At 48.3% G+C, this 113,540-nt stretch overlaps 1 protein-coding gene and 2 non-coding genes across 4 annotated transcripts; 2 read left to right on the plus strand and 1 right to left on the minus strand.

Moving 5' to 3' along the window:
- Positions 1-416: 416 nt before the first annotated feature.
- Positions 417-89,132, minus strand: LOC149343429 (uncharacterized). 2 transcript variants are annotated; one of them, XM_089545917.1, is made up of 13 exons: positions 85,680-89,132; positions 23,953-24,177; positions 22,544-22,647; positions 19,843-19,945; positions 16,827-16,901; positions 15,303-15,389; positions 13,827-13,983; positions 12,553-12,601; positions 10,848-10,934; positions 8,942-9,086; positions 8,686-8,832; positions 7,847-7,950; positions 417-6,259 (listed from the first exon to the last, which is right to left on the minus strand). In XM_089545917.1, exons 1-13 carry the CDS (start codon positions 87,603-87,605, stop codon positions 6,109-6,111), a joined length of 3,360 nt encoding a protein of 1,119 aa, XP_089402043.1. In that variant the 5' UTR covers positions 87,606-89,132; the 3' UTR covers positions 417-6,108. The 2 variants fall into 2 exon arrangements, with proteins under 2 accessions (XP_089402043.1, XP_089402044.1); XM_089545918.1 differs by having other exon boundaries at positions 23,953-24,174; positions 85,680-89,131.
- Positions 89,133-105,637: 16,505 nt separating this feature from the next.
- TRNAW-CCA (transfer RNA tryptophan (anticodon CCA)) lies at positions 105,638-105,709 on the plus strand. Its single transcript has one exon. It is a non-coding gene; the product is annotated as a tRNA-Trp (tRNA).
- A 5,786-nt stretch (positions 105,710-111,495) lies between these two features.
- On the plus strand, positions 111,496-111,567 carry TRNAW-CCA (transfer RNA tryptophan (anticodon CCA)). The gene has a single exon. It is a non-coding gene; the product is annotated as a tRNA-Trp (tRNA).
- Positions 111,568-113,540: the final 1,973 nt, after the last annotated feature.

The following is a 113,540-nucleotide window of genomic DNA, read 5'->3' on the forward strand; positions in this document are numbered from 1 at the left end:
TCGATCCTCCTCCTAACGACCACTCAATCCTCCTCCTAACGACACTTGCCCCTCGTCGCACGCTGTCACCAGATGCCCCCCCACGGTGCGTCCCCGCACCCTCCTCCTGTTCTGGGAAGCCACTCCCTCCCGTGTACGCTTCTCAGCTCCCTCCTTTCTTCGGGCGGCCAGTTCGGCTCCTGCCTCGGTCGACGCTGGTCGCACCCTCTTCAGCTTTAAATAAACGAAGTCTAAAAGTACCGTGTGCGTCTTTCGCTGCATTCAACACAGCGACCGGACACGACATAAATCTTACTGGCAGACCTCTTTGCCTTGGTTTCATTAAATTTATACGTCTAATAGGGACAGTAGGAGCCCCGAGGGCACTTGATCGAGGCTTTATCATCATTTCTGCATAAGATCCACACCACGCGGACTTTGCGGACACTAAAGGCCATCTCTGTTTTATTCCATCTCAGAAACGCTTCCAAAACATCGCTAAGGAAACAAGTGGCAGGGGAGCAAACATGCATGAAGGCAGCATCGCGTCTAGAACAACATAAAAGGCTTTTCTCCGATGGCCGGCTGCGACCCTTCGAGCTCCAGGTGATGTAGAGCCGGGTCCTTCTCCGTGAAGCACGCCTTGCCCCTTGAGAGCTAAGCGCATGGTAGACAATGTCCCCGGCGTGAGGAAGTCAAACAACTACATACACGCACTCAGGAAAACAAGCACAAACAAATAACACGTGCGTAGTGGCAACGCTTTCGGCGTATGCACAAAATTCCTTCGTATGTACAAAAAGAAAAACAAAGGACTATCTGTAGAAAACAAGGAGACTACTCCACAAAAAACTCCCATAATTACCAGGCTAGAGCTCAGTCACACGAACAGATACACTGTCAGTATTGAATAAGCGCTCTCTTGTATTGTTAAAGCTCTCAAAACATAAGATCAGGATTGGCGCGATGGCGGTGGTAGCGAGGACTTCTGACATTTGAGCTGGCAGCGATAGTTAAGAAAAAAATAAAGACGCTATGATTCGGTGATCACACGGCCTAGAGGCAATAGCGAAACTGAAGACTCCACTTAGGGTTTGTATAGAAAGCATATTTACACTATGAACACTTTTATTTTGCAACTTCTAAAGTCACCGGAAACGCGCGTGAAATACATGTGGTCGCTTAACAACGAGAGCTGGTGGGCTTTCCAACAAGAAGAGGGATTAAGAAATGCATGACTCGTTTGTTGTCGCAGATAAACAGCTTATGTGTGGATGTTAAACATTTCACACAGTGTGCCTGTAAGGCGTGTCACGTGTCATCGCAGCGGTCGATAACGAGTACAAGCTCATGGCGACTACACACCCAGTCGGAAAAAAAACGACAGAACCATGTCAAAAATACGACAAAATTCTTTGTCGTAACGACAGATATTTCTGTTGTTTTGTAGTGTTTTTCTGTAGTACTGTAGTTTTTTCTGTCGTACTTTTCTGTGGTCTGTAGTTCTGTAGTAATTACACGAAATTCGGTTCTTACTTAAAGTTTTTAGCGACAAAACATTACAGAAAATCTGTTGTAATGACAAACTTTTCTGTGGTGTTTTTCTACTGGGCAGTAGGCAGGCACAGTTGTTGCTGGTTTCTGCTCACCGAGGGGGGGGAGATGACACGATCTACCTCGACTTTCTAGTAACACGCTTTGTTAACGGTTTGTTCCTGCAGTAAACAGCCAAACAGTGGAAGCTATACTCCCCAAGGAAATTGAGCCAAATGAAGTCAAACTTCACTGTACGTTTCACTCGATCTCGGGAAGAAGGACTTGCAGTCGAAACATATATCTGCAACAGATTTTCTGCTTTGTCAAAGAAACCACTAGAATAGATTAGCGCTATTCTCACCTGTCAGGAAAGTAAATTTTGCTTGTGGGCTTCTTCACAAAGCACGACAAACCGTTCGCAAAGAAACTTGCAAGCAGAACAAGAGCTCAGAAGCTCGTAAGACAGTGGGGGAAAATGTACGCATGATGGCGTTGAAAGACATCATTTCCCTTATATTTCCTACTGCTCGCAGTTATATTGGTAGATGGTCGTGGTTGCGCTTTTGTTTGTAACCCCCGCACAATTAGGCATGTCGACTTCGTGCCTACCTGTGTGTAAAAGGTAAGCCCTATTGTTTAGAATATCTTGGTCATCAGAGGACATATTTCGGTGATCATGCACGAAATACGTGCGCTGTCCCCCTCCTTAAGTGATGGGGATCGAGATTTATATCGCAGCTCATCGCTATTATTCTACCGCATGCGCCTCTGGCCACAGCTTAGGTACTGTGTCAGTATAGTACTGTGATTTCCGACAATGGGATGTAATTTCCGACAGTAATTTCCGGGGGCCTGTAACGTATAATCAACCGTGATGTGTGGAGGTACCATGAGGGTAATTTTCCTTGCGTCGCCCGTGTATTCTTATCTAGTACTTGTTTTTCGCATTGTTTCAATCACTTAACGTTGTGAAGGGCTATTCTCATTTCTTCAAGACCAGGTATAAGTGCGTATAGTGGTGCACTACGCTTTATAGGAAGTAAGTTCTGAGACAAAATCTGTACAGTAAACTCTGTAAAGCCCTACGAACTGTGCATTCTGTAGGAAGTGACATTTCACTAAAAATGTAACTAAGTGCTCTATGAAATAGAAGAGCTCTAATCATGAACGACTTAGGGCGTTAATAAATGCGCAGATGTCCGAAAATATTCGTCTCTTCAACTGTGTGCATGAACTAAGACAATTTCTTGGCCAGAGTTAAGCAGCTAAGTGTGAAGGTACGTAGACCGATTTTGCAACAAGTTCACAATCTAATGTGCGCTGACGCTTATGCATGGAAAACGGGCCGCATATGCTAAACCCTCGAGTGGAAGTGACCAATCACTTCTAGAGACTAGAATGCGTGTCGTGCCAAAAACCTAATGACCACTAAAACCCCACTGGACGTCTACAGGACGTCTACAGGACGTCTTAGAGGTCCCCAAGACGTCCAAGGCAGTTTCATTGCTCACTGGGAAGCAGGATTCAACAAGTAACTAAAGCTACTTCTTTCACGACTATTTAATTCATCACTATACCATTTAACCTTTGATAAAAGTAATAGCGTACTGAATCTTACCAGAACCAACAATGGCAGAAAGAAATGTTGCACTCAGCTTGTTGCTACTCCAGGTCGGTAACTAACAAAGCTTTACCTGGGTCCTGAAATGTTCAGAGCATACAACATTTTTCCTCTGCAGTAATATGGAAAAAGTAGATGGTGTGGGGGGGGGGGGGGGGGGGGCATACAGTTAAGAGATTTCTTAGACTCAGCGGTTTCTCATTCTTTTAGAAGTTGCCGAAGCGTGTTGTGCAGAGGTCCGGAATCAACCAAGTCAGCGCTCATGTATTCGATAGGTAAGCTATTCAGAAGCCTCCAATATGCCTCCGTGTTACAAGCAGCTCATCCCTTTGACGGTCATTGGTCATAGTTCCAATGTAGCTTTATCATTAAATTCTTTCTCCACGTCACGGTACCGTTAACGCACGGACTGCCAGCTCAACAGTTGCGTCCCTACTTGTAGACGAATAAGCTGTTCCCCGAAGACCAGTGAGACGAGCAGAGGAAGCTCGTGTGCCGACTCTTCAACTCTCTACACCAGTATCAATGCGCAACTCGCCAAGTTCGCTAATCCCTTGCAAGTTTGAATTCGATAAACTTCATCCCTGATAAGGAGCCTTTGGTCTAAACGACTAGAGATGGGAGAGGGGACGCCACTGTCTGAGGTACGCCGTGGTTGCACAGGGAGTAAAGTAATATTGACATATGTAGACCAAATATGTGAATCCTATTCGCTCAGAATTGACATATTTGAACCTGAGTGCAATTAATGACGCTGATCCAACAAATCAATCAAGAAGCAGGGCGTCGATACGAACACTTGCGACCGCAAAGAACTTTCCGGTCGTGTGTGCGTGTGTGCGCAAGGACCTGAGGGTCTGTTAAACCGTCGAGCATTCTTCCTTTAAGCGCGAACAGGTGAGCGTTTTGAGCCTGTGGAGAGCTGGCCATCCATCTGATAAGTAGTGTTAGGTTCCTGTGGGAGGCTCTTGATATGTCACCCTCACGCTGTACACGCAGTATAAGAGCTCATGTGGAGGTAAAACGTTAGTGTCGGTCTTGCAACAATGGCTGATGGGAACGTTTCCGAGTTCGCGCTCCGCGAAATTTTTGTTGGCCTTCAGATTTCTATCACAAAAGTTTAGAAAAGCTTCGCGGTGCGCGCACTTAGTGCGACTAAAATCCCCGTCTAAAATCTCAGACTGACTGACTCGATTTTCACTTAAAGGCCTAACTTGGAAGGAAGGCTGAATTTCTTATATCATGCACCGTATCAACCATACCTTGATACAAACTTTCCAGGCATCGAAGGCCCTACTAGCGGTATCTCTTTGTAGTTAGCACAGTCCTTTTTGGCACATCCGCGTATGTACATGTACGAATGCTTTACAAAGTATTTTCTTTCCTTTTCCTCAAATCCCCTGATACTGCCGACATGGAATACCCGGCATTTCAATTCGCCAATGTTAGGTACACATTTGTTTTCCTTGAATTTGTAATGTTATATCTATCATAAATACATATATCTTCATCTACCGTAACATTTCATTTATAACAATAAATATATTTGCAATATAAAATAAGGGCTTTACGCTGCTCCTCTCGCGATTCTGAAGAGAAACGTGTGTGAAACAGTAGCATTCGCAGAGATAACTGAGCATTCGCACACTTTAAAGCACGCGATTCCTCACCTTTAAACCAAAAACAAAGGTTGAACGACCACTAACATAAACCAGAAGGCAAAACATTCTAGAGAGAACGCAGACCTCAGCGGATACAGCACACGCACGCTAACAAAAGTAAAATCACAAAGAAAGGAACGCGTTATCTACAACGGATGAGAGAGACAGGTTCGGAGCTGCATTGTTGCAAAGGCAGGCGATTTGTGGCCGTACGGCTCAACAAACGCGTGACTTCAACACTGCACTCATGCTGAGAGAAGGACGGTCTCCCTGTATCAATATAATAGTGAAACGATTCGCAGCAATTCGAACTAAGTCATAGTTCTTGTCCTATAGACAGCAGTATATCCACAGTCACGGCATGAAACTTCGGCGGGCCTCAAAAACCGCCCGCACTTTGTTTTTATACGTATCACCGACGCCACCTCTTGTAGTGCAGCCAGGTCAGTTCCAGCTCACAGGTCAGCCCACACAGTACCGGCACAATGCGTTACAGAACACGTGACGGCTCCTACGCGGCTTGCGCAGGCATCTTGGCACCTTGTGCGAACAGATTCAAGGTGTCATAGTTTCGTAGTTTCGAACGCATTGTCCTCTGCATGAAGGAGATATCCTCCGAGTCCCATGAACGCCTTAAGCCCTTCACCAAGTGCAAGCGTACCACAACGCTTGCCGTTGGATCCGCCGATGAGTGTGTTTTCTTTGGCTGATATCGGCGCCACAGGTGAGATAACGTAACGTTCAAGATCGGACAGTTCACTTCACGTGCTGTCCCACCTTAAGCCCTGGTTTCCAGAGCATTACAATTCATAATTCCAAGCTCTATTCATACCAGATGAAAGAAACACTTGGACGGATGTACTGCAGACTGTAAAGCTATAGTGAAATATCGTCGAGCACGGAAGAACTTCATGGACAAACCCAACTTGAACGCCCCACTTGAAGGTTGAAGGTTTATGTGGGTCAGGCTGACAGGCAGACAGCTGACTTCATGAAGACAACCGCCCTGTTCGTATACGGCACACTTGCGATCAGACGCACCTCACCAGAAGGCCGTGCTGTCTTCACGAGGTCTTCCGTGTTTTCCTTGTCCAGATAGCGCGCTTGCGTAAGCGCTGCTGCCGCATGTTTGACGATCACAGACACGAGTTTGTGCATGCTGCAAAGGCAGCGGAACGTAGCACCGTTTGTGCAACAGAGGTGGTGAAAGCGCACAGACTTGTTCGTCAAATACTGACATGCGCGCAGCCGATGAAGAGTCTACGTGCACGGCACGTAGACCGTTCACAGCTTCAGCCATCACTGAAGGCTTTAGTAGTGATAGTCGGTGTCGGACTCCGCGTAGTCGTACTCGTCGTCGTCCAGGCGACCCTGGCGGCCTGTGCGGCACCGCAACGGAGCCGTCAGCTTCTCCAGGTTTGGCGACAATTCGTCCTCGTCCGGGTCGTAGTCGCCGTACAAGCTGCATAGAACACAAAAGTAAATATGGACAAGAAGAACAGAGGAAACAGGAAAGGAAGCGACACTGCAGTTTCTTGAAGCGAGATGCTATCTTTTTATGTATCGCCAACTAAGACTCCGAATCCAGATTTTAAGACATTGGAAAAGGCAAAACCATAGCGAATGCAGTCAAAATTTCTCGCGATATCTCAGGTAGACATGACAGAATGACCAGCTTCGATGGAAAGAAAGCGGTAGCAAGCCCGGCTCTGTTCGTATATCAGTGCCATTCTCTGCTTTTCTTATTAAGACGAGCGTATCGACAGCATTTGCAGCGATGGCGTAGAGGTAGAGCACCCGCCTCGCGTGCAAGAGGACCGGGGTTCGAATCCCGGTGCCACGCAATTCTCCACCGGATTAAAAAAAAAACTCCGCGTGTCGATGGAATTGCATAACCAGGCTTGGAGTGCGGCCTGATTTCGGTGACCAGAACCGACAACGCACTTCCTCACCAGAAGAGCATTCGGCCACCCTGGTGTAGTACTTGGCCACAACCTTCCATGAACAAACCAATAAACCCTCGGCTGATGACATTGCCTTGCTAAGCCACTCAGGACAAGAACTGCAAAGCATGATCAATCAGTTAGACAGGCAGAGCAGAACGGTGGGGCTAAGAATTAACATGCAGAAAACCAAGGTAATGTTCAACAGCCTAGCAAGGGAACAGCAGTTCGCAATTGGTAGCCAGATGCTGGAAGTAGTACGAGAATATGTCTACTTAGGGCAGGTAGTGGCCGCGGATCCGGATCATGAGAGGGAAATAACTGGAAGAATAAGAATGGGGTGGAGCGCATATGGCAGGTTCTCTCAGATCATGAATGGTAGCTTACCAATATCCCTGAAGAGAAAAGTATACAACAGCTGTATCCTACCGGTACTCACCTATGGGGCAGAAACGTGGAGGCTAACAAAGAGGGTTCAGCTTAAGTTAAGGACAACGCAGCGAGCTATGGAAAGAAAAATGATAGGTGTAACGTTAAGAGATCGGAAGCAGGCGGAGTGGGTGAGAGAACAAACGCGCGTTAATGATATCCTAGTTGAAATCAAGAGGAAGAAGTGGGCTTGGGCAGGGCATGTAATGCGAAGGCAAGATAACCGCTGGTCCTTAAGGGTAACGGAGTGGATTCCAAGAGAAGGCAAACGTAGCAGGGGGCGGCAGAAAATTAGGTGGGCGGATGAGATTAAGAAATTTGCGGGAATATGGTGGCCGCGGCTGGCGAAGGACAGGGTTAATTGGAGAGACATGGGAGAGACCTTTGCCCTGCAGTGGGCGTAGTCAGGCTGATGATGATGATGATGATGATCGACAACTACTTACAGAGAGTGATGCTTGACGAAAACTTGGCGGTCACAAAGACTTAACGCCTACAAATTCAATAGCACACATTCAAGGTCAGGCTAAGCAGTAGAAACTGGTTACCAGCCGAATGCTCTAGTAACACAGTAAGGTTTCGAGCAATAGACCTGACTATCATGTATCATGTAGCAATATGTGACCGCTGCGGTTTCAAAGCCGATTTCACGGCGGCGTGATCACGAGCACACTTACAGTTCGTGGTTCTCAAAATTTCCTTCTTCAGCCACCAGGAGCTCGTACTCGTCGGCGGCATAACGGTCCCAGTCGGAAATTTCCAGTCCGTCTCCGTCGTGGTCCTGACAAATACAAAACCCACAGTTAGTGTTAACACGAGGTGATTACTACCGGAATATCTATATAAGCGACCAAGATAGAAGGTTCATTAGTTGCTAGCGTAATATGGGAACGGTACTGAGGGAAAGCACTAGAGCTCCACCCAAAGCCTAATTTTAGGCACATATCAAACAAAGCATTATTCGCAGTGCCACTGGCTGAACCGCAGTGCGAGCACAAGGGAAAAAAGAGATATGGCAAGTGACGTAAGTATATCGTAAAGCAAATGGTGAGCCCTCGCGGTCCAAGCACACAACCCTTGCACCAGGAAGTGAGGCGCCCGGCTTTATACCACTTGCGTGGAGTTTAAAAAGTGGGCCCGGGTTTTCTATAACAGACGATAATTTGTTTCGCAGACCACAACGATGCTGGTCTGTATTCAACTCCGCCAACAGAGACCATTTGACAACGACAGCTGTTTGTAGGAGTTTCACAGAAGAAAACAGCATCAGAGTCTTAAGACGCCGTAGCCGAGTACCTCGCATTTTCAGCGTGGCCGCGCACATCGACTAGAGCACAAACACAGTCTATATGTGAGCGTGTCACAAAGCGAACTTGAACGGATCAGTTGGACATGAGGCAAGGCGATCATGTAGGCTTGCCTCTGCGAGAAAACCTATTTCGTTTTTCAGTGAGACTAGAGTGAATGTGCGCTCATTGTACTATAGGTTCCCGTATACAGTGCACAGTGTTCGTACCCGCGAGGCGAACGGGTCGCGCTGCTCGTGGTCCAGGTACTTCTCGAGGTTGAAAAAGGTGTCGAAGAAGATGGGCGTCATCTTGCACCGCTTCAGGTCGGCCAGCGACACCTTGCCCTTCTGCCTCGGCTGCACCATGTCGAGCATCTGCACAGCCCGTCACCGTGAACAGGAGGCTGTTAGCATATCACTCGGAGCAAACGGAGGCTTGGAAAGCCGAGGGACGAAATGCTCAAAGGACACGCTCATGGCGTACCTGGCAGAGGCAGTCGCTGAAGGGCAGAGTCTCGATCCCCAGTGCCTCCATGCGCGTGAGTTGCTCCTCGTAGAAATACTCCAGCTCGTACATGGACAGGTATCCGTCGCCGTCGATGTCCATGCACCGGAACCAGTACTCGATGCTGCACGGTACCCACCCAAGGAGGAGAATGTTTTATGTCGGATTGTCTGCCGAGTGGCGCCCACAAGCTATTGCGGTGTGTACAATAGCTTTGAGCAAAAGAGTACACTCTAAACAGAAAGGAATAAAAAGGTTGGGGGGGGGGGGGGGTAAGCTGTCTAGTGCACGCCCTTTCACTAGAAGACAACTTACTCCCTTTTTACTCCCATATAGGCGTATTCTTGTTAAGAGTGTAGGAATGGTAAAGCTTTAACTAATGAAAGCCTAACCTCCGGTGAGCTCACAAGAGGACAGTGACGTCTTTGCGTGCTCATGCTACAGCCGTAACGGAGGCTGACATTGCCTGGTATGCAGACAAAGTGCCGACTACCGGAATTATAAGGCGTTTATTCACTGAAATAGTTTTTTTTTTCTATCCTAAATTACTGATGCCCACTTGTGAGCGAGCACGGAGCGCTGAAGCTTTGAACTCTTTTGTTGAATTGGAATGACATTGCGCTAGCGTTAATTTGTGGGGAGCTTGGCGTCGGTCCGTTAGCTGAGGCTATTTTGTTTGAGGAGTAAATTTACTCCATGGACAAAATGGCAGCGCCGCCGCCGTCCCCAAGAGGCACATTTCATCGGCCCAATATTGGACGTGCACTGGTAAAAGCCGGTCCTGCAAAGGACCAGAGTAAAGCCATCAATTTCCAATACACTGGGCTAATTACCTGCGCCAGTAAAGCAGCATGAGGTCGGCTAGACACAAATCCGACCATTCGTCCTTACTTTACTCGCGGAGTGAATTTCCTCCGCCTGTAAAATGGCGGCGAAGTGTCGGGTTCGTTCCCAGCTTACCTCAGGCTGCTCCTGACATGACGGGGAGCATGGCGGCGCTCAGCGGAATGAAAGCCTTTCGCTTCACGATGAATCAACCTTAGTTTCCTCGCTCTGCGTCATGCTAACAAAAAACGAGTGGTCTCATTTCGTTCGTACCGCAAAGTTTCATCGGCGAATTTTTTTTTTTAAAAGCACAGTATGCGAGTACCGTACCGCGTATCATTTGGTGCAGCAAAAGGATGCGTTGGAAGCACGTTCCTACTATTTTTTGCACCGCTGTACATAATACTAGAACATCATTCAACAAGCACTGACTTAACATTGAACGTCGCGTAACGAAGTCAGCACTAGGCAAAGACGAAAGGGGAGGGGGGGAGGGGAGGTGTTTGTCAGTGTTCGCTTCGCATATGAAACAATATTTGAACGTCCCGTTCCTTCCGACGCCTCGTTTCCACTCGGCGTATCATTAGACTGCGCATAGTGGGTAATCGGGTACTAATGCTGAAATCAGATATGCTTCTCTGCTTTTTCTCAAAAACATCTGTGATGCGCACGAAACGAGACACAAGGAAATCCTGACGTACCACAATAGGTTTTTGTCTGCCTGGCAGACGGACCGCGAACGAAGGAGATCTCATCGCGATGTTAGTAGCTGTCATTTCGAAGATCGCCGCCACGTTTGCCGCACGAAAAAGGACAGCCTGGAGTCCGCTATGGACAAATATTATAACCATCTGTCCTTCTGTCCCAATCTTGCTCGCAAGACAAATTTAGTGCGCGAGTGAAATGAGGACAGGTGTCTAGGGGACTAAGGGTAAATTACTCCGCGATCGAGTAATAAAGTTTTAACAAATGGGCGTCCTGGCGACAAACGAGATCACTTCGTTTCACTAAAAATGTTTCACCAAAGAGCCGCGAAATGTTAACGTATTGCTAAACGCACCTCCTGGGATGCCTCTTGTCTTCCTCGGACATGATGAACCAGACGAATTCACTGTAGCTCATCTTTCCTTCCTTCTGGACGGGTCCCCTGATGTGCACGGAAGAACACAAGAAATCGATGTAAGAACAAAATGAGTACACTCACTTCGCATACAGCCATCCGTGTTAATCTTATGCTCTGCGCATAGAATTCACGGGAGTCACTTTAGGCGAAGCATAGGGCACTATACAAAGCTGCGGGGCTGCGCATGATCCGCGTATCTCAAACAGCATGGCTCATTATGGTAAACAAAACGCCACGTGCAAGTCATCCACAAGTATCCGCACTTATTCACGTGACCTGCGTGCGCACATGCAAACACTGTAGCAAATACAGTCTAGCCCGTTTATAACGAAGCCACGTATAGCGCAATAGCGGTTATAACAAAGGGATTTCAATTTCCCATTCCCATTTTTGCATTTTCAATACATTTTGGGTCCGGTTTTAACGAAGTAAATAAGAGCGCGTCAGCGGATATAACGAAGAGATTTAATACCAACCGAAAAATAATCTGCCAATCAACACATTTTTGCGTCCTTGAGGCGATTTTTTCCGCGAAAATAAGAGCAAAATTCGGCTGACGGCGTCCTTTCGTGGCGTCGTCTGCTCTCCTGCGGAGCGAAAGGTTGCTTCACTGCATCGCATGGCACGCCGGTCTCGTGTTGCGCCGTCCTTGAACGGCGTCACGGCGTTGAGCGGTAGAGCACGCCGCGCAGGGTAAAATGTAAAGAAGAACAGAGACGGTTTTTTGTGCCTGCGGGTCTAAGCTTGTGCCTGCGGGTCTAAGCCACATGGACTTCGTTTTCGCCGACGAAGACCTTGTTGCCACCGAGGACTTGACGACTGAAGAAGTTGCCGGGAGTGTCATGGAAGAGACCTTGGCGGAGAGCGCCTCCGACAGCGAATGCGACGATGCTAGTTGTGCCCCTAAGCCGGTCACCTCCGCAGCGGCCATCGCAGCTGTTGAGACGCTACGGATGTACCTCGGGAGTCCGGAGTTCGACTAGATCTTTGGTTCGCAGTTAGATGGTATGGAAGCCGCAATCTTCGCGAACCGTGTTCAGGGGACGCTGGACGACTTCTTTCAGCGGCAATAAATCGGTATGCCGATGTTTGCATTTTTTTTCGTAGTCCGCATATTACGAAATAGCGGATATAGCGAAGTGATTTCCGATTCCCGCCGACTTCGTTATAACCGGGCTAGACTGTACAACAGAAAAGTTTCTGTCGTCACAACAGATTTTCTGTAAAGTTTTTGACCAAAACTTGTAAGAACAGAATATTTTGTAGCAACAACAGAATTTCGAGTAGTTTCTACTCAAAACTAGTACGGAACTACCGAAAAATACTAAATTAACTAGGCTACTAAAGATAAATAAAACAAAACAACAGAAAAATCTGTCGTTACGACAAAGCTACAAAATATTTTGTGGTATTTTTGACACCGGGCGATGCCGTTAACAGGCCACGCCCCAAATAATTTCGTGCTTGTCACAGGTACTCTTTCAACGTGGACGAATTCGCGCTCAAAGTGCTCAGCACGATGAGAGTATACAAAGGGGTGTGTAGCACTTCAGAAGTCAACGAGCGGAAAACGTGAACGATGGGCTTTCAATGTAAGCGCACCTTAGCCCTACACAAAAGACGACAAAACAGGAGCGCTCACCGCGTGACGGCGCCGGAGAAAATCCTGTCGATCATCCGCATGGATATGGCTGTCAAGTAAAAGAAGCGAACAGTGGTCAGGTTATCACGATAAACAGAAGGTGAATTAAGCAACTCAGGATATTGGACAGAGCTGCACTCAAATAGCATCCTCAAGCCTAACGCAAATCTTCTCACTCTTTTGATAAAGCTATAATAAGGCAGATATGACCACACGGAGTAAGGAACGCCGATCTGTCTTCTTGCACTTATATGGGCTCGAACGAGAATAGAACTGAAACACGACGTTTCGGCAGGCTTAAAACCATACCTGTTCTAATAATTTAATTTGTGAGTTCACTACAAACGTCCTTTTTTTCTCTTATTGGATGAGGGGCATGTCTGTCAGCAGTTTGCTGTGTTATGTATTCTGTATGGTGGGCGTAAGGCGGCCGCAGCTGGAACAGGACAGTGTTAATTGAATATAAATGGGAGAGTCCTTTGTCCTGCAGTCGTCGTAGTTAGACTGATGATGATGATTATGATATGGCACGTCTAGTATTGTGGGGCTGTGGTTCGAACATGCGTTACAGGTGTAGCCTTTGCCGTGGTTTTGACTCCCTTTGGAGTAAATTTGGTAAACGATCACTGTACTCAGTTAACGCGAGTACGATTGTGGTGCGTTCAGCAATTCGTTTACGTAAGCAACGCGCTTAGAAATGCTGTAGCTGGCGCAAGGTACGGCGTTATTATGGTTTGTCTTAAACCTGTGCCGCATTGGAATGCATTACAGCACGGTTAGGCCTCTCAAAAGAAACACACAAGGTTAACCTCTCAACCTTTTGAGGAGTCGAATCATATTCATGCCCATAGAAAGATTATGCGGGTGCCTATAAAACCACAACATTGCCGTACACGTGGATAGTTAGGCGAGACACAAGGGGAGAAAAATTTACAGGGACACCTAATACCATTATGCATAGGCAAAGCGGTAGCATTAGAAACTGTTGATTCCTTTACCGGAAATGTCGTCACTTCCGGACTGATGGCGTCACTCCCAAGCATCCAATGCGAATGCTCCCGTGTGGTGATGACACTTCCCTCCAGCCATAAGGAGAACTTTATAATCAACGGCGCATTGTGGCCCACGGTACTTTAATGCTATCGAATAAAAAACAAAACTTACGCTGAAAGAATTTAAATTATTTCCTGGGTTTAGACTGCACGACTTCCACCAGTGCTCGTTGAGGGAATGACCGAAGCAGTGTTCGTGACAGTGGTCAAATAGGTACGTACCCCCTTCATTGTGCCTGGACAGGTCGTACCGGTCGATGTAGAGGTCGTGGTCCTTGTCGAGTTCCCAGAATTTGCAGTAGATGACGTAGAAGTGCTCGTACGAGAAATACTCCGTGATCTGGTTGATATCTTCTTCGTCCTCCAATAGGGACAGCACCTAAGTTCACAGATATTCATGCTGACTTTGGCACCAACCCTGCCACCGACATCACATGCGAAAGAGCGGACCGGGAGGGCTTTGCAGGGTCAGTGGAAGGACGAACATAAATGTAACCGTTAGCTGCATTCAAGGGAGCTAACGCACTTAATGGCTTAAACAAGCAAAATAAAAAAAACCGCCAATAAAATGGCAATGGCTACGACATTTCATAACAGGTGTATGTGGCTATTTCTTCACTATTTAAAGGGATGCACACGGAAAAACAGAGGATCTGCATATTATGCGGTGTTGGATATGTCATTGCACGATAGGGTATCGCCCAGTCGCAGCCCCTGTGTAAGTCGAAGAGACCCCATCTTTGATGATGCCTAGCATAAACATTCCGAGTAAGGGCAGTTGAGAAATCTGCGGTTTATCTTGGTGACCGAGCTGTGCGGTATTAGCTAGTTCTGATGTGTCCGAAAGGTACGAGTTTATGCCCTCGGAATTCTAATTAAGTGCAATGATTTTGTTTTTAGTTCCTGTTTACTGCTTAAACGGTCATGCAAAATAGGAGGGGGGGGGGGGGGGCGTGCGCATTGATAGAGCATTTTAGATGACGTTTCATAAAGATCATCAGTGTCTCATCGTAAACATCCCTCATCGTAAACATCGTATCCACTCCTGCTTGGGCCTCACGGCCTGCAGTATGCAATAAAAAAAAAAAAAAACATCGCTACAAAGCAAGCAGCAAAATCAGTTCACAAGAGATAACTACAGCTTTCGCCTCACTGAGCACGGCAGTAACATAAAATCAAGTTGTTCTAGTGATAATTTTTTCAGGTCATGCGAGAACGGTATGAAATGCGGCTACGATGAAAATCATCGTAAATTTAAATAAGCCGTTGAGGCCGCCTCTTCTAAATGCTTTAAAAAGTGAGACATCAGGGCCATAATAATAAAACGGATATTTTTCAGTTCTATTCATCTCATTATATTTACTGTTCGTCACTGACTGGAGTGACGTCGCGGTCACGTTAATTGGCCGGTCAACGCGTCAGACGATGAGATCAGAGTAGAATCGAAAGTCATATCTTGCTGTCGGTGTCATTATAATTACGTACTTCTTCCTGCAGTTCATTTGTTGTTCAGTATGCACACTAAACACGAATACACCTATGTGGGAGTAAAAAGAAAATAAGCTCTATAGAGCACTCCTTTTCTAAAGGGTGTACGCTAGGGGACTTTACTCCCTTTTAACTCCCTTCTGTTTACAGTGTGGAAACGCAGACGCGTGGCCTCTGAGAAGGCAGCCCGGGAAGGCGGACTTACTTTACCTGCAAAAAGTTGCTTTTCCTGAGTTCGGGAATGGTGATCCTGCCACTCCACGACCTATTTACACAGTAGAATATCCTAGCGATCACCTGAAAATGGGGAGCGTGCAATGAGAAGAAAAAAAAACAAGAATATGTGTGATAACACACACTCATACAGAGTACATTTTCAAGCAACAACACATCCAGCGTATGCTTCCCACCTTGGTGGCACTGATGCTGGACACCATTGCGTGCAATCTTAAAGTGACGTAACACCTGTGCAACATATATTCCAACCTAACAAACGTCTCACCGTACCGACCGTTACTGTCATGCTCCTAACTGTCTGCAGGGCCAGATTTACGAGACTTGTGAATTTTTGGAGATGGCGGTCCTACTTGCACAATGCATGTATTGAGCTTTCTGTGTAGAGAAAAAAAAAGGTATCAAGGAAACTTCTTACTCGATGGAGGAAGGGAGACACTGACCTCCATTTTAAATCTATCCTTGACCACCGGCGTCGCAGAGTTGTAGCTTCTTATACGTAGTGTATCAGGGGCCCTTCGTTTTCGCGTTAAACCCGACTTTACACAGTTCTTGAACCCACGAACAGATTTCTTAAATATCGAGTTTAACCCGATTTCTGTACCTGACAATGCGCCTTCTAGAGAACGTGCGTAAAGATAAAGAAACCGCACGGAAATTAGCGGATATATTGTGCTTTTTGAAGGGGGATGTCTTTGGTCGACTGGTGATTTTAGACTTCTTTTAAGCTCTGTCATTTACAAAGTAGTTTAATTTTAGTAAAAGTTAGGAAAGCAAGTTTCAGGATCGAGAGCCCAAAACACAGGTACTGGCCGGACGTCTTATTGACATCATTGTATTAGGCGCTATACACTATAACGACGCCGTCTTGAAGGCCTTGATTGTTTAAAATGGCCGCTGTAATGCTGAATGAATGTTTTTGCAGTGTACAAAGGCACGCAAGATTCGCATGGACGTGCGAGTGTTGCGTACTAGACTCGTAATGCAAGGTCGTGCGCCAAGGTAAAAGCCCCCTCCCTCGAGTTCCGAAGCTCACCTATCTTCATGGGGGCGCCACCCTCGAGCGGCGGAACACAGGGGGGAGGGGGCTCTTACTTTTGGTCACGACTGTACTCGGCGAAATAACTGTAACAGATGACGAAAAAATCTTTCGTAAATAGTTTCTTAGTAAACCTGCGATTTTAGTTTTTTTTAACAATGAGCAAACAGTGTGACAATTTGTTTCCTGCACAAAAATAAAAGCCTGTAGTAAATCGTCTTCTGCTGCTGCTGCTGCAAAAAAAAAAAAAAATACCGGAAAAACAACGATGTATGGAGCTTTATGATGACAGTTTGCTCGTGAACAGATTTTCTTTTTATTTCAAACCCCCCTATTTCTAGCCATTTTCGAAAGTGCTCGATCAAACCTCCAGTTTATGTTCCTGAAAAAAGTCATTTTGGGCACTCTGCCGACACACACAAATTTAGGAAGGAGCGACGCCTCAGTCGAACTGCACTCACCGTGTTAATATACCTCGAATGGAACTCGACGGCTTCTTTGAGAAAGGTGAGTCCCGGGTGTGTGTCTATCACATCCTGCAAAGCGGAAACAACCGAAGGGTGTAAACAGTGGCACACTCCAGAATATTTTCTTCGCCTATTTCCGTGCTTCTTTCATTTGCTCTCTCTCTCTCTTCCTCTGCCTGTTTTACTTCAGTGTGCTGTTCCATTTGCGTACGGAAAGCGCAGATAGCCCGGCTACAGCGCTGTCGGTCTGACAGGCAGAGGATTGCGTTAAGCGGTCACGCGAAAGTAATTGGCGAACCGACAGAAAAACAACTATGGCCGCAATAGCGCAACATGTTTCGTCACACCACCTTGTTTTCCTTTTATTTTTCGTGACGTAAACAAACTATAAGGAAACATCGAACAGAACTTCGGACAGTGACCTCTCTCTTTAATTTTTCCTTTCTTTTTATCTTCGGCGCGCGATATGTTGCTACGACCTTAGTAAGTGTAGCGTAGTTCCAGTGCAGCAACCGGTTAAAGAAAAGATTAAACACGTAAACCAGCAAATTAAAAAACGAACCCTAGCCATCTATGCAGTGTATATATTTGAGCGCAGTATAAGCACGTGATGCACGTTCGACGAAAAACCTACGAGCACAAAGGTATGCCGCGTACGGGGCAGCCACTGCGTAGCATGTGGTTAAGCCTCGGTTCCGCGTGCGCGTTCCTCTTAAACATTTTTGTGAATATTTACGTGCCGTTATATAAACTGCTCTCCACTACATCATCAGCTACGAGAGAAGCCGCGGGCGCCTATGATTAATTTCGGCCATCTGGGAAGCCTCAACAGCTGAACGCTTTCGCACTTCGCTCGCCAGCGAAAAGAGGCATTCGCGGCCACGTGTAACTAACCTACGCCGTCTCGGATATATTAGACACCTTTAGCATACCGTGTACCGTGTTACCGTTTCCGGAGTACCGCGAGCCCGCCTACCGCCGGTGAGCACGCGCTGATTGGTCCCGATGCTGCAGGCGCGCGCATAGCTGCCGGGTACGTGGCGCCATCTGGCGACGTCAAGAAGATTTGCGCATGCTCATTAGCTGCGCGCGAACTCCCGGTACTCCAGTAACGGTAACGGGAACACGGTACACGGTATGCTAAAGGTGTCTACTCTCTCGTTATAAACGAACGGCAGCGGAGAAAAATTAATGAACACCTAGACAATGCCCAGCCTGGGTTGCGATAGCACAAGGAGCCCGTCGAGGCATCTGTCGTCACTTCCGGCTGTTGACGTCACTTTCAGATTGATGTCGTCACATCATATGTGACATCACATGACGGCATGTGACATAACATGCTTGTCATGACCACGCATCACGTGTCATGCTTAGCCATACACCTCATCATACCTACCGACCATGCGTGATCACGTGACATGACACTCAGCATCGACGCAGGTGCGACACCGGACACCGCCAAACGAGTAGACAAACTCCTTACGCTATTGCACACAAGTAAATGTGTCCCGCTGCAATGATATGCCTCCACTCATGCGTCACTTGTCGCAGTACGAGAAATACTTTATGTGTATATATACTATCGCTGACGCAGTCGCAAATTGACTTTCGAAGTCTGCTACAAGGTAGGCCTGAATTCAACTACGACGCTCCAGTGTGCTCCGTTCACTTCTGACCGCGCATGTGCAAAGTGTGCATCTTATACGTGCAAACTTCATCATGGCTCCCGGCAGCAACCTTGTTCGGCTGTGGGCGCGCGTGGCTTAGTTTCTCAATGACCGCCACGCGGAAGACGACTGCGGTGCAGCAACGCAGGAGTAAAAACAGGAGTTGGGTGATGCGGGGCGTCACTCGGCAGCTGCGCAAGCCGCGCTGTGGGCTCGGAGCCCGTTCAAAAATACCTCGCGACTCCGAGCCTCGGCTGTCGTGCGGGCTGTCTCAAGACGAGGCCCCCCAAGAAAAAGGGATGAGAGCGAAAGAAACTCAGCCGTAATAAGGTTACAGCTGAACTGTGCATATCTGTGAGTTGGAGTGCGGGTTCGCGAAGTATGGAGCGTCAAGTTAGTGAAGTTTGAATGTAGCGCCCAACACAAATATTTACGCATGTGCAGCCGACTTCTCTGTACGGCAGAAAATTGGAGCGAACGCTAGACCACATCTAGCGAAAAACTTTTGATGAGCCCCTCTTTGTAGTCGTGGAAGTATAATAAGGATATTTTTAGGTCGCCGGTTATAGAGTTACTGGAAAAAAAGTTTTCATTCTAGCCGGTTTCTGCGACCACGTTACCATCGGCATGTTCCTTATGACGTCAGCAATGAACATGTGGAGCCTGCAAATAGGGAAGCTAAGGCAAGGATTTGATATTCCACGCTGTACACACTTAGCATTAGGTTAAGAAATCCGTACGCCTTACGCAACTGTTCGACACATTTCCAGCGCAGTTACGAGCAGTCGCAACAGAACGGGCGCCTCCGTATGTAATACGCACTACTTGTTTGACTAATACCGAGAAGTAACATGCTGCAAACGACCGCAGCTTATATTTGGAACATTCTGCGACAAGCTGCGCGGGGCCATGTAAAGTCAGGCATGCTAAATAACTCAGAAAGTCGTTTTCTAGACGAACACCTTCAAGTATTACGATAGCTATAACGAGTGTTGGTTTTCGTTTCCTTTCTTTCCAAGCATAAACGCTTTAATAGACCTTAAATATACGCAACATAATGACTTCTTTTGACATAAATGAATCAAAAGAAGTATAAATGAAACCCTGATAGTCGGGTTCAGCAATCAGGCCTACATATGAAGACGGAACAAAAGTTACATAATCCTCTGAGGGCGGCCGTTCTTTTTTCCTGCGCAGTGTTTCCATTTTTCTCACGAAAATCTGAAAATTTGGAACATGTCTTCCCACTGGACAGTAAACTCGGACTGAAGGTGAACTGCGTTGCCCCCAACACGATTTGCACTCAGCCAATGCGCTGATCGCGAGCCGCTGTATGTGCTCACCTGCATCATGGGGATAAAGTCCTCGGGCACCAGGTAGTTCCTCGTCCCCTTGCTGAGGATCTTGACGAACCACGTGGGCTCGTCGCGGCCCCCGGACACTATCCTGCAAGCGAGATCACATACACACGCGCACATTGAGCCAGGCGGCTCCCGTACGTGCACGGCGAAGGATGCGGATGTCTGCCGCGCCCCCCGCCCTCCCACGCTCTCCCCATGCTTTTAATTTTTATCTTTCAAACAATACTTGACCTAAAGCCCGAAGAGAAAAGCCTGAGAGTTTTTACGTTCCCCCTTTTTTTTTCTCGGCACTGTGGAGAAGTCGCTTCGAATGAACGTATAGGCCGGGATATCAAAACAACTTCAGCCGCCCGCGGTGGCTCAAGGGTTATGGAGCTGGGCTGCAGAACCGAAAGAGGCGGGTTCGATCCCGGCTGCGGCGGTCGAATTTCGATGGAGGCCAAATTCTAGAGGCCCGTGTACTGTGCGATTTCAGTGCGCGTTACAGAACCCCAGGTGGTCGAAATTTTCGGGGCCCTTCTCTACGGCGTCCCTCATAGCCTGAGTTACTTTAGAACGTTAAACCCCCCATAAATCAAAACAACTTCATTCCTGCTCTATAAAATTCGACTCATTATGAAGTCTTGCGGAAGAAATTCTATTGAATTTGTTTTCACTGCGAACGTAGCGAGTTCATATAGTGAAGGCACGATAGAAGTTCTATAAAATTTGGCTCATTATGAACTCTTATTGAGCCAATTCTAAACAATCTCTGTTGACTGCGTACAGAGCGAAATTTTATAGTTAGTTCTCGTTAAAGAGTAAATTGACTACTTAATGACCTCACTCGATAGGCAGCGAGTTCCTATAGAGATCCTTTAGAATCATTAGGCTCCCCATACATGCTCAAAAGAAACTCGACATCCATTTTTGTAAGGGCGCCATTCCCGCGCACTGGTGGCCGGATAACCTAAACATCGCGGCAGATTACGATAATGGGACAGGCCCGATGCAAAATAAGTATTACAAAGTGCTGAGTCAGCATTCAAATAAAAATTATACGCGCATTTCAGGTGCTGAATATGTGAGAGAACTGCTTAACAACTAGAGCATACCTACGTGAATGGAATATCTGACTGAATCTGTCTCCTTATCAACTTCTCCACGGCCACCTTCAATACTACCTGCCTTTAAGTACTGTCCGTCAGCCCCCACATAAAAGTCTGCAAAATTTTTGGGCTGGTACTTTCAAGTAGCGCGACTTATTCATGTAGCGAAACGATCGGCTTCGAGCTTTCCCCCTTCGTCTTGTAAACGTGCAGAGGAAAAAAAGAGGGAAAGAGAGCAGCCAACCGTAGCAGAGAGCCGAACTGCATGCTATATCGGGAGCCAGGGCACCATTTAGCCTTTATCGCTTTTGTTTACACGCCTGACCTTTTCTTTCTTTTACAGGGGGAGAGCGAATTAGCTTACTTCTACCTAGTTTTCTGCTATTTTTGAGTTCACTTCTTCTTGCCTTTCTTTAAGAATCCCCGTGCCTATATGAAGTGAAAACAAGCCATATAAAAGTCATGAAAACAAAAGAAAGAGCTCGACGTCTGCCCTGACCGGAACCTGAAAATAGAACTGGCCGAAGCACAGTGTTTACTTTCGAATTGGAAAGCAAGATGTGGTAAGGGTTTCGGGGTGCGGGCACTGTGTGCCGTTGGCCAAAAACGTTTGCAAGACAGGAGGGTCGTTATGCAGCAACACTGCCTTCTTCTAGACTGACGGAGCTCTGCGTTGGCTTGAGCCTACATACAGGCATTTAGTTCATTCGCTTAAAGGTGGAGGCGAGAGCGCCCTTCTTTCTTCATTATCCACATTACGCAAACCCTTTTAACGAATATCTGTTACGGGTATTTACTGCAAAACAAACAGTACCCTAAAAATACTCCCAGACCTCTCCTCATCGTTTACAGGCAGATGGGAGAACATTAGTTGTATCGACATCCCATGTCTAACACGGCGTCCCAGTGAATATGGTGGCCCTCCGACAGCCCAATGTCGAATATGGCGTCGGTCATTGAAATGTTATGGAAATTTCTACACAGCTACCCTGTAAAAAGAAGCCAATGCGCACTCAAACATGCTCGCAGCGCTTGGATAACACGTAGTGAGGCGGATCTGTCGGCGTTGTCGAGACCAGAGTGTAGGAGAGGTGGCGTAACCTGACGAAGTGGGTTGGGTTCAGGAGTGCCACGAGAATGAACAGCAAAACTACGGAGCTGCATTTCAAATTGTGCTCACAGCACAAACAAAGCCTCAGTACGGTGCACGTGCGTTTAAAGTCGAATTTTTTACCCTGCTTATATTGCTACTCTAGTTCAAATCCACTGCTGAACGAAGGGGATTTGGAGCTACGAAAACAAACGAAAGGTTCCTGTGATTTTTTTTTAACTTTGTTGAGGAGTACACACGAAGCTTCTTTACGGTAGGCGCGATGAGGCGCGCACATTTTACGTGTGGTGACGGCTCATTAATATGACCCACCAGTTAAACATATTTTCATATCTCCTACAGAAAAGTTTCAGAATACTCCACAATGCTCTGAAAAATACTACCCTTTCACCGGCGGGAACCATCGACGCGGTCCAAATAGATATTCCGTTCGTGCGCTCCGCATCACTAAATAACGTATTGACGCATGAATAGTGGTGCCCACCTCTTCCAGAAGTCGATGAAGACGTCGCTGGTGACGTAGCCCCTGGTCTCGCCACCGCAGGCTGAGAAAAGCGGCATCTTCCAGTAGAGGGGCACCCCGCACGCCTGTGGAGTAGACGCAGCAAGACGTCATCAGTGCACGCATAAGCGACCAGCCTTTGTATATGCAGGGAAGGATTTCAACCTCGCGACAAAGAGAAAAGACAGCAAGGCTAAATACTGAGCACATTTGATACAGTTTCGTTTGCGTCGCGTCGGCAGGTTTCCTTGAAGCGTTGCTTAGTTTTATTCGGAGCGTACAGTGGGATGATGATGATGATGATGGATTTTTATGGCGCAAGGACATCTGTAGCCAAAGAGGGCCAATGACACAAGGGTTTCTCTTCTACTCAAGGTGGGGTCAAAGACCCATTTCCCAAGCATTTCGCCCTAAAGAAGCCGAGCACCAGGCCAGAGGAAAGCTTGTACTCATTGCATCACCGGTGGGCACACGGTGGCACTGGGTATCGAACCCCGCACCTACCGCATGAAAGCGTACTGTGCAGTTCCTTTGATCTGGATTTTGTTTTGCGATCCAATTCCTTATGTAAACTCTTATGTCTCACGGCCGCACGCTTTTCTCACGGACAGTCCCGGATTTTGATTAAAATTTGAAGCTTGACACCTAGAATTATTTTGATTGCTGTCGCCCAGTGGTCCGCTCCGCCAGTGTTACCAAATTCGGCGAATGACATTGTTTGCTAGCTATCAATTTGACATCGAGGTGCCAGCTGTTAGTGATAAAGAGGCGAAATAAGGAATCGGGAAATAAATAATTACAAAATACCTCTCCTGGTCTAATTTGAAGCAGGCGAACGTACACTACCATATATTATATATATATAGGGCACAACACGCTCCTGGACTTCGCTGAATACCTGAAGTTCCATATACAGACACAATGCGGACAGTGGGATAACAATTCTGTGATGGTCTTATCACGACCAACACTTCTTGCCTCTCTGCGTTTTTCGCTACGAGGTTTTATTCTATAGAGCTGTTCAAACAATTTAAGGACTGCTGTGCGCTGCCTGCCGATGTGAAACCCTTCCTCTTCGAAAGTTGAGTTCTACTATAGACACCTTTAGCATACCGTGTACAGTGTTACCGTTACCGGAGTGTAACGGCAGCCCGCCCACCGTCAGTGCGCACACGCCGATTGGTTCCGATGCGAGAGGAACCTGCGCAGCTGCCGGGTGCATGGCGCCATCTGGTGTCGTAAAGGCGATTTGCGCATGCGCACTGACAGCGCGCGGGCTCCCGGTACCCCGGTAACGGTAACGTTAACACGGTGCACTGCATGCTAAAGGATTCTATTAATTCGGATAGGCTAATGATGTGAGCTGTCCCAACAAACCCAGCGGTGCTCACCCTGTTGATGGCGGCGAAGTTTGTCCTGGTGGCCCGACCATCCCTGAGGGCGGCGAAGGCGGCCTTCACCTTGGCCACGTGCGCCTCCAGCTGCGTCGGCGTCATGGGCTTGCCGAGCGGGTAGTAGAAGCGCGGGATGCAGCTCGCCTGTTTGGTCGACGAGCGAACCACGCGCTTCAGCGACGCCGTCTGGGACTCCACGAACGCCTTCTCGTGCTGGCTCTGCTGGGTCGAGAGTGGGGGAGAAGACTCTAGGTCAGTGCGATGAAGGACACCGTTGGCGCGAACTCAGCTCACGGACGAAAGGTGAGACCAAGGACGACATGAAGAACAGACAACGCGACTATCATCTTCAGTGTTTTCTTCGTCTTGTTGTGTTCGTCTCATGAGCAGAGTTGGCATCATGCTGCCAGAGAACAAAGCAACAAGAGTACACCTTAACCAAGGACAGCCACATTCATGATGCAGAAGCATCGCGATAAACACGTACGTGAACACGGCTGCGTAGGCAGATCGAGCACCGATGAGATTTGTATTGATTAGGTGAAATCATAGAGCTTGTAATTAACTTTCGAACAGGTATCTATCGATCGATTGAGCATCGATCAACCAATACTCGTAATGCTCGTCAACCTTTGACTGTAAAGAAAGCTCGTCGGAGCACAGGGCGTTCATATTAACGGCGCGCCATTAATCACATCAGCAAGGTGAGAGCTCCTTCATCGTCCCTACCTGGTACATAGCGCAAAACAATGTCATGCCCCACACAACTTCTCATTTAGCATGGAATAAGCCAGCAGCTTAAATTGGACCCCCTTCATATAGATATTCGATGAACCAGCGCGAAAAGACAACGGACGAGCAGAAGGACAGCGTGGACGGAAGCGCTTCCGTCCACATCGTCCTTCTTCTACTTGTCCGTGGTCTTTTTGCGCTGATTCATCAAATAACATCGAAAACCAACTAGCTCAACAGTAAGTGTTAACTGCATATAGGGGGCAATGAGGCACGCCTTATTTGATCACACAGCGGCCGCGCTTATTTCCCATCGCACCCGACCTTCCTACACCCTCCAACATGCTGCATCGGACAGCACTGCTATCTGCTATTTCGGCGGCCATGAGTTCAAGCAAGGCCTGCAGTCGGAAATGTTCGTTGTAGACACAGCACATAGTCTGCTCCTCCGCTTCGCAATCACAATGACAGGCAAGCAATGCATGCATAGAGTGCCCTTCAACCTTTCCATTCCTACATTTGGAACGCAGTGGTTCATTCTGCCACGCCCTGCAACAGGTTGTACTCTCCCTGCTGCGTAACTGGACGACGGAAGGAGCAAATAAACAGCGAGGGGCAAAAAGAGAAACTGGTTCAGGGAAAAAAGAAACATCCCTTTTTCCTCGCAGCACGGCCACCGGAAGGGCAGAGGGCGAACGTGTAGGCCCGCGCGCGTAAAAACACGCGGTGGCGTCGGCGGCGGCCAGACCTGGCCTTGAGGGTCTTCGACTGCTCTGCATGCCTTACGGGAGAGCCCCAGAATAACCACGGTGGGTGCTCGCGAGGCCCTAGGTCGGTGGGCCGGGTAAGCCTTCCCTATGCGCCGCGCGAAACGGGACACCCTAGACGAAAGTCGTGCACGAACAAGTCGAGGGTGCCGGTGGGGAGTAAATACAACTACACCTTTCTTACTCTTTCTGTTAAATCTTCTTGGACAATTACACGAGCACGAGTCAAGTACAACAAGCTTTTTGCTTTAGGTAGCTCTTTTTAATCCTTGATCATTATTTTTTACCAAATATATCGGAATTCCGAACTTGGAGATAGGTTTAACTTCTGTTTTTCTCACATTCCCGCGCCTTCCTCTACATTAATAAATAAAACGAAGCTAATCGTGTCGTGGCCCACTTACGACGCAATTTGCCATTCTTCCTCTGTTAAGTCTCACGCCTACGTGCCGCCAGTTCGTTCAAACCTGGAATATACTTATGCGGACCTCACATTTCTTACTTGGCGAAACCGATTGAATCACTAAAAAATCGCGCAGTTACGCTGTTAGACTCATCCATTGATATTATGCTCATCGTTCCAATGTCACTGCCATAAAGTCTAAAGCTAAAATGCCTTCCCCTCATCCATTGATATTATGCTCATCGTTCCAATGTCACTGCCATAAAGTCTAAAGCTAAAATGCCTTCCCCTGAGATACAAAGCAAAATCTACAGACCGGGTCATTTTCACAAATTTTATCACTTATAACTCACAGATTTAAAACCATCTCGTACCGTCTCTCTTCGCACCAGTGACGTTAACGCCTTTAATCCTCCTCGCACACGTACCACTACGCACTTGCATTGCTTCCTTGCCCAGACAGCAGTCGACCGGAAAGCCTGCCTGCCGATGCCGCACTCCACACCAGCACCGCCAATTTCAAAAGCGCTGACGAAAGTATTATGGTTTAGCCTCAGTGTTATTCATTCCCGATTCATTTTTAAGGCGAAAGCTTTATATGGCTTATTAGCAACGAAATCCGCGTCGTTGTCGGCGTCCACAAAACGTGGCCCACAAAACCCCCAATGACGTCGTCAGCAAAGAAAACAATTTCTCTCGAAGGTGCGGGGAATTGAAGCAGGGACTTTCAGACTGTGAGGCGATCACGCAAGTCATAGGCCAAAAAAACCGCTTTGCTTCTTGGCGAATAAAGGTGACCATCGCGCATGCGTTGCCTTACAACAGTATGCTAATGAACAGGTGCGTCATTAGAAAGAAAGGAAAAAATATAAATAAAAAAAAATGCTTTCGCCTTCAATGCACGCAAGTAGTCCTAAGTGCTCTCCGTAAATTTTTATATTGTATTTTCCCTCATGTAATAGCCCTATTAGAGGCAATTGAGGTGTACAATAAATAAATAAAGAGTTCTTTCAGTCAGCCAATTTTACTCATACAAAAATACATTGCTTTTCGCGGGCACTGTCATTGTGTCAATGAGTTCCCGTATCTTCTGTTGCATTGTGCCCTTGAATCGGCTCTCGGGCAATGTTTTACGACTCCTCTTCTTAAATTTATTTGTATGCATCTATGAGCCGCTATGCGCGATCGTTTCTGGCGACCCAGAGACACGAACGGCGTTTGTGTTCTGCGCACGCGTACAGGCGAGCCGCTACTCCTTATGCCTCTAAGAGATAGGGACACGTTAACATCGCAAGTACCGCGATGCTGCAGCCGGTGACGAATAGTTAACTGGTTAGTTGCGGAGGAGGACTTCCATGACATCCTTTTATTTGTAGCAACATAGCATAGTGGGCTATTTATATGTTAGAGATTATTTATATTAGAGATTATTTATATGTGGTTTTCCGATTAAAACAATCAGTTGTAAGTCAGCGCGTGTTCGTGTCTCCCTTTTTCTTGGTCCTTCGTTTTAGTTGCGCTGTTTGGTTCCTTCAAAGCACTTTGCATCAATTGCAATCCGCCCAGTGCTCGGTGCACTACATGCATGCTTCTCCGGGAGCCACGGAGCCATGCTAAAATTATCTATTATATCTAACATACATAAAATGACCCTGTGGCGTAAGCGTGCCGTAATCTCTTGGAAATGAACATCCGATATGCATCCTGTAACTAACACGCTGGATCCGGCCGTCTGGAAAGCACGCATTCGCCGGCAGGAAGCAAGCGAAACATTCGCAGGACAAACGGGCCATTCCAGTGACAAGAAACAGAGAACTTCCGCTAACCGGGCTCCACGGCGGTGCGCAGCGAATCGGTTCCAAACGGTTCGCCGATTGACGAGCGGCGCAGTTTTAAACGAAGCTTCCGAAGGGGGCCAAACCAACAGCGCTCACGTATATGTTTGCGCAGAGCTCGACAAACAGCGTCCGGAGCTAAAAGGCAGCGTGGGTGCGCGTAAACGCGCTTCTACGGGGGCCGCGTGCTTTCTTGGAGGCTTTGGCTCGACGAGACCTCGCCAGCTCCGAAAAGCGCCGTTACTCTTGCTGGCTAAGGAACGCAGAGGAGCGCGCAGCGGGGGTGCAGCTACTCCCTTCTCTCTCTCTCTGTATACCCTCCCCCTCCCCTCTTCTGTTTGCTGGTTGGAAACCAAAAGAAAAACAATGGGTAGAAGGTTACGATAATACATTGCTCTGAGACCTGTTCGCAAGGATGTGTTGCTGGGGAAAACAGTGGATCCAAAAGGGGCTTTTTGCGCAGTAATGGAAGAAAAGGCAGTGGAAAATCCTGACAGCCAGGCTAACATGTAATCCTAATTGCTGGTACCGTAACGAGTGGAAGCTGGAGTGAACCGCCCAAGGAAGGGGGCTGTCAGGCGAAAGAGACACGACGTGCAGCCGGTGACGTCACGGAAAGCTAAAGTGGTCAACGGAGCGTCTCGAAATTAATAATTTTATTCGACCAGTAAAAGTGGACATGGTTTTGAATGGGCCTTTAAAGAGGCGCGTCTTTCACTCTTGTCAGTTTTTGCCTGGCCAAGAAAAGGAAACACTTTTCTCTAATTATCAATGTTGGTGACTCGTGCGGAGAAGGAACCAAGGGTAGGTGGGATCCTGGAATAGGTACTCCACTCACCGCATCAGCAAACCTTTTCGAAAAAATAAACAGTTTATATACCTCTCTGCCCTCAAAGTGCTTGTTATCGTCTACGTGCAAACTGGTATAAAGACTATCATTCTTTCAGTAAGATAACTTTAAAAAAAAGGTTGCACTCTATCTCGTCCTCGAGAATAAGAAGGATGGCTTGGTGATGAAAGCCGCACTCTATTGACCAGCTCCTTTGGCTTCTCTAATGGCATCAGCACTGCATCGCCCAACAAATGTAATACATCCACTACTGGTAGAGCCATGCAGTAAGCAAAACTAAGTACGGAGCATCGTGTTTTGAAGTCTAGTCATAAATAAATGAAAGGCAGTAAGTCGGCTCCACGTGACAGCCCCAGAGGAGTTTTATTGGCCAAGGCCAGGTCTCGGCCGTCAGGTGGGGCCGACTTTAGCGTATCCAGAAAGAGAGAAGGAAGAAAGGGACCGGCGTCAAGAGAACTTGGCTTGATGAGGCCGGCCACTTGACGTAACGTTCCCTCTTTGAGTTTTCTTTCCTCCACGTTTAACGCCATCCTTTTTATATTGTCGACATTTCGTGCCAAATGTCGCCGGTAGCCGACAGGTGCAACGCCGAGAACGCAGTAGCAGTTACTGTTTTACTGTATATAGTAACTCTAACAGTAAGAGTCTCGAACACAAGTACGCGAGGTACGACTGAGATATGACAAGACTTAGGGATAAAAATAGTCAGTCAGTTTGAAATGAGCAAAAGGAGGTTAGGGGATGGGTGGAGTACGATCAAAGAGTAGCTTAGCTAGAAAAACTATGGCCACAAAACGTCCAAGTTTTTCTGGGCAGCGCGCGTCACGGTTACTCACGCGGAGCCCTGGTGGCGTAGGAGACCTGGCCGTCGTCGCCGGAGCATCGCTGCCCCGTCCGGGGAGTAGGCAAGGCCATGCTAGCTCATGCATGCCCCGGCCGCCGACAACGCGCGTTTCACCGACGACATACGCCCCTCCGGTCGCCACCGAGTTGCGCCGCAAAAAGATCCCCGTGTCTCGCTTGCTTCCCGCTTATCACACGCGCTGCGCTGCCGTATTGCGCACGCCGGGCTTGGTTTCCTGCCGCGGGTGCACGCGCACGTCTGCACTCGCACATTACGCGCGGGAAAGGCGCGGCGCCGTACTACAGAAGGATCGGCCCGCGGGCGACAGGGTGTATAAATACTACATGGCCCATGAAAAGTATCTAACGGTACGGTATTGCATTTTATGGTATTGCATGGTATGGTATTGCATGGCATGGCATTGTATGGTGGGTACGGTATGGCATGGCTGACATGGTACGGTATGGTATGGTGCGGTGTGGCATGGTATAGTGGCATTGTATGGTATAGGGTACGGCGCCGGGTATGGTATGGTGTGGTATGGTATGGTATGGTATGGTATGGTATCGCATAGTATGGTGGTGTATGGTGGGGCATGGTGGGGCATGGTGGGGCATGGTGTGGTAAGGTGTGGTATGGTATGGTATGGTATGGTAGATAGGGCATATTATATTGGGCAGGCTCGTATTTGAACAATGTAATTTTTCAAATAAATAATTTTCATTGTTATTATTATTATTATAAGGCGGCGTATCGTATGCAGCGCAGTACGTAACGCGTTACAAAGAATTGATTACTTATAACAAATTTTCTACAAATTTTGTAATCCATCTGTCACTTTTTTGCAGGGTTAACGTTCTCAGTAATCCGATCATTTTTTCTCGAATCGATTATGAGTACTCAGTTACTTTATATTCGGAAAATACGTAGCAGTCGCAATTATAACTTCGAGAGCCTGACCTTGGTGGCAAACACTAGTGATAGCGCGGAATATTCCTTCGTGATAGAGGAACAATGGGTGGGCTGCAGGAGAAGCTAGTTAAGCTGTCCGAACATGAAATCGTGAGCGGCCTGAAATTTGACTAGACCCGCCTTCCGCGGTTCGCGGATTTCTTTCCGACGGCAGAACAGAATTTCATGCTCAGTGAACTTGAGCTTTTTCCCGTCAGAGCACGAACACCTAAGCGCGGCGCTTTGCGTAACTACGAGCTGGTCCGCAAGGTCTCTGTATGCTACAACTCCACTCTCCCCTCCAGCGCGTACACTGGTAGAATTTTCAATGTCGCTGCTTATGTTATCACAAGGAAACGAGGAAAAAATACCGAAGAAAACTTAGAAAAACAAGTGCTGGGTGAATTAACGGCGTATGAACTGCAACAGACAGCAGATCAAAGAAGCCACACTGGCTCAGTGTACAGCATGTATGCCTCTTATGCCCGCATGTGTAACATTCTGGGGCAAAAATTTGCAATATTGAAATTGTAAGGTATTGTTATGGAAATATTGAAGGCAATGGTCCATATTCTTCCGATGTGTAGAAAAACTTTTTCTTTTCGAGTGTCCCCATCACTCGCATCGAGAAGTTAAGACTGCCATAGAAAAAAAAAATGAGGAACGCTTTTGAAAACAGCAAAAACGGTAATAGCGAAAAAATTCAAGCTTGCCGAAGGGAGATCCGTTGATATATTGATTGGTATAGTGAAATCTTATAATATATGAAAAAAATGCGTTCATAAACTGGTTCCTGTTCAAAAATGATTTTTTCCAGGACTGTTCGGTATGTAAAAGTGGGAAGAAAATAAAGTAAACGTAATCGATCACTCTTTTGTAATTTTTCAGTTACTTTTCGGGGCTGAGACTGACCAATGCAGTCAGTTACATTTCAGATAAAGTAATCGTAATCGGTTACTTCTTTTCTGTATCGTGTGCGAGACTGATAGTATGGTGTGGCGTGGTATAGTAGACTATTGCGTGAATGGTACAGTACTGTGTGATGTGGTGTGGTATGGAATGGTATGGTTGGTGCGGTGTGCTAATATATGCTGTAGTACGGTGGGGTGTTGTTGGTAGGGTAGTGTATGGTATGGTATATATGGCGTGATGCGGTGTGGTGTGATGTCGTATTGTACTGCATAGTACGGTATGGTCTGATGTGGTGTGGTAATGTATGGAACGATATGGTAAGGTAATGCGTGGTATGGTATGATGTGGTAATGTATACCTCACCATACCCCACCGTGACAGTGGTAGGGTATATCGCTTCTTCTGCAGCATAGTTGTTATCAACTCATTAGTGCAGTGCAGTGGAGTTTAAAGAAAATGACAAGGCCAGACGTAAGTACTGACTTCAGTCGTTTGGCTGGCCCAGACACCACACTGCAAGATTGCGAGACATTTTGCGAGACATATATAAGGAATGTCCGCTGCGCAGCTGCTGAATTCAAGATGCATGAAGGACGCACAAGGTCATGGGAACCCAACACGCAGGGCATGATATACATACAGGGGCACTGGCAGATAGAACTTCTGCGCCACAAGAGAAAGTTTCAAGCATGGTCTCAAAGTGCTAACTGCACATGCGAAGTACAGTACCTTGAAAATTAAAACTTCTGGAAGGAAATTTTGATGGAAATGCCGAAAAGAAGATGACAAATTAAACTGAACCGTATTAAAGAAAGCGCCTCGGCTATATTTTCGCTAAGCCGTGCCGGGTTATTTAGTAAGCTATCCATGAAGACTGAAAACTCCTAAGAGAGTTTGTCCTTGAATAAAGATGAATCGACGTAAACTACTCAAGACCATCCACTCGTTCTTTTATATTTTTTAATGGCACTATGTAGGCAATAATCAGCTCAGCGGATTCAAGGGCGGCTTGGAAGTACTGGGGGGTCGTTTGACGACAAGCCTGAAACACCTTTCAAGCACACATACACAAACTGGTTGGGGCCGACGCATATTCTATACTGGCTAACGCCGTCGCAGACCTGATAAGATATGAGGCACGAGCAAGGCTTCCGCATGCTACTGTCGCAGTCCAGAAACTGCGTGACTGGAGGTTGGTCAAGAGGTCTGGAAAGAGCGCACTCGGCAGTATTGCCACAGCGAGAGTCTCGTGCACAATGGCCTCCAACTTGCTGCAGTGGCTCGTCTCACTGGATGATGTTAGCACAGCCACCTTCTCCAGTTCGAGAACAAACAAAATTAATGACCTTATCGTAATAAGCAACTATTCGAAGGCCTTATTGGCCTTGACCGCTGGCGTAACAGTGCGCCCGACGTTTGCAGCAAAGTGAGGGCTGCTCTCTCTGCATCTCAGTCCAATGGAAGGCGAGGCGTACGTATCACACGAGCAGCTCGGTTCGGTACAACGCTCAGAATGTCGCCTCAGAGAAATATGGCGAACGCATCGCAGTTTGCCACTGGCGGTACATTCTGAGCGCGAAAGATGAGCCACACATTTCATCGTTTGAGGAAAGATGCAACTTGACATCTAAAGCGTGGATACAGGCCCTGATTCGCTTACGCAACCGCAGAACGCAACACGGCGAATCTAACGCTCTCAGCTGTTCTAAGGCACATCAGTGGTTAGAAAGAAAAGAAGAAAAAAGCGAGTTTTAGAGCGAAAAAGTACGGGTATAGCGAGCTTGTTATTTTCAACTTGGACGATATATTGTCTCCCGCCGCGCCGCAGGAGCACACAAGTTTCGCTACCGCCAGACACACACACACCCTCGCGTTGTTTGCACTTTTCATGAGTGAGCACCCTTGTGTCCGTCTCCTAGCCTTAGCTTGATAGCGTTACCTTTAGCTTGCGGTTTCCCCCTTTTTTTTTTTTCTCCGCGGTAGCTCGGACCGAGTGGAGACGTTGTTTACAGCTCCTCACGGCGAACGTGTGACACTTTGGAAAAAGCTAAAGGTAGCTAAAGGGTTCGCACGTTGCCATCTGTTCTCACGGCGCAAGCACCGCCGCGGAGCTCATAACGGCAAAGAAAGGTCGCGACGCGTGCAGGGTTCCCTTGTGACGGGGGCATCTGTGTCCTCAATGCGAAAAGGATAAAGCGGAAGTGGCTGTGCCGCCATTCCGTACACTATCTCTCTAACCCGTTCTAGCTCTGTTTTTCCTTCCCACGCGGCGCGGTTCAGGCGTCCAACCAGAGTGAGACGGTTAAAGCGCCTTTCTTAATAATTTAATTGAATTTACCCTAGCCTACCGTAACGTAACCTGCCAGCAGCATGCAAGCTAAGTCAAGGCAGTTAGACGGTATTCTGAATTGAAACATTCTGCATAACTGCGACGGGTAGCTAGTGCGCGCAGACCGAGTAAGATTTTAACCTGAGCTCACGTTGCTATTAGTGGCCTTAATTATCGCCAGCTAGGCCTACGGTGGTATGCGTCACCGCGACTCACTTTCAGTCGCAGACGCTTTCCTCACTGAATGACAAAACAAGCCTGCGGTGTAAACGAGCCGAATGACTTTCTACGAAGCACACCCGTACGATTAAACGCGGCGGTAATAAGAGGGACAACAGACCTGATAGAGAGGTCGATGTCTTCCTGCAAAAATGTATGAGAAATTCCGCATGCGGAAAAGAGGGCGTGGGTAGGGGCAGTATGTAAGGTATTTCACTTCATTCGCCGCCGCGGTGGCTCAGTGGTTATGGTGCTCGGCTGCTGACCCGAACGACGCGGGTTCGATCCCGGCCGCGGCGGCTGGAATTTCTTTGGAGCAGAAATTCCAGAGGCCCGTGTACTGTGCGATGTCAGTGCACGTTAAAGAACCCCAGGTGGTCGAAATTTCCGGAGCCCTCCACTACGGCGTCTCTCATAGCCTCAGTCGCTTTGGGACGTTAAATCCCATAAACCAAACCAAACCATCATTTGCATGCGCATCGCGTGTGTGCACCAATATGGATATAGAAAGAAATGTGCGCGCCCTTCGACGGTGATCGATGCCCTATGGACAAACGCATATCAAAGTTGACCTCCTTGACCGTCTGCTGGTCGATGCGAATGCAGATACGACTCTTTTAGTGCGAAACCACTACTTCACGGGGTCAAACCCAATCAAGAATCTCGTGGCGTCCCTGACCTTGTGGATTCAGAAATAAAATTGCCGCGACTGGTTTTGTAACCCGCGGAGGCGCGAACAGATCAGCTTCGCTTGGCCACTGCAGGAGAGCACTAGGCTATCACCTCAGCTGATCACGCCTCGTGTTGGTTGGTTGGTTGGCCCCAAATAAAATGGCACATACCCACTACGGGGGAGTGGCCAAGACACAGGCGGTGAACTGCTGGAAAGAGGAGCGTTTTTAGAGGAAAAGTGTTAAGCTGCAACACACTCTCGCGTTGTGTATTTCTAAGAAGAAATTTCTAAGAAGAAATTTTAAAATGGCACCACTAAAAGTTAAAGAGCTTCTTTATTTCACCTATATTCGGCCAATTTTGGAGTATGCTTGTGTTGTTTGGCACCCCCCTACTTTAAATTTAACAGACATGCTTGAGCGTGTTCAGAACTTTGCCGCTCGGTTTGTCTCAAGTAATTATGATTTTAACAGCAGTGTTACTAACATTAAACTAACGCTGGGATGGGAGCTGTTACGGAAACGCCGTACCAACTCCCGGTTAGAAATGCTGTATAAAATCTTTCACCGAAAAATAAAAATAGATAAAGAAAATTATTTGCTTCCACCGCATTTCAGGTCAAACAGACTTGACCATGGGTGGAAGATTAGAGAAATTAAATGCAAAACTAACACTTATCAAAACGCATTTTTCCCATCTACCATTCATGACTGGAATCGCCTGCCCCATGAAATTGTTGAGTGCCGTTCAGAGTCTATGTTCCGCGCGTTGCTGTCGGATGTATGAGTGCGCAGTTGGCTTTCTTTTTCTTTTTTCGTCATGTCTTTTTGTTGTTTCATATTTCATTCATTTTGTACTTGCTGTGTCATGCCTTGTTGTATTGCTTTTTTTCTCTTCCTCTTTTTTTTTCTGGCCTATTCTTCTGTTATGTATCCTCATCCCCCCTGCAATAATGCCTTCGGGCGCTGCAGATATTTCCAATAAATAATCTTCATCAACTTCCAAATGCGGCGCGAACAGATCAGATCAGCTTAACTTCGATCACAGCTTAGCCTGAGTCTAATATCGTCGGCAGACGGGCCGACGACACAGCAAAGCAAAACCGTAAGCCAACCAGGCATGCTTTCGCGCGTCTACTCGGTTTAACTGCGTTAAAGCCCTGCCACTTTTTTTCCTTACGACCCCACAAAGTTCATGGCATTAAACTACAGGCGTCAAGTATCCCGCTGACAGGCCCGACCTTTCAGCAGTCACCGCATATTCGCGGAGTCAAACGCTTCGGCTGCGGAGAAGCACGCAGTGTTCATTACTTGCAAGTGAGTGTCTCGTCCCTGGCCGTTTTCCGGTATCTGTATTACACGTTCAAAGAAAAAAGACAAAAAAGATGGAGGTGACACTTATGTTCCGCCTCAAGGGTATGACGCGATAGCTTAGTGGGTTAATTCCCATATATGCAGAAGGTTATTCTCCACTGACCATTCATAGATCCCTGGGAGTCCTCATACCACTCCTGGCGCCGTGGTGCGGCGGTTAAGCAATGCGCCACTGCCCTGCGATGGCAGGTGCTCCCAGCAGTTGGTCGTGTGCTGCCCAGGTTGCTCTTCCCGAGCGACCAATCATTAACTGCCACCTGCCACGGTAGGTAGTTTGCTCATTATCCAGTGGACAGGTTGTTTTGACGTCGCAAGATTACGTGACAGGTGGCCCGTCTGCCTCCTAGGTTGCTCTCTGGGGACTGTCTGCCAGAATCATGAAGGTCATGTTGCACACACAGCGATACCCGGCTTTACCTAGCAGAGTGAAGCTATGGCTTCAATAATAACTCAGCAGCACCCCAGGTCATAGGAAACGATTCCTTTCCCGAAATATGGCGCTCAAGCTTAACAGTTGTGACAGAGGTGTGGTTCCACGCTTTCCGATTCCTCACTGGCGCAGACGAGGACTGGTGATGCGGCTATGCTAGTTAACACCTGGGGCCGTATTCTCGAGCGGATGCCTTTCCTAGTCAGTTGGCTTCGAATCTGATTGACAGGAGCTATTACTTCGGCAGGATGCGCGCCGTATCTGCTCCGGATGAGGACACCCGCGGCGCCGACAAACCGCACGAGACCAGGCCAACCGTTCTGTAGTGCATCTACTGCAGTAACGCTCTGTGCCTTTGGTTGTCTCCACGGTTCTGTTGTTACTCAACGCACGCACGAACACGTAAGAGCAGAAGGGTGTATGCTTGGGCTTGTTGGTTCATATTTGAAAGGTAAAAACGTAGCGCAAAGAAACAAGGACACAGAAAGACAGACAACACACGGCGCTAACTTCCAACAATAGTTTATTTCAGAAAGGAAAAGTGGTTTTATATCGACATCAAGACCCTCACGCCGTCAAACCATGCGCTAGCAAAGCGTATCAGCCAGATATGCGAGCTCTTTTGCCAGCAATGAAAGAGAGGGGGTACTAACACAATCATCTTTCAAAAGTGATATCCATTCTGCTTCTATGATTTCTCGTGTCAACCGGTTATTGTGCACTTTTAAAACCATGCATTGTTCAAACATGCATTCCTTATGTTCATAAGCTTTCTCATAATCTAAAAAAAAATAGCGCAACATTCGGGAGCCAGAGTGGTTTTTTCGGCGCCTAAGAAGTTGAGTCATCTGTGTATGAAACATTTCAAAAAATCTAAAAAGGGTGTTGGTTTTACAAAAAAAAAACATAGGAAAAAGTTTGTAAATTGTATTGAAAATGTGATTTATCAGATTCCTCTTTCATGTGGCAAGCAGTATGTAGGGCAAACCGGCAGATGCCTGAATGATAGGCTTCGAGAGCATGGGCGTGACGTAGATGATATGCGTGGAAAAGGGTTGTCAGCCCACTGCCGTGGGTGTCACTGCATACCGCTTCTTGAACAATGCATGGTTTTAAAAGTGCACAATAACCGGTTTACACGAGAAATCATAGAAGCAGAATGGATATCACTTTTGAAAGATGATTGTGTTAGTACCCCCTCTGTTTCATTGCTGGCAAAAGAGCTCGCATATCTGGTTGATACGCTTTGCTAGCGCAAGGTTTGACGGCGTGATGGTCTTGATGTCGATATAAAACCACCTTTCCTTTCTGAAATAAACCATTGTTGGAAGTTTTCGCCGTGTGTTGTCTGTCTTTCTGTGTCCTTGTTTCTTTGAGCTACGTTTTTACCTTTCACGTAAGAGCAATATTAAGGTGAACACTCAATTTACACTCAAGGACCTATTATGGGCTGTTACTAGCAGCATCGTACGAGATGTGTATATGAAAGCCATGCTATTCTAGGAAGAAACTCACCACCTCCCCCCCCCCCCCCCCCTACAAAAAAAAGCATTCTCACTCATGCTTGGAAAACAATAACTGACCGAATAAAAACGCGCTCCTTATATCATAAAAGTTGCTATTCTTCTTGCATAAGAGAGTTTTGGTCTATAGTGAGTGTGCAACTTTTGATTCATTAGATTACTGAACCACAGACCACTGGGGGCTTTGAAGCATGATACGGAGAGCGAGGCTTCTTTGTACTTTATTACTGAGGTCATATAATTGTTTTCCTTTTCCATTTTCATGTAGTTTTAACGAAATTAGGGTGCTCGTCGACGAGACAAGGCGACAAAAAAATTTTCTTTCTCAGTGGCACAAATATAAAGCAAAAACAGAAAGAGCATGCGCAATATAATGCTTCAGCTTCAGCAATTTATGTCTACGGAAGGAAGGAGTCTAAACACTTTGCTTTATCGGGAAGTGTGGAAATGGGCCTCGAGACCGTACTACCTTCATAAGCCGATTCGAAAATCACGCATTTCAAAACGGTTTGTCTGAAATTGTGTTGCTAAGCAAAAAATATCGAGGTGCGAATATTATACGGTCTGATTACAAGGGTGCGCCGAAACAAAGCACGATACTAAATTCCTGAAAATTACATTTGGTAAACTACACCCATGCCCAAACAAGCTATCTACATGTTAAAGACTACATATCTATTCCACTGCTTCAGTAGGGCCGACTGAAGTGACACGTTCGGTTTTATCGTATACTGAGCAGCGTGAGACCAACGATGCCAGTTCATTGTGTGCATGAGGGTTAGAAAGACTTTGCCCTCCCCATATATGCGCTCGCGATATCACCAAGTTCACACAAACCCTTCCTGTACCCTCTGCCACCACCCCAAAGCCACTCTCGACCGTATCTTTTTCCTCTGGCCGGCGAATCCTCCCCCGCGGGGCCTGGAGCACCTTACCACTTGGGAGGCTTGGGAGACCCTACTGCGATCCGAGGACCCGGCCAAGCAAACCATCGCCACATGTCGGGCTGCCAGCGTCATGAGCCTCCGGGACATGAACGTTTGAGTGCAGTGGGGCCGTGCGGGGGCCCAAGGACCGACGTGTCCAAAACTCCCTTGTTCTAAATAAAGTTTTCATCATCTGCGGAATGTCCGGACGTATTTGTCCTGCCTTGAACTTCGGAGCAGAGAACTTGCAAGAATGAGATGGAATGGCCGAGGCGGCCGCGTTGCGACGGAGGCGAAATGAAAATAGCGCCCGTGTGTCGTGCGATCTCAGTGCACGTTAAATATCCCCCCGTGGTCAAAGTTACTCCGGAGCCCTCCACTACGGCACCTCTTTCTTCCTTTCTTCTTTCACTCCCTCCTTTATCCCTTCCCATACGGCACGGTTGGGGTGTCCACGAGATGTGAGACAGTTACAGTGCCATTTCCTTTCCAGAAAAAAAAAGAATTTCAATGAGATGGAATAACGAGGTGGTACAGGTGGCTTTTCGTTCATTCTCTCTATCTATTTTTTTTACAGCATAACTAACACGTATTTCCTCCGTGAAACAAATTTGGTGAGGCTTAACTCCTAAATATAGTTATAAAGAGCGAAAGCTGTGTTCCGTTGCTTCGCAAGTGTGGCTTCTCGTTGCTCCTCGGTTTCAGCGGCTCGTTTAGCTCGCGTCCTGTGCAGTACACCTTCACGGCGAGCCATATCGACTGGATGATCGGATGCGGCTTGACGGCGACGCCGAAGAGTTGACACACTCGGTCCGACGTGCTCCTCATCCAGAGGCGAAAGTGAAGCAGAAACCGCCGACGTAGCAACTGTTACACCCTCTCCTAGTCACGTGGTATTACAGCAGCGTAGCCAGCTAGCGCGCGCAGGTGCGCCCCTGCTTGGCGAATCACGTGGTTTGCCTGCGCTCCCGGCCTCAAGGTCAAACGCGCATCAAGATTGACCTTGGGAGACATGTATTAACAGAGCTTTCGCTCTAATAAGCGTTTTCGGCGTCGTATGTCGTAAACTAAAACTCACAAGTTCGCCTTCTGGCCATACAGAATGCTGTCCAGGCCAGACTGCAGCCCTTGCAAACATTTCCTCAGAGTCCGTAAACAGTCTATGGATATGGTATTGACTGTGTATGGTAATTTTTAGATCGAAAGCACTTCTATCCGCACTCCCCGGGTTTCAGCAGTGTCTGTGTATTTGAGGCCGCTGGGCGGCAAGTGTAACTGGCTCACTGGGTCAGTGGACACCTCAGTCGCGCTGAGAGTAGGCGACGACGTCCACCAACAAATTGAAGCAGTTATGCGCATTTCCTTTTCTCAAAGCCAGCGCACGGTTTAGGCTCCGCTGATTTTGAGGGAAGGGAAGACGCATAACTGGTTCCCAGGGTCAGTGGACAACTCAGTCGCGCTTTCAGGTACGTTGCGGAGGTGTCCGCCTGCAAAAGAAACCGCGCGTCTCGACCTATTGGCTAAGATCATATGTATGTGTCTGTCGCACAATATTTCGTGCTTAGCAACGCTAAAGTGCCAGACAATTTTTTGTTAGGTTTTGTAATTTGGGCCATGCAGACTCGGCAGCAGGCATTTTCGACGATGCAAATCCCTGCTCATGTTATTCAGCTCAGGTAAGAGCGTGCCTGAGAATGGGTATGTGATTTGGAGGCGCGTCTGATATACCAATCAAACACACCAATCAATGCCGTTTGTTTGATTGGTATTTTTTATCCAGACTTATAGCATGGGATATATGCAAACTGTCCGTCGATTACAGGCGGTCTATTAACGGCTAGCCGTTTTTGAGAAATGGGCCCCTCGTTTGCCGAAGTCAGCTGTGAATGTCCTCCACGACGCGGGCAGCTTTTTCAGCCAGGAACGGTACATGTAGAAAGTCTATTTTAAGAGCCACGCGTAAGCCTTCGGTTAAGCAAGCGAGTCGATCCCCTGACAGTATACAAGCAGTAATGTTTAGTGCCTCTCCTGTAATCATTAGTGTGAGGTGACGAGACAAAAGACAAATGGTTTCTTCCCGACGCGCGCATTGCTGAGCAGGCAGACGTAAGGATGCAGTTGTACGTACAACATAAACAATCTATATAAAAATACTACTGTTCACGAGGCAGGAAAGCAGGCGACGCTGGAGTATACTTATACATCCCTACAAGAAAATAGAGGAAACAAAACAGAGATCACAGCCAAACAATTTAATAGAAAGCGACAAAATGCACGAAGTGGTTATGTAAGAGGGGAAGACAAGACGTAAATCTTTGTTAATCTTGAAACTATCATGTGCACCAAGTCGCTGCAAAAATCACGTAGAGCGTGGATGCTTTTTAGAAATCGTGGTACCAAAACACCGGAGAGGTCAAATATGTTTCTGCGTGTCGCTTCCTGAATTAGAATTCTCGCTGCGCGCCAGCCGTCGAACATTAATTTCGCCTCGATTTTTTTTTTGTCTTTCGTACTCTGCACCCCTTTAAGTTCCGCTGGGACTGTTCAACAACAGCCAGACGGAATAACGAGAGTTTGCCGTGATGATGTTCGGCGTTTACGAAGTGTAACAAGGAAAGCTGTATTTTGGTTAGCGTCGGCGCCCGTGCTCGGCACGTGCAACAACAGTAAAAAAAAAAAAAATCTCAAGGCGCTTTGTTCGTAATCCAGGCATCAACGGCTCTTGGGGACGGTATATACAAGAGCATCGGGTGAAGAGGGAATGACCTGGCCCTAGTCATAACAGTCGGGATGTCAATGGACGGAATACAGAATGTGAATAACGTGTGGGCCTCCTGCCTGTACTGTCTTTTGGGTTCAAGATCCTCTGCAAAGGAAGTTCAGTTCAAGTAAAATAAGAAAAAAAGAAAGAAATAGGGAATCATAATTTCGTATTTCACGCACGACCTAAGGCTTATTTTACGAAGTGAGCAGAAGCTGCGAGATATTATCTGCTGTAAACAAACAGAAGCTTGGTTCAAATTATAGAAAGTTTTAATGATTACAGGAGAGGCACTAAACATTACCGCTTGTATACTGTCAGGGGATCGACTTGCTTGCTTCAACCGAAGGCTTATGCGTGGTTCCTAAAATAGACTTTCTACATGTACCCGTCCTGGTTAAAAAGCTTCTCGCGTTGTGGAACGTATAGACAGTTGATGTCGACAAACGAAGGGGCCCATTTTTCAAAACCGCAAGCCGTTATAGTGCACGGTCTGTATCGACCGGAATTTTGCATATATCGCACGCTAAAGGTTACCACAATTGCCGAGAAAATCAATAAAAGTTGACACGCGCCTGTAGCTTCCATTGTGTTGGTGCGGTAAACATGCACTCAAATATGCGGAGCCCAGAGCTCGAACTCGATTTTAACGGCGATGCGTTTATTCCAGCGTGAATTACAGTGCACACCTTGCGTAAACGACTTCCAGCTAAGTAGAGCTTTTGACCAGAGAGAGAGAGAGAAACAAATTTATTAGACGCTATCTTCTAAGCAGACTTTTTAGATCAGAACAGGAGTTTACTGAACACCACGAAATACGGTGACGCTGAGTTATAGACATTTTTATGCGCTCCGGCGTATACTATATAGCTAAGGTTCCCACTCGCGAGGTGCAGACCATATATCACTTGCGACGTGGCCGTTGGAAACGACAATATTTAATTGTTGCCGTCCTCAAAGTGAAAAATGGCATAAAGCAACCGCGGGGGATTGGAAAATTCTACGCAGGCAACGTCGTGACCTACGAAAATGCCGTCTAATAATGTAATCAAAAGCAGGACATTGGCTTAGAAACGTAACTAGCGAAGCTATTTTTGCGAGGCAGATGAGTAATTGAATGAGGGAACTCCGCAAATGTAGCCCCTCTTTATCCTTTTGCCTATTCGCTATTTTTACTTCACAGTCGCTGGGACCAAGTAACGGTTCCAGGTATACTCATGAACGATCGGAAAAACAGAAGCCTCCAGGTCGAGACGCGCTATTCGCGACACAGGCGTATAGGCGAGATGCGTGCCACCGAAGGCCTGATTTATCTAGCACATAACAAAGGTGCTGCCCTGACACCTCCCGATAACAAAGCTACGCGTTTCAGTTGTTGCTCGCGTGTCCTGGAAACTTTTCTGCCCGACTGCACATTCGGCGAATGAGCTGGAAAACGCTTCCAGCGTGGCTTCTGCCACACTCTGTCTCCTCATTTTTGCGCAAGAAAGAAAAAAGAGAGCATAGAAAGAAAGAGAGAGAGAGAGAGACAGATGAAGGAGGGGAAATGCGAGGAGAAAAAGAAATGTGTGTAGGAAAGAAGCGGCTACGAAGAATTCTGTGGCACGCGGCACGCACTTTTACCGCGAAAGCGGTGCTTCAGCTGCTCGCAGAGCGCGCGCGCGCCCCCCCGCGAATGCGTGCGTGCCACCACAAAGAGCCATCGGACGCGACGCGCGCGCGCGCCGGGAGAAAGGTGAAGACCACGACGTGTCGCGCGTCCAGCCAGCCAGCTGTGTGCCGAGAAGGATCCCCCCCCCCCCCTCTCTTCTCTTCCCCCCAACCTCGCCACCACTTTCCATCTTCCAAGTGATTTCTTTTTCCTTCGCCTAGTGTATACACTCGCACAATACAGCCCATCTCCGCGGCGTGCCGACAGTGTGCGGCGCTTTTAGTTTTAACCTTTTTTATTTTAAAAATAAACTACTACCACCCAACCTTGTGTTCTAGCTGTTACGATCCACATGACTGGAATCCTTGTCAACCAATCCTTGTACTCCATTTCTGGTGTCTCTTACTTTTGTTTTCGTTTTTTTACTTTTGGTTTGGTTTACTGGGGTTTAACGTCCCAAAGTCACGCAGGCTATGAGAGACGCCGTAGTGAAAGGCTCCAGAAATTTCGACCACCTGGTGTTTTTTAACGTGCACTGACATCGCACAGTACACGGGCCTCAGAATTTCGCCTCCATCGAAATTCGACCGCCGCGACCGGGATCGAACCTGCGTCTTTTGGGTCAGCAGCCTAGCGCCATAACCAGTGAGCCACCGCGGCGGCCTTGCTTTTACTTTTAGGCTTTTAGAATTTTTCTTCGTTTGTTTAGACAATCCAGTACCGTTTCATGCGTACAGTTGAAGGTCTTCACGCCGTGGTCACTGCATTTCCTGTTGTCTTAGGTGCTGCTTTGGTGCCGTCGGCAACCGTGACGTTCAAGTCAAATACCTGGCGGGCAAAAGCTACAGTGCGGTATTTACCGTGGCATAAGGCTCTCTGCTTGGTCTGGTCCCGATCACTTTGTCTCAGCTGAGAACGCGAGCTGTCAACTGTCACCATAGTAGAGCCGAAGCGACCAAACTCAAGCGCTAGACTATACTTGTCAAGCATAGTGCTTCGCCGCCCGGGAGTGCTTCTTTATTTCTGCCTTCAAGGTGCAAAACAATGAATAAAGAACGCTCGGGAAAACCCCCGAACGGTCTAATTCTATCTAGTAGAGCTAGTCCTATATCGAAACTATACAACCGAATTTTTTTTTTTTTTAATATGAACATCCTGCACCCTGTCATGTCTGTGGTTCCATGAGCTGGCTGTGGTAATTTTTTGATTAATTTAAAAGCACGAGGTAGTTAAAATTAATTCACTGTCTTACTAATAATGTTAATAATGTCCGCATCAAGGTTGCAAAATCAGTTGGCATGCTATACAGGCTTCGTAATCTGTTGCCCGTTTGGCTCAAGAAGCGACTGTATTTTTATCTTGTTCAATCTCATATAAATTATTGTCTGTTGGTATGGGGAACTACCACAAAAACTGATCGCGAAAGACTATGTGTGCTCATTCGGAAAGCTGCACGTTTATTTCAGCCAGCAAACGGACAAGTTAGTGCTTCTGAGCTTGTGATCCGCCACAATCTACCGTCTTTCATGTTTTCATATCACCTGAAACTGAGTCTGTATATATATATAAAGAGATGACAACAAATTCTGCGGCGTTTTGTAATCTGTACCTTGATAGAGATACCGGTTATTCATTGCGCCGTACTACCTTACTGACAGAAAGGCCAAGAACAAATTATGGTACGTACACAAACTATCGAACATCAAATTCCAAAGTTCTGCAATTCCTATCCAGATATAATAGCTACTCCAAAAAATGTTACATCTGTATATCAGTTTAGGCAAAGAGCACGCGCCCTACTGTGTCATTGATGTTCTTGTTTGTTTTGTTTGTTTTTTTTGTTAAATATTCCTGTTTCTTCATGTCGCTATTAAGCCAAGTGCCATTTATGTCTCGCAGCTTGTGCATATGTATATTGCATGTAGGATTATATAATCATCTGATCCGATCGTGATTAGGATGTATGCTTAAGGTGATACGTTATGTACTACTGCCTCTGCTGCGCCCGGCGAGGCCAAGACCTAGTCAGGAGACCAATAGTCTCCTATTGTCTTGCCTCTTTTGTATTGCCAAAAAAATTAATAAATAAATACACGACATGCCTCGGTGCTCTGGTGTAGATTGGCATTGAAGAAAATATTCAACGACTACTTCTTTTCACCCATTTCTAGTTGTTTTTTGAAACATTGCACTGGCCTGAGCATTGGACTAGTAGTGAACCGAAAATAAGATGAGTAAAATGCTTCAATATAAATAACATGGCGCCAGGTTTCGAAAGCACATAATGGGATACCGGAAAACATAGTTGTGGAACTGGTTTGTTTAGAAATTATTTTTTTCGATTGCTGAGAATGATTGCCTTCTGCTCAGCTAATCTTTTTCTACGGTTTAGTCTTGGCGAGCATAAGACGATTTGCTGCTTTATTTTATGTTTGTTTCCGGGGTAACTGGAACTGAGAGATAATGTATGTATGTTCGCTCCTTCTGACTCCAATTTTATAGATAATATCATGCTTCATTGCATGACGATGCTTTAGTCACATTTCCATACCACTCGTGGACACGTGTATGCGCGAGTTTCTTAAATCCATTTAAGCACTGAAGCTGTACAGGCAGCCTTCAGCCACCAGATACCCCAGTTTCGTTCTTTTTTATATTCGTGTGGGTGGGAGGAGGAGGGATAAACGAACTCGAATCTGAAATTCTGTTATGAATTCACTCTGCCCCATCCTTCTTTTTGGGCTCCTTGCAGTTCTGCGGCGCCGAAAGTCTCGTGGCGCAATTGCGTTCCAGATGAAGCGACACAACAAAGGGCGCTCCAGTACGACCCATCACAAGCGACCATCTGTGTAAATTTGAAAGCTAAACGTTCGATGTAACAATATTCCAATTGGCGCAGCTTTTAGCTGCGCATATTACTCTACATTGAATGCGTCGGTGGTGTATCAGGCCTCACTATGTTCAACACAAACAAAAAACATGCTTGTCTTTTTGTATCGCTGGTTCTTTCGCAATCAAGAATTATTGAGCAGCGGCAGTGACTTACAGCCTATTCAACTTTTCAGATGTTTTGTGTACATCACGTGCACAATGAGGGACTAAAAAAGCAGCACAGCTTTAAAAATCTGTATTCATTTATGTTTCCAGTTAAGTTAAGCCTTCTGCCCGCTCCGATCGTACAGTTGAATGATTTAGTCAAAAGGAGCCATTGAGAAAAGTAAACCATAAGAGAGTACGTTTATGCCGAAGCTGGAACGCAGAGTTGCAAAATCTTTAAGCAAAATCTTTAAGTTAGTCTTCCTCCTGTGCAATAATGTATGCCCAGCGGTAAGTAATATTATCACATTTAAATTTTTCTTTTTTGTCGTGATGAAAAAGCTCGCTTTCCTGTTTAGCACGCGAAAGATAAAAGGAATAAAATTACAAGCACGTAAAGAATGCGTCGCATGAGACCAAATGCCTCGTACCTGTTTTTCTAAGCGAGGGGATATTGTTTTTCTAAGCGAGGGGCTATTGCCGTAATTCCGCGGGAGGCAGCCTGCCAGTGTCACTTTCGTGTCTGTAAGTTACTTTTTTTTTCTTTTGCGTGCATTCTTCGCCCCCATCCTTGACTGGAAAACATGCACAATGTCTTATTTTAGAAAGGAGACTAGGATCAAAACACGGCTTCGTGCGATTCACCCAGCCAACACCGACTACTGATAAGTTCGCGTGCGCGGATGCTTACGTATCAATGGTTCTCGTTATCGCATTGTGCGCACTTTGTTAAACACAGCCGTATAATTTCTCGTCGCAGTTTTCTCACCTGGAAAGCGTTCGATACGTATGCTGCCACAAACATGTTTTAAGCATACACATCGCACGTGATGCCCATGAACATTGCCTCATGTAAAAAAGCCTTACTTGAAACGCCGTTACGGCTTCACTCGGCATATGCAAACATGACTGAAGACGCATATCTGTGTGTAAATATATTTACAATACCTCGCCCTGCCTGAGAGCGCATGCGTTTATCCCTTCGAAAGACCAGTTTCCTCCGCTATGGCTTTACTTCAATATAAGTGCTGGTGTATAAATGTATGTATATATGGTGTATGTATAAATGGACCCTCTTGTTTATATTGCAAGTGTAAAAAATCGGGCGAGCAAGGCAGGAGAACACATACATGGTGCGATTAACGCAGCGCGGAACCTTCTCTGCCTCTGGGGAGCCTATAAGAGCCGTAGCCTCTAAGGTGTCGACGAGCTGTTTACAAAGCTTCGGATGGTAGGCCCGTGCAAGTTGCGGGGTATACTCCCCAGCGCGACCGAATGAAAAGCGGCTACCACGTCGTTTCCGACGCATACGTACTGCGGGCTCCGAGAACCGGCGAAACCGCAAGCGAACCCTGCGCTGGCATCCCGCTGTCTCTGCTCCGGTGGGACTCGACGTCCCGTCGTCGTCAGCAGCCGCCGCCGCGACGTCCAGCGACGTCCCCATCACACGTGAATATCCGAATCACGTTCCAGAGAGAACCCGGATGACACTCTTCGTGTTGCACGCACTTCACGACTCGCACGAGAGGAAAAAAACAGCCACAAAAAAATAAGATCGGCACTGCGAATCACTCCAAGACGATGCACTGTCCAGTAGGCCAGGCAGGGACTTTGCAGCGTGTCCACAGTGAACGGGACATGTGACTTCTCGGACTTGTCCTCCTGCGGGGTCTCACGCGACTAGCGCAAAGGGTTGTCACCGAGACTGCCGCAGTTCGTACGAGACTTGCGCGCTCCCTGAGAACGGCGCTATCGAGTCGGTGTTCGCAGTGTTCTGTCCTCGAATCCAGCTCGCCTCTTTCGTAGCCGGCGCGTCTGCGGCCGTGGAAGCTGTTGATGCGGCGGAGTTTGGCCAGCTGCTGCGGCTTCCGCGGCCACAGCAGTCGTCGCCGCGTGCACGTGCTCGGCGAGGCTCCGCCGCCGCCGGTTCTCCGCTGACGTTGACGACGCGTTCGCGTTGACGTCAGCGCTCCGACACTAGCCGAGCTCCTTCGGAGGTTCACACGACTCGGGTGCGTCACAGATAGCGAGAGGCACCGGACGGAATGACAGCTCGTGCGACCGGGACCCACCGCGCCCGTCTTTTCTCGTCAATCACTCGGTGTGCGTTGACACTGTGTTTCCGTCAGGCAGCAGGGGTATACCTTTGTGTGCGCGTGAAACAAGCATTGGAAGTAGTGACGCAAAACCCAGATCCTGAACTTTAACTGGTCATAAGCAAATGTTTCGACGCTGTCGCCTTAAGCTGCGTGACCCCTGGCGTTCGCATTCTCCGCCCGTAATGCCGACGGCATTTTCTCGTCCTTTCGCTGTAACGTCAGGCTTGGCGATTGTTCTCGCCTGTCTAGGCTGTAGAAGGGCAACAGCGGTTCGTCAAGCGGGCGCAGACGTTTTTTGAGGAGCGCAGAGGCAACTAAGCAACCGTTCGTTCGATCACTGCATTACGAAATCGATCGGCACATCGACCAGTGGATTTGTGTACCGATTAACTGAGCGATAAAGTAATTGATTAATTGAACATACACAAAACACTCTCCGAATGAGGCATCCGAGGCCAAATCATGCCAGCCACACGTGCGCTGGGTAGTGGTGGATTACCGACGGTTGAAATATAAACAACGCGATAATGAGTATCATTTCCTACTAACTTCTGCTCGTCGTCAATTTTTTATCAGCCATGCTTCAAACTAAACGTCAGATATTCTAGAGCGTAATTAACCCTCGTTCTTGTCCTGATATGTTTCATGTAAATAACGAAAGCAAATCAGGAGAGCAAGCTGCCGGGCTAGTTGGTGAAGCATGTTAAACTGAATTCAGCGCAAAAAAACAGACAAGGGACAAAGAGAGACACACTGAGCAGCGCTCGTGTTGTCTCAGTGTGTCTCTCTTTGTCCCTTGTCTGTTTTTTTGCGCTGAATTCAATTTAACGAAAGCAAAGTAGTTTTTTTTCTTTACTCGAGATTTTTGCCATTAGGCATAACGAGAAAGGGAGAGAAAGTTAGAAGAATTGAGTGTAAACAAGCCTCGCTTAAAAAGTGCCAGAAGCTCTCGATAAAGCGATTAGCATGTGTCCACTTGCGATAGTCGCCTGCGACGTGTTTCCGAATCGGACTGCGTTGACGTCCTGAAAAGCCCTTCTGCATCTCTTTTAACACGTGAAAAAAAACATCTCATGCCCAGACATAAAATATAACATCGATAACTCTATGCCAGAAATAATCTTCAGTGAAGCTGGTATTTTTTTCCTTACTAAGCAAACAAACTCAAACATCCGTCATGTTCAGATCATATCGTGTTTAATAACAAAAATACTTAACATGGCGCCTGCTTTAAGCCCAGTATTATCAGCTCTCATCTCGCAGACGCTATCGACAACCACTATTCCACATGACTTTTGCGTTACCGAGGCCATACCTATTTCTAAATCTGGCAACTGGTCTTCATCATTGAACTACCTCCCATTAATACATATATTAGCATATAATACGCAACCAGATCACTCAGCACTTTGAAGGCCATACCAGGGGCGTAGCCAGGGGGGGTTCTCTGTCAGAACACCCCCCGAAATTTTCTTAGCGCTGCATTCCCGCTCCCCAATACTTTCGGCCTTTTTTCGCAGTTGCTATTTACACACCGCACTGAGCTATTAAAATGTAAAAACAAAAATAAGAAGACTGTCGGTTTATTCTTGAAAAGACTGATGCACGTAGTTGGGGCTCTGTAATAGGAAGCGCAACTTATTGGTGAAGAGAGTCACACTTCTTCGTTACCGCACGAATTATGGTACTCCTTTTAATTGTAAGCACAGTTCACCCAATTAAACGCGCCATTTCACGTCAGACTACTTTTTCATTCTTTGCATTGGCCTCAAATGTTTTCAAAGCGCCTCTGCGGCCTGGCGCAGAGTTGAGTTTCCCTCTCGATCTTGTAGAGGGAAATTGTGTTGATGATGATTATTGAAGGATGCTTGACGTCTTGCAGATTCGATATTGCTCAATCACGTTGCTAGAGGACACTTCTGGAGAGGTTAACTTTTTATTAACAATTAATAAAGCAAAGGAAGATACAAGCAACGAGAAAACTTATTTACATATGACTGGCTCGTAGTTCTACGTGTCGGAACCCATTTCCGGTCCGCCTGATTAACTCCTGGCCAATGACCATAAACTAGCACGGCGAACGACCGTGAGCATGTATAATGAGCTAACGTCATGTGCAAAGGTGAAGGCCCTATAGGAGCGGCGATAATCGGATTAGACATGGGCGCAACCTTCCCCCTTTCGACTGCCGGCCACCTGGCGTGGTTAAGAAACACAAAAGGATCACAATTTTCTTAATTACAAATAGTTTTTTCTGTCTCTCTCTCTCTCTCTCTCCCTCCTCCTACCCGGGCCATGCGCGAGCATCATGACAAGCGCTCATTTTCACTGATCCAGCGTAGCCTGGTGTCCCAAACAAGGGTAACAGCCATGGCCATTGGAGTCCTGAAATAAGGACACCACCCGCAGCAGAAGACTTCGTCTTTATTTTGAAATACCAATAAACGTTTCTACTACTACTGTTCTGCACTGGGCCTTAGTGCTAGTCCTAATAAAGTTTTGTCCTCCTCCTCCTCCTCACGGAGCGGAAATGGAACGTCACGTGATGCCTGGTCCGCGGGCGAACTGTCTGTCGCGTGACTCGGTCTCTAAGAACCAAGGATGGTTGATTAGTCTTAAGCCCTCCACAACAGTGCCTCTTCTTTATCTAGCCCATTTACCCTTTTCTTCACGCCGCAGTTCGGGTGTCCACCCGCAGTCGGGCGGTTACTGCACTTCCCCTTTTTTCATTACCCCAAGCCCTTACTCCTAATATTGAACAATAATTTCAGAATTTTATTTGGGACATGCGTGGAAACTTATTCATTTCGCAGGGCCGCTTAGCTTCAGCTGGTGGACCTTGATCGAAAGAAACCTGTACGGTCGAGCGAGGACTTTTCTTCAAACTGATGTGAAGGATCCTGGTCTCATCTAATCTATGCCAGAAACCCTTCAATACAGATGCCTCCGTTAGGGCTAGACTGCGATTCTTCGCACCACTAAACACGTATGCGCTTTTGTCGCAGTGCCAAAGCATCATGAAGCCATCCGGGTGAAACTCTGCCGCCGACTCGAAGATATTCTTGCAAGCTTGTCTACATTGCTGGAGATCCAGTTAATTAGTAATTTTAAATGTCATCGCATTATTTCCGTGCAATCTTCTTTCTCGTCGGCGATGCTTGAGGGCTTCCCCCAATAGCGGTGGCCGCACATGTATGCTGCTCTCATTCTCTTTCTGTGAATATTCACCTTGTATGTATTCTTTAAACCACCGAAAAATAGGTGCACAGAAAGAAACTATAGGTTCCTCGAAAGGTAGCTGCAAACGCTCAAGGCCCTTGCTCTCTTCAAAACCACTTTTAAAATTGCACAACTTCATATCAAGAAAATTCTTTTCTCTGCTGCATTGCAGAGGAGTGGAAAACTTTCGGCAACAAACGAAGTCCTGGTTGGAACAGCGATAAAACGGGTAAGTAGAAACATGCGCAGGTGAATCATAAAGGGGGGAACTTCCGACTGCCTTTCTTTTTGTGTTTCTTGCAAGAGAAGCAATGAATCCTGACACAGTTTGTTTTAAAATTTTCGCAGATGCCCTCGTATTACAAACAAAAGTGAGTCGACTGTAGCGTGTGCTTTAGGGTGAACAGTGAAAACGGGCCAGGAAATATAACAGAATACGCTATATTTAATGCGTCAGCGGTTAACATAACGCATTATGTTATATTGAGTCAGCCGTATACCTTGTCAGGGTAGCAGGCTGGATACCGAGGGAAGGGAAACGTACTCAGAGGTGACACATAGCAGACAGATTTAGCATAGTGGAGACGTACTAGCATACACGTGTATTATATTACCGTATATGCCAGCTGCGCATGCGTATTGGCCTCACCTGGCTCCATCCTTGCCACTGCGCAGTAAGAGTCCGATAATCCGGTATACGTCAAAGCTAGTGTGTCTATGAGATGGCGCTGATCTATGCGTGGAGATGACGTAATGAATTCGCTGGGATGGGAGAGGTGTGTTGCGGCCATGGGCAGATTTACGGCCAACCCTTGAGAGGCGGTTCTCTCGGGGGTGCGGTACCATTTGGGACAACGCAGTTCTTGAACGTTTTTCGTCGAAAAAAAAAGAACATCACAGAAATGTTTGACAGTCGTTATAGTTTCACTACTGCCAATTTCTCGCTTAAGGAGAGTTGGGAGAGGCGAGCCCCCCCCCCCCCCCCCCCCCACCTCTCCCCTTTTCCCTTATACCGTGACTTGAGATAAATGGCAGACGGCTGTTTTTTTGGACCTTGCCCGGAAGTGACAATAGAAACTGCTCCAAAAAGGCCAGTGCCCATCGCAGAAGCTCCACAACCCGAAGACGAGTGCTAGGAAACCTCAAGCATCTAATCGAATCCAGGCTTTAAGCTAGGAGGCTAGGAATCTAAGCCAGGAATCTAATCGCCAATGATACAAGGGACGACTGATAAACAAGGTCCGAGTAGAGGAAATGTGTTAATTGGAGTGTGGTCGAGCCTATTCAAGAGAAAGAGATGACTGCGGTACATCTGCCGCGCTGCTCCGCCCGCGAGGAAGGCTGAAAAGCTGGATTTTCGCTTATTCTTCATTTTCCCTTTTTTTTTTATTTCTTGCTTCATACCATCCAAAAATCGCGAAATCAACACCGCTCTCTCGAAAGCGCTCTCCCGAGAGGAAAAAAAAAGTTTAATTCTGCGTTTAATAAGAAAAATTTCATCCTATTGAGAACTGCAATAACTTGAGTCGCAGGCGGGCCTAAATTGAGTTCTGCGCTGTGACAGCTTTCGTGGCTTGACTGCTATACTTGGAAGCGTAAAACTGCGAAACTGTGCGCGCGCGTATACTTTATTCGCGCGCAAATCACGCAAGAACAGCGTGCTTCCACTTGGTACGTAAAAACATTTTGTTTCTTTCCAAGGCACCGGGCGGTGTAAAAGGCAGTGGGAAATAAAAGAGCTCTCTGCGCTCGAGTCGGAATCTGTCAGGCACCCGTCAGCTTCGGATGGCGTTCAAGAGTACAAAGGCTGACAAGTGCAGCCGTATAGCTGTTTCGCGGACTGAGCAAATTAGGGATGCAGGAGACGCATAAAGTTTTCCAGCCGCGCTTTTCGCAGAATCAACCCACTCCGGCGAAAATGGACGCAGGTATAAACGGCGTGATGTGTGGTTCCTCAAGAGAAAAACGGTCGCGCTTTCTCATTAACATAGATCACTGCAGCACACTTAGAAGTTTTCTCCGAGGCGAAGAAAACAATTTCAACTTTCTTTCATTTCAGCGTAAAAGAAAATTGAGGTCAACTATGTCCCGTTTCTATTCTGGATAAAAATCGAATTTATGACTCGGTCTGGCTACGTTGCTGTTCATTCAGCAAAAAAAAAAGACGTATCTTTTGCTGGGAAAACAGGTTTTAAAAGTGGATTTCTTTTTCTCGCCGCTCGACTCAAACTCGTGACGTCAGGACAAAAAGAATTTCGTGTTCAGTGAATGCACTTTAGGCAAGCCTCAGTGATCCCCACAGAAAGAACTGTCTTGACGGCATCGGGGTGTCCATGTGTGAAAATGGCCAGTGACGGCGATACTCGCATTTGATGCTTGACCGTTATACCTTATGAAGCTCGGTTTTCAGTGAAATTAGCCTATTTTTCATTAGAATCATGCAGTAATCTACCACGTGGGCCGCCGCGGTGGCTCAGTGGTTATGGTGTTCGGCTGCTGACCCGAAAGACGCGGGTTCGATGCCGGCCGCGGCGGTTGCATTTCGATGGAGGCGAAATTCTAGAGCCCCGTGTACTGTGCGATGTCAGTGCGTGTTAAAGAACCCCAGGTGGTCGAAATTTCCGGAGCCCTTCACTACGGCGTCTCTCATAGCCTGAGTCGCTTTGGGATGTTGAACACCATAAACCAAACCAAACCAGTAATCTACCGATGCAGACCAACTTTGTTTTGTCCTTAGTGTCCCTTGAAAGGAATAACTCGTTTCGAAGGGATCGAGGTGCTTGCGCAAAAAAAAAATATAGAAGAAACATCGGAAGAAAATATTGACGACGAAATGGAAGGGGTCAAAGGGCGACCGTACTCACAGCCATACGCGCGATAGCGGCATTCTGACAACCCGCTGTAACAATACAGAGAGTAGGCGCAGAACAATTGAAGTTGCCTTGCAATAGGCACAGCGCGGAACGTGTGTGTGAGGTGTTTTTCTGTGCGAGAACAATATAACCTTGTCGGCACAGCTGTGTTGTAGCACAACTCTCTATGTAGGGCGACCCCTCTCCAGTCGTTCCGGTTCTCGCCACTGAAAAAGCTGCTGGAAATGACAAAACTTGTCTTCGATGCAAGCGTCATGGTAATGTGATGACGTATGCACAGACATTTTAATGCTGGTACGACGTTTAGTTTTCAAGTTAAGTAAAAAAAAAAAATTAAGCAGATTCAGAGCTCAGAAAGGGAAAAAAAAGAAAACAAAGCAATAAAAATCGGAAGTGAAAACGTCGTATGCTATTATAATCTCCAAGGATATGATACTTTGGGAGACTTGGAAGATACAAAAATTAGGGCGGGCGTGTCAAAAAGGAAAGGAAAATAATTGCGCCCGGCCCGCACCGCTTAGACTTGGAAGATACAGCAAGAACCAATCCATGTGATCCGCTGCTTCAACATCCCAACCAGCATCTTGTAATTTGCAAAAAAAAAAAAGAGAAACCTCGCTGAACATACTTTTAAGAATATCTAAAACAATGTTCCGCTCATATCGGTCGAATGTTTTTTTTAATTCAGCTATTAAGTTGATCCTAACGTGAAAACTTTTTGAGTTACGTAATTTCACAACTTGTAATATGGACCACGTTGTGAATTCGCCCTTTATTTCATTATTCGTGAGCGTGGTGTTATATAAGCTTACCGTTTGCGTTCATAACAAAGCTGCATCAACAAATGCCAGAACTTGCAGCTGACGAAACATATCCTCAGCCATGTTGTCACTTTGAGAGAAAGAAAAAAAGAAAAGGCTCAAATTCACTTAAAATTTATGAGTACTACACACATGATGGTCAAAAGGCAAAAGTGCCACAGAAATGCCGAGCATATAAAACAACACGGTTTCCACACGTATAAAAGTGTCCCCACCCAAGTTGTGGTGGCTCGAGGCGACTAAACCCTACACGAGCACCAGTACAGGCTCGGATGTCATCAGCACCAACCGCAACATATTCGTGATCAGTATGGAGGACTGCATTTAGCGCTGCTAACCACAAATCGCGTGGGCATGGCATTCTCTTGCTGTGCGGCTTCCGAGATCCGCGACACACCGAGGCAGCAAGCAGTCTCGGAAACCACGGGCCTTGCACGCACAGCTGCAGCCAGCCGCCCTTGTGGGGCGAGACAGCGCCAAGCGTTGTCTCCGCCGTCTCCAGGCGGGGAGGTGCGTTGGCCCGTCCCGTCTGGCGGCGGCGGCAGTTTCTAAAACAGTGCCGCTGGTGGCGGAGTGCCAGCCAACGTCGACCCGCTATGGAACTCTCGGAGCCCCGCGCATCGCCTGCCCTGCCCGCGTCCGCCCGCGAGCATGTAGTATGCTTTTCTTCGCGAATGTTCGCGTCAGCGACAAGACAGGTGTCCTCTGTGTAAACAAGAGCCGCGGCGTGTATTCGATCTCAAGCGGTCACGCGTGGACCCCACGCAATAGGTTGCGACGAAGATTTATTTCTTGTCGTTTGTACACTGCCGCACTTCGCCTGAAGGGCGGCATTAAAAGAGTGAACTGATATTAAGGCGAAAGCCTTTAATGCCTCATACCGTCGTTAGCAGACGCCTCGGCAGCCGTGTCGACAGACGCGTCGGCAGGAGTGTCGACAGACGCCTCGGCAGCCGTGTCGACAGACGCGTCGGCAGATTCGTCCGCCTTTCGGCGTCGCTGCTTAAAAGGCTCAAGGTTCCAGCATGAATAAAGGCGCATATAGTGAATGCATGGGCTTCATAAATAAAATAAAAGGAGTGAAGTCAAGAAAAGGAAAATAAAAAATAAAAATAAGAAAATAGACAAAAATAAAAACAACATAAAAATAAGATGGGAAAAAATAAAAAACAATAAAATTAGGAAAAGGAGCAAAAAAATAAGAAACAAAATATGAAAAATAAAAAGTCAATAAAAACGAAAAGTGGCCAGGAAACGCTTTCGCCTTGCAGCACTTTAGAGAGCCAAAGTCCCCCTGAATTTTTGTAGCTGCAGTACTTTCTATGTTTTGCTTGATTTTATTATTTACTGCATGGTCGAAACACAGAGGAAAAGTCAAGGACGTAGGACGCGCCTCTCTTTCCTTCTAGGCACGTCATCTCCCCGACATTAAGTCTTCTCTTTTTCGCTTGGCGATGTTGTCGTCTTTGCCATCGCACCGCCGCATTACGTCTTTGCCCCACCGCGACCAGCCAAACTCCATGCAACACCACCCCCCTCCCTCCCTCCCTCCCTCCCTCCCTCCCTCCCCTGTTTGCTGTTCTTCGCCAAAAAGATGACAGTTTCAATCAGTCAACCCGAAAAGATTGGAAGGAACACATCATCTCCGCCTTAAATGTATGACGCGGATCGTGGTGCTCTGCAGATACCAGAACGTACTAAAAGGGCGCCGTCATATGTGTATAGGTTTCCGAATCGAAACATTGAGGAATGAAACTTCACATGCATTGAAACACATCGAGACACACTCTTCATTGTGCCCAGCTCTTCTTGTGCTCAAAGGCCAGCCCAGTAAAACAATCCATCATGTTTTGCAATGGACGGCGCCCCCAGAAGGTACTCGGATATCCTAAACAAGTAAGTCTACCCAACCACTCAACCCAGGCTTACTAGGGAAGAACCAGTCATCTACACGCAACTGCAAACTTATTCCTTCATCAACGCCATCATACTGAAAAGGATGTAGGCCGCGTCCTACGAATTCAACTGCAAGCACTTTGCCCAACACCCTTGCGCCACATGGTTCGGGATTGCGACAGAACCGAGGTACCACCCGCGCTACAACCTTTCGAAGAGCAGTGGGAGGCCCGGCTAAGCAGCCCAGACCCTGCAGCTCATGCTGGTGCTCAGGGTCGGAGAAGCTCAGCAGTGGGCCCGTAGTCCAGGACTCAAGGCCGCACGGACTAAGGACGCCGCCCGCCCGGGTATACGCGGAGTTTTGCTCTGTAGGTATAAGGAGGTTACAAATCTACTCTACGTGTTCCTGCAGTCCAGATAACTTTATGTACAACGCCTCTTTTTATGGAGAAGTGATCTTACTGTTTTGTGCTGAAGAAGACCGCGCTTCATATCAAAAATAAATTTCATTCTTTAGAAAGGGTTAATGCATTATGCGTATCCCTACACAGGTGAATTGGTGTTCGCCTGCGCATCTGTTATTGTTAAGACAGATGTTCAGGTGATGCTGTGGGCTTTCACAACGGGCCAAGTGCTCGCTCCCAGAGAGAATAAAAAAAAAATATGCAGCAATACAGGCATTCGCCTGACAGAGTTATACCTTGGAGTTATACCTTGGAGTTACCCATCTTCACTAACTTGGATGGACTCAGGCTCAGTCTGAAATGAGCTGAGATGCAGTTGAACTAAACAGGTGAATCGTCAGCTCAGCCCATTGACACTTACCAAGTCTGAATCCAAAAAAGCCTATTAGCCTATGTTAGAGGACTAAGGGGTGACCCCTCTAACCCATGCGCTCACACAAACCTCACGCTGCTCCGCCCTGACCCCCCCCCCCCCCCCCCACACACACACACACTCCGCCATTAAGAATAAATTTACGTACCAGCGCCGAGTATTTACGGAGCGATTTCTCCAATTAAGGAAGGTAATTCATTTGCCACTCTACCCGGAAGCACGTGGAACCTATTAACAATGAACTATGGTCATGCTTCACTCTGGGCGTTTACATGAGCCCGACAAAAGTCGGGTTAAGCAGGCTGTCGGGCCGAGAACCGGTTGTCGGGCTCATGTATACGCTAGGGGGTCGAGCAAAGGGACCGTCGAGTCGAGCTGGGCCAGCCCGACTGCAGGGGGTGGGTTGGCTCTGCCCGACCCGGCTGGAAGGAGCATGTATACGCTGCCGCATCGGCTTAGCGCCTCCTCTCCTGCCTCCTCTCCGGTCTGGCTGGCGCTGTGCAGCAACTCGGAGCACTCGGCGCGCGCGCTCTTTCTTAACGGCCTGTGCATGAGGGGCAGTTGCTATCTACCGCCGCAACTCTCCGGGGGCTGGTTCGGTTACTTTGTACATATTGCTGAACGGCTGCTCCGAGTACTGAAGAAGAACTTGACGACCATATCTTATGCAGCCACTGCTATTGGCACGCAAAGCAGGGAACTAGTAGATGGATCACAAAACATTGAAGTCGGCATGCAATGATGGCGCATAGTATTAGCGAATAGGGCTGTATCATTTGCGTCTAGCAGGAATAAAAGTGAGGCAAGATATTACAAGGCGAAGCCACGGTTAGGAAAATATTTATTTTCATCTTCAGGGCTGGCACAATCTCTGTTGATACTTGGAAATGTATGAATAAAAAAATAGCACTTGCCGTTTGAAAACATTCGAAGTATCTGTGCCATCTGTTCTCACTGCGTGAAACACACCAGATCAGAAAGATCCTTTGCTCTTTGGAACTCCGATATCGTTTCACATACTTAGAAGGACTGAAAACAATAACAGGCGCTGCTTGTAATGACCTATACAACATTTTTGTGCGGCTCGCAGTTCAAGGGATGTCAGTTACAGCCTTAAATGCTTTCGCGTTGGCTTGTGGATGAAACCAGACGGCTTGTCATTTTGGTTTGTCAATTTCTTTGTGTAGTTGACGAGAAAAATTCGGAGAAACTTCTCAGAAATGAGGTGTGTTAAGCATTTGGTGTGGCTTCTGTCAACCCATTCCGGGCAGCATAGGACGGGTGAATCTTCTAGATGTGGTTCAATGATTAGTTACAAGACTTCGAGAATTTCGATCGTGGGAGATACTTCACCGCCTTTTCAAAAAAAAAACGCCGGAATCACTAGAAACCCCGGCTTTGGATAGTGGTTTTCACCATGATTTGTTTTCTCGGCACCTGCTCAGGCCGTAAGAAGAGAGCGAGAAAGCGCGCGCGTCGAGACCGGCCGTGCTGGGAGATTTTTTTTCCGGCAGCGGAGACACCCATTAGAAATCAAAGCCAGCCGCTGCCGGCCTCGAAGACAGCGCGCACGTGAACGGGCGAACCAACCGGCCGGAAAGAGCAGCAGCGGGAAAGGGAACTTTTCGTCTGGGCGTCTTTCCTCCTCTAGCATGCGTGTAGTTTGCGTGCTCGACGCTAGGGGTAGCGACGGTCTCTGCCCGACCGAAAACCGGTTCATGTATACGCGGTAGGGTCGGGCTGGTCAGCCCGACATCTGGCGCACCCCGACCCGACCCGCAACGTCGGGCTCCATGTATACGAGGCTACTGCTAGTTTAAGAACTCTACAGTTAAAGAGCCCTACAGCCTAATACAAAGGATTCCCAAAGGCTCAGTGGCTACGGAGTCGGACTGCTGAGCACTAACTGGCGTGCTCGATCCCTCCTCCCCTCGTTGTCAGGAATTTGGAATATCTGCTAGCTAACGCCGCTAAGCCTTACGGCCTATGCAGCTTCAATGGGAGAAGTCGAGTTTGTTTGAGTAACTAATCGTACAAATAACGGATTGGGTTTCTCCACAGTATTTAGGCTCCAGACGATCTCCCACTCACGTCGACCGCAGTGACGTCTCGATTTCTCGACTAACGTTTGTTCGAGAGCAATTCAAAGTTTAAACAAAGGGCATGTATGGAAACAATGAAAACTTAGCCCTTTTGGTTGACCAAAACGCAATTTTTGAAGATTTGCAATTCCAATCACTTTTTTCCAGCGGCAAGAACTGGGCTTTCCATTATTCGATGGCGTGCTATAGTCGGAAAAAGCAGAAAAGTAATCCAAAATTGGCATTTGCATAACACGGTTACCCCATCATCTCCCACTGTTAGGCTACAAACGAATGCATCCACTCGCAGGTATACTACATGTCGCGCTATAGCCGAGTGATCTAGCGCTGCATTGCTCAGATAATGAGGTTTTGAGATGGAGGATTTGTTAGCGCAGTGTATTTTTTATACATAAAAAGAAATACACTCCTTAGTTTCTTATCATATTCGACATGTTGGTGGCAAATCAAGTTAACTGTATAGACCGCTGTGCCGAATTCCTGGTAACATGCACTGAGATGTAGCTTCGCGTATAGAGCTTCAAGGACATATGGTCGGTACTCATCAGAATCCATCCACTACGTCGTGTTGCTTTGTAACGCAGATATCAGCTAACGAATTCAATCAAGCAATACTTACAAGCTGACCGCGTCAAGGATTGTTCAGTGGACAGGATCGCCGTCCCTCAAGACAAGGCTTGTACATGGCTGCGTTTTTGTAGCTTCGCGATTACCACATTGCTGGACAGACTTTCTGAGGACGTCGCTAACACACACCCACATGCAGCAGAAACACGAAGGAGCTCCCCGTGCACTAAGCGATCGGTGCAGAGGTGCGGGTACACTGAACTAAACCGCGGATCAGCGACATCTTCCCGAGGTCGTACTTAGAGAACAATAGATCGATCCATCAGTGACGTAGCGAAGAAAACATGCGAGAATTCAGGCCCAACTCTTGCATGTGCCAGCTCAGTTCTCTCGCGGGTCCTTCGAATTTTTCCCAGCCGTCGATGACCTGACGATGCCAGTCCAAGGCACGTATGCATGTACAGGGTCGGTCTAAAGTTCCTAGGCCACAGGCCTGGGACTGCTTTGGAGCGCTGTAATCGGGCAGTTACGACACCCCTGAAGCTTAAAATCTCTATAGGGAAAAGAAGTATCATTCTCACCACTGAGAAACCTGATAGCGTTATTGCTATCATAAATGGCAGGATATGTCGCTGAAAAGCAGACCCTGTGACCTGGGAACTTTTGACCTATCCTGTAGGTGCTTTATCGAGAGTGGTAATAGCTGTGATCACACAGTTATTCTCTTTAGAAGCTTGAAGCCATCAAACATCTGAATATGCATTTTCTCTTTTACGTAAAAACAGCTTGCGGAAGGATCGCTAACAAATTAATACTTGGGCGTCCTGCTTGCGTTTGAAAGTGCAGCTTTGTTTATTGGTTTATTGGGGTTTAACGTCCCAAAGCAACTCAGGCTATGAGGGACGCCGTAGTGGAGGGCTCCGGAAATATCGACCGCCTGGGGTTCTTTAACGAGCACTGACATCGTACAGTACACGGGCGTCTAGAATTTCGCCTTCATCGAAATTCGACCACCACGGCCGGGATCGAGCCCGCGTCTTTCGGGTCAGCAGCCGAGCGCCGTAACCACTGAGCCACCTCGGCGGGGCTCAGCTTTGTGTTAAGCCTCTTTCATGTTTGGGAGTGTATACGCGATGAGAACGTACGCGAGCTTGAGGCTAGTTCCCCTTCCATTACTCGACGACAATGCGGGAAAAGGCTTACTGGTGAAATTCCTCAGGCTCTTCGGTCGAATGCGAAAGCTGAATTTTAAGCATGCATGAGTAAAGTTTCATTCTTTGAACGCGGACAAAACGACAAGCGAAGATCTGCAATAATACTTTTTCTGTCTTCATATTATATAACCTGGGACAATTTGGTAAATGCTTCGTTAGTGTCCTCTATGCTGGCTTGGGCATGATGGCAGTATACTGTTTTGCTCACTGTTTGGGCTATGAAAGTGCAGGCGTGACTTGGCGACCTCAACGGCCTCTGAATAGCAAACATTGCTTCGCGCAATGAAATAATGTGAAATGTTCACTGAGATATAAAAGGTATCGCATTTTTGTTTCGTTTAAAAACTGAACGAGACAGGTAAGACGGTTCGCTGCCTTATTGTCTTATGTTATTAAACTGCCTCCCCTTTCCCTTCTTTGCCAGTCGGCTATGCCGTGCCTCCCCTGAGGGCTGTGGCGTCGCGGGCAGTCATAATGCACATCATAAACTAGTGCCGAAATTGGTCAGCTGTTTGAAGGCTTATCTGTTCCCTTTCTTCCATTGCTTTCAAAAGAGAATGTTTCAACAAGAAAAATTTCAATACTCCGTGGACAGTCCATAGACAGCTTTTGGGCTGTCTGTTTAAATTTGCTTCAGGGCGTACTCATAAGAAATATGCATGTAGAAGAACGGCAGGGGAGGACTCTCGATAGCGAAAAAGAAAATACTAGAGTACTGGTGGCGTAAACGCAGAATGGAAAAATTGCCCGAACCGTCACAAAAAATCGAAGTCGTATAGCTTAGTACAAAGTAGCTTAGGATGGAAAAGGACCAAAATGCGATTACAAGCAAAAAAAAAAAAAAAAGAAACGCAATGAAATACATAAAAAATAAAGCCGCCCCTTTAATGACGCTCGTCACCATCCTGCTTCAATGGAGAGGCGAATAAGATCTATCCACAATTTTTGGTGAAGTGGTCCAAGGTCGACGTGGGAGTATGTGCGCTCAGGGGTCAAGAGAGTGGGAGCAGGAAAATTATTGCCAGACGACTTTGATAATATCAGTTACGCAATTGCGCTTCGGAACTCGGTTATAATCTGCAAGGCCACTTCTCGCGGGTTAGGGGACGGTGGCGTCGCGTATGAGCTAGACAGCAATCTATAGTTGAACGCCCTCTCCAAACGAAGCGACCTAGGCTTTTGTTTCTCCACTAAATTCGTGTTTTAGAAAGCGCCGAGCAGTTCGTCGGAACGCCGCAGGTGGCGTCACAGTCTGCTAACATCCGCATTCTGGCCCAATCAAGGTGCCAGATTTTGATACGTAAGTTCAATGGGTATAGTCTGTAACTGTTATGATCAAACAGCTACGACTAGTGCTATGTTTCTGCTCTTTAATTCACTTCTTTGGTCCTGGGAAAAGCGAGAAGCCTGACCGAGACATCGCTACGCTCAACAAAACAATTTGGCCTCACTGTTCGTCTGCGCAACGTGGTCTATTTCTGTAGCGGTAAAGCACCTTACGGACCCAGGGAGTTGCACACAGCGGAAGCAGAACGCAGTGCTTTGATGTGGCCGCTCACCTGCCCGGATGACGGCAGCTACTGTCTACACTAGACCGCACCAGTATAGTGAGGCTGAGTGGAGTATAATGATGCAATCTGGGGGATTTTTAGCTGCGCCACGACGGAGTAAACCGACACTTTGTCACACGCAGCAGATGGGCGTAAACTTTCCGGTCTGGTGAAAATGCTTTCACGCCTCGATTATCAACATGCGGAAATTCGTATACATCGCCAAGTGAAAGTCATCAACAATAATATAAGCACAGAAAATTTTAAAACAGAGTATACGCGAGTTCACCAGCGCAGGCGAGGCTGGCGCGCACTTGCGAGTCATGCACGCGTGCCATGGCTCCCCTGGCCGGGTGGAGGCACCAGCAGCGCGCTCTTGGCGTTCCCCAGAGAAATGCCTCTGGCGTCCGTCCCGGGGTTTCTAGACGGCACATCACGAGTGCGAAGCTGGCAAGCAGCGGTCGCGGTGAGGAAGCGTCTTTTTTTTTTCTCTTTCCTACTTCCTCTTTTCTTGAGAACGCAGCCTTACAGCAGCGTAAGTTGAGCAACCCATTCCTTGTTCGGTTGTGCAGTTAAAACTATATAGGCACAACAAAAGCGGAGAGTATGATGAATTATCGACGTTGTGAACAACGTACAGAATCATCAAGAAAAGTAAATGGGATGCGAACTCGCCGATGAAAGATTAATTCTGCGCGGTCACGCGAATCAGTTCAGTCGAAAGCCTGCAACCATGAGGGGACATGCTTCGTCCATGCCCTAGAATTAATGCCAGCTGATTAGGTATAGAGGCAGTGCAGCAGTAACTCTTTTCCTTCTAGAGCGCAGCTTTTAAGCGCCCGTCGATGGGTTGAGCCGCGTCGCCGCCGTCAGCGTAACCGAGCCAAACCATAAATAAATAAATAGGTAAATAGAAAGAAACATTACCGCGACCGGGATTAGAACATGCGGCGCCGTGAACCGATCAGCTTCGCTGGCCACTGCACGAAAGTTCTATGCTATCGCCGCAGCCAATCACGCCTACAACACACTCTTGCGCTGGGCATTGACATCGTAGTCTTCCACTAACGATGCTATCGAACTAATACGCACATTCTCCCGCGTTGTGCATTGCAGATCGTCTTCATTAAATAATACTACTATCGAACTAATATCGTCGCCGGACGAGCCGATGACGCAGCAAAGAAAAACAAAGAGCCCACAGAGTCTCAGGAACCAACACAACTGCGCTCAAATTTCACATTACTGAGAATCGTAATCGCCTTTAGAATTTTGTTCGCGCAACCTCATTTCGTGGAATTCTGTTCACTAATGCGTGCTTTTCTTCGCTTAAATGCATACATCCTGGCCTTTATGAAATAACTCATACTCGCAGTGACGTCCGGGCAAAGCCGTCGGACACGCAGCGTTGACATCCGCGCGTTTCCTGAAAGTTTTGACGGGCAGCTGGAACAATTCGCATATAGACAGGACTAAAACGAGCGATTATTGGCGAGTCCTCGCGCACTGCCGTCAGGGCCGCTGCTTCGCAGCCTCTTCCACGCTTCGCCGATCCTCGTCGCTCGGCCTGCATAGCGCGCATGCACGCGGGGCAGATTGACATCTCCCTCCGCGTGCGGTCGTCGCGTGCTCCGTTCAGCGCGCGATGCGTCGTTCGCATTCAGCCGCTGTCGTCGGCCGCCGCTTGGCGCGCGAGGTGGTTGACTCTCGCTGGAGCGGAACGACACCGAAAAAAAAAAGAGGAAGAGAAAAGGATGCTGTGGCGTCTTCCGCTTCCGGTGAGAGCCCGGCTGCCGTCGGAGCTCCCGGCGTTCGGTGCGTACGCGGGGTCGTCAAGCCTCACCAAGGGCGGCGGCGGAGGTTCCAAAAGTGGAGCGCGCCACCGCCACGCCCGTTTAAGCCCTCTCCACCTTCCCACCCCCCTTTTCCAACGGCGTACCGCAAAAAAAAAAAAGAAGAAAACGACACCGCTAGTTTGACTCGTGGAATACAGAAGTAAAGCGGTTTTGTGAGGTACGATTTTCATTGCGCTGAGAAACAGTTTAAATCGCACGGGAGATACGCTAATGCGAATGTTTTACGAGGAAAGGAGAAAGCAGTTATAATCGCACGGGAGATATGCTAATGCGAATGTTTAATGAGGAAAGGGGAAAACAGTTATAATCGCACGGGAGATATGCTAATGTGAGTGTTTTATGAGGAAAGGCAAGGTAAATATTGTCTCACTCACGCTGGATGCCTGGACCGCGCCCTGAGAAAAAGGAATGCAGGGAGAAAGAGGAGACGTAGCGGACGGCTCCGGAGTATACTTTTGACACACTGGAGTTCTTTGACATGCACAAGACATCGCACAGAACATGGGCGCTTGGGAAGTCGTCATCATCATCATCCGCCTGAAGTACGGGAGGATAAAGCAGAAGCTATAGGCACGACAAAGACGGACGACAGACTGAACGTATGCCTGTTGCTGTTGCGTAAGTGTTTGTGCGTCCTGTTCCGTCTCTCACGGCAGTAAAATCCCCTGAAAGGTATCTAGAACCATGAATTACCGCAAGAACGGACAGTATACGCGTTAAGACGTAAAATGGTGCAAGATAGTGGTCGTCTCCAGGCAGGGGACGTCCTCCCGTCGGTCGAACGAAAACGGTATTTTAGAAACACCACCTCGTAGTATATAGGTTTCTACCCTGGCTAGAAGCTCCGTCTCTTAATTCCGGCCTCCTCGGAGTAGATCCTGACATTGATGGTAAGGCAAAACACCGCGTAGTAAAAAAACTGCTACACGGTCTTCTAGCCGAGATAGCAATCCCTTTCACAGTCAGGGATTCGGCCGGTCAAAACAGCTACGATGTGGTTGGGGTCAGCGGAGACCTGTGCACAGGTTGACATGCATTCAATGCCTGTTGGTACAGTGAAGACGCGTGGCTCGCTGTTCCGCTTGGTGCGGATTCCGCCAGACCAGAAACCGGCGGGAAAAGAAAGCGTACAGAACCGCAGAACGACACAAGGGCGATGATGCCGGGAGCCGTCGTGTCGTCCAGGGTCGTCCTGCATGTGCGGACCTTTTTCTGTGAATGAGTTTTGTTTCTGCTGGTTTGTTTCCCTGTGTTGTAAAGTTGATGTATGTTTGCGCACAGAACGCATACATTGAACTATGAGGCCAGCCGCATAGTGCAGGGCTTGGGACTAACTTCGACCGCCTGAGGATGCTCATTACCATGGACTAAAATATCAGGGGACGAGCAGTTATGAGCATTAGGCCTCAATCGATTCCGGCCATCGCGATCGAACGTCCAACCCCCGGGGTAAAAGCCTTGTTTACGGGGTATGGCATCCTGCTACGATGGGCTCAGAAATAGAAGAGCCGCCGCCGCGGGACAGCGGATCCTTCATTGCGGACGTTATGCAAGAGGGTAAGACGACAAAAGCACTTTTGTAGTGAAGAAATGCGCGAAACCTCTTCCTGCAAGCGGCTCCCATTCCTGTTGGAGCACGTTTTTAGTTAAGCAAAAACCAAAATGGATAAAGCCTGACACTACGCACTGACACTAGTAGTATAGAGCACTGTATCAGTGCTACTGTATTCACTTGGGCTAACACGTTTTTTTTTGTTTTTTTTTTTTGCCTAGCTTTCTCGGCCTAGAAATTTTAACGACCTCGCGAGCAAGACGATTGGCTCGTGACCGGAATGTTAACCCGCGCGCGCAAACGGCAAACCATCCGGCGAACTTTAAGAAAGGGCACTGGGCCTATATCGCGGGACTTGAGAGAAAAGCAATTTGCATTTCATTTTTTTTTTGCTTGTCGAATGAACGGAAGGAAAACACCGTTTCTCGAAGCACCGAGTATGCAAACCGCGCGCAAGCCCTCCCCTGCCCCCTTTTCGGAGCGCGCCATTTACAAACAGGATAAACATCGAAAATAAAGAGGCTGTTTCCCGGGCAGTCGTTAACCTTTGTCCAAATCACCGTTCGCAGTTCCGTCTCTATTCACAGCCTGCCTGAAAGCCAACAACGCGCACAACAGCCTACGTGTGTGCGTTGTGAGTGTGCCCCTGTGTTACTCCTCTTTTCAATTAGGCTCAGACTTGGGAGAAGACGTCGACGCAGTCGTTCTGCCGGCTGTGTTGACGTCTGACCGTTATAACTGTTTTACATTAGGCCCTCTCTCAGAAAAGACAAAAACGTGAGTAGGGGGGGGGGGGGGGTAAGGCTCGGCCTTAATTCGAAACCATCCTCATTGTTTCTTTTTCAAACTCAACACACGCGGTTCCTTGCTGTGTTTCGTTTAAACGTAAATGAAGCGAAAGAACGAATGCCTGAAAGAAGAGGACGGAGAAAGAGGGAAAGGACGTAACTTCATGGCTGTGTGTATGGGGGGGGGGGGGGGGGGGGGGGGGGGGGGGGGGGGGGTCTGTCAACCGAGACTCTACCGCTGCTCGGCAACGGCGTGCGTTCTGACAGCGTTGACGAGGCGCCCCGCGGGGTCAAACGGAATTGAGACGGCATCGTTCGCCCTTCCACGCACGCTGCCTTTATCTCCCTTGCCCTCTTTCCAATGAGGAAGTGGCGCAGGAACCACGCGCGCGAACAGCAGGAAGCGGCGCGGAGTTTGGACGGGGCGTGGCCTGGGGGAGGAGGAGGGAAGGGCTTGTTAGCTCGTGAAAGGATCCCCGTACGCAAATATTACGAACCAAGCCGCGTACGCACCGAAGAGCAGGAAAACCAATATGTATTCACGACAGAGAGCTGCGGCGGTCAGACGACTTTATGGTCTTTTCGGTGTCTTTTCATCGACTCAGGCTGCATACGTGTAGGGAAATGACGGAACTGGCTGCGATTTTCCTATCGGAAATAGCGCCCTTTAAATTCGCCTGTGCGTTAACGATGACCGCTCAAACGGACCACTGCCTGTGCCACTTTGTCTGACTGCAGAATGATAAGTGAACGAAACACGCTACTTTGACCTCTCAGCACCAAGGAGTGACAGAGAACGAGTGAGGCGTCGGAGTGCGCACATGTGTGGGGAATAGCATGCCTCCAGCACTCTGAACTGTAGTACTCTGAACGCGAATACGCCTATATGGGAGTCAAAAGGGAGAAATCTGTCATCGAACGCCCTCACCTGACCAAGTTAGGCCAAAACGACTGCCCCCCCCCCCCCCCCCCCCCCCATCCATTTGTAATCAGCACAGTCAGTCGCAACACGTTTCAGTGAGGCGACAATGCATCCATTTCCCATTTGTTCAATGTTTTCCCACGATGCCCTGTTCATCACTAATGGCGTCTCTGGCTCTCACTCGGAGAGGGACGACATGACGATTACGCGTGGAAGCGCTGCACAGGCGCTCGAGGTGTCCGTCACGGGAACTACATCGGCACCTCTTGCTCAAGAAGAAAACAAATAAAAGGAAATGCGTTCGTATTTCTTGCTTCGAAACTGCCTACTTCATCATCACTGGGTGGGAAAGCGCACACACACACACACACACACACACACACACACACACACACACACACACACACACACACACACACACACACACACACACACACACACACACACACACACACACACACACACACACACACATGACACGCGATAATGACCTGACGCACCCTCTCCCCCTCTCTCTCGCTGTAAGTGCAAAACAAACTAGGCTTACCCCTAAGCCTAAGCACCACACATGCAGCCCCATCTCCAAGCACTATATCCTAGCGCTATAATGCGTTAGGCGTCGGCGGGGTCGCCTTGCCTTTTAGCTGCACCTGCGCAACCTAAGGGGAGACATTCGTTCTTTAGTCAGAACCCGCGAGGTGCAGGGGGTTCAGATTTAAGGCTCGCAAAACAGCTGGCCGACAGACGACGTTCGCGTCGCCCTTGGGACAGTTGGAAACAGCGTCGTTCCCCGCGCTACAGCCATGTCCTCGCACCGGGCAAGACGGCGGGGGAAAGACTGAGGCACGCCGTCTCCAATTTGTTTGTCCCGTTCGTCAATGGCAGAAGAACACAAGGAAAAGAATCAAGGATGTCAAACAAACAGCAGACAAAAAATGCAGTTGGAACGGGTCGGTGTGGTAAAATAAACGCCCGTTCCTTAGGCTCCGTGCCGGGCCCTGTTATGTACATAAGGCCGCTCGCGGCAGCTGCACTGTCAACCGCCAACGGGCGGCGCGGCCGCTTTATTTTGCGAGGCGACGACAGCTCGCGCGAGCCCGGCTAGCCCTGAGCTGGCGGCCAGGCTACCGTGTGAAGGCGCGGCTGAGCGTGGCGGAACTGGTGCCGGGGGCCCTGCTATGTATAGACGACGAGGAGAAGGCGGCGATGCAGGTTCCGCGCCCGCGGTTCGCTGTAAGGCTGCGGCGGAGAACACCGCAGGGCTCCCTGCATGTGGTAACCCGACGGACAGTAATTGGCGCACAGGGTGAGTGTAGGGGTGCTTCACTGCACTAGTTTGTAGTCGTGCAGGAAAGCCTACGTGAAAAAAGCAAGTGAAAAAGCAGTACGTATGGAGAGGCGAGGATCGCGGAAAAGCACAGTTGAGCTTAGTGATGGGATGGCCTGTGTTTTCATCTTCCCTTCCATTTATTAATTTGTTTATAGGCTACTGATTTCTTTAAACGCGATATCAGTACACGGGACTTCCTCCGAGTCGAACCGCGTCGGCATGAAATTTCGTGACTATAGATCCGCTACTTCATCTCGGTAGCCAATGGAAATGTTAAATAACGTTCTCCGCGATCCAGTACCCTTATCCGGGCCCTTCTGAGTAGGTGACCGGAAAATAGCCACTCTCATAGCTGTAGTAGGGAAGATGGCACGGGATAGCCATCACTGTCACTTTTTTTTTTTTTCCTTGTGAATCAAAATGAAAATTCTACGATGATTTTTCATTAGGTGTACACAGGAACCAACTGGCCGAGCAACGAATCTTAAGTGCCGGGCTTACAAGTTGGTCACTTTGTTTCTCCCCGAGGTCCTAATGCTCCGAGGTCCCTCCCGGGAACAGACGGCGCGCAGACGAATTGCACAAGCATCGAGGGAGAAAATGGCGACATGTGCCAAACGCCCTCCGCGATCTTTTCATCCCTCTAGCCGTCGCCGCCTTCCTTCACACACACGACGATGGCCTTGCACAAGTGTGCGGCGGTGGCGGCTATAGAAAGCTGTGGGGCCCGTGGAGAACGCCTGGAAGGGCACGTGTGTACAACGCAAGGACACAAACGCACGCACGCACAAAGTCAAGCGCCGCCGAAACAAGGCCCAATTCATGGCGGCCCCCTCCCCACCTCTCAGCCCACGCGCACGTGAGAATGCGTGGGGCTGCGGGTTGCCCTTCCAGGAACAATTACGCGCTGTGGCCACCGCTGCCGCTGCTGCTCGTCTGTGGCGGCGACGGCAGCGGGGGTGCTGCAGGAGGTAGCAGATGTGTTGGGAAATGTCAGCGAGTCGAGCCACACACCCTGTGACCCCGTAGCCACACTCCTCTGTCATCTCCTGTCGCTCTGACACCGAATTCACATAACAGCTTCTTCTTGTTCATGTGTGGTCGCAGCAAATTTAGAACAGCGTCATCTGTTTGCTAGGCGCTTGTGCTGCGTGGAACTTACCTAGCCTTCAGCCCTGTTGACCGTAATTTACGTTACCGCATTTTATTTTTATTTAATGATTTTATTACAAAGCAGTGGACAGGCCTGTCCTTTCAAGGCTGCAATACAAAAACTTGGGGCCGCCTTAATCGCATTATTAAAGAAGAAAACGCGATAGCATTTGGAAGTAGTCCCACCTCCAAAATTTTAAAAGACATCCCAAATAATCGAAGTAGGACAACCTCAGAAAATACATTAGTTGGAATTGGTTGGTGGATTAGTTGGATTAGTGGGGGTTTGTTGTGTATTAAAGTGGGTTAGTGGGTATTGTGACTGAATTAAGACGAAAGAGTGGGTTGGGTTAGTTAATCACATTTGATAATCCAATGGAAGGTGGAAGGTATTGGAACATCCTAGTCCTCAGATTTTCAAATTTGGCGGCGATGCTAATGATGCCGCCGCCGTTTCGACCAATCATGCAATTTCGTTAAGGAGAAATCTGGTGGTCCTTGCAAGACGACAACCTAATTGTTATCACATTAATATTTTGCATCAGGTGCCCTAAAGAAAAGTGTTCGACCTTTCTCTACAACTTGTTCGAGCCACTAAAGGCCAATATCTTGAAAGCACATACATTATCACAGCAAAGTATGGCGGCGACTTACTTGCATATGCGCAATCACGAACAAAAGTATGGAGATTGCAGAAGACGTGAAAAACCTCATTGTACCTCGGCAGTATGGGCATGTAGCTAAAACAAACTTCACACAGTCGCACAAACTTCAGAGTGTCCATTTATGGCTTCATGAGAAGGCCATGAGTAAATGTAATATTTAACGCCTCGTGTGAGTTTGTAGAGCTGATGTCTCCGATAACATCCATAACGTAAATAACGCGCTATACGACCACGCCTCCCTCACCTCACCAACAAAGAGCGCTCGCCAGACGCCGTCTCGGCAAAACATTCTTTCGCGACGAAGGATGTTTACCCCGCAATCGCGAGACCACGCCCGGAAAATGCCAGCCAAACAATCAGCCCCCTCCACTCGCATTCCTCGCCCCTAAGCACAGAGTAAGGGCTATAAAAAGGAGGCAATGACGGTGTATTCCGTTTAAATGCCAGGCTCCTAAAGCAAGCGCCACTAAACGCCTAGCCTGATCAGAGTTGGGTTATCCGATAGCAACAGGAAACTAACAAATCCGTTAAAATACTCGCAAGCAACAGAACTAATTGAGCGCAGTCGGGGGCGCCACAGCTAGATCAGGCGAAGTGGTGGGGCTAGGTGTCTTGCTGCCTTACGTTGTCGCGGCGGGCTAAAAATAGCTTTTGTCTCATAATGAACCTTACCTGTCTGAAGCTAATGGCAACGCAAATACTTGATGCCCGCTCGTTCGTGACTATCTCCAGCTGAGAATAAGTGCGGCCGTATTCATTCCGTTTTCCTCGGCCTATTATTTGCATCAATGGACAGGCTAGAAGACTGCCGGGCGAAAAATAGGTTGAATTTTTCAGGATGTGCTCTTTTATCAGTGCACACCAGTCGCACTGCCAGCCATTTTCAGTTTCATGCTCTTTGCACGTTATCTTGATAAGTGTGTTCAAGTCTACCTTGCTACAGCTTCTACACTATCAGCACGATTACGCCTATACGGGAGTAGAAAGGGACTAAGTCGTCCTCTAGCGCACTGCCTTTTATAAAAGAGACAGAAGCCAACAGCCACAGAAACCAAGGGGCACAGGGGATTTTTAAATAATTTACTTATTTTGTGGTGTTGATCAATTTAGAATATTACTGAATATGTTATCGCTTAAAGCTAATTGATTAGAAAAGCAGAAGAAAAAACAACCACATGCCGCCGGTGGGATCCGAACCCACGACCTCCGAATTACGCGTCCGGTGCTCTACCTCTGAGCTACGGCGACGGCTGTCAAATCTTCTGCTTTCGGGTGTATTTACGTTTACAAGGAACCTAACCTTGAGAGTGTTCACCAGCGCCACCCAAGTTCATAAGCGGCGGACGTAGAACGTCCTGAGTTACCGCAGGTGTGACGTAGAACGTCATCGAACGGAGAGGGTGGAAGCTGCGTGAGAACCCTCTTACATAACTCCTTCTTCACTCCTTTCTCTCTAGAGTGCACAGCAGCTGGCAGTCCAGGACACTAACGTGAATACCGTTCGTGCTATTCAGTTCTAACGACCAGTTTTGCACGAGGAATTCCAGCGTACAGCCAAAGTTGTCGCGCGTTTTGAGTCGACGGAAGTCACGCAAAACGCGTAGGTTACGCAAGCTGCGTCGGCGCCAGTGACACAGACGGCGCAACAAAATAAAAAAGTAGTAATAAAAAAAAATTCATTTCGCCTTTCGTTCTTTCCCTTAAGCGTAGGCTGATGTCGTAAAACAACACAGCCAGCAGTACAGTTGTGCGTAACCGCGTCTGACGTCAACGAACGGCATGGTTTCTTTTTTTTTTTTCTGGCAGTGCAGGTACTCCCTAAGGCGCGGCGATAACGTAGGCGGCCGTGGCCAGTAAGTGTAACAAAAGGTCCTTGCTCTCTGACTTTCACGATCATTCATTTCTAACGAGGCAAGTAAATACAAAAAAAACAGCAATGTTGTCCCGGCGAGGTCGTTTTCTCTTTAATTAGTGAGCACCTGCAGGCTACCACTTGTGACGCCATAGCCGTTGGCAGCGCGATGAACGCAGATAAGCTTCCCATGGAAGGAGCGTCAGCCTTGCCTATATACTTCAGGCACGCGCATACACATCGGTAACAAAGGGGTACTTCATGAAAGGTTTGTAATAAGGGAGTAATTACTCATTGACATCCACCCGAGCGCAGCCTTACGGCTACAAAGGAAAGCTATACAGCTTTCTCAGAAACTTCGCAGTTAAAGAAAAATTCGTCCTGGTCCGGGGAGCGAACCCGGGACCACGGCTTCACCAGAGCAGTCGCTCTACCAATTGAGCTAACCGGGACGGCAAGCTTGTGGTAGGGCGAGAGCGATCAATAACTCGAAGTGGGAACTGTGTCGGTCAGCACAAAACCCAGGAATCGAACCTGGGGATCGAACCCAGCACCTCCCGAATGCGAGGCGGATGCTCTGCCACAAGGCCATGAAAGGTTGTGACTGTGTTGTGAAAACTGCTTGAACCACAAGTGATCGATCGTCTGTGATTCAGTATGCGTTCCCTGTCTCAACATAATAAATTTGTGAAAAAGAAAGGATTGAAGTAGCGGGATGCGCTCCTCGTGCTTGTGTTTAAATTACAATGTCATATTTATGTCAGTAGGTGTAAAATACGCAACTCTAACGTGCTGCTTCCCATAAGCAGAACGGCAGACGAAATCTAATGAGCTCAACGTAGCCTTTTCCGGAAGTTCCGAAGGCCCTACTGTGCATCGGACTTTTCTAATGCACCGTGTAGCAGGGATTTTGTAGCCCCATCTGCGCTCATGCTATAGAAACAGGCGGGTGCAAGTTAATTTCACCCTCCCGAAACTTGGAGCGTCAGGTATACGATACGCCCCACTGCAACGCCCAGATACAAGCCTGGAGCTGCGGGAAAAGCTTGCAACAAAGAAGGCACATCTTGCCTCCAACACGTGTCAAGACCGACGAGCGGCCTCATCTGCGTTCAAGGCATGCAGTAGTCTGTAATCTATGTTGCTTTTATAGAAACGTCCGATGCAGCAGGAGTGCCCGACCTCCCGACTATAACGATGACGTAGCGCAGGCATGCGCCCTCCTGCCCACTTGTTGGCTCGCTGCTCAAGATGAGCAGAAGAAGGGAAGGAAGGGGGACACTAAGTAGAACCCCACCGCAAGTGCTTCGCTCGGGCGTCCTCACACGGTGCGTCGTTGCTACTCGCACCCTTAAGGGTCAGGTACGCACAAATGACGTCCTTCTATTTGGGCAAGACCTGAGCATGCAAAGGTCAAGCAGAGTGGCCGACGTAACGAGGAAAGCTGGGCGCGGCATCTGTATACGCCCAGCCGGTCGCGGCAGTTGCCTGCACACTCCCTCCGCGCGCGGCGATGGCACGGAAGATGCAAGGGTGTCCTGCGCCTAGTTCTCGCGGGACCTTCGGAGGCGCCGTAGGAAGCGCGGTGCCTCGGAGTGCGGAGGAGGAGCAGCCGGCGGCCGCAGCTGTCTGCGTCGCCCACGGGACGCTGACTGGGCGATGATACAGCGTCCCTGCACGTGTACACACTACGCGTACGTGATTAGGCGTAGCGAAGCGCTTCCCCTCGTGCAGTGCTTCGGTTCAGCGGTGCTGCTTGCGACGGATCGAAAGACCGACTCGCGTGTGCGGTTTCCTGCTGACGGTTGCTAGTCTGTGTTTTGTGCTATGGTATCAGAAACATGTAAGGAACTGCATTACCAGCCCTTTGCTTGGTCGACAAAGTGGACTCCGAGAGCAGGGAAACCAGGGCGGCAGACAGATGGGCAGTTGATTTTGCGAAATTTGCGGATGCATGTATGTATGCGCATGTACATGGCGGTCGCGGGCGGCCCAGCACAGGCATTGGCTCCTCACCGATGGGGGAGGTATTTGTCCTGGCGTGGACGGCAACCTGATTGATAATGATGGTCACCACTAAGCCCCACACCAGCTCTCTTGAGCCGTTATGTATCATGGCATATGATGGCCACCACTAAGCCCCACGCCAGCTCTCTTGAGCAGTTATGTATCATGGCCTGTGCTGTACAAAGAAAGCAGTAAGTAGAATTCCATGAGCTGTCCTCGTGAAGATATTTTTGCAGGTTTCTTGCTAGTCTGTTCGATGATCGTAACAAAATGTTGCTAATGGTCATAAGGGTTCGGTGAGACAAGAGTAATTTTTGAAGAATCTGGCCTTTCGGTTCAATGCAGCAGAATAACACAAATACAAGTTTGGTAAGATGGTGGCTGCGAATCAATGAAATGTTCATCGCCGATATCGCTAAGATGCAGGCACCAATGGCGCTGTAACTATAGTGCTTGCTGAATGTTGCTGTTAGGCGCTGTATTAAGAACAACTCAGATGCGACTAATACTTCGCTGAGAATGAACTGAGCACTCCGCTTATAGCCGTACGTATACACTTGAGCTTCGGCTCTCGATGACAGGTCAGCTCTTGGCAAGCTACCATGACCGCTGCTATTTCAAGCAAGTGCACGAATGATCTTCACGCTTGAAGGACCGAAACCTGTATCTCCCACGGGAACTTAGTAAGTTGTTCCTTCTAGAACCACTAAACGCGCTCGTCACGGCCGATCAGTGCTTAAAGCGTCCCTCAATACATACCTGCGGGTTCAAATTCCCTTTCGCTGGAATCGCATTTCTGTGTAGGCGAAACTGAAAAATGACTGTGCAGTGAGGTTTCAATCGATGCTAGCGAACCCCGAATGATGCACATTAAACCAGAGCCTTCGGATGGGAGAAGTGACTCTTAGCCGCTCCTTAGACTTCGGTAAACCAAAACTGATTGTCATTACTATAGCAAATCAAAGTGCTTCCAGGAAACAACTACTCTGTACAGGTTACCTTAGCGTCGCTGGGCAGCGTACAGAGTAGACTGCCAACCCTGCGAATCTAACGCAGCTGTCCCACCATGGCAGCCAAGCAGTGCTGCCAGTGGAAGTAAGCGCGAATTTCCAAGGCAGCCTGCATGCCCAGCAGTATCAGATGACAATCTTTTTTTTTCCCTCACTCATGCACGTTTGCAGAAAGCCGAAAATAAAACGAAACGCAAATTACCAAGTGAAAAATAATTCGACACACAGAGGCTGTTCTCACAGCGATCGCGTAAGCTCCGGCAGTGCTGTACGCAATTAGTGCAGGGCCAGGAAAGCGATTATGTGCTACGCCCGGCGGCCGCGCGCACCCTCGTGACGGGCCAAGGTTGCGCGCTGGCGGGGCTGGCGGCGGCTCCGCAGCGGCGACTCAAGTGGGTCACCGAAAAGAAGCGTGCCCAATGGAGGACGGGGGAAGGGGTGCGAGGGGGTGGCTGAACGGAAGGCAGGAAGAGAACGGAAGCCACCAACCTGGGTGGAGGAAGCCCCCGCACGGAGCTTTCCTGCCACGCAACTGCCAAGGTATGCTTGAGGCGAGGTTGTCCTCCCTAGCGAATTATCCTCGGCGTAACCCGAACGAGACTGAAAGCGCGGGAGAGCTGCCAGGTTCTGGAAGTGCATGTGTGTGTGTCTGTGTGTCTTGTTTTTGGTCATCGGTTATTAGTAACACAGCATTAAAACATAAAGCTTAGCTAGATAACCCAAGCAATGCAGAAAGTTGGGCGAGTTTGTAATACATGTTGAACTTATTATTGTCTTATTATTATCTTTTTATTGCGCTTTGCTAAGTTCAACATAGATAACCCAGCACTTCGTCATACAATAGCTAATTTATCGCACTTTTACATAAATTATATTATTATATTACCAACCCCCCCCCCCCCCCCCCCTTTTATGATGAATTAATTCAGCCACAACTAGTTGCCTTTCCACGCCCTGACCATACATTTCTAGTCAAACGCACTATAACTGGCACTCATCCCCCTATGCTCACGTTCTTTCATACCGCGCACAACAACAGAATGGAGCAGACGTGGCAGTGTCTTATCATCAGACACTGCCACGGAATACGACAGAGAGTTCATGCATCAACAAGCGATCATTATTTGTGCCCAATTTTTTTTTTTTTTACTTCTGAATGCTTTTCATGCCTTCCGATGTCTTGTTTGTTTTCTGATGGTGCTTATGTGATTGTGGTTGTGCTTATGGGGATAGCGTAGCTACAGCTGGCAAAGGACATGGTTAATTGGAGAGACATGGGAGAGGCCTTTGCTCTGCAGTGGGCGTAGTCAGGCTGATGATGATTATGATGAGCCGCCGCGGTGGCTCAGCGGTTATGGTGCTCGGCTGCTGACCCGAAAGACGCGGGTTCGATCCCGGCCGCGGCGGCTGGAATTTCTTTGGAGGAAAAATTCTAGAGGCCCGTGTACTGTGCGATGTCAGTGCACGTTAATGAACCCCAGGTGGTCGAAATTTCCGGAGCCCTCCACTACGGCGTCTCTCATAGCCTCAGTCGCTTTGGGACGTTAAAAAAAAAAGGATTATGATGATGATGATAATGCCAACTTTCGCTTTTGGCTGTAATGCTGATTTCTTCTGCCTTGTTCGAGTTTTTATGTTACCAATGCCAGTGATTCCCATCTCCCTCTGATGTATCGCCCTCGTTATGACAGAGTTTGGGAGAAATCTGAATCAATAATAAACAAACAATCTGCCCTACTCAGCAACAGCACTCAGAAAAGAAAAGAGAGTACTTGTGTGTGTTATTGCGACATAAGGGTCGTAGTTACTTTTGCAAGATCTTGAAGTCTTCCAATGGTTCGGTGATCCGGCGACACGTTGCGGAACAGACAGGACACTTCTTCGGGACTACGTGGTTTATTCACGAGCGCTCATCAGCGACTTCTCTCCGAGCCCTCTCTCAGACCTCGCCCGGACTCCCCTCCGATGTCGGCCGGCCTCTCCGGACTCTCCCGAGCTCCGCTCTTCAAGTCACCCCCTCCAGATCTCCGATCTCCGCCGGTCTCCCCGGCCGGTCTCCAAATCCCCCTTTTGGCGCCAAAAACTCGCCCTTAAATGCACTTTCCCAGCATTCTGGGGACCATTTTTGTAACCAATAGGAAATGCGCTTGTCAGAGCCAATCAGAAGAATTTCGTTCAAACTAAAGGAGCCAATAGCACGCCGGTGCTCACGGGGTTGTTGTTTACGCGAGCACCGCGCGAATTCCACGAAGACGTTACGCATTTCCGCTTGGTTACAGCACCGACACACACAAATACACAAAAACACCAGCGGCGGCACAGGGAAGGCAAACTCAGCCCGAACCGCGCTCACTGTCCCGGTCGCGCCCTCCCCGCTTCGCCGCTCGTCTTTGGGGCATCCCGTCCGTCAAGCGGTCTGCTGTAGAAAGCAATAAATTTGCACGCGACCCCCTCTCGAAGCCCCAGGGGTCCGCGCATCGGCCGCGTCTTGCGGCCCGAACGCGCCCTTGCAAGGCCGGGCCTCCTCCCTGTCGGTTAACCGTCGTTGCCGCCATCTGCTGCGTTTGTCTCAAAACAAACCCATTTCGGCGGCGCCGGGATGGCGGCTGCTCAAGGAGCCCCGACAAACAATTAACACACACAAAACCAAGGGGGCCAGGCTATCGGCTTCGGGGTGCGTGCACGATGGGTCCCTGAGCCGCAACCCGGCAACTCAACTGTCGTCTTCTCAATTTACGCAGTTCGTTCGCAATAAATGTTTAAAGTGTCGTGAATGTATACGTAACGCACTCGTTTGAAGCGGCTGCTGTGAAGTTGAGCGGGGGAGCTCAGTAAGGATATGCAACTTAACTTTGCTCACAACTGCCGAGAAATTGTACGCAAATTGCGAATTTGATGTGAAAAATCTCTTTTAGATAACTTTTTATTACTTCAAAGCAGCGGATTAGACATACTTTTTGCTAAGCGAAGTGAATTTTGACTTATTTTTCTCAATATTTTCATTTTATTAAGTGTCTGCCTTCCTGCGGAAGTGACTATAATGCAGTTGATAACACGCGCGCCCATATGCTCCACAGCAGATTTGCACAGCGATTTCACAGATTGTTTCGGTTTCAGTTTCGTGATGGGTTTCAAAATAAATTCTACGAAAATAGGAGGTAAACACGCTCCGTGGTTCGAAAAAAAACGCATTATATACTAAAACAACGGACAAGTGCGTTCGCGCGATAAAAAAAGAAAAAAAAAAGAGGAGAAACTCTTGAGAACGTAGTCACAAGACCTGCAACTTTGACTCATTTTTCTGGCACATGCCCGGCTCTCCTCAGTCGAGTGTTTACTTTTTCTGAGCGAGCAACTGACCATTCCAGTATCGACGAAGCAAACAAAAACAAAAAATGCGACGACGGCTTAGTTTTCTACTGCGAACGCAGGAGCAAAACTAACACTTTCGACCATTCTATCCGCAGTTATGGAATGCCTGCAGCTTCACCCGCCACTGCACATCTGGGCCGTCACGCAGGCTTCGGCGAAGAGCATCAAAGAGAGTGGGAGTGGCCAACCCGTTGGCGCCGGCCACACACACACACGCACGCACGCACGCGCTCCTGTTCTTAGGATATCGCTAACGGGACAAATAACCGTACAAAGCAGGTTAATGGCGGCGGTGTGGATGGGAGTCCCATTACTCCCTCCAGGCGCCGCGGGCCGCCCGAGTCTATTTTAGGCCGGACGGCATCGGTTGCCGAAGGGCGTTGACCTCGCCTCCTCCTAATGAAGACGCTACCTTCGCCACGGTATCGGTTGAAGATGCAGTCGGGCAGCAGGTTGAAGGCAACATGTGGAGTACATTCAGCAGCCGAATATGCATTAGAACGCGTCTTGGCGAGCTGCAGAATGTAGTTGATTAGTTGCAGGCAAAATGGCCTAATTATTCGACGCAACTGCTACTTTGACATATAATTTCAGCTCCGATTTGTAAACACGGCTCGAGACTCCGTGTCAGTAAGCTATAGAAACTGCTTTCTTGGAGGGTTTGAGAGTTGCACCACACATATTATCTTTTCTCTGTACCACCTCGATGCTAATTACGGGGCACATGCTTGTTGGAAAGTGAGCAACCATGAAAAAAAAAGTAGTAGGAATCTTTTCGTGACACCATAAACACGTTTCCTTGAGACATTCTTGGTATATAGGCGAATGTTAGAGGAAGCACTCGGAGAGGGGGGAAGGGATGTGATCGCCTCTCCTCTCCCCCTAAGCCCGCCGCTACACACTATGCTTAGCCTCATAAGTATACAGATGGCGCGCTTAATATAACACGGTAGAGAAATACCTTTTCCCACCGCAATTAGACATACGAATTCACGTTTGCATCTTGCTTCAGAAAATATTAGGTTCTTCTGTACAACCGTGAACAACACTTGAAAACGCGAGGTAGTAAGAGGAGAACGGAGAAGGGGTTATATAGGCACCTGCCTGTGCTCAAGGACGCATGTTCAAGTAGCCAGCCTTTCGTTCACGTAATGCTACATGATCTGATCTGGTAGGTTCGCACTCGAAAGTGTCTTGCAGCGGTGACAACGCAGCAAGAAAAGAAAGCGAAAGCAAACATCACACTGCCTTTCTTACGGGAATGTATCGCTTCAAGAAAGTTTAATTTCTCCTCACCATTCAAATTATTCGCGAGACCACGTCTAAGCGCACTTGCCAAGGGGTCATGAGACACAATTTTCTCCGCAAAAATAAAAATGACATGAGCTATGCTTTTTGTTCTCCTAGGCAAGCGTACAGAAGTACGAAAGAGAGAGAGTGCGTATGTGTGTGTCGGCGAAGGGGGGGGGGGGGGGGGGGTGTCCCGGCATATGCGAGTGAAATCGTTCGTGCTCTGCCTGACGCTGTAATGTACACAGCGGCGTGTGGCTTCTGCGACCCGCCAAGGCAAGCGCGCACTACAATGCTCGTTCAAAAATCGTTTTCTCCGCGTCCTCTCCTTTTCATTTTTTTCGCGGCCAACTTACTCCCCTTTGTGTCCAAGCTGCAGAGACACACAATGCCACGCATCATCGACACGACGTTATCACGCGCACGACAAAGTCACTGACGCTTCGGCTATTGCGTCCGCGATTATGCAGGCTATACGCGGGGACAGGCGTATATGGTGATAGAATGGAACTCGGCCGCTACGTGCAATGTGCATATGAGCGGCGCTGTCGACGCGGTTAATGGCGGCTCGGCGGCAGTTTTACGACTTAATGCGACTTTCCCACCAGGTATATATATACATATATACTGGTGGACGCGCCCGCGGGCAAGCTGTGGCAGCACAGCTTACCTCAGACTTGCATGTGCACAAAAAGATGGAATAATAGAAAGCAAGAAGAAATAAAAGAAGAAATAATGAGGAAGAAAGGAGGAAAGGAATCTGAGCAGTCGCCTGCAATCCATTATACACAGCGGCGATTTTGGCGACTTTGCTTTCATTAATGTTTGGTGCGAGGGTTCCACCTTCGAGACGCACGTGCGCTCTATGACGCTCATTGAGATCGCGGCGCTGATTAGACATGCCTGATCGACGGTGAGACGCTCTAGGGCGACGCCACAGTACGCCAGGCGAAAAAGAACTATGCGGAGAGGATAGATGATGTATACGCATATATAGGTCATTATGCGGCCGGGCGCATTCCATAGCTTCCTTTCCGCGTACGCAGTTTCGCAGTTGGGAAAATGCACGTCGACCGGACAGACTTTATGGGAGGCCGTATTCGAAGCGCTTAACAGTCAAAACGACGGAGCGCTTTCATCGCGAAGATGGCATTGGAAAAACGAATACGAACTGCTGCGTTATGAAGGAACACCGTAGAAGAGAAATGGCGTCCTCAACTTAGCTCTGGAGCGAACCAACAGGTTTCATGAATTTTCTGCTCTCTCCCCTTCTGTTTTACAGCGACAGCTATTAATAGCTCAAGCCGCAGGATATCGGTGGCGGTGATGTCCGCACCGTGCGTGGCTGCGAGAGTAGGCATGCACATGATATGTCCTATGCTTGCAGTCTTTTCACGACCGGGGCACGTGTTCATGGGGGGACTCCTTTGGCACGAAATCAATCTCTCTCTCTCCCCCCCCCCCCCCCCCCCCCTATCGTTCTCGTGACAGTGCTAAGCTTGCATCGGCTACAGCTTCCCTAGTCAACATTAACCCTCTCTCCGTAGGGTCGTACACCCGCCCAGAAGAGGAGGTCGGGCTCGGGCCTTATTCTTGTTCTAGGCGGAGTCCAGGAAGCATGGTTTATGGAGACAAGAGTGAGACATGCAGAAGCCACTTGCGATCGGTGCTGGACAGTGGGGATTGCTCGCTATCCATATCGCACGATACGAACGGGGTTGTGTCAATACTCCGAAATAAACCGGCTACGTAACGTTTTTTCCCTCTCTCTCTCTCTCTCTCTCTCTCTCTCTCTCTCTCTCTCTGAGATGCGATGAGAAACCCAGCGACGCAGACCGTGTCGCTGCACAATCTTGACGCCTCCGGCGCCTCCATGCTTCACTGAATCTCCCGTGACATTGCATAACCGCGACGTGAATTTTTTGTTTGTTTGTTCCACACTTCGTTTAACGCGACACTTTCGCAGTGTGTGTGAGAAGGAATACAATTCCTCCTGGCGAACCGTGGGGTAACCGTTAGTTAGGATAAGGGTATGGCCGTGCTTGCACATAATCAACAAAATGTCCGTTTCTGACGACCAGTTAATGTGTTGACGCAAGGACGGGCCGCGACTAAAGAGGACAAACCGCCCTTTGCGGTTTGTCTTCTTCTGCAGTGTTGTGTTCTTGCGCTCTTGTTGCTTTGTCGGATAAGTATCGGCCGCCCAGTCTACCGCTCAATATTAATCACCAGGCGGCATGCTATTCCATGTCATGTCACACCAGACACGAGGAGCAGCGCAGTCCCGCTATTACCTGTGTACTATCTGTGGCCGATTTCGAACACGTGGTTCTTTGGGACAACAAAAAGCACGCGTTCTACGCGGTCAGATAATGGCAGCTGTCCCAGACACGTGATGGTGTCTGCAGAGACGCGGGCTACAGCGATTCTGCGGCGCGGCCTAAGAAGGCGACTATGTATACGTATAAAGTTGGTCACAAGTCCCCAGGCCCTGAGCTCTGCTTTTGGTTACTCTATTGAGGCAGTTACGTGGCTTCTGAAGCTGCCATAGTACTCGATGGCGAAGGTGCGACTTCTAGTAGCCCTCCAGAAATTCTGAGCTCCAGGCGAGTACGTGGTTGCGGCATCTGGGCACGTCAAGCTAACGCGAGGTTCCGTATAACCTAACGCTGCTCAGGGCTCGCCTTTCCATACCTCTAATTCGAAGAACGATACAGTTCAGCGGACCATGTAATGCGCGCCCCGCCCGCATGCGTGTCGTACGAGCAGTCAGAGAAACGCACTCAGGTGAGCTTTTTTCCTTCGAGGGGACGGGAGTAGGCAGGTAAAGCGTATCAGGTCTTTCATTGAAGAGGGGGTAAGAAAAAAGTTGCGCGCCTTTTATAGGGTTTGCCAACACAAGCTAGACATTGTCTAGTTGGTAGTTGTCTGCCCCTGTTTCTATATATCCCATCGCTACATGATTGGGACCATGATAATCTGTGTGGTGAGACCACGCAACATAACGTCAAGTTGACAAATCATCACATAGCATTTCGTGTCACAGTTGAACCTCGCCCATAAACAAGTTATCTCCAAGCGCGTTACAAGTTGTCTTCACGCATTCAAGCGCGAACTAAAAGAGCGTCTTGAGTCTCTGTAAGAATTATTATTACTAGAAAAGAGCACTGCATTTTGTCTTAGCTGTCATAAACAGGAGTGGAATGCAGTAACCTCTAGAACAAACTACGCAATAGAAAAATTATCCTCTACTCTTCCCAGATTGTTAAACAACTCTCACATAACTGGTACTGGCCTACTTAAAATGCTGTCGATATTTGCTACCGGTCAAGGTACTCCCCTGTAGCAACAAGAACGATGAAGAGTGAGGTGCAAAGCTGATTCTATCAACAAAATATGAACCGCCGGTAGACAAAGCGTTGGTCGGGCATCATTTGGCGCACACGTCCTCACTCAAACTTTACGTTCCACGGTGTGAAAGTAAGACATTAGCTTCAAATATTGAAGAGTGCCATTACCTGAAGTTCGTGTTCGCAATGTAGACAGGCGTACGAGCGGACTAGGATTGTGCATTTGCCCTTAACTCAGGTGCCATGATGACTGTAAACCGTGTATTTCACGTCACACATAAGTTTGAAAGCTGTCATGTAATAGTGACAAGCACCGTGAAATGCACCCAACAGATGTTCTGGTGCACAACCTAGCCGATCGGGCCAGTGTGCATTTCAAGAGACGAGATAAGCAGGACTATAAAAGCTGTCCTCCGGCACTTCCATAAATTCGCGCCCATTTGTATTGCCTCCAAGATCGTGGAGGCTGTGTAACAAAGTATACTTCATGACCATCTCGTTTCAGAACAAGGAGACCGATGACATATTGCTACAGGAAGAGCTATGTACAGAACTTGTCATCGTGCTTCTCAGAATGCACGCTCCATTCCATTGCCACAGATTACTGTACCAATGTGTCGGTAGCACTCTTCAACATAGCAAGAATCTCGCACCGAAAACACCGAGAACATAAAGATCTCAGGTGAAATGCCGGCTGCAGAGCAGTGATCGCTCACCCTGAACCACAAGATATGTACAGTCGGGGACAAAAGTCTCCGGACCAAGTGTTCCTCAAAAGAAGCTTATAGCTCTACTATCAGACAGCGGCTGGAGACCGCACTTGTGGAGATGAAAGAACAAAAAATTAGCTTTTACGTCCACAAATGTGGTCTCCAGCCGCCGACTAATAGCAGAGCTATCGGCTTCGTTAGAGGAACACGTGGTCCGGAGACTTTTGTCCCTGACTGTACACTCAAGTCTTGATTTCGACGCTTTATCGAGAAAAGGCGCTGGACGGTAAGGCAGCAAGGCTTGGTTTCTTTTAGAAATTCCCGCCGGCTGGGTCTACAGTACGTGTTTCACTTCATCTCAACCGCAGTCTGTTCGTTCACCAAGTAAGCACCGTGAATTTATTCCCAAAGGTGCGGACACGCGCGGCCAAATGCTCAGCAGCGACGTTAGAATCTACAACCATGCACAAGCTCACCTGAGATCCCGAGTGGGTGTCGGCGCTGCCGTGCTTCCAGGTGCTGTACAATGTCGGCTTGCCCTTGGCAGGTCCCGGCGCGCGCTCCAGGTTGGTGCGTTCGGGACAGCGCTCGAAGAGTAGCACACGCTCAGCCACCGATCCCTTGGTGAGGAAGGGACGCACGGGCACGTGCATGTGCGTGCGCTCTGTGGGCGACAAAGAGCGCTCACGTATGTGCTGCTTCTGCGAAGACGTCAGTCGCGGGTGCGGGATGCTGGGCGGCGAGCTGGCCTCCAGGAACAGCGCCTCGGGAGAGTTGAGCCTGCGCGGCGACGTCGACAACGGCGAGTCCAAGTCAGGCGCCAGGTCGTGGCTGTTGCTTCCCGGGATTGCGACCGGCGCGCTGCTCTTGCCTCCGCCGGCGTTGGGCCACAGCTGTTCCGTAGAAGGAGAGGTCAACGACTCCCATCGGGTCTTGGCATCATTCACGACGTGACCATTTCTGCAGGGCTTCTGCTTGAAGAGTTCCTCGAACTGCTTTGGCTCGGGGAGGCCCTGGAATCGAGATTTGGCGTAGTCTACGGCTGAGGACGTCGCCGTTGTGTTCCGGTTCCCGCTAACGGGTTTCACAGCGACCACGGGCTTAGGCGTCGACGAAGCAGTGACCTGCACTGTTTGCCTTTCTATGGGCGCATTACCGCTCTCCGAGGGCGCGGGTGCAGGTGTTTGTTGACTAGCTTTGGCTTTGGGCTCTTTGGGGCTGCTAGGGTAGCTGGAAGATCGAACGGTGTCCTTCACACTGTCCTTCGTAGTGGCTATCTTGGGAGACGGTGAATCTCGAACCGCAGCGTTTTCGGGCGTCGATGCAGTTGTGGATTTGGAGGGTGTCCCGGTGGGTACGTAAGTAGAGCTGAAGCTAGGTGAATGCGTCGAAGGTTTGGGAGCCCCTGTGACTAGAGAAATGACGCTTGGTGGGGACAGCTTGAACACTTTTCTTTGACTGCCGGGCGTTGGAGAAGGCGACTTGTCTGTTCTCTCGCTGTCGGTCGATGCATCTGAAGAAGGACTGTGCTCGCGTCCGTCTACTGTAAGAAGAGACCTCGTTTTAGACGCTGGCTTGTCGACTTTCTTTTTGGTTTTGTCATTTTCGTGCGAGTTGTAAGTCGATTTCGAGGCCTTCAGATTCGACGTGCCATCTTCCGTGGTCACAGTAACCACCGCAGGAGTTTTCTTTCCCGTGGACGTGACGCGAGCAGTCACGTCTTTCTTTGTTGTCACTCCTGTTCCAGACGTCACCAGGACAGTCCCGACTTTTCTAGGTGCAGCGTCACTGGTCACTTTGTCGTTATTAGTTTTGCTCAATTTTGCCTCCGAGTCCCCGGTTTTGACTCGTTTCTTAGCCGAGTCATCTTTGACTGAGGCCTTCGATTCTTGCTTTCCTGTGTAGGATGGCACGACGCTCGAAGTACCCGCTCCACCAGAAGACTGACTCGAGGTCAACTTCTTGGCACCCGAAGCTTGAGACGAAGCCATAGCAGTCTTCGACTTCCGTGCGGCTGATCTTACCTTGTCCTGGGCGACGAAGGAATTGACCAGTGCTTCCAGCTTGCCTTCCAGGTCAACGGCCAAGAGTTCAACGGGGTCCAGCCCGTCTAGACTCAAGTCTGTTGGCGTCGACGTCGCCGACTGCGGCCTTGGCGGCTGCGGCGCCATATTAATGGCGGGGGAGGCAGGCCCCACAGAGAACGAGGGCAGCTTGAGCAGCGGCGAACATATGCCGTAATGAACGGCCTTACATTCGTGCGCCGAGAGGAACTGGGGGTCCGGGCAACAGGGCTCGTGTTCGACCGAGTGCACAGAACGACTTCGTGATAAGTCCACCAGGGCACTGTGGTACAGGGTCACTCTCGTCACCACGTATTGGCAGCACGCATAGTTCAGCATAATCCTCCGTTCTTTCGGTTTCCAGCTTAGGCCATCACTAGGCTCGGTAGCAGCATTGCACGCCGGCAGTGCTCAGCGTCGGAGTAATGGAGGCCTAAGTCCTGGCGCGCGCCGCTCATCGACGTCTTCGTCGTCTGGCATTCAGCGCGCTCCTTCATGGGAGTGTGCGAGCCAGAATAACTGCACTTGACACAGAAGAAACAACGACACGCAGAGCAGCGCCCGGTCGAAAATGCGCACCACTTAAAAAGAAGCAGGAAGCGCGGCTAGAAGAGGGAGTCGACCGTCGCTTGACACCACTTTCTCGCTCCTCCGAGAAGAACACAAGAGAAGGGCGGGGGGATCGTCAGGGCGGCGCAGCGCACGGTTTTTCTTTGCTGGCGCGGCAAGCCGTGCATACAGAAATCCGTGGAAGACTGAGGCAGATATGCGAGCGCGCACACACACAGTTGAACACAGGCAAGCACAAACACAGAAAAAACAGTTGAGACCACGCACAAGCACCTTGAAAGTGTCAAAAATGCATGGAAAGAATTAAGAAAATAACAACAAATTTGTGGTAAAGCTGGGCCACTAGGTCCGATATCGTTGTGAGACGATCTTCGAAGGCGCACACACTCCAAGAGCGAAGCAGCCAAGGAGACGAAAACGACGCAGTCGAGGCTGGCAGGCCCAGGCCGCGCACTTCTGACTCACGCACGCACCTCACTCTCAACTCAGCGGTCTTAAATAAAGATCCGCGCACGAGTCACACCTATCTCGGGTTCCGCAGCGGCACACACACGCGCCGAAAGCTGAGCATCAGGGCCCCACCTGGAGAAGAGGCAAAAGAGGGCGAATGGGGCCTCGCTTCCGTCTCAGAGTCGCATCGGGAGAGCAGCGGCCACTCCGGGAAGATGAGGAGCCGCGGGCCAGCGAGATGCGAGAGCGACACTCATGCGGCGCTCGCGGCGCTCGGAGATGACGACGGCGACGTCGGGCCCGCTTGTTGCTGGCGAAACGGTCCGTCTTCCTCGCTCCTCCTAAAAAAAGCTCGGGCTGCTCCTGCGCCCCGCGGGGCTGTGTCCCGGGGCGGCGGCAGCAGCAGCGAGCAGGCGCGCAGCGGCAGCAGCGCCTCGGGCAGCCGTGCGGCAAAGCGGCGGCCGCTTAGCGGGACCGCCGCCGCTCTCCGCGTGCTGGGGCTGCTATAAGTGTCGCCGAGTCCTTATAAGGGTCCCGCCAGTGGGCGAGCCGCCTGCCTCTGGGAGAGCTCGCCGGGCTGTGGCACACGCCAGCTGCCTCCGCTCCTCGCTGCCGCAGCCTCGTGGGACCGACGAGCGGCTCTCCTCCCGCGGGCGTCCTCTCGCGGCGGAGCGTCGTCCCCCCTGGGGGCTTGTCTTCGAGGGCGCCCTTCGGGACGACGGCGACGACGACGGCGACGCGAAGGAGAGGCAGCGCCGAGCAGCGCCGCCGCAGTCAGTCGACGCTGCCGCTGCATGCGTTCGGCGGCGGGTAGTGGCTGTGGTGCGACGGCGGCGGAGGCCGCCGCGCTGGTGCCGCCGCGGAAGTGGGAAACGGCCTACTCCTCTTTGACGCCGGCGCCGAACGAGAGCGGCCGCGCCGCAGTTGGGGGCGGGGCCCGTATATCAAATTGCCAGGGCACGCGCGCTCCGAGGCGGACGGCATGCGTGTGTGGCTGCGTGCAGCAAGAGTGGGAAACCGCCGCCGCGGCCGCGTGGTCGTGTGCTTTCCGAGGCCCCTTTTCTTTTTGTTTCCTCCTCCTCGTTGCACGCACTTCTCTCGCCGAGGCGTCAAAAAGCCGTTTTGTTGGTCCCGGCGCTCGATCGCGCGAACCAAGCCGCCGCTGTGCCAGCAGGTGTCGGATGCGGAGGACTCGTGCCAGGCCGAGGGAGGGGGACCTCGAGTGTAGCGGCCCTGCGGTGAAAGCATCCGCTGAGGCCGACCAAGTATGCTCACTCTCTCGCTCTCCCTGGGAGGCATTCACCGCGTGCCGACGCTGGATTGTTGCCGCCGCGGTGCCGGATGATGCCTCCCGGCGGCACGCGTGCGGGGATGCCCGAAAGCGAAAGGCTGTCCGGCAAGGCAGTTAATTGCGCGCCGTGCGGCGGGATTGACGAGGCCACCCGGATGGTTCGGCGACTGTCTTGGAGATGATCTTCCCCGAACAGTCCAATGTGAGCGGCGTAAGATGGTCTTCATTTGGTCAATGTAGTGTCATCGGTCTATTGGAAAAGTGCTGCGGGAATTCGCCAAGCAATACTGCCAGGGAAGTTAACGCTTTACATCACACCTCAACAAGTTTTGGCTGTAGGGATGTACTGTCGGAGGAAAAAAAAAACAGTGTATTACGTCGCATAAGCTTCAATAAACTTCACCCCCGTGCGTAATCCGGAGCGCGCGTGTTGTAGAGACAGTCGAGGGGTGACCACTGACCAGTATCATCTGCAGGTCTTGCCAGAGTGCTCGCTCTGACCTGCAATGTTCCTGCTTGGAGAAGACCCCGAAAGGCGTCGCAACTGGACCCGCCGCAGTGGCTCAGTAATTAGGGCGCTCGTTTACTGAGCCGGAGTACCCGGGTTCGAACCCGACCGCGACGGCAGCGTTTCGATGGAGGCGAAAGACGCCAGCGTGCTGTGCGATGTCAGTGCACGTTAAAGATCTCCAGGTGGTCGAAATTATTCCAGAGCTCTTCATTACTGCACCTCTTCCTTCCTTATTCTTCTTTCACTCCCTCCTATATTATTTCCCCTGCGGCGCGGTTCAGGTGTCCACCGAGATAAATGAGACAGTTACTGCGCCATTTTCTTTCCACAAAAAAAAACAATTTTGATTTTCATTTTGCATCTGGAGGAAGCCATGTCCTTGTGTGCATGACTCTAGCTTCCGACTAAATTTACGACCCACACACCGTACGTTTCGCCCAAATAACTGGGAAGTATTAGCAAACCGTTGATTGACGCTCTTGCGACAGAATGCGAGAATTTGTTTTGGTTGGGGCTAGTGTTCGCGGCGCCGATTCACTCTCTTGCGAGAAAAAGTTAATCATTTAACTCTATTCAAGAGCCCAAATCAAGCGTTCAGTAGATATTGCACCTTTTTGCCGACACATCACTACCAGTTCCTTTACTCCATCGACCCACATCCCGGATCAAGACTCTCAACCAGAATTCCTCGCTATCTGGAAACACTTTATCACAGTGTGTTTAAAGTTCATTGTATAATTCCACTCTGGAGGGTTTGGTCAGAAGGTCGCAGCTGGTCTACTGTGAAAATCGAGGCCTATAGTGGGATACCACTCAAGAACGAAGCGGCAGATATGCCGCTTACAGTCGGACCTTTAGTCAATGGTGTCGACCGACTGTAATGGCGCCGCGGTTAATCCGATTAAGCCGTGGTTAATCGCCTTTAATCTGTTCCCCCCAGCGATGTCACACTAGAAGATCCAAGGGCATTAACCGTGACCTCATGAGAATCGATCGACGCCGTTGGCTGGAGGACACCCTTTGAGTGATAACTGCCGCTGCGTTCTTGATGTATCCGAAAATAGCAGTGAGGGAAACAATTTCCTGCCATCACTGCGACGCCAGGCGGCCAGCATATGATAAATGAGTACGCGGTGCGGGAATATAATAGGACTTTGTCTCGTTCAGTGAGATTCGGAGGGGCTTGACTGCCATGGAGTCAGTGTAAGCTGTGTGACGATGGGCGAGTCGAACAGCGAGTTATCATTTCCCCAGTGTTTCTTTCTCTTCGGGAAACATATAGGCGTCATATACTGGATCAGGCGTCTAAACTGCAGTGCGTGTATGCCGACTTAGTGAACATTGGCACGCCCTTTGAAGGGCTTTGTGCAAAACACTTCTGCGGGTGTCATGTGCGTCATCTGCGTGTGCTGTCGTCGCGCTGATGGTACACCCGAGTTCATCGACTATCTTAATGATGCTCTAGGCCTAATTTTTCACAGCCGTCTAGAATGGATTGATTTGAATTACCCTGTACTAACGCTCTGCCGCCTTTGGAGAACGCCGGATTCCGTACACCAATATGTTATCATTTTGTACAAATGCTGATTTTAGTTTTCACTTGAGCCAATTGGTTAATAAACTGACTCGTGGCGACTGCGCTTCAGACTTGCTTTTAATTAGTGACAGTGTTGACGTGAAAGTCCGTTCGCTTAAAAAACTAACCAACCACTGACGGATACAATGTTCCCATCCTTTCTCTTTCCTTGAGGTTATATCTACAACAAAGCAAGTATATGCATACCAAACGTCACTATAACGAAGCGATGTAAAACGAAATAATCGATACAACGAAGGGATAGGCATTCCTTCTGGAAATTCTCATAGAAGCTCATTTTTTTTTTTATATCGCAGTTTTACGAAGTAAAACTTTCCTACAAAGGGACATAACGAATCTTCAATAAACCGCACTAGCACCTGTCTGGAGCACTAACGGCGGTCTCTGTTGTGTATTTATGACAATCTCGGCTGCCTAGCAGGTCCGATCATCATCAGCATCATCATCAGCCTGACCACACTCAATACCTGATAGAGACCTCTCGCATTTATCTCCAATTATCCCTGTCGTGTGCCTAATTCTTAATCTCATCTGCCCGCGTAACTTTCTGCCCCACCCTGCAACGCTTGCTACCTCTTGGCATTTAGTCCGTTGCCCTTGACGACTATCGGTTATCTTGCCTTCACATAACAGGTCTCATTTCTTTCTCTTCATTTCGACTGGGATGTCATTAACCAGCTTTTGTTCCCTGACACACTCTGCCCTCTTCCTCTCTCTTAACTTACACCTATAATATTCCTTTCCATAGCTCGCTGCGCTGTCCCTAACTTAAGTGTAACGCTTTTCGTTAGCCTCCACGTTTATGCCCCGTAGGTGAGTACCGGTAAGATACAGCTGTTGTATGCTTTTCTCTTCAGGGATATTGGTAAACTTCCATTCATGACCTGAGAGAACCTGCCAAATGCGTTCCAGCTCACTGTTATTTTTCGGTTATTTCATTCTCGTGACCCGGATCTGCGAAAACCACCTGCCCTAAATAGACGTGTACTCCCTTACCACTTCCAGCGCCTCGCTGCCAATCGTAGGCTGCTGTTTCTTTCCGAGACTGTTGAACATTACTTTGCTTTTCTTCATGCTAATTTCTAGCCCCACAGTTCTGCTCTGCCTGTCTAAATCACCTATCATGTTTTGCAGTTCAACCTTTTAGTGACTTAGGAAGGAAAAACGTCAGAGAATCGCGTATTACTAAGGTAATCTCCATTAGCTTTTATCCCCAAGTGTTCCCGATCCAAGCGCCTGAATACTTTCTGAAAACAGGGGGTGAATAGCATTGGCGAGATCATGTGTCCTTCCCTGTCACCATTCCTCTTTATAATTAATTATAGACTATGGGGCAGCCGCTAAAGATACCTTCCAGTATTTTTACATAAGATTCATCTAAACCCTGATTACATGATGGCTGTATGACTGCTGTGGTTTCGACTGAGTCAAATGCTTCTTCGTAATCTCTGAAGATTATATATAGGGATTGGTTATGTTCTGCGCATTTCTGTATCACCTGGTTCAATAGTATGAATATAGTCTGTTGAGGCGTATTCTTTATGACAGCCCGCCTGATCATTTGGCTGATTGAAGTTTAAGGTTGTCCTGTTTCTATTAGCGATTGCCTTATTAAATACACTGTAGGCAACAGACAATAAGGTGATCGGTCTGTAATTTTTCAAGTCCTTGACGTCTCCTTCCTTATGGAATAAGATCATATTAACATTCTTCCAAGTTTCTGGTACGCTCGAGATCATGAGGCATTGCGTGTACAGAGTGACTACTTTTTTTCCCACTCTCTCCCATCCGTCCTTCAACAGATCTGCTGTTACTTTATCCACACCAGTTGCTTTCCTCCCTTGCATTGCTCCTAAGGATTGCTTCCAATTTCTTTACTAGCGGAATATCCCATTGCTGTGCGCTACTGCCTCTCTCATGAACGTTCTGATTACATTGGCTACTGCATACATTTTTGTAGAACTCTTCGGCTGCTTTTATCCATAGTGCTAATGACGTTGCCCTCATTGTCTATGAACGCATACACCTGATTTTTGCCTATTCCTAGTTTCCTCTTCACCGCTTTTAGGCTACCTCCGTTCTTTAGAGCGCGCTAGATTCTCTCCCTATTAAACATTATTTAAGTAGTTTACATTGCGCTTACAGATTAGCTCTGATAGCTCTGCCAGTTCTGTTTTATCTGTGAGGTTAGGGACTTTCATGCTTTGGCGTTTCTTAATGAGATCTTTCATCTCCTGAGAGAGCTTGCCGGTACCCTGTCTAATCATCCTATCACCCACTTCTCTGTGCACTCCGTAATGATAGATCGGCGATTATCGTTCATTGCTTGAACATTAAGGTCGTCGTCCTCAGTTAGAGCCGAATATCTGTTCTGCAGCGAAGTGCTGAATTTCTCTATTTTTCTCTCTTACCGCTAACTAGTTGACGGGTTTCCGGATCACTAGTTTCCTTCGTTCCCACTTCAAGTCTAGGCTAATTCAAGACCTTACCATCCTGCGGTCGCTAGAACGCACCTTTCCGAGGACCTCCACATCCTGCACGATGCCAGGTGAGCGCACAGTATGAAGTCTATTTTATCATTAGTCTCACCGTTGTGGCTCTTTCCAGTCCGCTTCCTGTTCTCTCGTTTGAGGAAGAAGGTATTCATGATCCTTAAATTATTTTTCTGTATCCCCCCATGCTATTCTTAGAGCTTATGCCACAGTCGCCGATTGTCTAGTCTCCAGCCTGCTACATGCCCACCTTGGCATAGAAGTCACCCACCACCAGTACAGTGTACTGTGCTTTTACTTTGCTCATTGCCGATTCCACGTCTTCATTAAGCTCGATACACCTTTATAAAACATGATGAGTTAAACACGATCCATCGTAATGTGCATCCATGATAAGGTCAGGTTTCGAGCCCTAGGCCACTCGTAAATGACACAAGTGCACTCCATAGTGCAGCATTCGACCGCTCTAAGGCTCTTCGTCTAATGTATACGTTGGTTTATGCACATTTTGAGCCGCTTTGATGTCATAAATTGATGTACCGCACTTGCCTTAGTATATCAAGCCCCGCAGAGCACACGAGGATAACTTATGCCGCCTAAAGGGGGTCTGCATGGTGCGTTTTTCTCTACAATTCGGCAGCGTGGTTCGACACTGGCGCTGCCTTTACATTTTTTTCACAGGTATCGCAGGACTAAGCGGCGAACAACGAAAAAGCAAAACAATCTCCATTAACCAGAAGGCGCTCATCATCAAATCCTTTGGTCTGGCATAAGCATTGGTCACAAAAAAAAAAATCGTATCAAACGGTGAGCTGTTGTGCCCGGCGTGCTCATAAGCTGCGCGGCGAAGCCAGCCAAAACGGGCACTCATTGACGAAGTAGCCCTCCCTTAGATGAGGGCAGTCTTTAGAAAGCCATCTTTTATAGCGCCCCGTATCGGTTTCAGCATTAAGGAAATGGAGACGAAACTTCTCGCCTTGGATTGGGGAGATGTTGGGTTCCACTTCCGCTGCCGGCCGAGTACTCAAAGGTTTTCTCAAAATGGGTACACGCTATGCCTCGGCCTTGTGCTCGGCTTCCTAGGGTTGCATGGCTTGGGAAAGGAGCCTTCGTCTTTAAATCCCGTCACTGTGGACTTGAAGACTCACTTTGAAAGTTTCTCACAGGAACATAGAAAAAAGAAGGCCCACAATTGGGCTTTTAAAGCACGAGGCAAATTTACGGTTGTTTGATGGTGGTACAAATCACTGGCCCGTCAACGCAACGACTTGGTCGAAGATCCTTCTCTCAAGCATTTCACCCTAGAAGAGCTAAGCACCAGGCCGGAGGAAGTCCTGTACCCGCTAGAAAACCGGTGTGTACACGGCGGCAGGGGGTGGGGTGTCGAACCCAGCACCTCTCGAATACTCTACCACAAGGTCACCGTTTCGATAGTAGAGCACACGCCTCGCAGTCGGAAGGTGCTAGGTTCGATCCCCAGTGCCTCCGGGAACTCACCGGTTTTTCTAATGGGTAGAGGCATTGCATGTCCCCTGGCTTGGTGCTCAGCCTTAAGGCGGCCACATCTCGAAAGGGGGTCTATTGTGGCTCTGTGCTCCGTTGCCAAAGAGGATACTGGGCACCCCTTCCCGACCATGGATGGCATCAGCATTGAGCGTCCGCTGAGATATGAGCGGCCAACTTTTGCACCGAAGCGATAGCCTTGTGGTAGAGCATCCGCCTCGCATTCGGGAGGTGCTGGGTTCGACTCACATTGCCGCCTGGTACCCAGCGGTTTTCCACTTTTGCTCTTCTGGGGCAAAATGGTTGAGAGAAGGGTCTTGGACCAAATCGTTGCGTTGGCAGCTAGTGGTTCGTTCCGCCGTGAAATAACCCTAAATCCGCCTTGTGCGTGGCACTTTTCTCGGTGTGCCTGTGAGAAAGTTATCTTTCGGTTTGTCTGTTCACGCCCACAGTGACGAGATTTGAAGACGCAGGCTTCTTATCCAAGCCATGCAACCCTAAGAAGCCAAGCACCAGGCCGAGGCACAGATTGTACTCGTTTTGAGAAAACCAGTGTGCACCCGACCGGCAGCGGGAGTCGAACCCACAACCTCCCGAAACGTCTCATCGGCTGCCGACTCCTTCCAGTCGAGGTCGTCGTCCTTCCACTGTCGTGCGGACAGAGGCGTGAGCCGTATTGCCGCACTGCTGGTAACAAGACTCGCACAGGACGTGCATGCAGGGGAGCAACACAGTCCTCCTGAGCGCCAATCCACAGGCGCTCTGAAAAGGCCTCATTCTGTACCCTATGGCGTTATTCCTCCAAGCCATGTTTTCTAGGCGCTGAAGCCATGCGGGCCGCGGAAGAAACGGCCGCATGTGTGCAATTTGGCATATTCGGTTGGTGTACAGCCTAACGCGATTTGAAGGTGATCACTTCAGGCTTAACCTTTTCGGATTAAACTGCTATAACGCATTTTTTTTCGCAAGAAGGCTGCAACAAATACTTCAGCTTAACTAGCTGAGCGGTTCTTCTATTTTGCACGGTCATGGTTGTTGCAGTCTAAATGGCCGTCACGCCAGGAGAAATTCTTGGTATGTCTTAGACGGAATAAATGTGATAACCTTCCAACCACGCTAGACTGTACACGTATTCAGCCATATGGTGGGCGCTCGTGTTGATGGTTCCCGATACTTCTGGTATCTGCTGATAATTTGATTACACTGGTTCTGTGTTTTTGAAGTCCTTGTTTACCTTAATTCAGTTTATGTGTGTTCTGTCGTTTACTGCCAGTTAGAGGTACCTGGGCTCCTGTCAAGTTGTTGCTAACAGTTTTTAGCCCTTGAACCTCTCCGGGGTGTATTTTCGTTTTGGAAAAAAAAGAATTGAATTGAATTGAACTCGGCGGAACACTAAACTCCAGCTGTGCTTTCTTCGGTACCCACTGTGGAATGTAAGCTCGTTGGTATGTGACTGTTGCTACTTGGGTCGGGTACTGCTACAGCGAAGCAACGGCTATATTGAATATCGCGGGATCACTTCGACATCGTTTTAGCAAGGTTCAACTGTAGTCTACGAAGGATATTCCGTGTAAGCTATACAAATGCACACTGCGGCAAAAATGAAATTCACAATGTGAGTCTGTGCATCTACTACATTTCGAATCAACTTCCGTAATCGGACTACTTACGGGATTTGGATACTTTTTCTCAGTAATAAGCCAAAGAAAAAGTTAATCTACTTTTCATTCCCAAGCTTATCGTTCGATCAAGAACAGCGGTTGTTTCTTGGTTCAATAACGTCTATGTGAAGGCAACGAGTAGACACACATTGTGACTGGCAAGAATACCAAGATTTGTCACCATAATCAACTGAGACAAAAATGAAGGCTGTCACAAGCTTCCCAACCTATCAAAAACAAACGTTGGAAACCAGTGGTGTCTGATTGAGCCGGTCCCCTGCCAGACCACGTCCCGACAGACAACGAATATGTACCATCTTGGCAGGTGAAACTGCCAACGATAACACTGCTCTTGCAGTGATAAATGAGCGTGGTTGTGCTTTTTTTTTCATGCTATCCCCGATTTATTATACAAACACTTATGTCAGGTGCTTAAGTAAAAATCGCCAACCATCGACTCTTACATGCTTCCCCAACAATCTATCACTTTCTGAGGCGACCACAGTTGCGACAGGTGGGGTACTGCGAGTGATTCATCGGCTTTCACTCAACTAAGACCACAATTGAGCACAAGTTTTGAAGCTAAATGTACTAGTGATGTGTTATCTCTTTTATGATTCATTTTCTCAACAGTCCCACGATACTGGATTGGTTCTTGATGAGTGGAGACGCGCATTTGTTTCGATATTTAAATCTGGTGGTGACTTTCGTTTTAAGATTTAGCTCGCATTAGTTTATAATATACACCGCTCTGCATATATTCATAGTGACTTTCCATGCTGGTTTCAAGGTCCGATTTTCTGTTTTATGATTTGCAGTGTTTTTGGTGATTAATTTGTTTTTTTAACTAGGTCTTCATGTGGCATGCATCTGTGCTTAACCACCCCACCTTGTTGTCAATCGCATTGGGTTCCTAGGGTATCCGAAATAAGTAAACACCAGAGAAACGTTCAGTATGATTATTTCAATAATTTCGTGTTTTCTGCTGTGCAGATGATATGGAATTCAATGTGCATGCCGTGCAAGATTTCTGCTTACTCATGAGAAAACATGGAGTCTACACGAACTACACGAATAACTAACGCATACAGAAAGCCCGAAACAAATAAAGAACGCTGTATGGCATCATGCATATCACTTCGAAACTCTGCAGAAACCACATCAAAATGATACGAACAACCCTTCCACAAACATGCGAATGTCACAGACTTCGTATTCCAATTATCCAGTATACGCGGTTTATACGAAAATAATTCAGTACGGATGAATAAATAAATCAATGCTATGTTGACCACACACTTCATCTGACATTTGTATATGCCGCTCCTGCTTGGAAGCTCTCGTGGGACGAGCAGTTTTTCTAAATACTAAATAAACTTAGTCACGTCGCGTTCTTGGGTGACTGCAAGAACATGACATACCTATGGTCTGCGAGCACGGAATGTGCCCTCTTCAACGTTCTGACCTCAACCGGCACCTGTATGAGCTTTCTTTTCGCACAGGAGCTGTCTTTACAGATCATACCTATTCAATTTTATTCCTTGTAGAGCAATATTGTAAGTGAAAACAAAAAGAGCGTTATCCCGCGTCGCCACCACGTCACCCTCCTTTGAGCTTCAACTGTGGCCACTTCCCAGAGAGTCCTTGATAACAGCAAGGAAAGCTTGGAGGATAATCGGCGCTGCCCCTCTATTACCTACACCGCATAAAACGCACTAGAGTATTTCTTAATGTATCTGCTACGCTCTCGTAGCGCTTCTCTTAACGGAGCTTCCGTAGAAACATATGTATTCTTTGAGGCTACCACCTATAGGCTTGGAAATACATTGATGGTACTATGTTATTCAGGGGAGGCTAGACCTGCGTCAAGAGGAAGAAATTTGGCTTGGCCAGGGCATGTAATGCGAATGCAAGATAACCTCTGGTCCTTAAAGGTAACGGAGTGGATTCCAAGAGGAGGCAAGCGTAGCATGGGTTGGCAGAAAGTTATGTGGGCGGATGAGATTGCGAATTTTGCGGGGTTACGGTGGCCGCAACTGGCAAAGGAGAGGGTTAATTGGAGAGACATGGGAGAGGCCTTTGCCCTACAGTGGGCGTAGTCAGTCTGATGATGATGAGACCTGCGTTGGTGCTGAGGACTTCGAAGCCTACGTATTACAGCGCTATCTGTATAAGGGATGTTGGACCGTTTCACTTCGTTCGGCGTCCTCAAAGGTGGTACTGCGCCCAGAATAAGCGCAGGTGCAGAGCCGGTGTAAAATGAGCTGCGCACGGGTGTACATGTGAAGACGAATGGACAAATCCGAGAAGGCACGGGAGACTGGACACCGGGAGACAAGAGGCAAGCAAGTCGAAATGTAACCGTATAATTCATTTCACGCATTAAAAAAAAATAAGAAAAGGTGCAATTTTTAATAGGTTCGAGTCCGACGAGCGGTTACCAGTCTTTCGTGGACAGCAATCGGCTGTATCAGCCGGAACACTGGCTCGTGCAGAAGCGCAATCCTTCTCACCAGGCCGCCACAAGAGCTCACGGGTCTCTGGAACCGCTCAGTGGCTGTCATCGCCGTGACATACAGCGCAAAACGACGTATAAAAATAAACGCGAACACCTGCGAATTTTCCGTGGCCGTGCCGTTTCCGGCCGTCAAGCACGATGATACACCCTGTCTCACAACTTGTCGGGGCACACAGGTGAAAGTTACAGCTGGAGCCGGCGAATTAGAGGCTGAACTACCTCGCACAGATGATTGGTTCGTGACTGGCTCACATCTGTCGCCTACAGGCGCTCGTGACAGCCTGGCCTATACGACAGTAGAAGAGTGCTGTCCAATCAACGTGCAGCGCCGTAATGCGCGAAAAGCTTCAAAACTACACAGGCGCTTCTAATTTGCTGGCGTGAGCTGTGTCTTTCACTTCATTGCGGACAGATTGTGAGACAGAGTATAGATGCTCGATGCTCAGATTATGGTGGCGGAAAACCTGTGAGGAAGCTACATTGTACCGGAAAAAAATAAGAATGGGCATCTGGCACTTATACTGTATGTGACGTTTAACGATCAAAAGCTACACATGGGCTATGAGAGATGGACTCCGGATTAATTTCGAGCATCTGGGTTTCTTTAACGGGAATACGTCGCACAGGACATGGGTGTTTTTAAGTATGGGTGTTTTTAACTTTACAGCCAAAAAGACAGACAGCACAAAAAGCTCTCGTCATAGGCACTCGACTGTCTCCGCATTTTTATTAATATGATATGTATTACAGGGAAATAATGTCCCATGTACACGATCTAGAGTCGAGCCCACTTCTAACGGCTGCAGTTATGGCGAAAGCTCGCTTATTACGAACTAGGGTGATGCTACCGTGGGCATTGTGTCTCGGATAAACGAACACCTGTCGCTTGTACAATTAGGCTAGAGTGGACGAGGAGGCCGTGTAAACTCGGCCCTGCAGTCCAAAACTTCCGCTTCTTGCAGGAGCGGAGAGCGACAATCGTCTTCTAGCCTCCTTGAAACCCCCTTTCCCCTTCCTACGGAAATAACGCGTCGACGCAAAAAAAAAGCAAACACAATAGAAATAAGTAGCAAATAAGAAATACGCGACGTATACAATGACGACAAAACATTTCACCAGATGCGGCCGTAAAAAAAAAATGCTGGCGGTTCAGCAATGCTAATCACGAAATATTGTGCGACAGCAGGTCTTTCCAGGTGGACAACGTCGCGTACCTGAAAGCGTGATTGAAAGCGCGTTTCCTTTCCTTTCGTGACTTGCGCAGAGATGGAAGTTGATGAAGAGGACGACGTGAAATGCACAGCGCGAGAGTGAGCTGCAGTTTAAGTCGAGACGTGATCGGCTGCGGCGATAGCCTTGTGCTCTCGTGCAGTGGCCAGCAGAGCTGATCTGATCGCGTATTCGAAACCGAATCGCGGCAGTATTTTTCTCATTTCTCCTGGTTGGCCATGGTCACCCTCATTCAAAGTCTCGCTTATTTCCCGCAATTTTCCGCATCACGTGACTAACTTCAGAGACTTCACCCCACACCAGTATTTTCCAGGTTATGAGGCGAATAATGCTCTCGCGCTAAGATGCATGCCTTGGAAGTCGGCGCCTATAGCGCAGGTGGAAAGTGCAGTATACGCTTTGCGTTAGCGGCTTTCTGTCACGAGCATGAACGGCACCGACCGGCGGTCGCTTTTTGTCACCGGCGAGGCTCGCAAAGAGCAGGCTTTGGAAGATACGTTTTCGTACGCTACATGCACGACACAATGGCCTCAATGACGCCCCCTTTTTTTGTTCGGCAAGTGGGCCACTGAGCTAAGGTCTAAACTTGAAGTTAATTAAACTAAATCCATAAATTAATAATCGGAAAAATGCTTTCCAGACGAGCCAGCAACAAGTTTTGAGCTGCGTTCTCCTATAGCTTATCGATTTATTTCCAAGCTTCAGGCGTTCACTTAAGAGGCACATAGGGTAACGTAGATACTTCGGAAGAATGATCAACAGGTCCAAGAAACACGACTGGTCCTCGTGTGCGGACGGTTAGCGTCAGCTCAGCATGCGTCGTTAATGAGGAAAGACGTAACGTTTCTATAGCACACATTTTGTACGCGTGCGACCACCGATGGTACACCCAGCAAATGAGAAACTTCCGACTAACAAGCCGGAGTACAAAGTAGCCTGCACTTTCGTATAATGCTGTGCAAGCTAAATTTGAAGAAAAAAAAACAATGAAAAGCAACCACTGCTTCTGGCAGTGCTGCCCAGGTATAGAATCGAAACATGTCCGTTCACTCCGAAATCTTCGAGTGCAGATAATGCCAAACATTATTATCCGCATACCATATATGCCTTTCCGTAAAGCTTCCTGTATGCAGATAACTCTGCAGGCGTAGCAACACTGCATGACAGGGCTTGAGGCTTCTCAAATTACTCCACTCTACTACGTCTACTCTACTCTACTGTGCTGTACTCTACTCTACTCTACTCTACTCTACTCTACTCTACTCTACTCTACTCTACTCTACTCTACTCTACGACCTCTCTTTAGAAGTGATTCTCCCATGTAGCGATAGGTTTTCCAACGATATCGATCCTTTTATTGGTGCATAAAATTTGCGCCGTGATTCCAGCCTTCATCGAAATGCGGCAGGCGAGCCAAAGAAACTAATGAGTGGTCTGGCAATTGAGCAGCGGTCAGCCTAACGAAAACGGGGCATGCAAAGGAAGGGGCGGATACCTGGTCTGTGAGAGTGGCCTTCTAAAAGTCTCCCGGCATTTCTTGCTTTTCCGCCCTGCCTTCGCGTCATCATTTGCCGCACTCCAAGTGCTTAAAGAGGTAACACAAACCATTGCATTGACTTTTTTTTTCCTGTTGGCGCGCCTCGCTGAGCACTGACGCGTAGCGATGTGTACACGCGCTACTATGCCAGAAAGAATGAATCAGACACGTGACGCCTTTCCCGGGCTTTTGAATGAGAGAGCGGGTAAGTGAATTCCGCTTTACTCCTGCCGTCCAGCCGTTTTCAAGGCAGCCCCGTTCGCATCTCATTGCAGCTCTCTTGAACGAAGCGGTCGCGACGAATTCGCCGAGGAGGAGACGAGGAAGCCGGTTTTCCTCGGATGCCTTTTTCACTCTCCCCCATCGCATACGAGCGGTGGCCGCGCCGTCAACACTTGTCCACGCTTAACGGTTCACAGCGGGTAGCCATTTGCTTAGACGCCACACCCCTAACGAGGAGAGTGGCGTGTTTGCAAGTGCGCGCATTAACGATTCTGAAGCGCAAACTTTCTAGTGCCACTATAGGCTCATCGTCATTGATGCCTGTGCAAGCAGAAGCAGGAAAAAAAAATGGACGCGAACAGCACGGAATTCAGGGCGCGAATATTTTGTTGTGAAAGCAACACTACGCGAGTCGCCGAGCCATTTCGCGGAGCTGATCAAAGGCCATACTGCGCATGCGCGAGGAGCAGTGACGTCACACGGCGCACAGCTGGCGCGCCGCCGCCGTCGTTGCGCGGGTTACTCAAAGGAGCCGCGCTCGCCAGTTGCGCATGCGCAGTAGCGGAGCATAGCTAGCGTGCCGCCGCCGCTGCCGCGCGCTCTCCATCGCCTCTCTCTCTCTCCTCGTTGCTTTCGCAATCCTCGTGGTTTAACCAGAGCTGCCACTGCCAATTTGTTTGCAATGTGAATCGATTTCAATGTGTTCACAATTGTCAAGACGCGTTTGCAGAGGCGCAATTTGCTTCATGATCAGCTTCTGTTACGCCGCACCCTGTCGTGGTGGTGGTGATTTATTCTAATAGCGCTTGGACAACTTGAGCAAAGGCTGCCATCGCTAGCGTGTTATGTCTGCACGAACTGTGGTCAAAGACCTGCTTTCCAAGTAGCCTGTTTCATCCCTGAGAGAGCGGAAACTAGGCTAAGAGAAAGCGTGCGCTAAGAGGAAAAAAGGTGCGTGCACGGCGGCAATGGGAATCGAACCCCGCACCTCTGGCGTAGCAGGCGGATGCTCAAATCATCACAGGCTATAGCGCAGAGCTCCATTCACAGTCGTGACTATACTGCGATCGCGGCTTAGCCTACTGCGGTTGAAATGCCAGGAAACAGTTGCAACCCTTAATTGCATCTAAAGCAGAGTTTTGCTTCATGCCTGTAGTTTGGGCATTATTTAGAGGCGGAAAGAAACTTGCCCATCTATTCTAAAAAAAAAAGAAAGTGGATCTGACAAGACCCATTTTAATGAACAGGTTACCGTTGCCTCACAGCAACTTTTTTTTGCTGGTGATAATGTACTTATCATTCCACACGGGAGATAAGTCATTGCCTAAATACGTGTATTGTTTTTGAATCCCACACTAGCCTGTGGCTATGGATTAAAACAGTGTTTGATAATTTGTATGGCAAAAGTATAAAAAATAACTCAGATGAATTGAAATGAAATGAAATACACACATAGGAAATGCACTCGCTAGGCTCAGTGTACAACGATGAACAAAGATTATCAAATGCGTATGGCTCTCTGTACACGGTGGTATATCAGTTTTGGAACAGGTAAGTTACGTGGTTTTCAATCGTCTGCTTGTCACAGTGTACTTCAGATGTGGAGGAAAATCTTCCTCCTTCCTCCCTTCCCTCAAGGCGCTGTTGAGTTGTCCACCGAGAAGTAAGAACGTCATTGCGCCCGGTATTCTCTTGTAATGCAGCAAGAAAAGAATGCCCATAGCAAGAATACCCTCCGTTTCCACTGCGCGAAAATGACGGGAACGAAGTAAGCAAGGATATACCACACGCACAAGCAGACATTGGAATGACCTTCGATACTACTAATTTGTGGCATTCATGAGGACCACTCTTTCGGACGTCATGATAATTTCAATTCTGTTTTAGCTGATCGTTTTCTGCTCTTCTGCATATGTTATATGTTCCCTTACTTCGGCTTCGTCCTTTTCGCGAATACAGACATCATATTGAGGCAACTAGTTCAACAAGTTTTATTGAACCCTTGGAACACCCTGGAACAGCGCTCGAACTTTACCCTGGCCGTCGTGGCGGTTGTGGAGGCAAGCCATGTAGACAGCTCTCAGATAGTGGCCATACTCACAAACAACACCCCGTCATTGTCGATTTTCTGGTCGGTTGCATCGATACAATCGAGCGACTCTGCATCCAGCGATAAAGCGCCGTACTTCTTGCTGGTAATAAGCTACCGATGGGAGGCCGTCCTCTCCAGAAGCATCACGCCATCTCCCCACCGCTAGCTAGGGGGATGACTACCTACCGACACCCTTGATCCACCTCCCCAATCCACCCCCACCTACACGACACCCCCCATAAGCGCCTTCCACTTACCCCTACCCTCCACAAAGCCTCCTCTAGGAGCCCACGCAGTAGCGAAACGAAAAACGGACGGCCAAATCGAATTTAAATACGCAGTGGGAAAGTCATCTGCCCATCAGAAGCACTGTCAACTAGCCACCTCCTCCCACCCCACCCTTAAGCCGACGTCACCCTGTACCCATCTCTCCACCCCATTTCCACCCTCCCAGTAAATACATTAGAGTAAAAACATCAAAGTAATCATCGAGCATAAATACCACTAGTATCGCCGATTTATCACATAAGGTTTCATGCTCGCACCGTCAGTTTTCTCTTTGCTTGGTATACCCTAACCTCCCTTTGAGAATTCATGTTATTCATCGGCCCTTACCTTCAACCTCACAGAGAAAGACGGTATGTGCGCCTCTTGTTCTGTCCTGAAAACAACTGCGAAGTGAGCCTTCCCTGTCTAAGACTCGGTGGCGCAACGGTAGCGCGTCTGACTCCAGATCAGAAGGTTGCGTGTTCGAATCACGTCCGGGTCACACTTCTTTTTCCTCCCCACACTTAATATTGCTCTACGTTTTCTTATGAGATCGATTAATCAGATTCACTACGCGCCTAAATTGCTTTCAATTTGAATCTTTTTGAAAGAAGTTCATGTTCGTTCAGTTCAACCTATACCTACAAATTAATTGGCGGTCCATCTTTTTATGTACAGCTGTCAACATTGCTTTTTTTATTGAAATTGAAATTGAAATTTATTCCGCAACAAAAAAGGAAACGTTGCGAGGAGGGCAGGTAAAAAGCTGAAAAAACTGCTTGAAGAGTCCTGACCTCACAGCATACACAGTAGCGCAGCAGCGTGCGGCGAAGGCGTACACGTCAACATCAAACCAAGGGAAGAAAAAAAAAACAGGTTATACAAACAAGGTACGCAATTTCTGTGAGGAAATCGCGGAAATGTCATTATTTGTTTCAATAAAAAGATTATTTAAAACCGTCGGCAATGAGTACTTCAACATCTATTTCCCGTAGTTAGTCCGGCATTTGGTGGCATTCCAGGGTTCCAAATAACGTACGTTATAGGTGGTGGTGTTTATCTGCAATCCTGCTAGGTTAGTTAATGCATCATTATTCTTTAGTATTTCCAGTTTATAAAGGCGGGATAGTTTGTAATTGAATAGTGACGTAAAAGGAACGATATTGTGTTTTTTAAATAGGTCTGCAGTATGGGAGCGATACGGAACATTGCAGACCAGACGTAAGACCCGTTTCTGCAATATTAACAGTTTGCTATTGTTTGTTGCTGTTGTTGTGGAACATACTAAAAAGGCATAGCTTAATGTGGAGTAAAATAAACAGTTATATAAAATGACGTTAACTGAGATAGAGAAATAATAACAGTGGCGGCGTATTGTGCCAATAGTTTTCGACAACTTATTTACGATATACCCGACGTGTTCATCCCATGTCATATCTTCAGAAAAGTATACACCTAGTGATTTAAAAGTTTTTACTATTTCAATACTGGTATTATTACTACAAACTGAGATCTATGTTGCAAATAAGATGTGATTAATCTTGTGCTTTCCCCCTAATGCCATAATGCTCCAGTTTTTTAATGAGAATGTTGGGATTTATGAGATCAAACGCTTTTGAAAAATCTAGAAACAGTCCAAGCACCATATTTTTTGCGTTCGAAATTTGACAAAATAAACTCCTTTTGAGCCAAAAGTGCCAGCTCTGCTGACTTGTTCCTTCGAAATCCATATTGGGCGGAACATATAATGTTATGACGGTTAGTAAATGAGGATAGGCGCTTCAGAATTCAGAATTTCCTTTTAACCCCGCATAATATAAATCACAGAACTTGAGCGTGACTGTCCTGTCGTTTTTATGCTCACTGGAACGAAATTACTCAGAAAAACCTAGACTAGCCAAGCAACAACAATACATTTATTGATGAGTGGTAGATGATAAATTAACGAAGGTTCTGATAGGCTCAGCTGCCTAGTTTTGCTATCAGCAGATTTATGTGTGATGACTTAGTGCAACTGAACATTAGTGTGACCTTTCAGAGCATTATATTGCGGCGTTCAGGAGTGACCATGAGGTGATGATTTGTACTAGGTCTTCGCTCATCGTTTCCGTGCAGCGGCTGTCTCAAAAAAGTGCGGCTCATTATTCCGAAACTATAGATATAATCTTTCGCTGCTGTTTGCAGCAATCATTCCTGGTCCCTTACCCGTTTGACTACCCATAAATTTAGTTACAGCCCGACGCCATGCTTCAAACCAGAGTATGAAGTTTGCAAAAATCCAAACTCACTACGAGGAAAGTGAGTTCTGCAGCGAGTGTCACTAAAGCTCATCGTGTGACAGTGCGCAAATGACATTTTAAGCGAATGTCACTTGTTGAAAGTGGCACTAAATGCTCCAGTTTTGCATGAGTATAGTGCTCTCGCATTAAAAACTGTTCCAATCCGTGCTACACCTGGACTACTACATTGCAGTAATGCATGCGTAATGTGCCGTGTTTTGTAGCAATGTGTAGATATCGAGCGTTGTCACTACAGAAACCTTGAATTTGTCTTGTTGCGCTTGCATTTTGTGCTGTCGCGTAGGACGCCTTCCGCGTGTGGTAAACTACAAGAGAAACCTCATTTAGTGTCTGCCTTCTATGGCCAAATGTCCAAGGACGTGTGGTAATGGCTTGGCTAGACTACATGCTGGAAATGCTATTGCATGAATTGAACGTCGCTTCTCAGCGCTCGGTCGCTGTTCGCGAAGGTGATCTCGGCCCCTCTTCACCGCGACAGATGTCCCGGACCGCTTCGTCGTGGCGGCGCCAGGTGAAAGTGCGCCTCTTCGGACTACTCCTTCCTCCTCTGTTCCCATTCATGTCGACAACTCCGCTTTACTGTGGAGCCTAGGCCATCCATTTAGTGTTTATGTCTCTTGGCTCCGTTCCTAGTCTTTTCGTGTTGCTTTTCTGCCATGAAGGAGTCCCTACCCGCCGCTCAGCGTAGAGCGCTAATTTTTGCAATTATAAATGCCCCGTAGAGACATGCACTGGACTTATGGTGATAGTCGAGCTGTTTACAAAGCCACACACTTTATAGTTGCGCACTTAAAGGTTAGAAACACGAGGAAACTTAAAATTGTACCAGGTGTACTTTTTTTACGGGTGACTTCTTGCGTCAAGACGAAGGTGTAGCCTCGAAATGCATGCCTGTATTAATACACGCTTGAACAATACACTCATGGGCACAAGTGAACGGCATCGCACAAAAACAAAATATATCACCTCATCGCATGGCCGGAGTGTAGGAAACGAATTCCTTGTTTTCCTTCACTCTCTGATTTCTGCTACTATAACTTTACTTGGTCGATGAGGCAGACAGCGTGCTCACTTATCCCTTAGTCGCTGTCGCCATATAGACGGCAAACAATATTTCTCTTACATTCTTGTTTCTTGATTTTGCGATTATAGGTGTCTTCTCAAAATTCAGCGCATATTGTTAGTGCGATTTTGCTCAATAGGCCACATTACACAGCGCAGATATGCAGACGCACGCTACGTGTGCTTTCGGTGCTCCAGCTTGCGTTCGTGCGTGGGTGCGGGTGTGCGTGCGTATGTGCAGCGTAGCGCGTGTGTAGCGAAAAATACGACGCCGGAGAAACACGGCACACTGTGTATCACTGCGGCATGTTTGTACCGGGATGTAGCTTTTTCTTTTTTCTACATCCTGAAAGCACCTTTTGGAAACCTTACAACTCGTCAGAAAGAATCGCGGAAAGCATCCTCGCCCCCTCAAGCGATTCAACAAGCCATCTTGCCTTTTCCGTACCCTTTTCCTCTTCTTATTAGGCGCCTTTCTCAATATCCGACTACTCAGCATGCGTTCGTCAGACGCAGAGAAGGTTTCACGCCGCATTGATACTTTTCTTTCGCCCGCTGAGCCCTTCCTGCTCCCCCCTCCTCCCACAGTGTTGAAGGTATTCCGAACAAAGGTTAACCCGACCGCCCAACTCCGCCGCCCTCCGCTCTGCTCACGGGCAGCTATGCGAGGCAGGAAAGGGGAAAAGAAAAGAGAGAGGAGGAGTTCAGGGTGAAGCGGCCCGTGGTGGCAGTTTGCCGAACTAAACAGCATTCAACGAACTGAAACGAACAGCACGAAACGAACGAAGCATTAAACGAAGCGAACTAAACAGAGCATTAAACGACAGGTTAAAAAAGCGGAAGTTAAAAATTGGATTAATTCAATGGAAAAGAAACATAGTGTAGAACTATATGGATACTGGAAAAGGCAGATCAGGAATGAATTTTTCTATCATAACTCAAGAGGCAGTGCCCTACATTTTGAAGCTAGGTCAGGGTGTCTTAGAACGTGCAGCTACAAAAAGAAATTTAACGAAGAAGATGACACATGTGCAGTGTGTGGCAGATCTGTGGAAACAACTGAACACCTCATACTCAAATGTGATGGTATCCATCCGGATATCGATGCAGGCACAGTCACTCTTCCGGAGGCCCTAGGGTTTAAAGATAACAATGGTCATGTAAATAAATCTGCAGTGGAAGTTAGCGAAATGCGATTGGAGGATTGCTGGCTGAAAAGCAGAGATGTGACATAAGGTTAGAAGTGTAGGAAACCGTAGGTAAAGAAGATTGCGAATATTAATGAGAATTGACAACACAGTTGAACAAAAAGAAAGAAAAGCTGAGCATGCTGGCAATTTCCGCCACCCCGTTGCAAAGGGGGCGCTCCCATCCATCCATCCATCCATCCATCCATCCATCCATCCGTCCGTCCGTCCATCCGTCCGTCCGTCCGTCCGTCCGTCCGTCCGTCCGTCCGTCCGTCCGTCCGTCCGTCCGTCCGTCCGTCCGTCCATCCATCCATCCATCCATCCATCCATCCGTCCGTCCGTCCGTCCATCCGTCCGTCCGTCCGTCCATCCATCCATCCATCCATCCGTCCGTCCGTCCGCCCGCCCGCCCGCCCGCCCGCTCGCCCGCCCGCCTGCCCGCCCGCTTACCCGTCCGTCCGTCCGTCCGTCCATCCATCCATCCATCCATCCGCCCATCCATCCATCCATCCATCCATCCATCCATCCATCCATCCATCCATCCATCCGTCCATCCATCCATCCATCCATCCATCCATCCGCCCATCCATCCATCCGCCCATCCATCCATCCGCCCGCCCATCCATCCATCCGCCCGCCCATCCATCCATCCGCCCGCCCGCCCGTCCGTCCGTCCGTCCGTCCGTCCGTCCGTCCGTCCGTCCGTCCATCCATCCATCCATCCGTCCGTCCATCCATGTCCCCGAAAGCTGGGCTTTTCTTTCCCTCAAAATCAATTTAATTATCTTCGCCATTGCAATAACTACAACAGTTCCGTCACTCTCCGCATTGCATCAAGACACTTGCTTCATGTCCTTGGATTACCTGTTAGAAATTTTCTCGGCGCCTTACAGCTTAGTTATATCTGCCTTCAGGAGCGCCACATGCCAGCACACGGTCCATCCTCGAGAGTGCCTCCTGCCAAGTCAGCTTGCCGCACGCGAAAGCTCTACCTGCATCGCACGTTTACGCACGGTATATCATCGATAGCGCCAATTAACAAGCCAGCCTGCATAACATGAGACATTTTCTACAGCGCCTAGCTACGCCCATGCAGGCCTGCATCACACGGCATATCAACCTGCACCATATGTCAACACACGGCACATTCGCCAGAGTGTCTATTCTCAAGCCACCCGGACCACACAGAAGTTCTACTTGCATCGCATGTTAACACAAGGCATATTATCGAGAGCGCCCACTCCCAAGCCAGCGCGCGTCACGTGCATGGTAGGTCTCCCTGCATCACATGACACCAAAAAGCACATTTTCTAGACCGTCTATTATAAGAATATAATGCTATACGTAGATGACGCAAACGTTTTTTGCTATGCAGTTAACATGCATAAAATGTGAACCGAGGCGACTATATGGTTAAAAAAGCGTAGCGTCTGGTTAAAGTCAAATTAACTTCAACTGAATACAGAAAACACAAAGTTTATGGTTTGGGGGGGTTTGGCGTCCCAAAGCGGGTCAGGCTATAAGAGACGCCGTAGTAAAGGGCTTCGGAAAATTTCGACCACCTGGGGTTCTTAACGTGCACTGACATCGCTCAGTACATGAGCCGCTAGAATTTCGCCTCCATCGAAATTCGACTGCCGCGGCCGGGATCGAACCCACGTCTTTCAAAAAGCGAGACGGTATGTGCGCCTTTTGTTCCGTCCTGAAAACACTCAGAAGTGAGAATTTCTCTGCCTGGCTCGGTGGCGCAACGGTAGCGCGTCTGACTCCAGATCAGAAGGTTGCGTGTTCGAATCACGTCCGGGTCACACTTATTTTTCCTCCCCAAACTTTATAGTGCTATACGTTTTCTTATGAGATTGATTAATCAGAATCACTACGCGCCTAAATTGCTTTCAACTTGAATTTTTTTCAAAGCAAGTATATGTTCGTTCAGTTCGACCTATACAAATGAATTGGCGATCGATCTTTTCCTGTACGGCTGTCAACATTGCTTTTTTATTTCCTTTTAACCCCGCATAATATAAATCAAAGAAGTTGAGCGTGACTGTCCTGTCGTTTTTATGCTCACTGGAACGAAATTCCTCAGAAAAGCCTAGACTAGCCAATCAACAACAATACGTTTATTGATGAGTGGTACATGACAAATTAACGAAGGTTCTGATAGGCTCAGCTGCCTAGCTTTGCTATCAGCAGATTTAGGTTTGATGACTTAGTGCAACTGAACATTAGTGTGACCTTTCAGAGCATTATATTGCGGCGTTCAGGAGTGACCATGAGGTGATGATTTCTATTAGGTCTTCGCTCATCGTTTCCGTGCAGCGGCTGTCTCAAAAAAGTGCGGCTCACTATTCCGAAACTATAGATATAATCTTTCGCTGCTGTTTGCAGCGATCATTCCTGGTCCCTAAGCCGTTTGACTACCCATAAATTTAGTTCGAGCCCGATGCCATGCTTGAAACCAGAGTAGGAAGTATGCAAAAATCCAAACTCACTACGAGGAGAGTGCGTTCTGCAGCGAGTGTCACTAAAGCTCATCGTGTGACAGTGTGCGAATGACATTTTAAGCGAATGTCACTTGTTAAAAGTGGCACTAAATGCTCCATTTTTGCAGGAGTATAATGCTCTCGCATTAAAAACTGTTCCAATCCGTGCTACACCTGGACTACTACATTGCAGTAATGCATGCGTAATGTGCCGTGTTTTGTAGCAATGTGTAGATATCGAGCGTTGTCACTACAGAAACCTTGAATTTGTCTTGTTGCGCTTGCATTTTGTGCTGTCGCGTAGGACGCCTTCCGCGTGTGGTAAACTTCAAGAGAAACCTCATTTAGTGTCTGGCTTCTATGGCCAAATGTCCAAGGACGTGTGGTAATGGCTTGGCTCAGACTACATGCTGGAAACGCTAGTGCTTGAAATGAACGTCACTTCTCAGCTCTCGGCCGCTGTTCGCGAAGGTGATCTCGGCCCCTCTTCACCGCGACAGATGCCCCGGACCGCTGTCGCTTCGTTGTGGCGGCGCCTGGCGAAAGTGCGCCTCTTCGGACTACTCCTTCCTCCTCTGTACCCACTCATACCGACAACTACGGTTTACTGTAGAGCCTACGCCATCCATTTAGTGTTTATGTCTATTGGCTCCGTTCCTAGTCTTTTCGTGTTGCTTTTCTGCCATGAAGGAGTCCCTACCCGCCGCTCAGCGTAGAGCGCTAATTTTTGCAATTATAAATGCCCCGTAGAGACATGCACTGGACTTATGGTGATAGTCGAGCTGTTTACAAAGCCACACACTTTTATAGTTGCGCACTTAAAGGTTAGAAACACGAGGAAACTTAAAATTGTACCAGGTGTACTTTTTTTACGGGTGACTTCTTGCGTCAAGACGAAGGTGTAGCCTCGAAATGCATGCCTGTATTAATACACGCTTGAACAATACACTCATGGGCACAAGTGAACGGCATCGCACAAAAACAAAATATATCACCTCATCGCATGGCCGGAGTGTTGGAAACGAATTCCTTGTTTTCCTTCGCTCTCTGATTTCTGCTACTATAACTTTACTTGGTCGATGAGGCAGACAGCGTGCTCACTTATCCCTTAGTCGCTGTCGCCATATAGAAGGGAGAGAGAGAGAGAGAGAGAGAGAACAACTTTTATTTAGAAAGCCTGCAGAGTCGGTTAGGCTCCCTCCAAGCAGGGAGGACAAGCTTTTACCGCGACGCGGCCACTACGTCAATCTCGTGCGTTGTGCTCCTTGAGGTCTTGTTACGTCCCTCGCTACTTC

Source organism: Amblyomma mixtum, chromosome 5 (assembly GCF_055824585.1).
Source record: "Amblyomma mixtum isolate Tamu chromosome 5, ASM5582458v1, whole genome shotgun sequence".
NCBI classification, from domain to species: domain Eukaryota; kingdom Metazoa; phylum Arthropoda; class Arachnida; order Ixodida; family Ixodidae; genus Amblyomma; species Amblyomma mixtum.

What these genes read in the sequence shown, in the direction of transcription:
- LOC149343429 (XM_089545917.1), bottom strand. Translation starts at nt 87,605, where the DNA reads ATGCTGAACTATGCGTGCTGCCAATACGTGGTGACGAGAGTGACCCTG. An exon ending in ATTCGAGGTATATTAACACG is followed by an intron (nt 15,390 to 16,826) that starts GTGAGTGCAGTT and finishes CCCCATTTTCAG; the next exon opens with GTGATCGCTAGGATATTCTA. An exon ending in GACAAGAGGCATCCCAGGAG is followed by an intron (nt 9,087 to 10,847) that starts GTGCGTTTAGCA and finishes GGTACCGTGCAG; the next exon opens with CATCGAGTACTGGTTCCGGT.